General features: G+C 40.8%; 1 non-coding gene across 1 annotated transcript; it reads right to left on the bottom strand.

The window, feature by feature from the left end:
- Positions 1-57,141: 57,141 nt before the first annotated feature.
- LOC133828190 (small nucleolar RNA R71) lies at positions 57,142-57,248 on the bottom strand. Its single transcript, XR_009890825.1, has one exon. It is a non-coding gene; the product is annotated as a small nucleolar RNA R71 (small nucleolar RNA).
- Between the last annotated feature and the right edge of the window lie 86,931 nt (positions 57,249-144,179).

Here is a 144,179-nt window from a genome sequence, read left to right as displayed (position 1 = left end):
ATTGTATGCGAAGGCTATTAAGTAATGTACAATTTTGACTCCATTGCAGTTCTACATTTTTACTCATTTAAGCTTTCTCCATCTTCTTTTGAGATACCTTTGGCAATATAGTCTGAGTTTTCTAACCTTATATCGTTGACGAGATTTCACCGTCAACAGTTTGGCGCCGTCTGTGGGAAGAACAAGCATAAAGCCAGTGTTCTTCCATCACTTCCAACAAAGAAAGATGCTAAGACGTTCAAAACATCTACGGGAAATACAAGAGGATGAGGTTCACCGAGACGAAGTAGAGCGGAGGCCTTCCAAGAAAGACCCCCCTCCGCCTGAGCATGGAGGTGGACCAGAAGAACCTCTTCCCCCAGGGGAGGAGAGGGAAGCATCGTCCCTAGCTATCCAGCCCGACGGAGGTCATTCAGAGCCACTAGTGTATCCACTTAACCGGTCCTGGTTGACCCCACGCTCAGGCCACCAGGACCCCCGTCCCATGACGCACTGGCCAGACAAGGGTCCCGGGGTACGCTTGGTAAGTTCCAGCTCAAGGACGCGCTTCTACAAGGATGAGATTCACGAATTGCATAAAAAGACTCGAAGGCTGGAAACCATGATAGAGAACATGCAGGAGGTTTTAAACGACCTACTGCAAGGGAAGTCAAGCATACCCCTCCCTAAGCGTAAAGGGAAGGAGCATGAAAAAGGGGAAAGCACTGTCCCCGTAGACGATGGGGGAACCCAACTTTCCACCAGTAAAACCCCCCAGACAAAGTACTAGGGGGGACCTAGGCCAACTAATTGTCGCCAGGAGCAAAGGCGGAGGGAAGGTGATGGTCATAAGAACGAGGCCGAAGTCCCCTCAAAAGAGGCACCCCCTGGCCTAAGAAAAGAGCTCCATGGGGAGAGGTTAGAAGTAAGAGACATACCCCCCGCGGTTCCCCCGAGGGACACAACCAAGGCTAGGGATCAGCCCGAGAACTCACAAAACTCCTTATGCAAAAAGAGGAGGGGACTAGACACCAAAATGCGAAGCCCTCGAGGCAAGATCACCACTGCACTTGGGGGGCACATGGATGACGAAGAATTTGACCGTGATTCACCCTTCACAAGGGAGATTCAGGCTGAGAAAATGCCCACTAGCTTCAGAGAACCTCGCATGACTCCGTACGAGGGTACTACAGACCCAAAATATCACTTAGACTCCTTCAATAACTTGATGAGGTTAAGAGGGGTCAGCAACAGGGCAAAGTGTCATTGCTTCGTCGTTACGCTTAAAGGAGTGGCGTACAAGTGGTTCAAGAGGTTAAGGCCAGGAACAATCAAGTCATGGCAACAATTCTCTGATGAATTTCTTCAGCAACACCATGCAGCGTGTGATTACATCATACCAACTACCAGCCTTGCTAACATAAAACAAGGCGAGAATGAAAGTCTGAAGGATTACATCCATAGGTTCAGTATAGAAGAAACAAAGGTGGGAGGATTAACCAAAACGGAGCACAAGATGGCTATTACAGCTGGAGTTCGTTCGGGAAGCAAGTTGTGGGGTAACATGCTCAAAAGAGAAGTTACGAATTTGGATGACTTCTTCGAGAGAGAGAGCACAGAAGTACATACGTGTGGAAGAGGGCCATAAGAACTTCTATGTGGAAGAAAGCGAACCTTCCTCCAGTTGCCCTACTACCAATACGTCTGAAGATTCCATATAGAAGGGGGCGCCGTGCTAGAGGGGTCACTGGCCAAGTTTGAGATTGAACGAAGACCATCTAGCCATGAAAGTCCCGACTCGAGGGGAGATCACCTCAAGAATAGACGCTTGGGAAAAGGGTCTCCAAAGTAGACACTTGAGAAAAGGGTCTCAAAAGTAGACGCTTGAGAAAAGGGTCTCCAAAAATAGATGCTTGAGAAAAGGGTCTCCAAAGTAGACGCTAGTAAAAAAGGTCTCAAAGTAGACGCTTCCAAAAAGGGTCTCAAAGAAGACGCTTGCAAAAATAGTACTATGCCTAATGACGAGAAGGACGCTTCTCACAAGATATGATAAGCGCGCACAAAAATAGATAAAAGGATAGCTAGAACCCAAAGGGTCAACATATCCTTATAGATACAACCAAGGTGCACCAAAGAGAGACCTATCGAACCCCCATTCGCGTGGGCTCCAAAGGACCTCGAGCAAGAAAAATACAAAAAATAAAAAATAAAAAGTAAAAAAAAAAAAACGATAAAAAATAAAAAGGAAGAGAAGAGTCTACAAGAATGCCTAAAGGCCTCCCTATAGACTGGGGGGCAAGTGTGGATGCCAAAAATCCCCAAGAAAAAAGAAAAATCTCTCTCTAGTCTCTACACGAAACACATGGCTAAGGGTCACTTAGCCATGTTGTCGGGTTCGTGCCGATAGGTCTCGCGTGACCACATTCTGGCCAAAACTCTCAAAGCCTCGTAAGTCACTGCCTTTTGGGAGACTAAGACACATTACGCCCAAATGCCAACATGTGGCACCTCAGCCAGACCCACGTGCCCAACGGGGCCATCTCGTCTCATGCATAGCCAAGGAGCCCCGCGTGCAGATGTCTCGATCAGAAGGCCTCGCACCATGCACCTTGTGGAGGAGGCCTCGCGCCATTTACCTCATATGGAGGGCCTCAAGCGTGCACCACCATCTCGGCCACGGTCTCGCGCGTGCATCGGGCCATCATCTCAAGAGGCGCCTCGCGCCATGTACCTCATATGGAGGGCCTCGCGCGCGCACCACCATCTCGGCCACGGTCTCACGCACACACCACAATCTCAGCCACGGCCTCGCGCACACGCAGGTGGCCTCGCCAAGGTGGCCTCGCGCGCGCACGGGTGGCCTCGCCAAGGTGGCCTCACACACACGTTGGTGGCCTTGCCAAGGTGGCCTCGTATGCACATGGGTGGCCTCGCCAAGGTGGCCTCGCACGTACGTTGGTGGCCTCGCACGCACGTTAGTGGCCTCGCCAAGGTGGCCTCGCATGCACATGGGTGGCCTCGCCAAGGTGGCCTCGCACGCACGCTGGTGGCCTCGCCAAGCTGGCCTCGCACGCACACTGGTGGCTTTGCCAAGGTGGCCACGCACGCACGCGGTTGGCCTCGCCAAGGTGGCCTTGCACGCGCCCTGGTGGCCTCGCCAATGTGGCCTCGTACGCACGCTGGTGGCCTCACACGCACGCTGGTGGCCTCGCATGCACGCCCGTGCATCTTATCTCACAGCTCCCATGGCCTCGCACCTACCCTTCGACCATACAAATGGGCCTCGTACCACCATGGTCCTACGGCCCCTAAGGTGCCTCGCACCACCATGGTCCTACGACCCCTAACGTGCCTCGCACCACCATGGTCCTACGACCCCTAAGGTGTCTCGCCCCACTATGGACTCATGGCCCCAAAGGTGCATCGTGGGTCTCGCGACCCCTAATGTCCCTTGCACCAACATGGTCTCACGCCTCACGTACCCGTATGAGGTTTAAGACCTCAAGAAGGAGCATGCGAGAGACCCAAGAACTATTAGGCATCGAGCCAATGATGGAACAGATGCCTGAGTATATCGCTCATGTCAACACACTAGCTTTCCTACACTTAGTAGAGCGTGGTATAACTTTGAGTAGATGCATGCCTGAGAGGTGCAAGAATAACCATCAGGTACAAAGTACCCGTATGTGTACGGGTGCAGGACGTACGACCATGAGGAGGACAGAAGCGTGACCCTGACAGCTGTATCACACAGGTAGTGGACTGTAACGACCCAAATTCACTAATAAGGCTTAAGGGCCTTGATTAGTGTGCCAGGAGGGCATGATGGGAATTATGTGTGATTATTATGACTTGAGCATGTTATATGATTACTTGAGTACTTGAGATGCATGACTATGTGTGTTAGTGTGCATATAGGCCCAGATTAGGTTAGAAGGGCATAATCGTAATTTTAGCCATTATGGGCATAACTGCTTTGATATATGTGATAATTGTTGAGACCACATTATTATGTGGATATATCTGTAATCTGTGACTCGAGACGATCCTAGTGAGCAAAGTAGCGTAAAAGTCATAGCGAGGATTTATACCCGGCTCGGGGTGAGCTCAGGGGTGTAAATGGGAATTTAGTGGATAAGCTGGAGATTATTATGATATTGAGGAAGGCTATTGGTGATTAGTAAGGTATTGGGAACTAAGCGGGAAATAATAGGGACACTTGAGGAAGTAGCGGGAATTGGGTAAAAAGACTAAAATGCCCTTAAGAGGACTAAAGGATTAGAGATAACTGTGAGGGCATAAAGGTCATTTGACTTTTAAGGAAGGGTATTACTGAGGTTTTAAGATAGTGGGATTTATAGAATATCAAAAGGGTCTGAAAAAGAAGGGAAAAGAAGGAGGGAAAACAGAGAGAGTTTCTTGAGTCGGTTTACACTTTCCTTCACCTATTTCTGGAGAATTTCTGGAGCAAAGCTTAGAGGAGAGCTGGGATAACTAAACCTCAAGGACTTTGATCTAAGGCTAAGGAATTGACAGAGGTTTAACAGGGTTTCACCAATACTTGAGGTAAGATTCTAGAGTTCATCCATTTCTGTTTCTGGTTTTTAAGTTGTGGTACTTGTGTTGAATTGAATGGAATTGAATGGAACTTTAGGGAATTCAGGCTTAGGGCTGAGGAGCAGCAAGCTAAGGGGAGCCTAGGGTTAGCTTGTGGGCGAAATTCTATCAAAGGTATGAATTCTAAACTCTAGTTCTGATGTTCAGCTGGTTTATGTTAGGTTCTGAAGTTTGGAGGTGGCTATGGTGAATTTTGAGTTTGTGATTGCATGTGCTTGGAGTTTGGAGGTTTAGGGTGCTTGGGATGAGTGGAGTGTGGTCATGAGGTTGTTTTTAAGTTTGGGTAAGAGTTGGAAGAGGTTTGGTTGAGGTTGGCTCGAGAGAAATCGTACAAAGGAAATTTTGGTGTTGGGCTGCCTGTGACTAGCGCTACAGCGCTAGCTTTTGGGCGCTATAGCGCTAGGCCCATATGCTGGAATGGTTTTGGTTCTGTCTGTAGCGCTATAGCGCCCTCTCAAGAGCGCTGTAGCGCTACCCTGCCTTCTGAAGGGGATTTTGGGGTATTTTGCAAGGGTTTTTGACCTAAGGTTTGGGGTTTGGTTCCACCACCTTGTTTGGTGGAACTAGGACATCCCGGGGGCTCGGGATTAGCCCCGGGGCTAGGTTTTGAACTTGAGGGTTGATGTTGACTTTGACTATGATTGTGTTTAGGTAAGCGCTAGGGCTCGAGTGGGATCGTGCTCAAGGTGTCGTGACATCGAAAACTAGTGAATTGAAAGGTAAGAACACTGCACCCGAATGTATGATTGTGATGGGACTAAGTGCTCCCGAGAATTGTTTTGTGTCATCGTTGGTATTATGCCAAGGGACACGTATAAGTGGTCTAAGAGTACCGTTCATGAATTTAGCGCATGGGACGCGATTTGGCCACTGAGAGCCAGAAATGAAAGGATAACAGAGGGAGCTGCTTGTGAGCGCTAGCCCTGGTTATCATCTGTGCATTATGTTATATGAGCTGATATGCTTTGTAAATGAAATACCTGATTATTGATATGCCTTGTATATGAAATACTTGACTGTTGCTATGCGTGAAGTTTATGAGATGTCATATGTGAGATTGACCTGACAGCTAAATGTGCATGCTCTATTATTGATGTATGTTCTTGCTGGGCCTTGGCTCACGGGTGCTACGTGGTGCAGGTAAGGGCAAGGGCAAGTTGGACCAGGCCTGAGGTGGAGAGCTCCGAGGTGGAATGTACATAGCCAGCCGTTCGATCACCATGGTCGAGGAGTGTGTCAGGACAGTGATCACCTAACTGCTCATTTTGCCTTAGTATGGCTGTTAATGTATTTAGACTTTGTAACTTTTGTAAAAGGCTTTTAAACTGTCATGTTTGGGATCCCATGTACATAAACAATGTTTAGTATTGAAAATGTATCTTTCGAGACAAAAATGCTTTTAACCCTAGTTCCTTCACTATCTGAGTAACACGTTTTTACTTTAATGACTTGATTAGCGAGTCTGGCACTTTATAAACACACAGTGTAGCGGTCTTGGCTATCCAGGGCGTTACATGGACGTACGGATTTGTACAGAGAGTGGCAGCACTATTTACACGCCTTTGTCCACAACCCAGGCTAACACCATGACCTTCTGCTCCACCACTCTTCCAACACCACTACCCCTTTTGCTGCTATTCTGATAGTGTACACATGTACTATTTTATCATGAGGGACCATTATGTACAAAGGAGCCATTAGAGCTCCAATATAAATAGATGATCACCCCTCCAGAAAGGAGGTTGGAAAATGGATTGTATGCGAAGGCTGTTAAGTAATGTACAATTTCGACTCCATTGCAGTTCTACAATTTTACTCCTTTAAGTTTTCTCCATCTTCTTCTGAGATACCTTTGGCAATATAGTCTGAGTTTTCTAACCTTATATCGTTGACGAGATTTCACTGTCAACACCCGTCATGTCCAATTAATCACCAAATAATTGCCCGTTACCCAATATATCCCAAAATAGTCTCTAAGTTCCGAAAATACCCCTAGGCTCACCCTAAGATGGGTATTAAACCTTGCTATGACTATTTCGCAAATCTGCTCACTAGGATCGCCACGAGCCGTGTACTGCAAATATATCCACGTAATAATGTGGTCTCAACCATTTAACACATATAATCACATTTGTGCCCTTAACGGGCCAAAATTATAGATATGCCCTTAGAAACAATAAATAGCCCACATGCATATCTAATTGTAATGCCCTAGATAACCAAGACCGTTACACTGTGTGTTTGAAATAGTGTAAGACTTGCTAATCAAGTCATTTGGACAAAAATGTGATCCTAAAGTCGATAATTAGGTTAGGTTTATAAGATTTTGATCATAAACGGTCAAATTTCATTACAATAGATGTATGGTATAAGGGATCCCAAAAATAGGTTTAAGAGACAAAGTTACAAAATTCTCAAAAGTTATATATAATCCAGTGACCATTCCAATGGAAAAATACAAATTTTAGGCTCTGTCTCTAAACTTTCTCTCGGCTGTGGAGGACAAGTAGCTTACAATATACACCTCGCCCCCAGAGCTCTCCAACTCAGGGTTGATCCATCTTACCCTTGCCTTTACCTGCACCACGTAGCACCAGTGAGCCAAGGCCTAGCAAGAAAACCATAACAATAATACATAATCAGTAATGATAATCAATCAATCATAAGACAACCATCCAGATATTCAACAAGTTATAAACATCAAACTAATAACAGTAAACATGTACGTTCAACAATTTATCTCAATCAATATGCAATACTTAGGGTCGGCACCCGTAGGCTGCGCCCTCTATTTACTCCACTGAGTTCGGCTTGCTTAGGCCGAGTCCAGTGTTTATCTAACTGACCCCAGCTCACAGTGGCCAAGCCGTGTCCTATACGCAAACCATCACCCGACTCTCTTAGGTCGTTCATTTCATGTTCACATAATGATATCACAATTATACAACACATACATATCTAGATACAGGGAATCTGAGTCCCAACATAGCCAGACAAGGGTGCAGTTTTCTTACCTTGAATTTGTAGTGGAGATAATAGAACGGTCCCGAGCACGATCCTTAGTCCTGAGCCTCGGCGATAAATCTAGTCACAGTGGCCAAAGGGTAATCATCAACGTCCAATCCAAATAAATACTTAGGAGATAAAACTAGCCTCTGGGATCTCAATTTCTACAAAAGCAGGTAGTAGAAATTGTCCCAAGCAGTTAGGTTTGAACCCCTAAGCCTTACCAATTGTAGAAACCATCCCAAGGTAAAAATCCCTAGGAGGGCTGAGACCTGGCCCCAAGGGTCGCGACTTGCCCCCAGGTCAGAGACCAAAAACCCCAAGCCACAAGGGAGGCGGGCCACGACTTGCCTCCTAAGGTTGCGGCGCAACCCCAAGTCAGAGAGCATGCCTAGGGCCTTCTGGGAACACAGGTCGTGACACCACAAAGCTGGGTCGCAGCGCACCCCTTCGAACCCAGAAATTATGGGTTTTCTTCACACTTCTCCCGGCCAATTTTCCCAAAATTCCAAACCAAGATCACCTCCCAACCAGAACTAAACTCAACTATGAATTCAGGGCTTCTAATCATCCAATTCAAACACAATCACAAAAATTCATACTAAAGTTTCTATCCTAAATCATCAGTTATTTATTACCCAAAACCCAGTCTAATTCCACACAAATACTAGAATTTCTTAACGTGACCAGTGATAAGGAACTTACCTCAATTATGATTGAATCTCCTCATGCTACAACCTCCAATACTTGAGCTTATGTCCTAGCTAAACTCCCCTGGTTTCCAAAGCTTCAATTCATCCAAATCCCTTTCAGAATTCCAGCTTCAAGCCTAAGTTATTCAACCCTTTTCTCGAGATAGAAATCGCAAGATGGAGAGAATGATGAGAGTGAGATGAAGGTTCTAAATTTTTTTTTGGCTAAGTATAGAATCAAAGAAGATATATCATTTAACCCCTAAAAAGACTATTTTGCCCCACATAACTTATTAGTCCTCAAAGTGTTCCTAGGGGTAAAATGGTCATTTTGCTCCCGATTCCCGCTAATTCTTCAAGTGTTCCTACTATTAAATAATTAGCCCCGTTGTGTCCAATTAATTGCCAAATACTTATTCAATATCTAATAAATCCCAAAATAGTCTCTAAATTCCCAAAATACCCCTAGGCTCCCCTGAAGTTGGGTATCAACCTCGTTGTGACTATTTTGCTAATCCGCTCACTAGGACCATCTTGAGCCATATACTGCAAATGTATCCACATAATAATGTGGTCTCAACAATTTATCACATATAATCACATTTATGCCATTAACGAGCAAAAATTACATATATGCCCTAATAAGCTATAAAGGGCCCACATGCATATCTAATACTCATAAACAAGCATATAACATATTCATATAATCATATTAATCATGCATGTCACAAAATCATGCATTTAACCATTTAATCACACATCTACCAATTATGCCCTCCCGACACGCTAATCAAGGCCCTAAAGCCTTATTAGCAATTTTGGGTCATTACAACTATCCCTTCCTATTGAGAATTCCGTCCTGGAAATTTACCTGAATAACTCGGGATACTGGTCTCGCATTGCTGACTCAAGCTCCCAGGTCACTTCCTTGACCCTGCTATTCCTCCACAGTACTTTGACTAGAGGAATCATCTTGTTCCGAAGAACCTTGTCTTTCTTGTCTAAGATCTGAACTGGTCGCTCCTCACAGGACCAATCTGTTTGTTACTCCAAGTCTTCATACTTCAAGACACGAGTCGTATCTCAGATGTACTTCCAAAGCATAGAAATATGGAATACGTCATGAAATCCTGACAATGACGGTGGCAGTGCCAATCTATAGGCCACCTGCCCGATCCTCTGTAGGATCTCAAAAGGTCCAATAAATCTAGGGCTCAACATGCCCTTTTTCCCAAACCTTCTCACTCCTTGTAGTGGTAAGACTCGCAGAAACACGTGGTCCCCTACCTGGAACTCCACGTCCTTAAGCTTAGGATCAGCGTAGCTTTTCTGTCTACTCTGCGAAGCGAGCATTCGAGCTCAGATCTTCTCAATAGCTTCAGTAGTCTATTGAACCATCTTCGGCCCAAAATATGTCCTCTCACCCATCTCATCCCAATGAATGGGCCATCTACATCTCCTCCCATATAACATCTCGTATGGAGCTACTCTAATCGTTGATTGGTAATTTTTGTATGAAAACTCAATCAACGGGAGATACTTACTCCAAGACCCCTCAAACTCTATCACACATGCCCTGAGCATGTCCTCCAAAACCTGAATCGTCATTGAGATTGTCCATCGGTCGGAAGATCAAAGGTTGTACTGAACTTCAGCTGAGTCCCCATAGCCTTCTGTAAACCACCCCAAAACTTGGAGGTAAAGATAGGATCTCGATCTGACACTATAGACTTGGGAACCCCATGGAGATGTACAATCTCCCTCACATACAACTCTGTATACTGATCCACAGTATAGTTCGTCTTTACTGGCAGAAAGTGAGATGACTTGGTGTATCTGCTTACTGTCACCCACACCGAGTCATGTAGCCCCACCGTCCTGGGTAAACCTCCGAAAAAATCCATCGTAATGTCCTCCCATTTCCACTCGAGAACACCCAAAGGCCGAAGCAACCTCGCTAGTCGCTGGTGCTCAGCCTTCATCTGCTGTTAGGTCAAACACTTGGCCACGTACTCCATCACATCTTTCTTCATCCCAGGCCACCAATATAACGTCCATAGATCCTTATATATCTTTGTGATACCTGGATGAAGTGAATACAGTGTGGTGTAGGATTCATCAAGTATCTCTCACCTAACACTCATATTCATTGGAACACAAATCTGATTCTTATATCATAGCAAACCAGTCTTTGAAATGGAATAGTCCTTAGCCACTCTAGCTAAGACTTTCCCTTTCAGTTCCTGCAACTATGCATCTACCAACTGACCTTCTTTTATCCACTCTAGCAGGGTTGACTCTAAAGTAAAATTGGCCAACCAGCCCACAACCAACTCTATCCTTGCTCTAGACATCTCCTCTGCCAACTCTCTCGATATCTGTGCAGAGCTAAACAACTGTCCCAGGACCCTCCGGTTCAACGCATTCGCCACTATGTTGGCTTTCCCTGGGTGGTAAAGGATGTCATAATCATAGTCCTTCACCAACTCCAGCCAACCTCTTTGCCTCATATTGAAGTCCTTTTGGGTGAAGAATTACTTCAAACTCTTGTGGTCGATGTATATCTCGCACTTCTCCCCATACAGATAATGTCACCACACTTTCGGTGCGAATACCACCGCTGTCAATTCCAGATCATGGATAGGATACCACTACTCATACTCCTTTAGCTGTTGTGATTCATAAGAAATAACCTTCTCATTTGGCATCAACACACATCCAAAGCCCAACCTCGATGCATCACAATATACTACAAACTTCCCTCCCTCCAAAGGAAGACTCAATACCGAAGTAGTTATCAACCATCGCTTCAATTCCTGGAAGCTATTCTCACAGTTGTCTTACCAGATGAACTTCATATTCCCCCGTGTTGATTCTGTCATCGATGCAACAATCTTCGAGAACCCTTTCAAAAATCATCTGTAGTAACCCGCTAACCCAAGGAAACTCTTAACCTTTGAGGCATTCCTTAGTCTCGACCAATCTCTCACTACCTTCACCTTACGTGGATCTATCTTAATTCCATCTTCACCAATAATATGTCCAAGGAATGTCACTTCTAATATCAAAAACTCACACTTCTTATACTTTGCATATAGCTTGTGCTCTCTCAATCTCTGCAATACCTATCGGAGATGCTGCTCATGTTCTACCTCTGAACTGGAGTAAACCAAGATGTCGTCGATGAAGACAATCACAAATTGGTCTAGGAAGTCTTTAAATACCCTATTCATTAAGTCCATGAATGCTGCTAGGGCATTGGTCAAACCAAACGACATGACCAAAAACTCATAATGCCCATACCTTGCTCGGAAGTCCGTCTTCGGTATATCCTCATCTTTGATCCTCAACTGGTGATAACCAAATCGAAGATCAATCTTTGAGATCACCATCTTTCCCTGCAGTTGGTCGAACAAGTCATCGGTCCTTGGTAAGGGGTATTTATTCTTGATGGCCAACTTATTCAACTCCCTGTAGTCTATACACATCCTCAAAGTCTCATCCTTCTTCTTCACAAACAAAACTGGAGCACCCCATGGCCAGTAGCTAAGCCTGATAAACCCCAAATAAAGATGCTCTTGTAACTGTATCTTCAATTCTTTCAGTTCCGCCGGAGCCATCCAATATGGTGCCCTCGACACTGGCTCTGTACACGATACTAATTCAATAGCAAATTGAATTTCCCTGTGCGGCGGTAGTCCTGGTAAATCCTCAGTAAACACATCTAAGAACTCGCATACTACTCTGGTCTCTCCCAGCTCTGCTGGCATAACTCTGGTAGTATCCACCACACTAGCTAGGAAACCTATACAACCTCCCTGTAATAGGTCTCTAGCTCTCAATGCTGATATCATGGGTATGCGGGGTCCATGCACCGTACCCACGAAAACAAAGGGATCATCTCCCTCAGGCTCAAAAGTCACCATCTTCTTCTTGCAGTCTATAGTAGCCCCATATCTGTCCAGCCAATCCATCCACAAGATCATGTCAAAATCATCCATACTCATCTCGATCAAATCTACTGGTAGTTCCATACTATCTACCATCAATGGCAGTGCTCTAATCCATCTCCTAGAAACTACCAGTTCCCCTGTAGGCAATATAGTCCCAAACCCTACATTATAATACTCACTAGGTCTACACAATCTATCAATTACCTTAGTAGAAACAAATGAGTGTGTAGTACCAGAGTTAATCAATACAGTATAAGAGGAGCCAACGTTAGAAAGCTGACCTGTCACAACTGACGGACTAGCCTCGGCCTTCGCCTACGTCGAGGTGAACACTCGAGCTGGAGTCAAGTTGTCCACCTTTCCTGGTTCCTCCTTTTTTTCTGTTGGGTAGTCTTTCTTGAGGTGTCCCACCACCCCACATAGGTAGCAAGCCTTTGCCCGACATTCACCCAGATGTCGCTTCCTGCACATTGTGCATTCAGGGTAACTCCTCCATGTCTCACCGCCTCCCTGGCGACTACCCTGAGCAACCGACCCCTCCTATCAGGACTAGCAGTGGTCGAAGTGTCAGGGATCTTCCTCTTCAAATCACTAGGGCCTCCGCCCCTACCGAACCCTGTGGATGGAGGCACTGTCCTACGAACATCCCGTCTCACAGTGTTCTCCTTCCAGATCTTGTTTTCTGCCTCTTCAGCGATAAGAGCCTTCTCAACATCCTGGGCATAAGTCGTTCCCCCAGGTACTATTGTAATTCTCACTTCTCGGGCTATCATAGCATTAAGCCCTCGAATAAATCTGTCCCGTCTGGTTGCATCAATAGGCACTATATATGGTGCAAACTTTGCAAGCCTATCAAACTTCAGGGCATACTCTGTAACTGTCATGTTGCCCTACACCAACCCCACGAACTCATTCACCTTCACTGTCCTGATGGCAATGTTGTAGTACTTCTGGCCGAACAAGTCTCTAAAGCCATCCCAACTCAGAATAGAAATATCCCTAGTCTGTGATTCTACCTCCCACCAAATTCAGGCATCTTCTCTAAGCATGTAGGTGGCACAGGCCACCCTGTCATTACCTTCCACCCTCATAAAATCTAGGATAGAATTAATCATACTCATCCACTATTTGGCCTTCAGTGGATCTGGTCCTCTCTCAAAGGTTGGAGGATGCTGTCTCCTGAACCGCTCTTACAGTGGTTCCCACCTGTTCCCAACCTCAGGTGTATGTACAACTGATGGCACAACTTGTGACAAAATAGGTATAGCACTCCCTGATGGAGCTTACTTTCTCAGAAGATGGATATGCTCTTCCTGAATCTGTAACCGGGCTTGCATGTCTGCAAGTATCTGCTGCCAGTTCTCAGGGACTAGCGGAGGGTTCTGACCCTGGTCATGATCTCTAGCCCGAGATGCTGTGCTGGCTAGTCGTATCGATTGCCTTGGATGCATAACTATCCAAGTTTATATGCAATCAATGACTTGACGGTCAGGCAACGATGACATGTCAATAGTGTTTCCATAATCTACCATTGGAACTCAACCAACAAAAAGCAATCAAGATGCAAACAATTATTCAAATATTCATTCACATATAGCAGCAATGCTAATAAGCACGCCTCATAATAATCACACAGTAGTCAAGGACTAGGCCCTATTAGTATCTCATGCTCCCTATTAACCATGCAGTAAAGCATTTATATTTCATTTAGACATTTAAGCATATAATCTCATATATACAATTACCAAACCTTGAGTCGAGCTTGTCTTTAGCAGCGAGTGTACATGTCCAGCCAGTCTTTAGGAACCCTTAAACCTAGACTGCTATGATACCAAGTTTTAACGCCCTGGATAACCAAGACTGTTACACTGTGTGTTTGAAATAGTGCAGGACTTGCTAATCAAGTCATTTGGACATAAATGTGATCCAAAAGTCGATAATCAGGTTGGTTTAAAATATTTTAATCGTAAATGGTCAATTTTCATTACAATAGATGTTTGGTACATAGGATCCCAAAAACAGGGTTTAAGAGACAAAGTTATAAAATTCTCAAAAGTTATATACAATCCAGTGACCATTCTAATGGCACAATACAAATTTTAGGCTCTGTCCCTGTACTTTCCCTTAGCCGTGGTAGACGAGCAGCTGACAACGTACACCTCGCCCGTAGAGCTCTCCAACTCAAGGTTGATCTATCTTACCTGTGCCTTTACCTGCACCACGTAGCACCTATGAGCCAAGGCAAGAAAACCATAACAGTAATACATAATCAGTGATGATAATCAATCAATCATAGGACAATCATCCAGATATTCAACAAGTCATAAACATCAAACTAATAATAGTAAACATGTACGTTCATCAATTTATCTCATTCAATATGCAATACTCAGGGTCGGCACCCTTAGGCCGCGCCCTCTATTTACTCCACTGAGTTCAGCTCGCTTAGGCCAAGTCCAGTGTTTATCTAGCTGACCCCGGCTCACAGTGGCCAAGCCGTGTCCTATACGCAAACCATCACCCGACTCTCTTAGGTCGTTCATTTCATGTTCACATAATGATATCACAATTATACAACACATACATATCTAGATACAGGGAATCTGAGTCCCAACATAGCCAGACAAGGGTGCAGTTTTCTTACCTTGAATTTGTAGTGGAGATAATAGAACAGTCCCAAGCACGATCCTTAGTCCTGAGCCTCAGCGATAAATCTAGTTACAGTGGCCAAAGGGTAATCATCAACGGCCAATCCAAATAAATAATTAGGAGATAAAAACTAGCCTCTAGGATCTCAATTTCTACTAAACAAGGTAGTAGAAATTATCCCGAGCGCTTAGGTTCGAACCCCCGAGCCTTACCAATTGTAGAAACCATCCCAAGGTAAAAATCCTTAGGCAGGCCGCGACCTGGCCCCAAGGGTCGCGACTTGGCCCTAGGTCAGAGACCAAAAATCCCAAGCCATAAGGGAGGCGGGCCGCGACTTGCCTCTAAAGGTTGTGGCGTGCCCTCAAGTCACAGAGCATACCTAGGGCCTTCTGGGAACATGGGCTACAACGCCCCAAAGATGGGTCACGACGCACCCCTTCGAACCCAAAAATTATCGATTTTTTCACACTTCTCCCAGCCAATTTTCCCAAAATTCCAAACCATTCTAACCTCCAACCAGAAATAAACTCAACTATGAATTCAGGGCCTCTAATCACCCAATTCAAGCACAAAATCACAACAATTCATACTGAAGTTTCTATCCCAAATCATCAGCTATTTATTACCCAAAACCTAGTCTAATTCCACACAAATACCAGAATTTCTTAACATGACCAGTGATAAGGAACATACCTCAATTATGATTGAATCTCCTCAAGCTATAACCTCTAAGCCTTGAGCTTATGTCCCAGCTAAACCCCCTGGTTTCCAATGCTTCAATTCATCCAAATTCCTTTTAGAATTCCAACTTCAAGCCTAAGTTATTCAACCCTTTCCTCGAGATAGAAATCGTAAGAAGTAGAGAAAGATGAGAGTGAGCTGAAGGTTCTAAAAAATTTTCTGGCTAAGTCTAGAATCAAAGAAGATATATCATTTAACCCCTAAAAAGACTATTTTTCCCCTCATAACTTATTAGTCCTCAAAGTGTTCCTGGGGGTAAAATCGTCATTTCGGTCCCGATTCCCGCTAATTTCTCAAGTGTTCCTACTATTAAATAATTAGCCCCGTCGTGTCCAATTGATTACCAAATACTTATTCAATATATAATAAATCCAAAAATAATCTCTAAATTCCCAAAATAATCCTCGGCTCCCCTCGAGCCGGGTATCAACCCTGCTGTGACTATATCTCTAATCCTCTCACTAGGACCGTCTCGAGCCAAATATTGCAAATATATCCACATAATAATTTGGTCTCAATAATTTATCACATATAATCACATTTATGCCCTTATAAGCTATAAAAGGCCCACATGCATATGTAATACTCATAAACATTCATATAACATATAATCATATTAATCATGCATGCCACAAAATCATGCATTTAACCATTTAATCACACATATACTAATTATGCCCTCACGCACGCTAATCAAGGCCTTTAAGCCTTATTAGAAATTTTGGGTCGTTACAGTAATACTCATAAACATGCATATAATATATTCACATCATCATATATATCATGCATGCAACATAGTCACACATATAAATCATGTAATCACATATATATCCAATTATGCCCTCATGGCACGCTAATCAAGGCACTAAACCCTATTAGAATTTTTGGTTCGTTTCGTTTCTAGTCTACAACACTGAAATCGTTGAAATACAGGGTCCATCCACTAGACCCATAATCCCAAAAGAATCCTCTTCAACAAGTTCAAAATTTCCATCTCCCTTTTTTTTACTGCTGCCCCTTTCGCCCAACTGATACATAACTTGTGCTCTATCAAAGTTCTAATTTCTAATTCAACCAGTGCACAAGTAATTCCTTACATTTCAACTTCCCAGCCATAATTCAAGCCATTTCCTAGAGATCCTTAACTCTTAGTAAATAACAGGGTTTCAAATCCCATACCATGACCATCTCAAGGTCTTCAAAATTAGTTTCTCCCTACACCTTATACCAACAAATATATGGCACTAAGTCGCCGCCTAAGTTGCGTGCCTCCAAAATAAGTCTTCCAATTCTATTTTCACCCTGACACTTGCCTTGAGTATTCCAAACTCTTTTATCTGACCTGGCGGTACCAAAATTATTCATTTCCTTTCCTTCAAGAAAATGGGGCACTCACCCCTACTACAACCTATAAACAGAGGAGTCATTCTCTAAGCATCGTGCCTTATGACTCCCTCTCCAGACCCCTTGTTCTCTGTCCTCTTAACAATAAAGGATTTTTCTATCACTTGACTATGCGCAATAGTTTCCAGCACCAATGAGACTCCCCATCGTTATCTATCAGAAGATTCATCTCCCAAACACATCTTCCTTGTCTTGTGATGCTTATTGGTGCTCTACCATTTGTAATCCTTGCCAACCTATTAAGTTTCCAGGAATTTCCAGTCGCAACACTAATGCCCTAATTCGACTAGTGAACTTATCCACCTTTACAGTCCGACTGCGTCAATATAATGCTTTTCATTTAATGTTGTTGGAATTCTTCCCCACTCATTATAGTGATATTCTTAATCTGGGTTATAATCTCCTAGCATATCAAAGCACCATCTCGTGGCATAAACTTGACATAAGCCACTCTATCCTCATCTACTAACCTTATAAAACCCTGGATAGAACTATCCATGCTTGTCTACTACTCAATCCCGCTCAAAATTGATTTAAGCCTCCTTCAAAACTGGAGTGCATTACTTCAGGAACATTTCTCCCATTGGTTCCAACCAATTCCCATACTTCACATTGCACCGGCACACGTATCGGTGTAGAAATCACATTTTGAACAACATTCTCTAACATATTCTATTGCATCAACCATTCAGTCTCTCCTCGTGTGTGTGTCATTAAGGTACAGAATAGCTAACACATGCTCCCACTCCATGAGGAGTCATTTGAGGTTCCACAATAACCTATTTTGCCTTCACACTCTTGTCGTAGAGTCTGATTAATCGTCTCAGAAGCACTATATCAAATACTTCTACAATCGACGCTTCTGATTTATCAGACAATCATAACTGCCTCTAGATCGTCCCATGGTCTAACCCAAATAACCACAACATTCACATGCAACCACAATGCTAGTAAACATTCCATTTTCACAATCATATAGCAGTCAGGGTCCAGGCCCCATCAGAATATCTCTTGCACCTTACTCTAGCATCCAGATAATGCACCTCATTCAATTTTGCAATTAAACACACATTCAAAACATTAAATACCAAACCATGAGTCGAGCTTGTCTCTAGCAGCGAGCATACATGTTTGGTCAATCTTCAAGAACAATAAGCCTTGGCAGCTCTGGTCAATCCAGGACAGTTAAACTGTGTGTTTAAAATAGTGCTTAACTCGTTAAGCGAGTCATTTGGACTAAAAAGTGTAATTAAGACTAATCAAAGGTTAGGTATTAATTTTTTTTTGACAGAAGGTACAAACCTTCTCCATTAAAACTTAAAACAGTTAAAGGGATCCCAACAAGAGCTTTTAAATGAAAAGTAATTACACTCAGAGTTACAAAAGTACCTGACCTAAGTGGTAAAAATTAGGTTGGTAACCTAAGTCCCTCGTACTACTCGACCGTGATGACCGAGCTGGCCGGATATGTACGCACCACTCCAAAGCTCTCCAACTCATGGCCAATTACATCTAGTTTTCCCTTGCCTGCACCATAGAGCACCCGTGAGCCGAGGCCCAACAAGAAAAGTTTCACAAGACATGCACAACAACTACAACATGAACATATAACAACTGATATATATAACATTTTGCATAATTTATAAATCATGGCCACACATATAATCGATAATAATCATAACATTTTATAACAATCAATATCAAGCGATCTACATCACCAACACCATATGTACGGTCGATGCCTAATAGAGTGCATCTCCCGCCACTAGGATTACGACTCACAAACAATCAGGGTATTTAATAACCATACACAATCTAACTCATTTAGTTAATGAAGTCATGACCACTTCTAGTGAAACGACCCCAGATCCTGCGCAAATAGTGAAACGACCCCGAGCGCGATCCCTGTCCTAAGCCTCACGGAAATCGTAGTCACAACACAACTATAAACTTATCAGGAATCAAGTCCAGATCCCGAGTTCCAATCTAAACTCTAGCCATTGGAACCAGTATTCCAAGTTATCAGGGCACTACGACATCCCCGAACCTCAAGTGGGCCCCCCCAAACAGATTTCCAAGACCCCAAGCCTTATTCTCAAAGTTTTGAAAATCAGGAATTCTAGGCACTTGGCGCGGTTGTGCCCACATAAATATTTGGGTATTTGGGGCAATAGCGCTGTCGCATCTACCCCTGGCGTGGTCGCGTCAATGGTCTAGAAACGCAAAATCTAACTCAAAATCCCTAACTGTAACACCCCACGTCACTATGGCTACTTCCTGGAATGATGATTGGCCCTACAAACCAACACGAGTATTTCTAGTGTTCTTTGTCCTCACTCGTACGCTTCCTGGAAAAACTTCACAGGAGGTCACCCATCATGAGACTACTCTAGGTTAAGCACGCTTAACTTTGGAGTTCTCAAGTGATGGACTACCAAAAAGAAGATGCATCTTGTTGGCATAGGTAGTATCCATCAATCCATTTAAGCCATCTTCAACTGTGTAGTCCCATAGCTACACAGTCTTAGAATAATCACACTTGACCTTCCCCAGGTGATGTTAGATTGCACAACATTACCCGATCTTCCCCCCTACGGATCACAGGATTCTGACTGTCACAATCACCCCCCTTTGGGGTTCGACGTCCTCATCAGCCACACTTCCATTGTGACAGTCATAATCCCGTGATCCGCAGGAGGAAAGACTGGGTAAAAAGCTATGCAATCCTACACCGCCTGGGGAAGGTCAATTGTAATGATTCTAAGACTGTGTAGGTATGTGACTACACAGTTGAAGGGGGCTTAAATAGATTGATGGGTACTACCTACGCCAACAAGATGCATCTTCTTTTCGGTAGCCCATCACTTGATAACTCCAAACTTAAGGGTGCTTGACCTGGAGTAGTCTCATGATGGTTGACCTCCTGCGAAGTTTTCCCAAGAAGCATGTGGGTGAGGACAAAGCACGCTGGAAAGACTCGTGTTGGTTTGCAGGGTCGGTCGTCATTCCAGGAAGTAGCCATAGTGACGTGGGGCATTACACTAACTTTCTGGGACACTAGTGTGGTCGCGCTAGGTTGCTAAAAACCCAAAATTACCCAGAGTTCAAAGTGTTCTTCCCCAAATCGTAACCCCCAATTTTCCCAGCTATACCAGATCCCAAAATTTGATTTCAAGACATTTTTCAGAGAGTGTTTACACCAAAACAACCATAAATAAGTACTATAACTTAAAACACCAACATATCATCAATAAAACATCAGAAAAACACAAGGATGCCAAAATTGACAACTTAATAATCCAAGCTCCCACTTAAATCCAAATACCACACCTCAAAACTTAAATCCTAGAAGAAACCAAGCATCAACAACAATTAAAAACATACTTCATACATATTTGTCCTACTTAAACAACCCAAAACAAGAAAAATCCAAAATTGCTACCAAATTCCCAAACTTTTCCCCAAGAACACCAAAGGGGAGGAAACAAGAAATTTACCTCTAAATTCGAAATTCCAGAAGCTAGGTGATGATCTTTGCAGCTCAATCCTCTTCTCCACAGCTTGAATCTCCTTCAAAGTCCCCAAAAGTTACCAAAATTTCTCCATTCTTCCTAGTGTGTGCATGAGTCATTAGAAGGTTTGCAAGGGACAAAAGACAAAGAGAAAGGGATAGTGTAGAACTTGAGGAGGTGGGCTGTAGCTGCCTTGGCCTAATCCAATTGTCAAATGACAATTCTACCCGCTTCTACTAGCTTCCGAACAAGGCATCCCAAGGGAAAAATAGTCATTTGCTTCAATTCCCACTAAACCTCAATGTACACCTTAAATTCCTAATTAATCCACTAATCTCCCAAATCCCAATATTTTTCCCAAAATATTTTAATTTTAATAATTCCTCAAAATATACCAATTTACCAAAATACCCCTTGGCTCACCCCGAGCCGGGTATAAATTCTGGTTGTGACTTTTCTGCTACGTTGCTCCAATGGATCAACTAATGTCGAATAACACAATGGTATCCATAGAATCATGTGGTCTCAAGCATATATTACAATAAAAAGTACAAATATACCCTCAACGGGTCAAAATTATGAAAATGCCCATTTTAAATAAAAGCAGGCCTTTAAGCATATTTAATACACATAAACATGTATAAACAATCATATCATAATATTACTCATATAATAAACATAATAAAATATTTATTCAATTTAATTAACACATAATTACTCCATGTGCCCTCCCGACACGCTAATTAAGGCACTAAGCCTCACAATGTATTTTGGGACATTACAAAGGTAATGCCTTTTGGAATCAGAAACGTAGCGCGACGTGCCAGCAATTAGTCAACATGATGTTTAGGCATCAGATAGGCAACAACATGGAAGTCTACGTCGGTGATATGCTGGTAAAATAAAAAAAGGATGGGGGCATGTTCAAGATCTAGCAAAATTCTTCGATATTACAAGATGAAACTAAATTCCTTGAAGTTCTTGTTTGGAGTAGACTTGGGAAAATTTCTTAGTTCATCATTAATTCACAAGGCATAGAGGCTAACCCGGAGAAAATCAAGGTTTTAATTGAAATGAAGTCTCCCACCAAGATAAAGAACACGCAAAGCCTCAATAGAAGAATATTAACTCTTAGCAGGTTTGTCTCAAAGTCAGCAGACTAGTGCATCCCATCCTTCAATTTTAAAAGGGGAAATAACAAATTTGAATGGAGGGAAGAGTGAGAGAAAGCCTTCCAGGCTATTAAGGAGCACTTGGCGTAGCCACCAGTCTTGTCAAAACCAGTTGATGGTGAAACCCTTCTTTTATATCTAGCAGTCACAGAGCATTCTGTTAGTGCAACACTTATTAGAGAAGAAGATAAGATCCAACATCTAGTGTAATATATTAGCAAAAGGCTGGTAGGAGCTAAAAAAGGATACCCCTTGATTGATAAGTTGGCATGCTACCTACTGCTTCTAGCAAGAAAACTGAGGCCATACTTCCAAGCTCGTCCAATTACAATCCTAACCGACCAACCCCTCAGGTAGGTTTTGCAAAAACTGGAAGCATCAGGTCGATTGATAAAGTGGGTGATAGAGCTTAGGAAATATGAAATCACCGACCAACCACAAACTACTATAAAAGGGAAAGCTTTAGAAGATTTCATTGCTGAATGAACATGTGTATTAATGAAAATGAGCAAGTAGTCATGGTAATTATATGTAGATGATTCCTCAAATGAGCACAACTCTAGATCTAGGATAATTTTTACTACACCTGAAAGACATTGCATTAATTGTGCATTAAGATTGTGATTTAATGTCTCAAACAATGAAATGGAATATGAGATCCTGCTCGCTGGCCTTCGACTTGCTAGAGACTTAAAAGCTTTAACAATAGAGATTTATAGCTATTCACAGGTTGTTGTGAACCAAATCTTGGGGGAATACCAAGATCGAGAGATAAATATGGCTTCCTATCTAAGTAAAGCTAATGATATCCTTGCACAATTAAAAAAATATCCCATATAGCAGGTACCACACAACCAGAATTCAAATGATGATACCTTAAATAAGCTAGCAAGCACTAAAGATGCAGACACTCTTAACATATTACCAATCGAGCCCCTTGCCCAGTCGAGTATTAATGAAACAGAAACAACCTTGCTGTTGGACAATTCTCCATCCTAGATGATTCCAATTGGTACTCATCTAGAGCAGGGGATTTCGCCCTAAGACAGAAATGATTCGTGAAAGATATCACAACAGGCTGCTAGAAACGTTAGTATTGATGAAGTGATGTACAGATGGGAGTACTCAATGCATTTACTTCGGTGTGTCATTAGAAAAAAAGCTGAATTATTGATGATAGAAGTACATGAAGGATTCTGTGGAAATCATGCGGGGGGGGGGGGGGCAGAGCCTAGTAGCAATCACATGGTATTTGGCCAACAATGAATCAATATGCATTAGAATAAGTGAAAAAATGTGACAAGTGCTATAGATTCTCTAAGACACTTCGAGCAACTCCTAATGAACTTAAACAGATGCAAAGTCCATGGCCTTTTGCTGTATGGGGGATAGATTTGATCGGGCAACTACCTACATGAAAATGAGGAGTCAAATTTGCAGTTGTCGCAATGAACTACTTTAATAAATGGATGTAAGTAGAAAAACTGACAACTATAAATTTGAAGGAAGTATTGAACTTCACAGTAAGGAACATTATATGTAGATATGGTCTACTAGAAAAGATCATTTCAGACAATGGTAGTTAGTTTGATAGTGATCTATTTACGGACTTCTATGCAAGACATGGTGTCACGAAAAGTTTTTCTACAGTTGCTCATCCTCAAGAAAATGGACAAGTTGAAGCTATTAACAAAATTTTGAAAGAAACAATGAAAAAGTGACTTGAGCAAGCTAAAGATAACTGGTCGAACATTTTTCCAGACATACTATGGTCATATCGTAGAACTGCTCATACATCAACTGGTCATACAACATTTTCCTTGGCATATGGGTATGAAGCAATGATACCACCCGAGTTGACCCCCCATCACATAGACGAAGTACGTATGACCAAGCTCAAAATCATCAATTGTTATCTGGGACTCTAGATCTAATTGAAGAACGAGGAGAGCAATCATAGTTGCGAGTAGCTGCTTACCAGCAAAAAGTTGCTCGATACTTTAACTCTTGAGTCAAGGATAGAAATTTTTCCACAAGAGGTCTAGTCTTGCGACAAGTGTTCTAAAACACTAAGGATAAAGTAGCAGAAGTTTCGGGCCCAAATTGTGAAGGACCGTATGAGATTGTAGATGTTTTACAGGCAAGCACGCAAATTTTCTCTATTAAACGGTGAACTGGTCGCAAGATATTGGAATGGAAAACATCTAAGAAAGTATCATCAATGACACTAGTCTCCCGTCACGTACTTTCCCATTTGGTTAGACCAATGTATTTCTTATTTTTGTTATTTTTGGTTGTACAGGCATGATTTTTCAAATTTTTGTAATAACTAATTACTTTCTAGACTATTTGTTTGTACCTGGTCATAAGGCACGTTTATGCCCTTTTCAAATGTCTAGTCATTTAGTAATATTCAATTAAAGATGTTTTCATTCAAAAAAATTTATTTTTCCATTTTATTACGAGTTATTTACAATGGAGTGTGCTTGACACATTCAAATTTTGACAATTTCTGTTATTTTAACAAGTATTGCTTAACATGTGTGATTTTTCTTAAGAGGTTTATTGCTTTATGAATAATATTGCGAGCAGCAGGTTTAGCTCGAACAAGCTTGGTTATTTGGAAAGTGACCAAGGACTTACCTCCTCGATCACTTGGGGGGCATATAGGGTATACATAATCCCACATAAGCAAAAGAGTAAAAAGCACAACTGAGTAATACCTAGAAATATTTTTATGATTTATAAAGTATTGTGCTTTATTCAAAAACATATAAATGAAAAACTTTGCTTGATCACACGAGCAGGAAATGTAGAAAACATATATGGAAATTAATTTTGATATGTATTCAAAATTAAACGAGCAAAAAAGTGTATGTAATGCAAGAAAAATATTACACAAAATACCTGAGATTAAACGCTCCTCGGACAACCAATGTTTTTACACCATGAACATTATTGCTTAGGTGATCTAAAGTAAAAACAAAAGGGCAACATCATTTGTCGACCACATCCTCCTTGACCTCCTCACAAGACTGGTCGCCATCCAGATTCATGGAGATTTCTGGCCCATTGGTCTCAGGAGTAGCATCCTTAGCAGAGTAGCATACTTCACAATCTCCTTATCTCGGAGTGCAGCAAGCAGGTATTCAAAATTTGCCTCATTATTTTTCCAAAACAAGAAAGAACAATTGAAGGCATAATTTTTTAATCTAGACATATCTGAGGAGTACTTCACTTTTTAATGAGAAAGTTACTCCTCGAGCCTCTAATCCGCTCATCGTGGTCCTTCTGCCTCTAATCATGCTCCTCAACGAAGTGAGTCTGCTTCCTCTCCTCTCCTGGAGTGCCTTAATGACTTTGCTTTTCCCCTTGATCTCGATGATCTTACCGTTTAAATCCTTCTTGAGCTGCTTAGTCACCTCATGATTCTATTTATTGGCCTTTTTGAATTTATCAAAAGTAGCCCTAGTCTTCTTTAGCTCATCGGTAGCCCCTTTTGCTCAGGGGCGAGAGTGGGTAAGTGTAGCGTCCAAAATTTTCTAATAAGGATTAGTGCCTTGATTAGCATATTGGGAGGGAAATAATTGATTTAATTAAGTTATTACATTGATTAAATGATTATGTGATTAGAAATGCATGTTTAGGTGAATTAAATATGCATGTGGGCCCATTTCGGTTAAAAGTGGCATAACTATAATTTTGGCCCATTGAGGGCATAAATGTTAATTATATGTGTGTTGTGCTTTATACCGCAAGATTGTGATGTGTGATCCGAGACGGTCCTAGGGAGCGAAATAGTCACAATGGGCTTGAATACCTGACTCGGGGTGAGCCTTGGGGTATTTTGGGAACATAGTTGGTGTTAGACATTTATTGGGTAACGGGTAGTGATTTAGAGATTGCTTAAGTATGTCAAGATTAAATGAGGATTTATAGGAACACTCGAGGAATTGGCGGGATGTCGAAAATGACGGAATTATCCTCGGAGGCATTAAGTGGCCAAGGGTAGACTTAAGGGCATTTTAGACATTTTGGAGGCTAGGGGACAACCTTGAACTTAGACATAGGCAGCTGAGGACCCTAGAACTAAGGAGAAACACTTAGACACTTCTCAACTCAACACTCTTTTTCTCTCCCTCACGTTTCCCTCTCTCTCTCAAGGCTAAGGAGGAAATTTTTTCTGCTGAACTCAAGGGGGAAGTCCTTGAATTCAAAGGGATTGGAGCTAGAGGTGATTGGAATTAGCTCAAAGCCAAAATTATCACAAAGGTAAGGGTTTATAATGATTTATGATTTAGTTTCTAGCTGTAGTTAGGAGTTTGTTCTTAAGATTTGAGTTTGGTTTGATTGGTTGAGTTTTGATGGGTTAAGAGCTATGAATTTTGGGTGGTTTTACTAGTTATGCTATTGTGGTTTTACTGTAGGCTGAATTTTTAGTGTAGGGGTTGGTTTGGCTGAGAATTGATGAGTTAGGATGGGGAAAAAAAAAGCAAAGGAATGCATGGATTTCTGGGTACTGGGGCTTGAACTGCGGCCCTATTCATCAGGCGCCACGACCTGCTTGAACATAGACGCTTGGGGGCGTCGAAGTTTTGCCTAGGCGCCGCGACACAGGCTGAGGCATGTTGCGACCCGTGGCCCTTTGATGAGAGTTTATTGCTCTCTGACTTGAGTGCCCCATGACCTTTAAGGGCTGGGCTATGACTCAAATGGGAATTGTTGGATATTTGAGGGTTTTAAGCTTGGGAACCCAAATGTTAAGGCTTGGAAAGGATTCTACTACTTTTTTTAGTAGAATTCATGGTCTCGAAGGCTAGTATTTTAATTTGATGTTCTTAATTGGTTAGAGATTGATGAATATCTATTTATTATGGCGTTGTGACTAGGTTTTTACGTCAAAGCTCGGGTTAGGGGATCGTGCTTGGGATCGCATTAATTTGTTAACTCCGGACACAGGTAAGAAAATTGTTTATGCTTATAGAGCAGGGCATGGCCCTATTATTTGTGTATAATATATGTGTGAATATCTATAAATGCTATGCTGTGTTATGCATGCTTATGAATGAACGACGAAGGCTGGGAACAATGAAGGCCAAGAACGGCCAAGGATGAGTACAACAAGGATCAGGATCGGCCATAAGCACACTGGGTGTAGGCTGCTAGGACTAGACCCTCCAAGGGTGTTGTATCCACCCGCTCGTTGAAGATCGCAATCCCAGGGCCTGGTAAAGCTCCTATGTCGGTGTAGGCTGCCATGTGTTTAGTCTATTGACTGTTTTGTTGTATATTGTTGGATTGCTATGTGATTTGGTATGCGTTGAGTTTTCTTGCTGGGCTTTGGCTCACGGGTGATCTATGTTGCAGGTAAGGGCAAGGGAAAGGTCGACCAGCCATGAGTTGGAGAGCGTGGTATGACGTGTACATGTTCGGCCTACTTGGTTGCCACGGCCAAGGTTATTTTGGGGAATATGTTGTAATAATTTGCTTTATCGCTTAGGTCGACTGTATCTATATTTTGAGTTGTAATAAATTTTTGAAACAATATTTTGGGATCCCAAATATATAACTTTTATGAATGTCTAAATCTTTTATAACCAATGTTATTAAATGTGTCTTTATTTCAATTTAATTACACTTTTCAACCTAAAATCTCGATTAGGGAGCTAATGGTACAATTATAAATCACATGGTAATGTCTCTAAGGTAGTAGAGCGTTACAACTTGGTATCAGAGCATGCCAAGTTTTATGGTTCCTGGAGATCGACCGAACATGTACGCTCGCTGCAAGTGACAGGCTCGACTCAGGGTTGGATGATATTAAATGAATTATGTGCTTAACTGCTTGTTTAAGTTGCCCTGTTTGCCTGAATGTATAGATAGATCTTGATGAATGTGTTTATATATGCATGATGAGAGGGCACGTCCCCTTGATTGCTAAAAGCTTATGTTGTGTGCGATGTGTTGATCTATTGTTTGTGACTAATTGACAGGACTGAGAGGTGGTTTTGGATGTTGTAATCATGCCTGATGCCAACATCATTTTTTTCTGGCATATTGCAGTTATCCCTCAATGATCAATCAGACTCTGCGACAATAGGGTCGAGATGACAATGAGGGTTAGGACTCTCCTCTTGTCCCACAGAACTTGCAATAGTTGTTTGCCGAAATGGAAGCTAGAATTTAACAAACAAAAGATGAGCTCTGAGAGTTGAGGCAACAGGCCCCTCCTCGGGGTATTGGGTTACAGATTCCACCAGCTCTGGCACCAGTGCCAGCCCAGCCTATGATGGAAAATAGGTGGGAACCCTTGTACGAGAGGTTCATGAAGCATCATCCTCCCACCTTTGAGGGTGGCCCAGATCCATTGTGTTCAGAGTAGTGGATGATATGATTTCTTCCATCTTGGATTTTATGAGGGTGGAAGGGAATGAGAGGGTGGCTGCGCCAGCTACTTGTTGAGAGAAGACGCCCGCATCTGGTGGGAAGTTGTGTCCCAGAGGAGGGATGTGGCAGTTATGACTTGGGAAGAATTTAGAGATGTCTTCAACGAGAAATATGACAGTGTGGCAGTCCGAGATGCAATGGTGGATTTGTTTGTTAACCTAACATAGAATCGAATGGTGGTATAGAATATGCTCTGAAGTTTGACCGGTTGGCAAAGTTCGCTCTGGACTTGGTGCCTACTGATATGGCAAAGAGGGATCAGTTTATGCAGGGGTTGAACGTTATGATAGCCCGCGATGTCAGGATAACACTAGACCAGAGGACTACAACCTATACACAGGTAGTGGAGAAGGCCCTTACTGTTGAGGGGGCTGAAAATCAAATATGGAGAGAGGGCACCATAAGGTGCAATGCTTAGAGGACGGTGCTTCCTTTTACTGGCTCTAGCCGGGGTAGTGGCCCCAGTGAGTAGAAGAGAAAGGCCCCCGATTCTTTTATTCCTCCTGGTTCAGATATAAGGGCACTGGGTGCTTTCAGTGGCCGTCAAGGCGGGGTAGACAATTGGAGGAGTTTCCCAGAGTGTCCTCAGTGCAGGCAATGACATCAAGGAGAGTGCAAAGTCAGAGCTTGCTTTACTTGTGGGAGTGTTAGTCATCTGAGGAAGGACTGCCCACAAGCCAGAAAGGAAGAACCTAAGAAGAGCGACAACTTCACTCCAGACAGAGTATTCACCTTGACCCAGACCGAGGCTAAGGCTTGTCCCTCGGTCATGACAGGTCATATTTCTAGTGCCGGTTCTTTATTAACTGCATTAATTGATTCAGGGGCTACTGATTCATTTGTATCTGCTAGAGTGATAGATCAATTGTGTATTCCTAGTGATTTGTATGCTAGAGGATTCAAGACTTTGTTGCCAACTGGGGAACTGGTAGTCTTTAGGATATGGGTTAGAGCATTACCAGTAGAGATAGACAGTAGGGAGTTATCTGTGGATTTGATTGAGCTAGTGATGGATGACTTTGATATGATTTTGGGAATGGATTGGTTATCAAAGTACGGGGCAATGATAGACTACACGCGAAGGATCGTGACATTTGAACCGGAAGGGGAGGTGCCCTTTGTATTTGTGGGGACGCTGAGTGGGCTGCGAGTACCTATGATTTTTGCACTGAAGGCTAGAGACCTAATGCAAGAAGGTTGCATAGGATTCCTAGCAAACATAGTGGATACCTCTAAGGTTGTATCGATTGGACTGGATGAGCCCAGTAGACTTGCCAGGTTTGCCACCACACTGAGAGATCGAGTTCGTTATAGAGTTGGTGCTAGGGGTGGAGCAAGCGTCTAGGAAACCTTATAGAATGGCTCCAGCAGAGTATAAGGAACTGAAGATTCAGTTGCAGGAGTTACTAGACTAAGGATTCATTAGACCGAGTTTTTCGCCATGGGGTGCATTGACTGGACACTTAAGGATGTGCATTGACTATAGAGAGCTGAATAAGTTGACCATTAAGAATAAGTACCCACCTCCAAGGATCGACGACTTGTTTGACCAGCTACAAGGGAAGGCAATGTTCTCCAAGACTGACCTTTGGTCCGATTACCACCAGTAAGAATTAAAGAGGAGGACATACCAAAGACCGTATTCCGCACAAGATATTGACATTATGAATTCCTAATCATGTCCTTTGGATTAACCAATGACCCCGCAACCTTTATGGACTTGATGAATATGGTCTTCATGGATTATTTGGATATGTTTATGATCGTACTCATCGATGACATATTGGTGTACTCCCAGTCAGAGACAGAGCATGAGCAACATCTTCACTTGGTAGTACATCGATTGAGGGAACATAGGTTATATGCTAAGTTCAACAAATGTGAGTTTTGGTTACCCCAGGTAACATTTATGGGCCACATTGTGAGTAAGGAGGGGATTGTGGTGGACCCAAGCAAGATTGAGGCGCTGAGAGATCGGTCCAAATCGAGCAACGTACTAGAGGTTAGGAGTTTCTTGGGATTAGCAGTGTACTATCAGTAGTTTGTTGAGGGATTCTCCAGAATAGCCACACTGTTCACTGAACTGACACGTAAGAAGACCAAGTATGTCTGGATAGATAGATGTGAGAATAGCTACAAGGAATTGAAGCGACGACTGATCACCACTCCGGTATTGAGTCTCCCATTAGACAATGAGAAGTTTGTAGTCTACTGTGATGCTTTGAGGCAGGGTTTGGGGTGTGTATTGATGCAAGCTGGAAAGGTGATAGCTTACACATCGAGACAGCTGAAGGAGTATGAGCAGAGGTACCCCACTCACGAACTAGAATTGGCAGCGGTGGTATTTGTACTAAAGGTTAGGATACATTATCTGTACGGGGAGAAGTGAAAAATATACACCGACCATAAAAGCTTGAAGTATTTCTTTACTCAGAAGGATTTGAATATGTGCTAGAGGCATTGGATAGAATTGGTAAAGGAATACGACTGTGACATTTTATACCATCCACGGAAGCCCAATGTGGTGGCCGACACATTAAGTAGAAAGGGCCTAGGACAGTTATTTAGTTTGAGGCAGATATTAGAGAGGTTAGCTAAAGTTATGACCAGAGCAGGAATTGAATTGGTAGTTTGTCAGCTAGCCAATATTACGCTACAGCCTATGCTCCTTGAAATATTATAGGAAGCACAGAAGGAGGATCCACAATTGAGGAAGCATGCACAGGATGTCTTAGTTGGAGTGGTAAAGAACTTTTCTATATCAAAGGTGGGTCTACTGAGGTATAAGGGTTGGATTTGTGTTTTGATGGATTTCGGTATCAGACGAGAGATTTTATATGAGTCTCATACTTCACCCTACTCCTTACATCCTGGTACAACGAAGATGCACCAAGACTTGAGAATCTTATATTGTTGGCCGGGGATGAAAAGATATGTAGTAGATTATGTGGCCAAGTGTTTGACTTGTCAGCAGGTGAAAGCTGAGCTTCAAAGGCTAGCAAGGTTACTGCAACATTTACAGATTCGGGAGTGAAAATGGGAGGATATCACCATCAACTTTGTGGTTGGACTACCAAAGACTATGGGAAAGTATGATTCTATGTGGGTGATTGTGGAAAGGTACACCAAATCAACCCACTTTTTTCCTGTTAAGACAACTTATGCAGTGGAGCAGTATGTTGAATTGTATGTGAAGGAAATTGTGTGACTTCATGGGGCTCTGAGGTCGATAGTATTCGACAGGGAACCCCCCTTCACCTCTAAGTTTTGGGAGAGCCTACAGAAGGCTATAGGGAAACAGTTGCAGTTTAGTACTGCTTATCATCCTCACTCAGATGGACAGTCTGAGAGGACAATTCAAATGCTAGAGGATATGTTGCAGGCCTGTGTGCTGGATTTTGGGGGATCTTGGAGTAAGTATCTCCCTTTGATAAAGTTTTCATACAATAATAGGTATCAGATGACTATCGGAGTGGCTCCGTATGAAATGTTATATGGGAGGAAGTGCAGAACGCCCATCCATTGGGATGAGACGGGTGAGAAAGTATTTAGGTCCTAAGATTGTTCAAAGGACCAATGAGGCGATTAAGAAGATAAGAGCTCGAATGCTCGCCTCCTAGAGTATTTACTCATACTTGAGACACATGAGTGTAGAGTTTCAAGTCGGTGATCATGTGTTTCTCAAAGTTTCTCCCATTAGAGGGGTGAAATGATTTGGAGTGAGGGGCAAGTTAAGCCCTAGGTTTGTTGGCCCCTCCAGCTTTATCGGGGGTTCACAATGTATTTCATGTGTCCATGCTCTGGAAATATGTATCAGATTCTACATATGTGCTTAGTTATGAGAACCTGGAGCTGGATCAAGATTTATCTTATGAGGAGAAGCCGGTCAGATTCTAGACCGAAAAGATAAAATCTTGCGGAACAAGTCCAACGCCTTAGTAAAAGTATTGTGGAGGAACAAAAAAGTGGAAGAGGCGACTTGGGAGCTTGAGACTGATATGCAGGATCGATATCTTAAGTTATTCCTGTAAATTTTGAGGAAAAAATTTCTGTAACGTCCCAAATTTGCTAATAAGGCTTAGTGCCTTGATTAGCGTGTCAGGAGGGAAATAATTGATTTAATTAAGTTATTACGTGGATTGAATGATTAAGTGATTAGATCTGCATGTTTAGGTGAATTAAATATGCAAATGGGCCCATTTCAGTTAATAGGGTTATAATTGTAATTTTGGCCTATTGAGGGCATAAATGTGAATTATATGTGTGTTGCGCTTTATACTACAAGATTGTGCTGATATATTTGTGATGTGTGATCTGAGATGGTCCTAGGGAGTGAAATAGTCACAATGGGGTTGAATACCCGGCTCGGGGTGAGCCTAGGGGTATTTTGGGAACATAGTTGGTGTTTGGGATTTACCGCGTAACATGTAGTGATTTAGTGATTGTTTAAGTATGTTAGGATTAAATGGGGATTTATAGGAACACTTAAGGAATTAGCGGGATGTGGCAAATGGCAGGATTGCCCGAAGGCATTAAGTGGCCAAGGGTAAACTTAAGGGCATTTTAGACATTTTGCAGCTTGGGGGATAAACTTGAACTTACACTTTGGCAGCTGAAGACCCTAGAACTAAGGAGAAACACTTAGAAACTTCTCAACTCAGCACTCTCTTTCTCTCCCTCACATTTCCCTCTCTCTCTCAAGCCTAAGGAGGAAATTTTTTCTGCTGAACTCATGGGGGAAGTCTTTGAATTCAAAGGGATAGGAGCAAGAGGTGATTGGAATTATCTCAAAGCTGAAATTATCACAAAGGTAGGGGTTTATACTGATTTATGATTTAGTTTCTGGGTGTAGTTAGAAGTTTGTTCTTAAGGTTTTAGTTTGGTTTGATTGGTTGAGTTTTGATGGGTTATGAGCTAAGAATCTTGGGTGGTTTGACTGGTTATGCTACTGTTATAAGAGCTGTAGGTTGAATTTTGAGTGTAGGGGTCGGTTTGGCTGATAACTGATGAGTTAGGATGGGGAAAAAAAGTAGAGGAATGCATGGATTTCTGGGTTCTGGCGCTCAAGGCGCAACCCACTTGAACACAGAGGCTTGGGGGCCTTGTAATTTAGCCCATGCACCATGGCACAGGCTGAGGCGCGCTGCGACACATGGCCCTTTGATGAGAGCCTAATGCTCTCTGACTTGAGTGCGCTGCGACCCTTAAGGGCTGGGTCGTGACTAAAATGGGAATTGTTGGCTATTTGAGGGTTTTAAGCTCGGGAACACAAATGTTAAGGCCCGGGAAGGATTCTACTACCCAGTTAAGTATAACTCAAGGTCCCGAAGGCTAGTATTTTAATATGAAGTTCTTAATTGGTTAGAGTTTAATGGATATCTATTTATTATGGCATTGTGACAAGGTATTTATGTAAAAGCTCGGGTTAGGGGATCGTGCTCAGGATCACATTAATTTCTCAACTTGGGACACAAGTAAGAAAATTGTTTGTGCCCGTAGAGCAGGGCATGACCCTATTATTTGTGTTTAATATAAGTGTGAATATTTGTGAATGCTATGTTGTGTTATGCATGCTTATGAACGAACGTCGAAGGGAGAGAACGTCGAAGGCTGGTAATGACAAAGGGTGAGAATGGCTAAGGCCAGATACGATAAGGGCTGGGATCGACATTCTGCACGCTGAGTGCAGGCCACTAGGGTGAGACCCTCCAAGGGTGCTGTATCCACAACCTCGTTGATGGCCGTGAACCCAGGGCCTGATAAATCTTCAGGGTCGGCGTAGGCCACTATGTGTTTAGTCTGTTGACTATCTTACTGTATATTGTTGGATTGATACATGATGTGTTATGCGTTGAGTTTTCTTGCTGAGCTTTAGCTCACGAGCGCTCTATGGTGCAGGAAAGGGCAAGGGAAAGGTCGACCAACCATGAGTTGGAGAGCATGGAGCAGCGTGTACATGTTTGGCCTACCTAGCTGCCACAACCAGGGTTATTTTGGGGAATATGTTGTAATGATTTGCTTTGTTGCTTAGGTCGACTGTATCTACATTTTGAGTTGTAATACATTTTTGAAACAGTATTTTGGGATCCCATATGTATAACTTTTATGATTTTAAGGAATGTCCATATCTTTTAGAACCAATTTTGTTAAATGAGTTTTTATTTCAATTTAATTACACTTTTTAACATAGAACCTCAAATAGCGAGCTAATGGCACAATTATAAATCACATGGTAATGACTTTAAGGTAGTAGGGCGTTACAGTAGGCATCATAACACCCTGCAAGGCTAAAAAATTCAGATTTGAGCATGCAAGTGCATATCATCTTGGCTAAGGTTTTGAGGTGCTTAACTATTTTTGGAGGAGTGTTGGGGTCAACTGCCAAGGCTATTAGAGAGCTGCTCGCAGGAGGAGTAGTTTATTTGGTTGGAGAAGTTTGGTTAGTAGGAGGGATGTCTCTACTGGAGGAGTCTCTTTCCTTGGCCATTTTGTTGCAAGCTCCTTGCTCGATCCAACACCAGTTGTGGCCTTTCTTTTCGGTGCCTTCTTCCTCAGGCCAGGAGGAGAGGCTGAAGCGTATAAATTGAAATCTCAGAGTCTGACATGGCTATAACTAAGAGAAGATATGTTAGAAAAATTCAAGGACTTCGTGTTATGGCAGGAGGAGAGGCTGAAGCGTATACCATGCTGACTTGCATTGGATTTAAGATTGAACATGTAATGGACTTCGTGAGGAGTTGGAGGCTCCCATTGGCGAAGGTGGTAGAGTATATATAATGTTGAAAGCATTAGGTATCCGTTTGGAGTAATTTGGAAAGGGGCAATACCAAAGTACTCTGATATGCTCCTAAAGTACTCGTAGAGCGGTAGTGTGGCACTAGCTTGTATGTGGAAGCACAATTAGGTGCAAAAGACTCCACCAAGCAAGTTAGCGTGCTAGTCGGCTCGAGTAGTCAGCATGTTAATCCCCTAGATGTCGTACCTCTTGGGGTAACCCTCAATAGCACTGCTCGAAAGAGTGTTTGCTGGGAAACATGCCACGCCATGTTTTTCTTCTTCCGAGGCTTGGGCTTTGCTTAGAGTCTAATGGTGTTAGTCACCTCAACAACTAATGCAGCCTTTTCAATCTGCTCGTTATGCCCTTGTTGTTAGGCATTACTCCCATTGGTTGATTGCCTTGCGATGTGGGGATCTGTATCTATTCGTTTCCTAATCGTTTGTTGTACTCTGGCCATATCTGAAAAAACTAAAAGCAATAGTTACAACCTCTTCAACTATTGAATTTCTGCTTGTTGACCTGCCACTAGTCGAGATTCCGACTGGAGAGTATCAAAAGAGTTAGGATGGACAACATAGACCGAATCTTTTGGAAGGAATTTCCTTACTCCTTAGTGCAACTCATCAACCTTACGGCGATACTCCAAGTCGGGGACAAATTGAAAATCATATTGGTGGGAATGCTCCCTAGGTTGATCCGGAGTTTCAGGAGTACCACGGTTGAGATCAATATCTGGTCGATTTTTATCCATATCAATGACTAACGTTTGGAGTAAATCTGGGTCAATTGAATAATCACTTCCCCAATGATCACGTGCATAAATCTGGTAACAAGGAAAGGGGAAGTAAATTATTGGACCAGCATATGTGTGCCTAAACAGAGTGTGCTGCTTGAATAAACACTATTTTTATTTGACCAGTTGTAAAATTGGATCCAAACGGTTGTTTGAATGGTTTTTCTCAAATCTGTCCATTTACAATTTGGAGGGAAAATTCCCACTATTTTTTAGAAATAAAAAATAAAAAATTTCCTTCGATTCTAGAAATTTTATAGCATCAAACATACAATCAAACAAACATTAAGCCTACAGTTAATTTTCCCACTTCCCAAACACCCATTTTCTCAGAAAATCAACAATATTTCAAAAAAAAAATAATTCAGAGTTCTCACGGTTTGCTCAAGAACTCGAAAGTGAAAATTTCAAAATTACCACAAATTTGTAGAAAATTACAATGACAAAACTTATTCGATGATCTTGAAGAAAAACTTGTTGCGAAGTAGGATTGAAGAACCTGAAATTGTGAAACAAAAGTTTTGGGTTTGGGCAAGAGAAAGTCTGGAAAATTTGAAGAAGGTGAAAAGAATGAAGGAGAAGGGCTACATGCAGCCCCTACCCACATGTGAGCAGCTGATGTTATCGAGGAAAAATTCATCATGGATTTTTGAGATGATGTGACGTCAGCAGTGTGACAGTCAGAATCTCGTGATCCGTAAGGGGAAAGACCGGGTAAGCTATGCAATCCCACACCGCCTGGAGAAGGTGAAGTGTAATGATTCTAAGACTGTGTAGGTATGGGAGTACACAGTTGAAGAGGGCTTAAATGGATTGATGGGTACTACCTATATCAGGAAGATGCATCTTCTTTTCGGTAGCCCATCACTTGAGAACTCCATGGTTAAGCGTGCTTGGCCTGGAGTAATCTAGGGATGGGTGACCTCCTGGGAAGTTTTCCCAGGAAGTGTGCGAGTGAGGACAAAGCACTCTGGAAAGACTTGTCTTGGTTTGTAGGGCTAGTCGTCATTCCAGAAAGCAGCCATAGTGATGTGGGGCATCACATAATGGTATCAGAGTCTTGACCCAGGCGGAAGTGTGGCCGACGGGGATGTCGGGCCCGTAAGGGGGGGTGATTGTGACAGTCAGAATCCCGTGATCCGTAAGGGGAAAGACCGGGTAAGCTGTACAATCCCACACCTCCTGGGGAAGGTCAAGTGTAATGATTCTAAGACTGTGTAGGTATGGGACTACACAGTTGAAGAGGGCTTAAATGGATTGATGGGTACTACCTATATCAGGAAGATGCATCTTCTTTTCGGTAGCCCATCACTTGAGAACTCCATGGTTAAGCGTGCTTGCCCTGGAGTAATCTAGGGATGGGTGACCTCCTGGGAAGTTTTCCCAGGAAGTGTGCGAGTGAGGACAAAGCACGCTGGAAAGACTTGTCTTGGTTTGTAGGGCTAGTCGTCATTCCAGAAAGCAGCCATAGTGATGTGGGGCGTCACAAGCAGTGTGGAAAAATGAACCGTTGCCTCTTTTTATTAAAATGAAATCATCATTGCCTCACATTCATTATTTTCCTAGACACGCTTTACATACAAAATTAACATCAATTATATTCTCTCTCGGCCTTAGGAAACTCAGTTGAACCTTGTTCCTCTTAATCATGAGTTTGAGAACTTCTTGTTTAATAAAATTACAAGTGGATGTAGGTCATTACCAACTCTTGGGGCCGAACCACTATAATTTCTTTGTGTCGTTTTACTTGTGTTGTCCGTGTTTTGGTCAATTCGACACGTGGCACACGTTGAGTGTTCATGGTACTCGGGAGGTTATTTAGCATGCCCCAACCTCAGAGAATGCTTCCGTAGATCCTACTAAGTATTCTTTAGTCGCTTAGCCAAAGAGTTATAGTATGATGGTTCTCCGCCCCTGGAGAACAATGCCAGTTGTCAAGCACAACATCTTGGGACCACCAATAGCTTCCTGATACGTGACATGCCCCGCGTGGAGTGGTGTCATTTCCGTACTCAGGACAAATAAGATGTTCCAATGCATCGCCTGACACAGGAATATGTGCAGCCACTCTCTAACATTGTTAGCGGTGTGTCCTCCCAAAAAGTGGTGGGCTTATACCCCGTAAATGGGCCCCGTGTGATTTATACAGGCCTTCTTGGTTATTATCACAAGAATTGTAATAATTGGGACTAAGATCCTGTACCGTCCCAAATTTGCTAATAAGGCTTAGTGCCTTGATTAGTGTGTCGGGAGGTCAATAAATGGTTTACTTGCATTATTGTGTGATTAAATTATGATATATGTGAATCATTATTTTATTGCTTGAGCTATATTATAATATGACTAGATATGCATGTTTAGGTATATTAAATATGCATGTGGGCCCGTTCTTGTTAATATGGGCATATTTATTAATTTTGGCCCGTGAAGGGTATAAATGTAATTATGTGTGTGTTATGACTGAGACCACATTATTATGTGGGTATATTTGCGATATTGGGCTCGAGGTAGTCCTAGGGAGCAGATTAGCAGAATAGTCACAATGGGGTCAAATACCCGGCTTGGGGTGAGCTAGAGGTATGTCGGGAACGTATTGTGTATTTGAGGTTGATCGTGTAACGAGTAGTAATTTACTGGTTATTTGAGTATGCCGAGATTAATTGGGGATTAATAGGACTACTCGAGGAATCAGTGAGAATGTGGCAAATGACGAGTTTTCCCTTAGAGGCATTAGAGGACAAAGGATAAGATTAGGGGCTTTTTAGTATTTTGATGTTAAGGATAGACTTAGGCTTAGAACCTTGAATAAGCAAAGAAAATAGAAGAAACACTCAGCTGCCTTCCTCTTTCTCTCTCTTTTGTGTATCCCTCTCTCTCTAAGGCTTGGGAGGCTTTGGAATTTTTGAAAAGGAGGCTCTGAAATTGGAGGCTGGGAATTGGGGAATCAATCTAGGAGCAGAATTAGGGACAACTGAGGATCAAAATTACTATTGAGGTAAGGGTTAAGACCTGATTTTTTTGTGCAATTCTGCTACTAAGTTAGGTTTTGAGCTGAGATTAGTTTCAGCATGATTTGTAGAGTTGGGATAGGATTCTTGGTTATTTTTTTAGGGTAATTATAATGCTTATGATGTGTGATTGGGAGTTCTTGATGTAATTTTGGGCTTAGTTGTTGATTAGGACGAGTTTTAGTGATTTGGGCTCAAGAAAACGCAAGGGAAAATTCTGGGTGTCGAGCTCGAGCTGCGGCGCTGTTCTTTAAGCATCAATTCCCGTGTGCGTGGAAGGGCTTGGTGATTTTCTGGAAATGGCCAAGCACCGCGATGAGGGCTGGGGCGCGCCGCGGCCCGTGTCTCTCAAGAGAGAGCCCTGGGCTCTCTGACTTGTAGCGCGCCGCGGCCCTAAGGGCTGACTACGACTCTAATTAAGGAAAATAGCCAAAACAGGTTTTTAAGTTCGTGAACACAAACTGAAGTGCTCAGGAAGGATTCTACTACCTGATTTAGTACAATTTGAGGTCCTTGAGGCTAGTATATTATTCTGAAGCTTTTTATTGGTTTAAGTTGTGATGGTTATTTATTATTACGTTGTGACTAGGTTTTTGTCGCTAAGGCTCAAGATTAGGAATCGTGCTCGAGATCGCCTTATACTGTCAGCTTGGGACCCAAGGTAAAAAATTGTTTGCACACGTAGAGCAGGGCATGGCCCGATTATTTGTGCTTGTATTGTGCTTAGTATTATGTGTAGATGTGTGTAACTATTATTTTATATATATGTTGTGACTGATCGACAAGGGCCAGGATCAGCAAGGTCCAAAATTAGTGATAAGCATGCTGAATTCAGGCCGCCATGGCATGGCCATCTAGGGTGCTGTACTCACCGCTCAGTTAGGACCATGAACTTGGTGCTTGGTCACGTAAGTTGATCGGCTTGGGCTGCTGTTGCGAATTGTAATGAATGCTTGTGAAATATCTATCGTGTTTGCTTAATAATGTACTTATTGAAATGAATTGTTATATACTATGTTGGTGAAGTTTCCTTGCTGGGCCTTGGTTCACGGGTGCTCTATGGTGCAAGTAAGGGCAAGGGTAAGGCCAACCAAGCATGAGTTGGAGGGCATGGAGCGGTGGGTACATGTTTGGCCAACCTGGCCACCATGATTGGGTAGTTTTGAGGAACGCTATGTAAATGTCTTATTTTGTCGCATAGGTCGACTGTATAATAACTTTTGTGTTGTAAATATGTTTTAAACAATATTTTTGGATCCTAATGTAACTATTTTATGATCTTAATGAATGTCCAAACCTTTCTTTTATTGAAGTGTCATTAAATAAATCTTTACATTAAATTTAATCACAGATAACACCTCGAATAGTGAGTGAAATGCACCTTTTAAAACCACATGGTAACATCTCTAGGGTAGTAGGGTGTTACAACTTGGTATCAAAGCCAGGTTTATAGTTCTTGGAGATTGACCAAACATGTTCACTTGTTGCCAAAGACAAGCTCGACTTAGGGTTGGTCGGTATTAAGTGAAATATTTGTCTAATTGTTTATCTGAATTGCCTATCTGCCTTTTGATATATATATATAGCATGATGAGTATATATAATGCTTGGGCCTAGCCCCTTTGATTGTTATATGATAATGTTGTGTGTGCATTGTGTTTTTTGGTTATTTGTGTTTGATCGGTTGAACTGGGGCAAGTTTATTTGGATGTTGTTATTGTGCCTGATGTGTGACGTCATAGATTGTAGGCATATTGAAGTTATGCCTCAACGATCAAAATGATTCCGTAGCAATATGGCCGAAGATAACAACCAGGGTAAGGACCCTTCACCTGCCCCACAAAATTGGCACCAGATGTTTGCAAAAATGCAAGCCCAACTTCAAATAACTGAAGATGAACTCTAAGAGCTGAGACAACAGGCTCCTCCTCGGGATGTTGGATTATAGGTTCCATAGCCTGTGGCACTAGTGCTAGCCCAGCCTGTAATGGAGAATAAATGGGAGCCTCTGCAGGAGAGGTTCAGAAAGCAGCACCCTCCCACGTTTGAGAGCGGTCTAGAACAACTCGGGGCAGAGCAGTGGATGAACATGATTACTTCTATATTAGATTTTATGAGGGTGGAAGGAAACGAGAGGGTGGCTTATGCCAGTTATATGTTAAGGGACGACACCTACATCTGGTGGGAAGTTGTGTCTCAGAGGAGAGATGGGGCCACTATGACTTGGGATGAGTTTAGGGAAGTTTTTAATGAGAAGTACTACAGTATCAATGTTCGAGCTGCAAAGGCGGATTAATTCACTAACCTAATTAAGAACAAAATGACTATAACAGAGTATGCATTGAAGTTAGACTGGTTGGCTAAGTTTGTACCAGAATAGGTGCCTACTGATATGGCAAGGAGAGATCGCTTTGTACGGGGGTTGAATGTAATGATAGCCTGGGATGTCAAGATAACATTGGATCCAAGGACTGCCACTTATGCTCAGGTAGTGGAAAAGTCCCTTACTGCTGAGGGTGCTGAAGATCAGATATGGAAGGAAGGCGTCGCAAGGCATGATGCTCAAATGATGGTGCCTCCCTTCATTGGTTCTGGCTGAGGTAGTGGGCCAATTGAGCTGTAATGGCCCGACTAATTCTAGACCTCGGACCATTAAAATCTACTGAGACATATCTACTATTTTGGAATAAACATATATATATACATAAAATATTAAAACTTTATTAAAAATCTAAAATACGGTATAGATTACAAATTGTGGTATGGGATCCCATTGTTAAAAAAACATAAACATATAATTTAATTAATTGTTAAAAAACTAAGTGCGGAAATACATAAGAACATAAATTAAAAGACTTGAAACAACTTCGTCCTCGATCTTCCAGCAGTCCATTCAATTAGCCCATCCCTAATACACATGCCAAGTTACCATGAATCTGTTCTGCCTTCCAAGTTTATTTTCTTGCACCATCTAAAATAAAAGGAATGAGCCTAATGCCCAGCAAGGAAAATCTACTAAAAAATATATATCATAAATCATAAGACTGTATCATACAACATATACTATAAAACATATGACGTAAAAACGTATATCATATAGGACTACAATATTAATGGCCATTAAATCATTACCGTAGCATGTGATAAAACCATCTAGGTCCTTAGTCTACTAATCGAGGTAGGTTAGATCACAAGGTAGTATATGATTACCCATCTAGGTCCTCAGTCTACTAATCGAGGTAGGGTAAATCATAACTCTAAACCACGATTATGATAAAAATCATGAGGTTTGCTATCTAAGCAACTATAAGCACCAAGTAACTAAAAACATATTCATACATATATGCATAGCACAAAACATATCATAGCATATAAACATATCATAACACATATAATCTAACCTATTTTCCTTACCAAAAACCGAGATAATGGAGACAAGAACGGGATTGGAAAACTCGAAAGAACCTTAAATTTCAAGAATCTAGAACACCTTGATAGAATAGAACTTCGATCTACACCTAAATACCGAAATAACACTCTATCTTACTTCCCAAGTGTTTATAAATCTTAGATTGAAAAGCTTTTAAATCCCAAACCCCAGTGTTTTCTCTCTAGAATAAACTTAGCAGCTTGGAGCCTCTGAAGAATGCTTGAATGATGAATGAAATGGATGAGTACTAGGTCCTATTTATAGAGTTAAATGAGTGAAACTAACCCCTCTTAAAAAGAATAAATAAATTAATATATTTAAATTTTTGGTTCAATAGATGCCCAGAACTCGGTCAAAAACATTCAAGAGAAAGTCCAAGTGATTGAGGACTGTTTCTAGCTGGGATTCCACGAAGTTTCAAAACAATCCCAAGGGCCGTTATATTGCCTATGCCTATGCCCCGAGCCTTCGTGGTTTTGTTCGTGCGAAGTCGACGTGTTTTTTGTATCTTCCGTAGGCGACATATCGGCCCCTATAGCTATAATATATCGGCATACACTAATATTTTAAACACATTTTTGCACATTTTCTGCACACTTAAAGTTTGTTAAAACAACTTTGACAGAGTAAAACGTGATCCTAACAGCTGCTGGAAGGTTCTATTTAAATTATTCATCTAAAATCCTTATATCCTTAATAAACATGCTTGTGACAAGTGTCACGCTCTTAATTATTCTATCTAAACCTTAGGTTATACTAAATAATATTTCTAGGACCAGCTATATTAATCAAACCTTATGTTACAATTAATATTTCTAAACTATAGGTTAAACTTATAAAATCCATAACTATTTCTATGAGTTTCCAAATAAATCTCGACTTGAACCAATATCCACGAAAACTAAAATACTACAAGCTACTACTAACTACTACTACTACTATCTAGCTAAGTAAAATTCTGAGATGCTACATGACCAGAAGAGAAAGGCCCCAGATTCCTTTGTTCCTCTGGGTCCAGATAGGAGGGCACAGGGTACCTTTGGGGGCCGTCAAGGCGGGGGAGAGAACTGGAGAAACTTCCCAGACTGTGCACAGTACAGGCGACGCAATTTAGGAGAGGGGAACTGAAGAGGAGCGACAGCCTTACTCCTGCCAGAGTGTATACTATGTACCCAGACCGAAGCTGAGGTTAGTCCTTCGGTTGTGATAGGCCAAATTTCTATTGTTGGTTCTTTGTTTACTGCATGATTAATTCAGGAGCTACTCATTCATTTGTATCTGCTAGAGTAATAGACCGTCTGTGTAGACCTTGTGATCTATATACTAGGGGATTTAAAACTTTTTTGCCAACTGGGGAATTGATAGTGTCTAGGAGGTGGGTTAGAATGTTACCAGTGGAAAAATAAAGTATGGAGTTGTCTATGGATCTGATTGAACTGGTGATGGATGATTTTCATATGATTTTGGGGATGGATTGGTTGGCAAAGTATGGGGAGACGATAGACTGCAAGTGAAGGATTGTAACTTTTGAGCCAAAAGGAGAGGAACCCTTTGTGTTTGTGGGGACGGTAAGTGGACCACAAGTACCTATGATCTCTGTATATGGTGCTAGAGACTTGTTGCAAGAAGGTTGCAAAGGATTCCTAACAAGCATATTAGATGCCTCTAAGGTTGTTTCAGTTGGACCGGGTGAGACTAGGTTGGTGTGTGAGTTTCCTGATGTGTTTCCAGAAGACCTGCTAGGATTGCCACCACACTGAGAGCTCGAATTTCTCATAGAATTGGCACTAAGAGCAGAACCAGTATTGATGGAACCTTATAGAAGGGCTCCACCAGAGTTAAAGGAACTGAAGATTCAGTTGCAGGAATTACTAGATCTAGGATTCATTATACCTAGCTTTTCACGGTGGGGTGCTCCAATGCTGTTTGTGAGGAAGAAGGATGGGTCCTTAAGAATGTGCATCGATTATCGAGAGTTAAATAAGTTGACTATTAAGAATAAGTACCCATTGCCCAGAATTGATGATTTGTTTGATCAGCTACAAGGGAACACTGTATTTTCCAAGATTGACCTTCGGTCTGGCTACCATCAGCTGAGGATTAAGGAAGAGGATATACCAAAGTCCGCATTCCGTACGAGGTATGGACATTATGATTTCTTGGTCGTGTATTTTGGGTTAAGCAATGCCCCATCAACCTTCATGGATTTGATGAATAGTGTATTCAGGGATTATTTGGATAAGTTTGTAATTGTATTCATTGATTATATATTGGTGTACTCCTAATCAGAAGCAGAACTTGAGACACATATTCATTTGGTACTACAGCTGCTGATGGAGCATAAGCTATACGCTAATTTAGTAAATGTGAATTCTGGTTACCCCAAGTAACATTTATGGGCTATATCTTGAGTAAGGAGGGGATTCTGGTGGACCCAACCAAGATAGAGGCAGTGAGAGATTGGTTGAGACCTAACAGTGTACCAAAGGTTAGAAGCTTCCTTGGGTTAGCAGGATACTATCGGCGATTCGTTGAGGGAATCTCTAGAATAACAACACCATTGACTAAGTTCATGCGTAAGAAGACCAAGTATGTCTGGACAGATAAATGTGAGGACAATTTCAAAGAGTTGAAGTGGTGACTGATTACCACTCTAGTACTGAGTCTTCCATCAGAAAAGGAGAAGTTTGTGGTGTACTGTGATGCTTTGAGGCAGGGTTTGGGTTGTGTATTGATGCAAGATAGAAAGGTATTAGCCTATGCATCTAGACAACTGAAGGAGTATGAGTAGAGGTATCCCACTCATGATGGGGAACTGGCAGCGGTGGTATTCGCACTTAAGGTATGGAGGCACTGCCTATATGGAGAAAAGTGTTAAATATACACTGAACATCAAAGGTTAAAGTATTTCTTAACTCAAAAGGATTTGAATATGTGCCAAAGGCATTGGCTGGAGTTGGTAAAGGACTACGATTGTGAGATTTTGTACCATCTCGTAAAGGCCAATGTGGTGGCCAACGCATTGAGTGGGAAGGGTAAAAGGAAGTTGTTCAGTTCGAGACAGATATAAGAAAATCTAGCTGAAGAAATGACGAGGGCGCTAATTGAACTGGTAGTTGGTCAAATAGAAAAAGTTACTCTTCAGTTTACACTCCTTGAGAGAATCAGAGAAGCGCAGAAGGAGGACCCTCAATTGAAGAAACACAGGGAGAATGTCTCAGCTAGATTGGCTAAAGACTTTACTATTTTAGAGGAAAATTTGTTGAGAAATAAAAATTTGATTTGAGTTCCGATGGATTCTGGTATCAGGCGAGAGATTCTGGATGAGTCTCATACCACTCCTTATTCTCTACATCCGGGTACGACAAAGATGTACCAAGATCTAAAGCCTCTGTATTGGTGGCTAGGAACAAAGAAGGACATGGTGGATTATGTGGCCAAGTGTTTAACTTGTCAACATGTGAAGGCTGAACACCAAAGGCTAGCAGGGTTGCTGCAACCTTTTGGGATTCCAGAGTGGAAGTGGGAAGATATTACCATGGAATTCGTGGTTGGATTGCCGAGAACATTGGGGCAATATGATTCTGTGTGGGGGATTGTTGATAGGTACACAAAATTAGCCCACTTTTTTCCTATTATAACAAATTTTACGGTGGAGTAGTATGCTAAGCTGTATGTAAAGGAGGCCGTGCGTCTCCATGGGGCTCCAAAATCGATAGTGTCAGACAGGGACCCCATATTAACCTCTAAGTTTTGGGAAAACCTGCAGAAGTCTTTGGACACACGATTGAGATTTAGTATAGCCTATCACCCTCAAACGAATGGACAATTTGAGAGGATGATCCAAATACTAAAATATATGCTGCAGGCATCTGTGTTAGATTTTGGAGGATCTTGGAGTAAGTATCTCACTTTGATTGATTTTTTTATAATAACAGTTATCAGGCAACTATCGGAGTGGCTCCATATGAAATGTTATATGGGAGGAAATGCAGATCATCCTTTCATTGGGATGAGATGGGTGAGAGGAAGTACTTAAGTCCTAAGGTAGTTCAAAGGACTAATAAGGCAATTGAGAAGATTAGAGCTCGAATGCTCGCCTCCCAGAATAGACAAATGAGTTACTTAGACTTGAAGCGTAGAAGTCTAGAGTTTCAAGTTGGTGATTATGTGTATCTCCGAGTTTCTCCTTTGAGAGGAGTGAAAGGAAAATTAAGTCCTAAATTTGTTGGCCCCTTTGAGATTATGGAACGAGTTGGAAAGGTGGCATACAAATTAGCTATGCCTCCAGCTTTATCAGGGGTTCACAACTTGTTTCATGTGCCTATGCTTTAGAAATATGTATCAGATCCTGCACATGTGTTGATTTATGAAAACCTGGAATTGAATCAAGATTTGTCTTATGAGGAGAAATCGGTTCAGATCTTAGACAGAAAGGACAAATTCTACGAACAAGATCATTGCCATAGTGAAAGTGTTGTGGAGAAACAACAAAGTAGAGGAGGCAACTTGGGAGCTTGAGTTTGATATGCGAGATCGGCATGTTGAACTATTCAGGTAAATTTTGAGGATGAAATTTCTGTTAGAAGGGGATACTTGTAACATCCCAAATTTGCTAATAAGGCTTAGTGCCTCGATTAGTGTGTCGGGAGGGCAAGAAATGTTTTACTTGCATTATTGTGTGATTAAATTATGATATATATGAATCATTATTTGATTACTTGAATTATATTATAATATGACTAGATATGCATGTTTAGGAGTATTAAATATGCATGTGGGCCCATTCTTGTTAATAAGGGCATATATGTAATTTTGGCCCATTAAGGGCATAAATGTAATTATATGTGTGTTACCATTTAGACCACATTATTATGTGGGTATAATTGTGTTATGGGCTCGAGGCAGTTCTAGGGAGCAGATTAGAGGAATAGTCACAATGGGGTCAAATACCTGGCTCGGGGTGGGCCTAGGGGTATGTTAGGAACGTAGTGTGCATTTGAGGTTGATCAGATAACAGGTAGTTATTTATCGGTTATTTAGGTATGCCAGTATTAATTGGGGATATATAGGACTACTCGTAGAATTAGCGAGAATGTGGCAAATGACGGGTTTGCCCTTGGAGTCATTAGAGGACTAAGGATAAGATTAGGGCTTTTTATTCTTTTGATGTTAAGGATAGACTTAGGCTTAGAACCTTTAGGAAGCAAGGAAAATAGAAGAAACTCTCAACTCCCTTCCTCTTTCTCTCTCTCGTGTATCCCTCTCTCTCTAAGGCTTGGGATGCTTTTGAATTTTTGAAGAGGAGGCTCTGAAATTTGAAGCTAGGAATAGGGAAATCAAGCTAGGAGCAGGATTGGGGACAACTGAGGATCGAAATTACTATTGATCTAAGGTGTAAGACTTGATTTCTTTGTGCGATTCTACTGCTAAGTCAGGTTTTGAGCTGAGATTAGTTTCAACATGATTTGTAGAGTTGGGATTGGATTCTTGGTTAGTTTTTGGGTAATTATAATGCTTATGTTGTGTGATTGGGAGTTCTGGATGTAATTATGGGTTTAGCTATTGATTAGGATGAGTTTTGGTGATTTTGGTTCGAGAAAACATAGGGGAAAATTTGTAGTTTCAGGCTCGAGCCGTGACGTTGTTCTTCAAGCACCACGGCCTGTGTGCGTGGAAGGGCTTGGAAATTCTCTGAAATCGCCCAAGCGCTGCACCATGGCCCATGTCTCCCAAGAGAGAGCCTTGGGCTGTCTGACTTGTAGCACGCCACGACCGTAAGGGCTGATCCGCGACTCTAATTAAGGAAGATAGCCAAAACAAGTTTTTAAGCTCTGGAACTCAAACTAAAGGGCTCGGGAAGGATTCTACTACCCGATTTAGTAGAATTTGAGGTATTGGAGGCTAGTATATTATCTCGAAGCTTTTAATTGGTTTAGGGTGTTATGGTTATTTATTACTACGTTGTGACTAGGATTTTTCCGCTAAGGCTCGAGATTAGGGATCGTGCTCCGGATTGCCTTATATTGTCAGCTCGGGACTCAAGGTAAGAAAACTGTATGCACACATAGAGCAGGGCATGGCCCAATTATCCGTGCTTGTATTGTGCTTATTATGTGTATATTTCTGAAACTATTATGCTATATATATGTCATGACTGATTGGGAAGGGTTGGGATCGGCAAGGGTTGGAATTGGCGATAAGCATGCTGAATGCAGACCACCATGGCATGGCCATCTAGGGTTCTGTACTCACCACTCAGTTAGGACCGTGAACCTGGTGCCTGGTAATGCTCCTTGATCGGTTTGGACCGCTGTTATGAATGATTGTGAAATATCTGTTGTGTTTGTTTAATTATGTACTTATTGAAATGAATTGTTATAAACTATGCTGGTGAAGCTTTCTTGCTGGGCCTTGGCTGACAGGTGCTCTGTGGTGCAGGTAAGGGCAAGGGGAAGGCCGAACAAGCATGATTTGGAGGGCATGGAGCGGTGTGCTCTGTGTAAATGTCTGATTTTGTTGCCTAGGTGGACTGTATAATAACTTTTGAATTGTAAATATGTTTTAAACAATATTTTGGGATCCCAATGTAACTATTTTATGATCTTAATGAACATCCAAGCCTTTCTTTTATTGAAGTTTCATTAAATAAATCTTTACTTTAAATTTAAACACAATTTTGGGTCTAACACCTCGATTAGAGAGTCAAATGCACCTTTTATGTTCGGCTAATGGTTGGGGTTGAATTTTGAGGTTTAGGCTCGAGGAAAAATGTAGGAAAAAGGCTGTTTTTTTGGGTTAGGGGGCTCGGGCCGCAGTTATGTTCTTCAGGAGCTGCGGCTTGTGTGCAAGTAGAGGCTGGAAGGCCTCTGTTATGTCTAGGCGTGCTGTGGTGCAAGGTGTAGTGCACTGTGGCCCATGTCGTTCAGTAGAGAGGCATTTTTCCTCTTACTTGAGCGTGCTGTGACTCTTAAGGGGCTGGGCCACGGTTCAAATGCGAAACTATGGATGTTTTAGGGTTTTAAACTGTGAAACCCAAATGTTAAGGCTCGGGAAGGATCCTACCACTTGGTTTGGTAGAATCCAAGGTCCCAGAGGATAGATAAATATTCAGAAGTTGATCATTGGATTGGGATTTGATAGTTGTCCATTATAACTTGTGACTAGGACTACCGTTAAGGCTCAGGACTGAGGATCGTGCTCGGGACCACTTTTTATCTATCGCTTGGGACTCGAGGTAAGAAAACTGCACTCTGTGGTTATGTTTGGGTTTGAGGTTCCCTGTATTGTGTAATTGTATGGTTGTTGTATGCAATATGAAAGTATGGCCTACGAGTGCTGGGGTTGATGATAAGCGTACTGAACTCAGCTCGGCCTAAGCGAGCTGGGATCAGCTAAATTACCAGAGGGCTTGGCCTAAGGGCACTGATACCTAATATCTTGTATTACTGATCGAAATATATGTTGAAAGTATATGTTTATCGTTGTCCAGCTTTATACCTGTATTCTGCTGATTAGTTGAACTGATTGGATTGAAGTTGATTACATGCTCTTGTTGCTATCTATGCTTGTTGTTTATGGTTTTCTTGCTGGGCCTTGGCTCACGGGTGCTACGTGATGTAGGCAAAGGCAAAGGGAAATTGGACCAACCATGAGTTATAGAGCTCTATGGTAGAGTGTACATCGACAGCTGCTCGACTGCAGTGGCCAAGGGAATTACAGGAACTAGAGTTCTAAACTGTACTTTTCCATATAGACTGGCTTTTCTTGTACCAACTTTTGATGGTTGTTTTTTGCCATGTAAATATTTTTTGGGATCCCATGTAACAAAAACTTGTTTTAATGAAAATTATTTTTTTACGATCAAAATCTTTTAACCCTAACCTGTCAGGATTCTTTAGATAACACATTTATGTTCAAACAACCTGATTAGTGGGTCTCGCACTTTTTTTTAAACACACAGTGTAACGGTCTTGGTTACCCAGGGCATTAAAACTTAGTATCAGAGCGGTCTAGGTTTAAAGGTTCCTGAAGACTGGCTGGGCATGTACACTCGCCGCTAAAGACAAGCTCGACTCAGGGTTTGGTTACTATATATGTTTGATTACATACTTAGATGTTTAAATGAAATATAAATGCTTTATTTGCACGTTTAATAGTGACCATAAGATATACTGATAGGGCCTGGCCCTTGACTACTATGTGATTATGATCAGGCGGGCTTATTAGCATTGCTACTGTATGTGAATAAATGTTTAAATGATTGTTTTCATCTTGATTGCTTACTATTGGTTGAGTTTCGATGTTGGACCATGGAATGAATATGAATCTATTATCATTGCCCGACCAGCCGAGTCATTGAATGCAGATAAACTTGGATAGTTATGCATCTAAGGTGATCAATACGACTAGCCGACACTGAGGTCAAGGAAAGAGATGATGAGCAGGGCCAGAACCCTCTTCCAATCCCTGAGAACTGCCAGTAGTTGCTTGCTGATATGCAAGCCAAACTTCAGAGTCAGGAAGAGCAGATTCGCATTTTGAGGCAACAGGCTTCGTCCAGGAGTGCTGCACCTAACTTGCCACCCATTGTGGCACCAGTTGTACAGCCACTTGAGATTGGATACAGGTGGAATCCACTTTATGAGAGATTCAAGAGTCAACACCCTCCAACCTTTGAGGGAGGACCAGATCCACTGAAGGCAGAACAGTAGATGAGTATGATCACCTCCACCTTGGATTTTATAAGGGTTGAAGGTAATGATAGGGTGGCCTGTGCCACCTATATGCTTAGAGAAGATGCCCATATTTGGTGGGAGGTGGCATCACAAACTCGGGACATTTCCGCTATGAGTTGGGATGGGTTAAGAGATCTGCACAACGAGAGATATTATAACATAGCCATCAAGGCGGCGAAGGTGAATGAGTTTATTAAGTTGGGGCAAGGCAGCATGACAGTTATTGAGTATGCCTTGAAGTTTGATAGACTAGTGAAGTTTGCACCAAGTTTAGTGCCTATAAATGCAGCTAGGTAGGACAGTTTTGTTTGAGGGCTAAATGCTATGATAGCCCGAGATGCGAGGATCACATCAGTACATGGTGGAGCAGCTTATGCCCAGGTGGTTGAGAAGGCCCCCATTGCTGAGGAGGCGGAGAATAAGATTTGGAGGGAGAACGCTACGAGACGGGATGTTCGCAGAGCAGTGCCTCCATATACAGGGTTTGGTAAGGGCGGAGGCCCCAATGAGCAGAAGAGGAAGACCCCTGAAACCTTGACCACTGCTGGTCTTGATAGGAGTGGCTGGGGTGCCTAGGGTGGCTGCCAGGGAGGGGGTGAGACATGGAGGAGCTATCCAGAGTGCACTAGATGGAGGAAGCACCATCTGGGCAAATGCCAGGCAAAGGCTTGTTACTTGTGTGGGGTGGTTGGACACCTCAAGAAGGATCGCCCGATGTTGAAGAAAGAGGAACCAGGGAAGGTGGACAGCTTGACCCTAACTCAAGTGTAGGTGGTCGGTGCCTCTCTATGCGAGGCCCTTGATCCATCAAGTCTAGCACCTTCACAAATGGATGTTTTAAGAGAAATTATTCCATATTCACATCATCCTTCATGGATTTCCTTATGCTAAAAAAGTTGTAAAAAAGTACATGCATTTGTTATTAGAATCTGATTCAATGATCTAAAATCAAAGAATCATCTTCTAAAATCACATGCATCCAAGACAAATATTTCATTATCTTGGGTGCCATATGCCTTCAGTACTAGAAAATCTTGTTCCAATTTCCACTCTCCTTATAATCGGGCCTTGCTCCAACATGCTTTACAACATTTGGTGCCTTGCCAGTGGGCTTCTTGTTCTTTTCGAGGAAAAAACTTAAGGCAGCCTTCTTTCCATTGCTTGGTCCACCATCAGCAATCCTCTTTGAAGGATTTGATGATTGTTGCATAGAAAAAATAGGAATATCTTTGATTATCACGAACTCCATGTTGTCCATAATCAAAAACATATTGATGTTGGACAAATATTTCATGAGGTTCTCACCATAGATTAACTTTTAGAGATTAGAGAGAGTATGGGGTGGGAAGCCTAGATCTAGGATTAACAAACTAAGTAGAAATTACCGCATTGCTTGACAAAAATTTGTTGATTAATTTTTTTTTAGAAATAGCATAACATGCAAAATGTTTTGAGACAAGCAAAATAATAAAACACTTATCTTCTATTTCTTAGGTACTTTAACTAGCCATGAACACATATGTCCTGGTAGACAAGAGTGACAAATATTCACTTAATCAAATAGAGAAAAATCTCAATTAATTAAACGTCCTAGACTTTTATTAACTACCTACCCATCCGATCAATGTAATGAAAACACATGTGTCCCGGTAGGCGAGAGTCATAAATATTTCTTACTTTATGGGTTTGACCCACGGTTTCGATTATTTTAGACTTAATTCCTAGAGTGACCATAGGGATGTGTCTACAAAAGGTCCATCTATAACCATCTATCCTATGAAATTTTACCATGTTATGAAGTCCAGTGAACACCTTCCATAGGAAGACGAAATCAAATCTCCATAAGGCCCCACTGAACTCTAATGTTGTTAAATCAACGGTAGAGATCGAATTCAAATTTTAAAACTCATTATTTAATTATTTTACTATTTTATTCTTTTTAAAATTACCAACTTAGGATTGCCAAATTATTAAAATAATTAATAAACCAACTTAGGTTTGCCAAAATTATTAAAATAATCAACAAACCAACTTAGGTTTTCCAAATTATTAAAATAATCAATAAACCATAATATATAATATTCTATTAATTAGAAAATGACCAATTGAAAATGACTCCAAAAAATAGAATTAATTTGTTTCTAATCAATTATTAGGTCCAACTAAAATGATTAACCTAATACAATTAAGTCCAACTTATGTAAATGGGCCTTGACAATTTGATCTTGCATGGAGGAGAGCTGGGTTCAGTATGATGTTCCCACTACTAAGGCTCCCTAACTTCTATACAAAACCCAAAAACACAGGAATTTGAACCTTCGTATTATTAATTGTTATTCAATTGATTATGCCCAATCTAGTAATGCGATGCTTGTGACTGCCTTTTTCTCTATCAACCTAATATGTGAGTTTAATGAAAATAATTGAACAGAGCACAAGAATTTGGTGTGGTTCATGCTATAAAAGAGCCCTAGTCCACGAGTCTCTGGTATTTAGTGAGCATGAAGCTTATTTGAGCAAGCTTCCATGGTGGTTCTCAGCCAGAGTATATATTGCACTGAGTTACATAGTTTCTTTCTCTAAAATCCGGACCCTTTACAAGGAGATACCCTAGCCCTATATATAGAGGCTGGGGTTATCAATCATGTTTTATTAATAAAAATTCCCCCATTATTGGGGTATTAATGTTGAATTAATATGAAAATGGTTGCACTAAATAGACACTACGACCTAGGTGGATTGCATAGGGCCCATTGTAGAAATTTGTTTACTAGCTTTATTGGGATTATGCCTCTTACAGTTTTAGGGTGTGGCTCCACGTTTCTCCATGTCAGGAGGCGTAGTGGAAAATGCTGATTGTCGAGTGTACGACTCGACACCACTACTCGAGGCTCTCCAAAAGGTTGTCAGACGATCTTCTGGTGGGTCATATTCGAAGTGACTGACACCTAGCAGCTCTTCTTGATCCCGAGGAAAAAATCCTTGACATGTAGGACAACTGACTGAAGAAGGCACGATGATCTCCAAGATGGTCCTAAGGACGTGGCCTCACCTTGAGACATCCATACCTCGCGGATCGGCCTCGGGAGGTGGCCTCCCTTGGAGACATCCGTGTCTGGCCAGTTTGTGGTACTTGGAAGAGTTCACACATCGAGAACATCATGTCTTGTCATCGTTAATTACTCTTAATTGCCACGTGTCTGGTGGTAAAAACATGGACAACAAAAGCAAATGGGCATTACAAGTGGAATCACCCACAAGAGAGGAATTTAAACTTTACATGTTCATTTGGGCACAAATAAAACCTAACATTTTATGAAAGTTTTATTTGAGTTTTCCAACATTTTTCAAAACGAAAATTGAGCCATCATTAAACTTATATTTAAAGCCCAAATGTAATTTAATAATGGTGCATGACATGTTAACAATTGGATGAGCCTAGCATATCACTCTATATGACATGTTACTCATGAATGATAGTTATTTCCGAAATAAACAATTTCGCTAATAAAAATCCTAACTAACCAAACATAATTAGGCATTTATCAATTTAAAAATAATTAATTGAATACAAAAATTTATCAGAAAAACAAGGAAACTAAAAAAAATTAATTTATTAACAATAAATAATTTTAAAATTTAAATTTTATTAAAAAATATGAGTTCTCAAACCATTGGACTCCCACAAATGGACTTGGGCCCAATCTATTCGTTCTGAATTTAAATTCCAATTAGGCCTGAATTATAATTCTTTTTATTTATTTATCTTTCAATTAATTAGTTAATTAAATCCTTATTCAAATTAACTAATTATAATTCCATACTTAATTTAATATCATTTATTTATATTGACAACAATTTATCACTATTAATAAATTTTCCCAAAGATTCTCATTTATTCCCAAATTCTTATTACATGTAAATATCACTAAATTGATCTAGTCAATTTGATATTTCTAATTGATAATTAAATCAATTATTTGAGATTATTAAACTTGATTTTATAAAAGGCAACATTGGAACCATGGATCCATGAACCCAAGTGATAACTCTTGAATAAAGAGTTATTTGTCATACTTTTAAGCTTATGATAAACAAAAATAGAATCAGCTGAGTGATACTTTTTAATGGTTTCATCTCATTTTATCATCCATTTTTGGTCTTATCTTATCCTTTAATCTTTTTGAAATATCTGAACATTTAATAGCACTTAGAGAGTTTTTACATGGTGCTCTCTGAAGAAAGCAAGAAAAGCAAACAGATTTTTATTAGGTGTTGCTTGTGATAAAATATAGGGATTGTTGAAGACAGGAGCTTTTGCTGCAGCATTTTTCTAGCAAAAGAAGGAGGAATCAGCACCTCAAAAAGGAGGTCATGTGGCATCATTTATCCAGCTGTAAAGGAGTCTGACGTGGCAGTGTGGAAAAAGATATTAAATCAGCAGTTATTTTAGTAAGTGGGCCACGTGTGAGAGAAAGAAGGAGGGCAAAATAGAGAAATTAAAAGAAGGAAAAAGGAGAGGGTTGTACCCTAGCTAATTAACGAAGGAGCAGCCTCCATTTTTGACAAGACTGGAGCCAGAAGGTTACTGTAGAAAACCAGAGAGAATATCAGAAAAAAAATGCTAGGAAGAAATAGAAGAGAGGTTCAAGAAAGAAGGAGGCCAACCAAAGAAACTCAAGCATCATTTGGATTTGTTTTTCTCTTCTTTCTAAACTCCATTGTATTAATTTCTGAGTTGGATTTTAACTGAATATTATGGGCTGTTTTGATTATGAATTAATGTATATGAAATCAGCCATGAACTAATTTCTTGGTGGCTTGAATTGTTGATGAACCCTATGTTATAATCTATCCATTTCTTGCACTTTATTTTAGTAAAATCTCCCTTGATCATTCAAGTGTGCTTAAATTGATTTATTGTTGTTGTTTGGCCAGCAATGGCAAGTTATTTTAATTATATTTAATGCTGGAAAGGTTGAATGTAATAGGAAAAACTTGGATGACACAAGTCATAATCTAGGTTAGGTTATGTTAGTAATTAATATAGGGATATGTTAATTACCTTGTGTAACATATGAGAAGTGAGCTGTGATTGCATTCTGGAATCTGATTTTGCATAGGAATATGTTTAATTAGGTAGAAGAATTAAGGTCATAAGATTTGGGAAAGTTTTATGCATGTTAAATGAACTTTTTGTTATCCTGGGAGTTTTCCTAGAAAATTGCTGCAGCAATACGTTCGCAATGTGTTCAGGAAAAATAATATAGGGGGATTCACTGATTCAAGTCCATTTTAAAATTGATATATTTCTGTCAGGGTTCTTGTTCAGTTTACTTTGAGTAATTTTACTTTCTTTTTGTTGGGTTAATTTGGAAAATCAAAGACATTCAAATTGTTCACTAGTATAATTGTTTAGTAATTAATTTTTGCATTTAGTTTTAATTTGCAATCCCTGTGGAGACGATCTTGAATACTTACTACTTTATTACTTGTTTTGTGACTGTGTACACTTGCACATTTTAATTGAGTCAATTTACACAACAAGTTTTTGGCGCCGTTGCCGGGGATTGAAATTAGAAATTTTTGTAAAATTAATTACTTGCAATTTTTTTTTCTTTTTCTTTGTTGAGCTGACTTTGTTTGCTTGCTCTTGTGTTTTCTTAGGTGATTTACTATATGAACGAGCAAGAAGACATTGAACTAGCTCCTATTGACCCCGAGATTGAAAGAACAATTAGAAGAAGACTAAGGGAACAACGGGCTCAAAATCGCATTAACATGGCTGAAGAGGTTGAAGGAGTTGAGGGTGCTAATAATGTCACGAATACAATTGCCATGGCTGATGATAGAGAGAGAGCCATAAGGGAGTATGCTGCCCCCATGTTTAATGAGCTCAATCCGAGCATTGTTAGACCTGAAATTCAAGCACCCCAATTTGTGTTAAAGCCTGTAATGTTCCAAATGTTGCAAACAGTGGGTCAATTTAGTGGGCTGCCTACTGAGGATCCTCACCTTCATCTTCGTTCATTTTTTGAGGTGAGTGACTCCTTCAAGCTACAAGGAGTGACTGATGAGGCCCTAAGGTTGAAATTGTTCCCTTTCACTTTGAGGGATCGAGCTAGAGCTTGGCTCAACACTCTTCCTCCCGACTCGGTGACTACATGGAATGAGTTGGCTGAAAAATTCCTGATTAAGTACTTTCCCCCTACCAAAAATGCCATGTTTCGCAATGAAATCATGTCATTTCAGCAGCTGGAAGATGAATCATTCTGTGAAGCGTGGGAGAGATTCAAGGAATTATTAAGAAAGTGCCCACACCACGGGATCCCACATTGTATACAAATGGAGAGTTTCTACAATGGGCTCAATTCTTCCACTCGTATGGTGTTAGACGCTTCAGCCAATGGGGCTATTATCTCTAAGTCCTATAATGAAGCCTATGAGATTTTGGAGAGGATAGCTAGCAACAATTACCAACGGTCCAATGTTAGAGCCTCAACAAATCGAAAAGTGGCTGGTATACTTGAAGTTGATGCATTGACAGCTTTGACAGCTCAAGTTTCTTCAATGACTAACCTTCTCAAGAACATGAGTTTGGGGGGAATGGTACAACTAGCTGCTATGGGCCAAGCGGTAGATGTTTCTTGTGTTTATTGTGGAGATGGGCACACATTTGACAGCTGTTCATCAAATCCTGCATCAGTTTGTTACTTGGGGATTCAAAATGTGAGCCGTAACAACCCATATTCGAACTCTTACAATCTGGGTTGGAGGAACCATCCGAACTTCTCATGGGGGGGTCCAGGAGCTAGTTCAAGCGGAGCACCAATGCAAAACAAGCCTACATATCCACCGGGGTTTTCTCAACAACAACAAAGAGCTCAACCACCTCATCCTCAAGTGTCTCAATCAAGCTCTTTGGAGAGTTTAATGACGGAATATATGGCCAAGAACGATGCTGTAATTCAGAGTTAAGCGACATTCTTGAGGAATCTAGAAACTCAGCTGGGGCAGCTTGCTAATGAGCTAAGGAATAGACCACAAGGCACGTTGCCTAGTGACACAGAAAATCCAAGAAAAGATGGCAAGGAACATTGCAAGGCGGTTACCTTGAGAAGTGGCAAAAATGTGGAATTGACTGAGGATAATTGTACTAGAAACAACGAGCCCACTTCAATCCAAAGTAGTGTGGACAAAGGAGACAAAGCTGTGAAATCAAAAAAATTAAATGCTGATCCTGAAGCAATTGCTGCAGCAATTCCTCCGCAAAATGCTACAGGAGAGCCTACAAGCAAGCCACCTCCACCAATTACTCAGCGCTTTCAAAAGCAGCAGCAAGACAGCCAATTCCGGAAATTTTTAGATGTTTTGAAGCAACTTCGCATCAATATACCGTTGGTGGAAGCTTTGGAGCAAATGCCCAACTATGTAAAGTTTTTGAAAGACATTTTAACTAAAAAGAGGAGGCTTGGTGAATTTGAAACAGTGGCGTTGACTGAAGGGTGTAGTGCCATATTGAAGAGTAAAATTCCTCCTAAATTGAAGGATCCAGGCATCTTCACAATTCCTTGTTCTATTGGTGGTAGAGACGTTGGTAGAGCACTTTGTGACTTAGGGGCTAGTATGAATTTGATGCCCATGTCAATTTTCAAGAAGTTGGGGATTGGAGAAGCAAGACCAACCACAGTAACTTTGCAATTAGCGGATCGTTCTATGGCGCACCCGGAATGAAAAATTGAAGATGTACTTGTGCAAGTTGACAAATTCATCTTTTCGGCTGATTTCATCATCCTTGATTATGAAGCGGATAGAGATGTTCCTATTATCTTGGGTAGGCCATTTCTAGCTACCGGGAGGACCTTGATTGATGTACAAAAAGGGGAGCTTACTATGAGGGTGAATGACCAACAAGTGACTTTCAACATGTTCAATGCTATGAAGTTTCCGGATGAGGTTGAGGAATGTAATAGGCTAAGTGTAATTGAGTCTATTGTTGCTGAAAAATTCCACAAGGAACCTTGTAAAGATGGAGTGGGGGTGAGGTCACTTGAAGAGCTTGAAAGCTTAAGTGAAGAGGAAGAAAGCCAAGTTACATGGGTGGAGTCAAAGCAGCCCTTTGCAAAAATTAGGAGGCCTTTTGAGTCATTGAACTTGTCGGAAGGGAATTTTAAGCCTCCTAAACCTTCTATTCAAGAGCCACCAAAATTAGAGTTGAAGCCTTGCCTAGTCACTTGAAGTATGCCTATTTGACAGATAATGAGACCTTGCCTGTGATCATTTCAGCCATGTTAGGGGCTAAAAAAGAGAGTTTGTTGCTGGCTGTTTTGAAGAAATACACAAGGGCTATTGGTTGGACTATGGCGGATATCAAGGGGATAAGTCCCTCATTTTGTATGCATAAAATTCTGTTGGAGGATTGCTGTAATAATTCTGTTGAGCAGAAGCGAAGGCTTAATCCTATCATGAAGGAAGTGGTTAGAAAAGAGATAATTAAGTGGCTGGATTATGGCATTGTTTACCCAATTTCAGACAGTTCTTGGGTCAGCCCAATTCAGTGTGTTCCTAAAAAAGGTGGAGTCACGGTGGTGGCTAATGAAAACAATGAGTTGATTCCCACAAGACAAGTGACGGGCTGGCGTGTTTGTATGGACTATCGGAAGTTGAATAAGGCTACTCGCAAAGACCACTTCCCGCTGCCATTTATTGACCAAATGCTTGATCGGTTGGCAGGAATGGAGTTCTATTGTTTCCTTGATGGGTATTCAGGCTATAATCAAATTTCCATCGCGCCGGAAGACCAAGAGAAGACTACCTTTACTTGTCCTTATGGCACCTTTGCCTTTAGGAGGATGCCTTTTGGGCTGTGCAACGCCCCTGCCACTTTCCAACGTTGTATGATGGCAATATTCTCAGATATGGTGGAGAAGTCTCTTGAAGTCTTCATGGATGATTTTATAGTATTTGGGGAGTCTTTTGACACTTGTTTGGCTAACTTGGAGCAAGTTTTGGCTAGATGTGAAGAAAAAAACTTGGTACTTAATTGGGAAAAATGTCATTTCATGGTTCAAGAAGGCATCGTGTTGGGCCATAGAATTTCTAACAAGGGCATAGAAGTGGATAGAGCAAAGCTGGAAGTCATAGAAAAATTGCCACCACCCACTACAGTTAAGGGGATTAGAAGCTTTTTGGGGCATGCGGGCTTCTATAGGAGGTTTATAAAGGATTTTTCAAAGATTTCTAAGCCCCTTTGTTCTTTACTTGAGAAAAATCGAGCATTTGAGTTCACCAAGGAGTGTCAAGAAGCATTTGTGACTTTAAAAAAGGCTCTTATCACCGCACCCATCATTGTAGCTCCGGATTGGTCTCTCCCCTTTGAATTGATGTGCGATGCTAGTGACTTTACTGTGGGGGCTGTACTTGGGCAGTGAAAAGATAAGGTTTTTCATTCCATTTATTATGCAAGTAAGACATTAGCCGATGCCCAATTGAACTATACTACCACCGAGAAAGAGCTTTTGGCGGTGGTGTTTGCTTTTGACAAGTTTAGAGCTTATCTTGTGGGGACAAAAGTGGTAGTTTATACAGACCATTCAGTAATCAAGTATCTATTTGCCAAAAAGGATGCTAAGCCACGACTTATTCGATGGGTGTTGCTTCTTCAAGAATTTGACTTGGAAATTCGGGATAGAAAAGGAACGGAGAACCAAGTGGCTGACCACTTATCTAGACTTGAAGCTGGAAGTGAAAAGCAAAATGAAGGGCCTATTAAAGAGACATTCCCCGATGAGCAATTGTTGGTTGTGAACCAAACCACTACTCCATGGTACGCTGATTTTGTCAACTATTTGGTGAGTGGTTTGCAGCCACCTGATTTGAATAAGCAGCAACTCAAGAAGTTCTTTCATGATGTGAGATTCTACTATTGGGATGAGCCCTATTTGTACAAACAATGTTCAGATCGAATCATGAGGCATTGTGTGCTTGAGGGGGAAGTTTCTAGCATCCTAGAGCATTGTCATTCAGCTCCTTATGGTGGACATTTTGGGGGGCAGCGGACAGCCGCTAAGGTTTTTCAATCGGGGTACTATTGGCCTTCTATCTTCAAGGACGCTCATGAATTTGCTAAGAGATGTGATTGCTGCCAGCGTGTTGGAAATATTTCAGCAAGGAATGAAATGCCCTTGAATAGCATCCTTGAAGTGGAATTGTTTGATGTTTGGGGAATCGACTTTATGGGGCCATTTCCACAGTCATTTGGCAATTTATATATCTTGGTGGCGGTAGATTACGTCTCTAAGTGGGTTGAGGCAGTGGCAAGTCCTACCAATGATTCCAAGGTGGTCATGAAGTTCCTACATAAGCATGTGTTCACCCGCTTTGGCACTCCAAGGGCTCTTATAAGCGATGAAGGCACCCACTTTGTTAACAAGATTTTGGCAGCTTTGTTAGCCAAATATAATGTGAAGCACAAGATTGCCACCGCTTACCACCCTCAAACCAACGGTCAAGCAGAAATATCTAATAGGGAGATCAAGGGAATCCTAGAGAAAGTGGTGAATCCTAGTAGAAAGGATTGGTCTCAACGATTGGATGATGCTCTTTGGGCCTATAGAACGAATTTCAAAACCCCTTTGGGAATGTCACCGTATCGGTTGGTTTTTGGGAAAGCTTGCCATTTTCCCATTGAGTTGGAGCATAAGGCATATTGGGCCACTAAGAAACTGAATATGGATCTCCAAGCTGCTGGAGAAGCTCGAAAGTTGCAGTTAAATGAGCTGGAAGAGATGAGGTTGTTCTCCTATGAAAATGCTAAGTTGTACAAGGAGAAAACTAAGAGGTGGCATGATCAGAAAATTCAAGCTCGGGTTTTTGAGAAGGGCAGAAAGTATTGCTTTTCAACTCGCGCTTGAAGTTATTTCCTGGCAAGTTAAAGTCCCGCTGGTCTGGCCCATTCACAGTGGTGCAAGTTTACCCCTTTGGGGCTATTGAAGTTCGCGAAGATCAATCCGGAAGGGAGTTCAAAGTGAATGGGCAGTGGCTGAAACATTATTTGGGAGGTGAGGTCGACCGAGAGAAGACCTCCATCACCTTGGAGGATCCATAAGGCTGACGTTATTTTGGGTTGTCAAGTGATTCAGGCACTAATTCAAGGACAACCCAAAAAGAAGAAAGTGTGAAATATTAGTTTATATGTATAAGAAACAAAAAAAATATATATGTATATACATACATATGAGTGTTTTTAATTGTTTTTATTCTTATTTTTATTTTTTGTAATTTTAATTTCATTTTAGTGTGATGTTTTGGAGTAGTTTTATGTGTATTTTGGTGTTTCAGGAGTTAAGAAAGCAAGAAACAGGGTGTTTGGAAGTGAGTTTGAAGTCTGAAGGTTTTGCGAAATTTTTGCTGCAGCAAAATGGCAGGAAGTATTTCTAAAAAAAAATGAGGAGTTTCGTCAATGTTGGGTTGCTGAAGAACATCTTGAGTACTGTAGCAATCTGGGCAGAGAAACAAACCTAGGTCATGGTGCCATTCAGATATATATATATATTACTATAAAAAAAAATATTATCCATATATACGTATTTGTGCTATATTTAATATCCTTTCTACATGTTTTACTTTATATATATATAACTATAGGCATATACACGTAAATAGAAAAATACATAAAAAGAAAAGAGAGAAAAGTTTTATCTATCAGTATAATATATATATATTATCAATTTACTGTATATGATTTTTTATCTATTTTATTTTTATTTTATAATATATATATATCTGTATATTACTTAATAGCCCATACCCCTCTCTCTTCCACACTCACGACCCCACACCGACGAACCCAACCCACGACCCCACCAGCCCCATCGACCTCTCGTCGACCCCACGGACACAGCCACTCGACCCCACAGCCGAGAACACACTCTAGTCGCGCCACCCCGTCGAACCCTGAGCCACCCAGCACCAGAAAACCCACGGCCGAGCCACCTCCCTGCCATCACGCAGCGACCCAGCACAGCCACGAGACCACCGCGACCCAGCAAAAGAGAGCCACTACCACAGGCCCCTGCCCTTCGCGCGACACAGCCGAGTGAGCCACGACCCCTTCGTGCGTCTCCCCAAGCGCATCCGAAAGTCCCTGCCTAAATTTTGGTCAGACGAGACCCAAGCCTACAGCGCCACTGCTCCGTGTGTCACAGCTGAGAGCCATTTCTCTCCAGCCCCAGCAACTCGGCAAAAACCCAGACCGTGCCTACCTCTACTCAACCAAGGCACTCTCGACTTAGTGCAACCATTTGGGGTACTAATCCTTTATTCAGATATACACTTGTGGCTATTGTTGCTATTGTTGGGGCTTTGGTTTTCTCTATTCGTGTGTTATTTTGGGGAGTCAGCTATTGGATTATTGGTTGCCAGTGTTATTCTACTGCTCTGTTGCTGTGTTCTGTTGCTGTGTTGCTCTGGCCCACTCTCTTGACTGATTGGCAGGATATTGAATTGTTGGGTACCCATTTTGTTACTGAGCTGTTGTCTGTTTGCCCATTATGACCACTAAAACGAGAGCCCAGAGAAAGAAACAAAAAACTACCCCACTTTCCCCTGCCCCACCATCAACCTCACCAAAGTCCACCAACCCTGAGGCCTCCACTACCACACCTGACCCCACACCACCTGCTCCTCAGCCATCACAAGCTACAACAGAACAAACCACTCCAGCACATCCCAAGAAACAGCAGCCCAAACAAACCCACAAATCCAAGCAAAATGAGACCACTAGCCCTATACCATCCCCTCCCGAAACAACACCACAGAAACGCAAGACCCAATCTAGGGCCAACGAGCACACCACGGCAGGTCCGTCTATTGAACCCCGCAATGTGGAGACATTTCATTGCGTCGAGGCTGCCAAGCGCTTTGAGAAGCTTAAAAATAAAAAGTTATAGCCTGAATGGGGGATTTTGCCTGCTGCCTTTGAGTTGCCAGCCTACATCACAGCAATTATCGAGAAGTACCATTGGGCCAGGTTCTGTTTGAAGCCCAAGCGGGCGTGTGTGCCCCTTGTGCGTGAATTCTATGCCAACTTGGTGAACGACGCCAGCCCTGAAGTATTAGTCCGCGGTACCTCTGTGTCCTTCTCAGCAGAGGTTATTAATGAATTTTATGGGTTGCCCATTTATATCGATGCTGACTTCCCGGAATTAGTTGCTGCCCCCACGCCAGAGCACTTTGAGGAGGCGCTCCGTACAGTGGCAATTCCTACTGCCTCGTGGACTGTGTTCGCCACTGGTCATCGTAGCTTATCCTATGCTGTCGTGACTCCTGAAGCCATTATATGGCTGGCCTTTATCAAATGGGCACTGCAACCAATCACCAGGTACTGCTACTTTATTGTATTTTGGCCGGCAAAACTATCGATGTTGGGCAGATAATTACGCAAGAAATCTTCAGCTGTGCAAGAAAAAATTATGGGCGTTTGTTCTTTTCTGCGCTAATTACACAGCTATGATTGAAGGCCGGCGTCACTATCAGCCCTTCGGAGGAATTGTTGCAAGGGCGTGTCGACATTGACTTGGTCTCCATTCACCGCGTGGAAGGCCATGGTGCTAAATCAGATCGTGGCAAAGCACTTGTGACCGATGAAGCGCTGCCTACCTCCACTACCGCCATGATGTTGTCTATGATCCTGAGTCGTGTGGCACACAATGAGCAGATTGAGTATTTTAAGTATGCAAAGAAGAGGGATGCTGCCTTGATTAAGTCTCTTCAGCGGAACTTCACCAGGCCCACAGCGCCTTTCCCTGAGTTTCCTGATGCCATCTTGAAGGAATGGACCATCCCGCTGCCGCCAGACGACCCTACTCCTTCGGAGGACACTTCCGAGGAATAGGCGGAGGGAGTTTCTTGTCTTAACTTGTTTAATTTTTATTTTATTCAATACTTTTATATTGTTGCTATTTTGTACTTTTGACTTCATTGTTGTCTTGTTTGTTGATATTTTGATTTAGAGTCGATGTATATTTTGTCTTGTGTTTGTGTTGTTCTGAGGATATATTTTGTCTTGTTAATATTAATTAGGGGGCTCGATGACGATTTGCATAATATGATCATATATTCCCCTTAGGTTGAAGCTGAATGTCTATCTTACTTTCGTTTTAAATTATATCCTTTGGGTGTGAGTGTTGCTTGCCACAGCTTGATGACTTTGTTTCTCTCTTTAGCATGTGCATAGATTGACTAAGCAGTTTTGAGAACCTAGTGAAAGTTAGGTCCTTGTGAAAGCTTAAGTTTCTAGAATTACTTAGTGATTTTCCTTGAGGCGAAATCCTAGACAATACCACACCGATGAAATGATTTAGGCCATCTTTCGACCGTTTGAGCCTTTGAAGCCTACCTTGTATGCATTTTTCTCCATAGTCACCCCATTGAGCTTCAGTGTCAATTTTCTTTCTTAGCCACTCATTAGCCTAGCTTTACATATATATATTCACCGCTTTTCACCACACCCTTTTAGCACCTTGATCTTTATAGGACTTATTTCTTGTGCATTTTGGGGGGTTGTGATGGGTTGAGTGTGAGCAAGAAAATTGGGTGAGCGTTTTCCTTTTCTTATTTTGCTTGTTTTCACCATTGGGGAGAATGTTGATTTTAAGTTTGGGGGAGAGTGTGTTCTTAATTTTCTTGTACTCTTGCCATCTAGTTGTTTATTTTAGTAAAAAATAAATAAATAAATAAATATAGCATCAAAATATATATATATATACTTAAGAGTACACTCCCTTGCATCAAAGCATATAAAAAAAAAAGCGATAAAAAAAAAAAATCAGAAAAGAAAAAGAAAGTAAAAAAAAAAAAAAAGAGAAGTATGTATGTTTGTAAATCAGTTTGGGGGTGTACTTTTCAAAAAAATGAAAAAGGTGTTTGAGTTATTGTCTTATTATGTTAGTAATAAAGGCTAGTGGCAAGATTTATATTATGTTGTGGGGTTTTCTTGGGGGAAACTAATGTGTGCATTTATGTATTTAGGTCCTAGAAAGATTGAGGTGTTTAGGGTGATTTGAGCCAAAAATTTATCTCTCTTATCCTACCTTTACCCTAGCCTAGCATTACAAGCATGATAAAGTCCTATTGATCTTTGGTGTGGTGTTTTTCTACATTAGTGGAGAGGGAATCACTAAGTAACTTATGGAGACATTATTTAAGCTTGAGGACCAAGTTCTAGCTTGATTTTTGGTGATTGAAATTGTTTAGGAAAAGCTATGCATGCACTAAAGGGTGAAGCACTTGATTCATATTTTTGGCAGCAACATTAATACTTGAAGGATTTGATTTAAAACTTGTGTAAGATTGAAATTCAGCTTCCCATTTTCAAACCAACATTCCTGAGAGCTTTTACCCTTTTTAATCATTAGCTAAGCAAAGTATATCCTCTGTGTTGTTTGTTTATTTAGTTGTTCTGTTCAGTCTTTTCATTTGTTGTTATTGTGTGTCGTGCATCATCTTTTGAGATTCATCACTCGAGGGCGAGTAATGTCTTAAGTTTGGGGGTGTGATAACTCTTGAATAAAGAGTTATTTGTCATACTTTTAAGCTTATGATAAACAAAAAAAGAATGAGCTGAGTGATACTTTTTAATGGTTTCATCTCATTTTATCATCCATTTTTTGGTCTTATCTTATCCTTTAATCTTTTTTAAATATATGAGCATTTAATAGCACTTAGAGAGTTTTTACATGGTGCTCTCTGAAGAAAGCAAGAAAAGCAAACAGATTTTTATTAGGTGTTGCTTGTGATAAAATATAGGGATTGTTGAAGACAGGAGCTTTTGCTGCAGCATTTTTCTAGCAAAAGAAGAAGGAATCAGCACCTCAAAAAGGAGGTCATGTGGCATCATTTATCCAGCTGTAAAGGAGTCTGACGTGGCAGTTTGGAAAAAGATATTAAATCAGCAGTTATTTTAGTAAGTGGGCCACGTGTGAGAGAAAGAAGGAGGGCAAAATAGAGAAATTAAAAGAAGGAAAAAGGAGAGGGTTGTACCCTAGCTAATTAAGGAAGGGGTAGCCTCCATTTTTGACAAGACTGGAGCCAGAAGGTTACTGTAGAAAACCAGAGAGAATATCAGAAAAAAAACCCCAGGAAGAAATAGAAGAGAGGTTCAAGAAAGAAGGAGGCCAACCAAAGAAACTCAAGCATCATTTGGATTTGTTTTTCTCTTCTTTCTAAACTCTATTGTATTAATTTCTGAGTTGGATTTTAACTGAATATTATGGGCTGTTTTGATTATGAATTAATGTATATGAAATCAGCCATGAACTAATTTCTTGGTGGCTTGAATTGTTGATGAACCCTATGTTATAATCTATCCATTTCTTGCACTTTATTTTAGTAAAATCTCCCTTGATCATTCAAGTGTGCTTAAATTGATTTATTGTTGTTGTTTGGCCAGCAATGGCAAGTTATTTTAATTATATTTAATGCTGGAAAGGTTGAATGTAATAGGAAAAACTTGGATGACACAAGTCATAATCTAGGTTAGGTTATGTTAGTAATTAATATAGGGATATGTTAATTACCTTGTGTAACATATGAGAAGTGAGCTGTGATTGCATTCTGGAATTTGATTTTGCATAGGAATATGTTTAATTAGGTAGAAGAATTAAGGTCATAAGATTTGGGAAAGTTTTATGCATGTTAAATGAACTTTTTGTTATCCTTGGAGTTTTGCTAGAAAATTGCTGCGGCAATACGTTCGCAATGTGTTCAGGAAAAATAATATAGGGGGATTCAATGATTCAAGTCACCAAGAAATTAGTTCATGGCTGATTTCATAAACATTAATTCATAATCAAAACAGCCCATAATATTCAGTTAAAATCCAACTCAGAAATTAATACAATAGAGTTTAGAAAGAAGAGAAAAACAAATCCAAATGATGCTTGAGTTTCTTTGGTTGAGTTTATTTATTACAATAAATTATCTTACAACTTAAAAAACTTAAATTCCATATATTTAGTAATAAAGAATTTCTTTGTACCTTCTTCTGCCGCTCTGTATTTATTTTCCAGTGCCTCCCAAATCCCCTTGGTAGTCTTGGTGTTAGTATATAGATCATACAACCGCCTCGAAATGGCATTGAGGACGTGAACCCTACAAATTAGCTCCTCTTCTTCTCACTTCTTCCTTTCCATGATGACTTCTTAAGTATCATCCTCTAGAAGATATATGGCCTTTGAATCCTTGTCAAAAATATAATACACCTTGAGAGTAATATGTAGAAATCTTTTCTTGCCAACACACGAAATTAATTCTATCAAGTCTAACATAGTCTTGATTCATAAATTTCAAAGCAATTATTGAAGAAGATTCTTCCATGATGAAGTAGAATATCACAAATTAGAGAATAAAGAAATTGAATGTTGGGAGAGAGTGAGATTACACCTCTAAAATAATAAGAATCTACACATAACTAAGCTTAATAGAGTCCAATGAAATGTTAGGATAGAGAAATGCAAACCCTAGTTTTAGAACAAACTCTTTGATCTTCTTTCAAGCTTTTAACCCTAGGTATAATATGTAACGACCCAAAAATGCTAATAGTGTTTAGTGCCTTGATCAGCGTACTAGGATGACATCATTGGTTATGTGTGTGATTAATTGATTTAAATCAAAGACTACGTGGCATGCATGATATATATGATGATATGAATATATTTATATGCATGATTATGAGTATTGAATATGTGTGTGGGCCCGTTATTGTTTATTAGGGCATATTTGTAATTTTTGCCCGTTAAGGGCATAAATGTGATTATATGTGTTAAATGGTTGATAATAGATTATTATGTGGATATATTTGCAGTATATGGCTCGAGGCGATCCTAGTGAGGGAATTAGCGGAATAGTCACACCAGGGTATAAAACCTAGCTCGGGGTAAGCTTAAGGGTATTTTGGGGAAATTCAACATATACTTGGGACTTATTGGGTAACGGGTAAAGCATTTGGTGATTAGTTGAGCATGTAGAGATTAATTGGGAATAGGTAGGATGAATCGAGGAATTAGCGGGAATCGAGAATAATGGCCATTTTACCCTTATGGGCAATGAGAAGGCTAAGTTGGTCTTAGGGGGCATTTTGGTGTTTTCCTAGTTAAGGGAATACACTCAGCAGATTCTAGGAATGGACAGAACTCACTAGATTTTTCTCAAACTCACAAAACACTCTCTCTCCCTATCACTCACGTTCTCTCTCTCCTTCTCTAGAACCTAAGGGAAATGTTGAAGATTGAAGGAGAAAATCTAAAGGAATTAAGTTGGGAATTGAGGTGGGAGAACCTAGGGAATCAAAGCTAGGATCAGTCAAGAATTTATGATGAGATTAGGCTATCAATTGTGGTAAGATTATAACTTCTAATTGCTGAATTATATTTGTTTTGGTTTTGTTCAAGGGTGCTTGGGTGGTTTCTAAATTTGTTATTTTAGCGAAGATTGAACTAGAATTTTAAGTTATATGTGTTTTCTTGAAGTGATATTAAGAAATCTGGACTTGTTATGGGTTTGGGTGTATAATTAGATTGGATTCTGGGCCTTTGAGTTGGGAAAAACGTTGGAAACCTAGGGATTTCTGGGTTCGTCGGGGTGCGCTGCGACCCAGTTCATGGGCGTCGTGGCTCGCGTGCCTAGAAGGCCCTGGGAGGGCTTGTTGATTTATGGGTGTGCAGTGACCCTAGGGGGGTGAGTTGCGGCCCGCCCCAAAGAGCATGAGGTTGGTGCCTTTGACTTGCGGCCCGCCGCAACCCTTAGGGCCAGGTCGCGGGCCGCCTAGGCAACCAAAGCCTAGGATTGGTTTTTAGGCTCGGGGATTTAAACCTAAGCGCTCAGGTCAAATTCTACTACCTAGTTTAGTATAATTTGAGGTCTTGGAGGCTAGTATTTACTTCCAAAACTTTTAATTGGATTAGAATTTGATAGTTATCCAATGTTTTTTATGACTAGGATTACCGTTATGGCTTAGGACTGTGGATCATGCTCAGAACCATTCTTTCTCCATCGCTCAAGATTCGAGGTAAGAAATCTGCACCCAAGTGGTTATGAATGGGACTGAGATTGCCAATATATGGACATATGTGTTCTGTGAATTATACAGTTGTTAACTGTGATGTGAAAGTATGGCCTAAGGGAGCCGGGGCTGATGATAAGCGCACTTTATGCAGCTCGGCCTAAGCCAGCCGCGATTAGCTAAAATAACCAGAGGGCTCGGCCTAAGGGCGCTGACACCTAGATATTTGTATTACAGATTGAATTATATGTTTGAAAGTTTATGTTTACCGTTGCCTAGCTTAATACTTGTATTCTGATGATTACTTGAACTGAATGAATTGAAGTATCATATATGCTCTTGTTGCTGTCTATGCTTGTTGATTATGGTTTTCTTACCGAACCTTGGCTCACGGGTGCTACGTGGTGTAGGTAAAGGCAAAGGAAAACTGGACAAATCATGAGTTAGAGAGCTTTGGGGGCGGAGTGTACATCACAAACTGCTCGAACGCCATGGCTGAGGAATTACACGAACTAGAGCACTAAATTGTATTTTGTTATTTAGACTGGCTTTGTTGTACTAACTTTTGAGGGTTGTTTCCTCCATGTAAACCTTATTTTTTGGATCCCATGTATCAAACTCTTATTTTAACGAAAATCAATCATTTTACGATCAAAATCTTTTAACCCTAACCTGCCAAATGACTTTAGAAACACATTTATGTTCAAACGACTTGATTACCAGGTCTTGCACTACTTTAAACACATAGTGTAACGTTCTTGATTATTCAGGGTGTTACAACTTGGTATTAGAGCAGTCTAGGTTTAAGGGTTCCTGAAGACTGGCTAGGCATGTACGTTCACCGCTAAAGACAAGCTCGACTCAGGGTTTGGTAACCATATATGTGATTATAAGTTTAAATGTTTAAATGAAATATAAATGTTTTATCTGCACGATTAATAGGGAGCATGAGATATACTGATAGGGTTTGGCCCTTGACTGCTACTGTTTCTGAATAATTGTTTAAATGCCTGTTTGCATCATGATTGTGCATTATGGTCTTGATATTTGCCTATGACCATGTAATGAATATAAACCTATTATCATTGTCTGACCAGCCCAGTCGTTGATTGCAGAAAAACTTGGATAGTTATGCATCCAGTGCGATCAATACAACTAGCTGACACCAGGATTGAGGCTAGAGATGATGAGTACGGCCAAAACCCTCCACTAGTCCCTGAGAACTGGTAGCAGTTGCTTGCTAATATGCAAGCCAGACTTCAAAGTTAGGAAGAGCAAATTCACCTTCTTAGGAAACAAGCTCTGTTAGCGAGTGCCACACCTAATTTTCCACCTGTTGTGGCACTAGCTGTACAACTACCTAAGATTGGAAATAGGTGGGAGCCACTTTATGAAAGATTTAGGAGACAACATCCTCCAATCTTTGAGGGAGGACCAGATCCACTAGAGGCTAAATAGTGGATGAGTATGTTCACCTCCATCCTAGATTTCGTGAGGGTGGAAGGTAATTACAAGGTGGCCTATGCCACCTACATTCTTTGAGAGGATGCCCGTATTTGGTGGGAGGAGGCATCACACACTCGAGATAATTCTGCCATGAGTTGGGATGGGTTCAGAGATTTGTTCAACCAGAAATATTGTAATGTTTCCGTCAGGGCGGCAAAGTTGAATGAGTTCATTGGCTTGGTACAGGGCAGCATGACAGTTATTGAGTATGCCCTAAAATTTGACAGGCTAGCAAAGTTTGCACCAAATTTTGTGCCTACAGATGCAACTAGACAGGACATGTTCATTCGAGGGCTTAATGCTATGATTGCCCGAGATGCAAGGATCACATCAGTGCCTGGGGTGACGACTTATGCCCAGGTGGTTGAGAAGGCCGTCACTATCAAGGAGGCAGAGAACAAGAGTTGGAGGGAGAACGTTGCGATACGAGATGTTCACAGGGCAATGCCTCCATTTATAGGGTCTGGTAGGGGCGGAGGCCTCAGTGATAAGAAGAGGAAGACACCTGATATCTCGACCACTGCTGGTCCTGATAGGAGGGGTGAGGTGCCCAGGGTTGCTGCCAGGGAGGCAGTGAGTCATGGAAAAGCTATCCAGAGTGCACTAGATTCAGGAAGCGCCATTTGGGTAAATGCTGGGCTAAGGCTTGTTACTTATGCAGGGTGGATGGACACCTCAAGAAAGATTGCCCGACATTGAAGAAGGAAGAACTAGACTCTAGCTCGAGTGTTCACCTTAACACAGGCAGAGGCTAAGGCTAGTCCCTCAGTATTGACAAGTTAACTTTCTAGCATTGGCTCTTCATATACTATATTGGTTGACTCTGGTGCTACACATTCATTTGTTTCCGGTAAAGTGATTGATAGATTGTGTAGGCCTAGTGAGTATTATACTATGGGGTTTGGGACTATACTGCCTACAGGGGAGCAGGTAGTTTCTAGGAGATTGATTAGAGCACTACGAGTGATGGTGGACAGTAGGGAACTATCAATAGAGTTGATTGAGTTGGGTATTGATGATTTTGATATGATTTTGGGGATGGATTGGCTAGTCAAATATGGGGCCACTATAGATTACAGGAAGAAGATGATGACTTTTGAGCCGGAGGTTGAGGACCCCCTTGTTTTTGTGGGTGCTATGTGTCACGAGCTGACACTTTGACAGCGGAAATGCCCGTGCGACACCTTGACTCCTCTAAGCCAAGGTCAGCCTTCCAACCATTCGAAGGCACCACCCTTCTGACATCATGCCTAGCGGTGCTCTCACATCAAATCTTGTCCTCCACACCCTCAAAAATAAGGGCCTTCTCAACTACCTAAGCATTTGCTGTAACTCCACGCACTGGGGTAATCTTGACATCCCGTACTATCATGGGTGTTTAATCCCGAAATAAATCTCTCTCTCTTGGAAATGTCGGTTGGCACCAAGTCTGATGCAAACTTTCCCAAGCTGTCGAACTTCAGGGCATACTCAGTCACATCATGTTGCCATATACCAACCTCGTGAATTCATCCACCTTCGCAACACAAAACAATGTTGTAATAATATTTCTCATTGAATAAACCATAAAACGTGTCCCAACTCAATATCGCAATGTTTTGGGTCTGAGAAACAACTTCCTACCAAATGCGAGCTTCATCACGTAACATGTATGTGGCACATGCCACCCTATTGTTACCCACCATCCTCATGAAATCTAGGATTAAGGTAATCATACTCATCCACTACTCAACCTTCAATTGCTCTTGACCTCTCTCAAAGGATGAAGGGTGTTGTTTCCTGAAACTCTCATAAAGTGTTTTCCACCCATTCTCAATTTGTGGTTATCGTAGAACTGGTACCACAGCAGGTGGCAGAGTTGGTGCAGCGTTCCTTAGTGGAACCTGCTATCTTATTAATCGAATCTTATCTTCCTGTCTCTGTAGACTCGCTTGCATATCAACAAGCACTTGCTGCCAATCATGTTCATCATTGGTAGGTGGAGGGTTCTGACCCTAGTCATCATATCTAGACTCAATACCAGCGTCGACTAGTCGTTCTAATCGCCTTGGCATAATTACACAAGTATATCTGTAATCAACGACTCATCTTATCAAAGATGATAATGGGTTCCCGAAATCACAGAACAGTAAAAAACTGAACAACTAAGCAAACACTCACAATCATAATGCTAATAAGCATTTCAATAGCTTTCACATACACCAACAACACTAATAAGCATACATTTTATATTCACATAGCAGTCACGAGCCAGGCCCTATTTGTATAGTTAAGGCTTCCTATTCTTGCATGTACATAAGGCATATATATATTCCCGTTAATAGCTAAATACATATTCAACACATAAGTTACAAAACTATGAGTTGAGCTTATCTTTAGCAAGGACCGTACATACTCAGCATATCTTCAGGAACTATTAGTCGTGGCAGCTCTGATACGAAGTTGTAACGCCCTACTAATTCAGATAGACATTAACATGTAATGCATACTCTACAACCACAAATAGATTCACAATAATTTTCAAACAAGTATAACAACTCATGTCAAGCTGATGCATATCGTACTCCCGTAATGGCCCCGCCACTACGACCTACACTATGCATGTAGTGTAGGTAACAGCCTCCTGATTGATCAATCATTAAGAATAATTGTAACAACAGATGCTTAAATAGAGGAAACATTTAACTTTGACAAATTCATAACATGGTCATACTCGTGGTCGATAGTCAGGGCCCAAGCCCTCCACTCGGTGCACGTGCAAGTTTTCTTACTACGAGTCCTCTATAATAAAAGATACAACCCCATACACTATTCCTTTGTCGAGCCTTACAGTACTCCTCTTTGAATTTTTGAATTTCCCTAGGTTAAGAATGACCTTAGCTGATCCTAATCCTATTGGATGCAACCACTCCTAAAGAAATCTTTAAAATTCACTTGGCTTGACTATTTGGTCTAAGCCTTCAAAACCTCTCTTTGAAGGAAACGAAGAGAGAGAAGAGAAGTGGTGAACGTGTATGAGCCAAGTTCTCAACACTTGGTCCCCAGCTTCACTATACTAATGGTCAAATGACCATTTTACCTGTAGCTTTGTCTTATATTCAAAGCTAAGCCAAGGGCATTATGGTCATTTTGCCTAAATCCCCACTAAAACTCAAATTTTACCACTAATTTCTGGTTAAATAATTAACCCCAATTATCCTCCAAATTAATTCCATTTACCAACAAATCTTGGTAGATTACCAAATTACCAAAATACCCCTAGGCTCACCTCGAGCTGATTATTATCCCCATTGTGACTTTCTGCTAATTTTCTCAAAAGGATCAACTCATGTCGAATATCACAAATATATCCACATAATAATGTGGTCTCACACACATAACATATAAAATTACAGTTATACCTTCACTGGTCAAAATTACAGAAATGCCCATTTTGAACAAAAGCGGGTCTTTAAGAACATTTAATGCACAGAAAAAAGCTTAAATAGTCATGTCATAATATAACTCACATAATCCACATAATAACATATATGTTCGATTAAAATCACATAATTTCTAATTATGCCTTTCAGGCACACTAATCAATAAACTAATCCTTATTAGGAGTTTTGGGATGCTACAAATGTTGTACTTCAATAGAATTAAACACAATATAATCTCATAAACAATGGAAGAATAACACAAATTAAATAAAGAGAAAGAGAAGACCATTGAAATGAGAAAACCTTAGTTACATAAAATCATACGTTTATGATTTTATGTAATAAATCAATGGAAATGAACATGAAGGCTTGAAACAAAACAATTGTTGTCCAAAAATCTATATTCCTAGCCGCCCATAAGAGATTTCTTGAAGCTAATACAAGGGTAGAATCAGGTTGGGATTAACAAGCCTTTGTCTTCAAACTAGTCAAGCTTTCTTGATGAACATGTTTGAGAAAACTAGTAATATGTGTGAGTTAGAGAGAGAGAGAGAGAGTGGAGAGTGATAAATTCACCAAAATCTCAAATTAACCCCTTAAATAGTGTATGAACTATCGTTAGTGTTAATCAAACAAACAGGTGATGCAACGCTACCACTGACTTTTGGCCCCGTACATCAATTCAAAACATCTCCAAACTTTTTGGGTTCTCTTATATACTCAAAAGAAACAAATTGGACTTAAAAAGATAATTTTTAAGTGTGTGCAACAAAAATCAACTCGCTCATGTTGACTTTAGTGAAATCGTTATAGTTTTTGGACCTCTTTGTGTAAAACTAATTTCAATATGTATTTAACCAGTCCTAACATCGCCTAACTATAGGTGACACATTGCCTATTTGTAGGTGATGCATCACCTGCAATGTCTCGTAGAAATTTTCATACTTTAGGCGATACATCGCCTACAAGGAGGTGATGTAACACCATATAGGCAAGTCGAACTCGTCAAAAATGAATTTAAACACCTCCAAATGCTCGCAAAATTTTTGGGTTGTTAGTATTAATATGAATAAAATTAGGGACACAATGGAAGGGGGTGGTGGGTTTTAAAAAGCTATTAATACGAAGATAGAATCAATACATATATCTATACATTAAATCTACACATAAAAAGGAAAGAAGAATACCTCTTGTAGCCTATCAAAGTCATTGAGTCTTTTCGTATAATTAAACGATCTTCCTATCCAGCGAAGACTCACACCGCAATCTTCAAAGTTGTTCCTCAAACACATAAGGATGTGTGTGGGAAAGTAAGATTCACTGGTTTGATTATTTAGGCTCTCTAGATATTCTCAACACATGAGATCTAGAGAGTTTGGAGAAGAGAGAAGGCTTTAGAGAGTTATATAAATTTTCAGGATTGGAAAATTTCTATCGATAGTTTCTGTGACTAATATGTAAGATTCAACTTATTAAAAAGATCTTATATTATTAAATTTATAAGGATAATGAAATATTTTTATTTTTTCTGTTAATTTAACTAATTCATAACTAATATGTTATATTTTTATTTTAATTATTTATTTTAATCAAATTAAAATAATAATTAAATAATAATATAAACAAATAATATTTGAAATTCAAAATTCAAATCACAGGGACAGGTGGCACTATGTGTGGTACCACTTATTGTTCAAGGCGTGTACCACTCTTTTGTTTCACTAATTTTTCTAATTTTTTTATTTAATTAAATTTAAGACAATATATTTATTCCAAATATAATATAAATATTTTAAAAAGAATAAATATCAGCTAATTCAAAATTAACCATATCTTATTTTATCAGTTTGAATAATTATCTTATATTAAGATAGTATTTAACTCTCTAGAATATTAATCCAAAAAATTATTAATATTAATTTCAACTAATATAAAACTTTTCAAATAAAAACTAATTGGTCAAATAATTAATTATTTGTACATAATTATCACTTAGCCCTATAAAATGAATTCCATTGCAATTTACTATTATGTTTGGTTAAATAAAATGATAAGTGCTATTATACAATCTAGGTATAAAACACTTAGTGAATTTCACATAGTGAAGATCTGAAATTTGAGTTTCAATTGTAGGCACCTAAAAATTATGTTTTTGGGTCCAAAGTGATACATGGAGGTATCTAAGGATCCTTAAAATATTTGGCAGCAGTTGAAGCAATTTAGGCCTGTTGGAGGGGTCACAAGTCAGTGGGGGTGGTGATGTGTCACCTCTTTGGAGGTGTTGCATTGCCCATATGCGAATGGTCTAAAAAATGCCAGCACGCGTCACATGACTTGTCCATACGGACATGTGTTTTAAGATCCAAATTATGAGTAATTTAACTCCAATCCTATTGGTTAGACCTAATGATGGTGCGTACGATATAAAATGGTCCTCATAGAGTTTTGGAAGACTTGATCACTTTCTAAAATCTCCCTCTGACCTTTCTGTCTCTAGTTTTCTCCAAGAATGTCATAAAGAAAGTGCTTGACTTGGTGAGTTTAAGGCTTGGTCAATCCTAACTCCCATTTCCTCTTAGAAAAAGCCTTAACTATTAATGGTGGCTAGGAAATAGAGAATTAGGATAGCGATACGAATCATGTATAAGCCTTTTTTTGTATTTTTGCATTGAAGAAGAAGAAGTTCAATGTGGTGGTTCATCAAGGGTTTTGAAGGTTCATCAAGGTTGAAGAAGATTGTTCTACAACTAGGGTTTTCATTATCTCTCTCAATCTTTCTTTGGTCTCTGTCAAGCATTATTATGTGTAGATCTAGATATTGTGGTGGTGTAATCTCACTCTCCCCCAATATTCTAATTCTCTTTTATTTGAGATACAACATCGTGGAAGAATCTAACTATTTTTTAGCATTGAAGTTCATGACTCAAGATTTTGTAAGATTGGATAGGTTTGATGGGACAAGATTAGATTCTTGCTAACCACTCTCAATGTCTTCTATGTCTTGGATAAAGACCTAAAACTATTGGAACCCACTAAGGAAGATGACACCTAAGAAGTCATCAAAGAAAGGAAGAAGCAGGAAGAAGATGAGTTGATATGTAGGGGTCACATCCTCAATGCACTATCAAATTGGCTATATGATCTCTACACCAACATAGAGACTGCGAATGAGATATGGGAAGCTTTGGAGAAAAAGTACAAAGCGGAAGAAGAAGGTACAAAGAAATTTCTTATTAGTCAATATATGGAATTTAAGTTTTATGATATGAAACCCCTTCTCCCCCAAATACATGAGTAGAAAATTATTGTGAATAAGATGTCTACACTCAATATTGTGTTACTAGAACAATTCCTTGTGGGTTCCATAATACCCAAGTTGCCTCCATCTTGGAGGGGTTATAGGAAGAAGATCCTCCATAAGAATGAGGAGATTTTATTGGAAGAAATCCTCAAACACTTGAGGATTGAGGATGAATCCCGTTCTAGAGATAAGAACGAGGAGGACTCTAATGGTGAGACTTCAAAGGCCAACGTGGTGGCCAATCCTCATAACAAAGTCAAATGAATTGGGAAGAACAACGGCAAGGGTCAAAAACCCTTAGGACTTAAGAAGAATGAGGGACAATTCAAAAGTTCCATGGGACCTTGCTTTGTGTGTGGCAAGAATGGTCACTTTGCTAGAGATTTTAGGTTCAAGAATAACCAGAACAATGAAGCAAGAGTCAACTCAATCGAAGAAGAGCTAGTGACAACACTAAGCGAAGTCAATGCATCCACATAAAGGTAAATGGGCAGTGGTATGATACTTGTGCCACCATTTATGTTACCTATGATAGATGTTTTTTCAAGACATTTGAATCTTCAAAGGAAGGGCATGAGATATAAATGGGCAATGAGAAAAGGCCCAGAGTTGAAGAAAAGTGGACTATTGATTTGTTCTTCATTTCCCACATGAAGGTTCTACTCACAAATATTTTGTATGAACCAGAAATGAGTAGAAGCCTAGTGAGTGGTAATTTGGTTGGCAAACTGGAAATCAAGGTTGTGATAGATTCTGGCAAGCATACTTTGTCCAAAGCACATGTATTATTTGGAATTGGATATTCTTATGACGGCATCATAAAACTTTGTACATCAATTGATATCATGAACAATAAAGCTTCCTCTTCTTCTTGTTATATGCTTCACTCAAATTCTATTGATTTGTGGCATGATAAATGTGACTTATGTGTTAAATCTAAGACGGTACAGAAACCTTTTCCAAGTGTTGAAAGAAATTCTAAGTAGCTGGATTTAATGCATGGAGACTAATGTAAACTAAATGGAATGTTGAATAGAGGAGGAAGTATATATTTTATTACTTTCATAGATGATTGCTTTAGGTTCACATATGTATATTTTCTTAAGAATGAAGATGATGCATTTAATGTCTTTAAAGCTTATAAAGTGAAAGTTGAAAATCAGTTGGAAAGGAAAATTAAAGTGCTTAAAAGTGGTAGGGGTAGTGAATACCTTTCAAATGATTTCAACTTACTTTGTGATGAGCATGGAATAATACATGAATGTACAACCCCTTGTACTCCGCATAAAAATAGTATTGCAGAAAGGAAAAATAAAACATTTCTTGAGATGATTAGTGTTATACTATTACATTCTTAATTGAGTTTTAGTTTATGAGGTGAATCCTTGCTATCTATTTGTCATATTTTGAATCGTATACCCATGAAGAAAAATAATATCTCTCAATATGAGTTATGGAATGGATAAAAATGAAACGTGGGTTATCTTAAATTGTGGGGGAGTCTTGGTTATTGCAAGAACACCGATCCCAAATGGACCAAGTTAGGTCCAAGGGCTATAAGATGTGCATTTGTGGATTATTCCCAAAATAACAAAGATTAAAGATTATTAGACTTGGAGTCTAATGTGATAATTGAATCAAGAGAGGATGCATTCTTTGAGAACATGTCATGCGATGACAATAAGTTAATAGAACCAACTCAAATTAGAAAGCCTCAAGAGTAGACTCTTAAAATGGTTGGTGAGCGACCTTAATTTCCTAGAAGGAGCCAAATGCTAAAAGATTTGGGATCAACTGAGAAGTGTTCTGAAATAGAGACACTATACCTTGTAGAATGAAGAAGTTACTTGGAAATATCCAGTAGTACTTTAAATAGAGGATGATCCCAAAACTTTCAAAGAAGCAATGCCCTTTAGGGACTTTGCATTTTGAAAGGAGGCAATTAATGATGAAATGGATTCAATTATGTCAAACCACACATGGAAGTTGGTTGACCTTCCAAAGGGCTCTAAACCAATTGGGTGAAAATGGGCATTTAGAAGGAAATACCAAACTAATGGAACCATAACAACCTTTAAGGCTAGATTAGTAGCCAAATGATTCAAACAAAAGAAGGGAATAAATTACTTTGATACTTATGCACAAGTAGCCAGAACTACTTCTATAAGATTTTTATTTTTCTCATCATTTGAATTTAATCTTTATGTTAAACAAATGGATGTCAAAATGGCATTCCTAAATGGGGATCTTGAGGAGGAGGTCTATATGGAACAACCAGAGGGTTTGGTTCTTTAAAGAAATGAACATAAAGTGTGTAGACTTGTCAAATCATTATATGGTTTGAAACAAGCTCCAAAAAAATGGCATGAGAAGTTTGATAAAGTCATTGTTTCAAATGGATTTAGACACAACAATGCAGACAAGTGCTTATACTAGTGTGTCCATATGTAGATGATATGCTTATTTTTAGTAATGACATCAGGGGAATAATAGAAATGAAGAGGTTTATGTCTTCTAACTTTAAAATGAAAGACCTTGGAGAGGTGGATACCATTCTACGTATCAAAGTTAGAAGGAATAGTGGGGATTTTGTATATAGTCAATCCTACTATGTTGAGAAAGTGGTTGACAAATTTATTCATCTCAAAATCAAAGAGACAAATACATCATTCGATTCAAACATGACGTTTGAAAGGAATGAAGGAAGAGCGGTGGCTCAATTGGAATATGCAAGTGCAATATGATACCTAATGTATGTCATTCATTTCACAAGAGCGGATATTGCATATGGGGTTAGTAAACTTAGTAGGTTTACTAGAAATGCAAGTATCAAGTATTGAAAGGTTATTGAAAGGATTCTTCGTTACTTTAAGAGTACCAAAGAATATAGCCTTCACTATACAAACTTTCCAGGATACTTAAAGGATATTCCAACGCAAGATGGATATCGGGAGAGGGAAATAATCTCTTTACCACCAGTTGGGTGTTTAATCTTGGAAGAGGTGTAATCTTATGGGGCTCTTAGAAGCAAACTTGTATTTCACACTCAACCATGGAAGTTGAATTTATAGCTCTAGCGGTAACCGACAAAGAGGTTGAGTGGCTAAGGGATCTCAATTTGGATATCCCTTTTAACATGGATATGGTATCAAAAATTTCAATACATTGTGATAGCCAATCTACACTTGCTAGAGCATATAATAGTATGTATAATGGAAAGTCTAGACATATTAGTCAAAGACACGAATGTATTAGACAACTAATTCAAGATGGAATCATATCGATCTCATATCTTAAGACAAGTGAGAACTTAGCAGATCCATTTACAAAACCTCTTGTGAAGAGGTTAGTAAGTTTCACTTCAAAAGGGATGGAATTGAAACTCCTAGAATAATATATTCACCACTAATGGCAACCCAACTCAAAACTTGTGAACATCAGGGGTAAGAATTCATTGGGTAAGAACAAGACATTGATAAATAAATGGTTTCAACTCTAAAACTTACCATGAGTTCAATCTAAGATTGTTAGTGTTGGTTGCTACCGAGTAAGGGTTAAGCATAGGGATTTTAATGAAGTTTTATTGAGTGCAACAAGCATCTCTAAAGGTAGCAAAGATGTTGTAAGACCTTCACCTATGTGAAATTAGAGGTGTTGCCGCCTCTCATGGGAGTTGGAGTTCTCCCAGGAAAGTTCATGAAGGAATGAGAACATGGTCATATGAATGTTAAATGAGAAAGTGGGAAAAAAAAGATCTAGTGGAGGTGTGTGAGGCCTCACCGGTTTTATCATAAGGAATACTTGGTTCGAGATTTTAAGCTACCAATGATTTTGAAAAGACTTTGTGGTATTTTCACTAAGGTAAAGTTCAAGTCGAATGGCACTTTAGTTTGGGCACCAAAACTGTTTAAGCTAGAGGATGAGGCTTGTATTTAACCAAGTGATGGAATGTAATGCATCGCCTACAAGCAGGCAATGTGTCACCTGTTGTATCCATACAAACATTTGTTTTAAGCTCCATATGATGAGTTCTTTAGTTTTAATCATATTGGTTAGACCTAACGATGGTGCCTACACTATAAAAGGGTCCTCATAGAGTTTCAGAAGACTTGATCATAAAGAAAGTGCTTGTGTAACGCCCTGGATAACAAAGAACGTTACACTATGAATTTGAAATAGTGCAAGACTTGCTAATCAAGTCATTTGAATAAAAAATGTGATCCTAAAGTCATAATCAAGTAAGGGTTAAAATATTTTGATCATAAACAGTTAATTTTCATTAAAATAGATGTTTGATACATGAGATCCCAAAAACCGGGTTTAAAAGACAGTTTACAAACTCCCAAAAGTTAGATACAATCATTGGCCACCCTAATGGAAAAATACAAGTTTTAGGCATAATTCCCTGTACTTTCCCTTGGCCATGGTGGACGAGCAGCTGACATTGTACACCTCACCCCCAAAGCTCTCCAACTCATGGTTGGTCCAGCCTACCCTCGCCTTTACCTACACCACGTAGCACCCGTGAGCCAAAGCCCAGCAAGAAAACCATAACAATATAGAATAATCGATGGTGATAATCAATCAATCGCAAGACATATAACTAGATATTCAGTAAGCCATAGCATCAAACTATCAACAATAAACATATATATTCACCAATATATCTCAATTAACATGCAATAATTAGGGTCGACGCCCTTAGGTCGCACCCTCTATTTAATCCATCGACTTTGACTCGCTTAGGTCGAGTCCAGTGTGTATCTAGCTAACCCCAGCTCACAGTTGTTGACCCGCTTCCTGTGCGCAAATTATCAGCCCCCGGCTTTCTTAGGCCGTTCATTTTCATATGTCAAATAATTCATTTAGCAATACAACAAACATGTTCAAGTATTGGGAAACTCAGTCCCGTTACAACCACTCAAGGGTGCAGTTTTCTTACCTTTAATTTCAAACGGAGAAAAAAAATGGTTCGGAGCACGATCCTCAACCTTGGCGATAAACATAGCCACAGTGTCCAATGGGTAATTGTTAACTTCCAATTAATATAAAAACTTAGGAGATAGAAACTAGCCTGCGGGACCTCAATTTCTACTAAACCGGGTAGTAGAAATTGTCCCGAGCGCCTAGGTTCGAACCCCCGAGCTTTACCAATTCTAGAAACCCTAAGCGGGTCACGACCTGCCTTGTGTTAGGAGTGTGTACTAAAAGCATGTAAAAGACATTTATTTATTTTGTAAATAAATAAATACAATGGTTTATTATTATTGTTATATTTAGATTGTTAAATTATTGTTTGAATAATTTTGTAAATATCAGAAAAATTCCATATTCATTATTGAGGATGTGATCTTGTATTAGTACGAGAAAATTAAGATCACATGAATGAATAAAAATAGTCAACAACCACAATTAAAGTTATGGAATTCTTTAATTGGAGTTGTAAGTACAGTTTACTAAGTATCATAATGATACAAATAATCTAGATTCAGATTATTGATGTGGTAAGACATCTCGGTAAAGGTGCTTTATATAATATGATTATATATGACATGGACAGATATGAATTAAAGTCTTTATCCAAAAACCATTTAACAATAAAGGCTTGTAATTCATATCATAACTAATGATCATTTATAGATCAACCTAAATCCTGAGTGTTCATGAACTCCTGTTCATGTTTATTAAATCTTTTGATTCATTCGTTAAGGTCTCTTCATAGAATGAGGCTAATGACTTTTGTTTTGGAGATTTAATATCATGGATGGCTGGGAACATATATCAACAACACGGAATCTAATCTTTCCTAACAGATCGTATATTAGTTCCCTTAAGGGTTAGTTCTAGAACTGAATGATTTTGAGCTCAAATCTATAATTAGATTATAGATTAATTATTCACTAGGGAATTAATGGTACTTAAGGAATAAGAAGTAAATTAGAAAGGTAAAATGGTAATTGTTCCATTCTAATTTATGAACTAATTAATTAGAGGGTTGAACTATTGTAAGATGGTTATATCAATGGACGACTTAAGATAAGATTTTTGTAAAAGTATATCATAAAGAGTGCAATTCTGAATTTATAATGGAGAAATATTAGAATTAATAAATTATTTAGTATCAATTTATTGGAGCTTAATGTTATAGGTTCATGGTCCCCGAAATGGCTCAAACAAACACTAACAAAGGTAAATACAAAAATGGGCAAAAAGACTTGTTTGATAAGAAAAATATTTTTCTACGCATCAAACATAATTATTGTATAATTATGTGTACTTAATTAATTGAGAATTAATTAATTATTTGATTTAACAAAAATATAATTAATTTTGAAATAATTTATTTTTGGGATTTTTGGTATTTAAATAATAATAAAAATTGGAAAAAATAACATGCCATCCCTGGCATGTGGTACACGTGTAGCATAGTGCACAGTCACTGTGCTACACACATAAGAGACTCTGAGCAGTTTCTTGGTTCCACAATTTTAGTTATTTAAATATATAAATAAATAATGAGATATTGTAATATGATTAATATATTATTATTTAAACATAATCTAATAACTGATTAGTTATTTTCAAATTGTTTAAAATAACTAATATTTTATTTTTAATATATTGGATATATTAAATATAGGATATCAGTTTTTCAAAACGTAACTTTTTAGGGATAGAAAAATATCTTGAAATCTCTCTCAGAGAAAGAGAAGAGTGATACAAAAAAAAGTCACAGTTTTTTACAAAACCTAGGTCCAAATTTTATCAGATCTCATGTGTTGAGAACATCTGGTAAATAGATTTTGCCTATTATTTTGTATAGCGTGCCCACACTCGTTCTTTGTGTGCTAAGAACATTTTTGAAGATCTTGGTGTGAGATCTCAAGGATTTTTGCCATACAAAAAGATAGCATCAAGGAGGGACTTGAGGTAATTTTCTATTCATGTCTTTGATTCAATATATAAATGCATGTGAAGAAATAGATCTAGAAATCTTGTGGGATTAAATTAACAATTTTATTGTTGTTCTACTGTGTATAATCTCTGATTTGATCAATAAAAACCAACAAATGGTACGAGAGCCATCTTCACATGTATATATATTGAATGTGTGTTGGTTTACTTTTATGCATTTATTTATTTTGATGAATGAATGGATGGCTTAATATGATTGAATGCATGGGAATATTGAATCGTTAATTGTATGGTGTTTTTGGGTTAGGATTTGTTTATGATTAGATCATTGTGTAAGCATTAAAGGGCATAGGATTTATGTAATTTTATTTGGTTTTTGACACCATAAAATTGTAATTCTGATCACACAAAAGTCAAAAAGGAGCCCGGGATTTAGAATTCAGCTACCGCTCCTCCGAGGGCGCCCTCCGAGCCGCTGCCGGGGAGTCATACGGATGTCCGTACGGATCCGTACGGTTCCGTACAGTTCAGTCCCGGCAGCCCCGCTTGACGCCATGTGTCCCCGTCCTGCTGGTCGAGAATTTTTTATTTTTTTTATAAAATTATTCTTTTATTTTTTCAAAATTTTAAAATGTTAAATATCCTATTTATTACAAATTTGATATTTAAATAATGTGATAATTTTGTTATCCTAACAAATTTTTTTGAAAATCTTATTTCAAAATTTAATTTTAAAAATAACAGATTTTAATTAAATATTTCAGTTTCTAATTTTAATTAAAATTTGTTTTAATTAAAAATAAAAATAAAAATAATGATTATTTAAAAGTTTGTTTTAATTAATCAAAATAATTAGAAAATAGTTTTCTTATTATTATTATGGACCAACAACGACACATATCCTACCGACAGTAATGTAAAGAAGCCCGATGGAGATCAAGGCGGTTTTATTTATTTATTTTTTAATTTTATAAAGAGGTTGTAAAATTAGAAATACCCAAAAGCACCCGGTTCAACATTTATTTTTTATTTATTTATTTAAATAATTATGTGATTGATGTGATTGATAACATGTTCATGCATTTTGTGCCATACATAAAAACTCACACTGTCATAATCATGCATCTCATTAGTAGAAACATTATTATTAGGATTGTCCTATATGTTTATATGAATTGTTTTGGGAAACCAATTGCATATAAATTACTTAGTTTTATTTTTGAAAACTTGGTAAAATATCACACCAATTTTTAAGTCTTTATGACTTAACTTCTTTAAACCAACTTTATTTTAAAATTGTTTTTTAGTAAATTTTAGATGAACATAATTGTTAATTTAAAATTGGATATGGACCTAGAAACTCGCTTTCTTTCCAATTTTAATTATGTTCATAAATTTTAAAGAAACTATAATTAATGTGGAATTAATTGGGTTAAAAACACTTATTTCAAAATAGTGAGTGTGAGAGGGTTGATAACTCAACATAACCCATGGTCTCCATTATTAATATAACACCGTGAGATATGAATAGTGCCTCGCGAAGACTTTGTTTTCGCCCCCCTAAGGAAGGTGTTTAGACATATCAATAGCAAGGTTATATTTCTTACAAAGATAGGAACTAATGATGTATTTTAGGTTTGACCGACCCTAAGGCGGCATGTCTTAAGTTAAGTCATGAACTCTGAAATAATGGGTTACACTCACAAAGTTATGATTATGCTTTTGCAGTGGATAATCATAACTTGACCAAACTAAGCGGTACTTTAATGTTTAAAAGAGAAAATAAAAAGTTATTTTATGTTTTAAATAATAAAGATAAGAATGTCTTATAAATTCTGTAAGATTAATTTGACCAACCCTAAGGCAGCAATTTAATTGATAGAAAATTTTATCGTGGAAATTAATCTTTATTTTATGTGTTTTAATTGTGATCATGCATCATGTTTAATTTTCGAAACATTGATATTTATTTTTGTAAATATATAATAATATTTTTATTTAGTTATTTATTCCTAGCAAAATGTCTATTGGTGAATTACACACCGATGTTTTTCTCAAATCCTTGGTTTTTGAACCTGAAAATATGCAACACTGGTTTCGAGGCATGTTGACAATTTTTTCTTATAAGAAGATGATGTCAACAGTCTATGAAAAACCTCCAACAGAACCACCTTTGGCTACTAGCTATAAAGCAGAAGAAAAATATGAAAATTGGATGAAATCCGATCGGTTGGCACGTTATTGCATGCTTTCAACCATGCCTGACGAAGCAAAGGAAAAATATATACACTATGACTCAGCACATGAGATGTGGCGAGCAATGACAGAGGAAGTCTTTGCTGAGTGTCATCGTTTATATCAAACGAAAAAGGTAAATAAGATTTACATATATTTTTCAACTTTGAATTATAGAATTAAAATACAATGAATATTAGATTCAAAATTTTTGGATAGTAGATTCAAAAATAAATGCCACTAATCTATTTTTCTTTTGTTTTTCCTTTCGCAGAATCAGAATCCTAAAAAGGAGGAAGAGACTGATGAGGATTTTGACAGCGAGTAAAGAGCTGGAGAAGTTGGAGAGTAGTTTTTATTTAGTAATTTTTATTGTTAGTTGAACAATTTAAATTTCTTTATTTTGTTTTAGAAATTTTAGATTTCTTTAAACAAAGAAAACTACAGTCTAGAAATTTGGTTTATAATTAGTAATTTTGATTATTAATGTTTAGAAACTTATTTCTATTTTTGCATAACATTTATTTCTTTTATTAATAAAGTAGTTATTATTTAAAGAAATTATTTATTTACTTGTTATGAAAATGCTTTGGGATAAACAAAGTTTACATACTTATAATGAATGACAAATTTTTATAATTCTGAATTATTTAAAAAATAGCTAATCCTAAATCTATTAAGCTGATTTTGATAGTGAAACATATTTGTAGCACTTGAGATTGGGACATATTGGTCTAGACAGAATAAATAGGCCTGTAAAGGATAGTCCTTTAAGAGAACCATCTATTGGATCTCTCCCTGTTTGTGAATCCTGTCTAGAAGGCAAAATGACCAAGAGACTTTTCTCTGCTAAAGGTTCAAGAGCCACAGAACCACTTCAGCCAGTAAGGTTGTACTGGAGGAGATGGTCTCGAATGAAGTTGCAAAGTCACCAGCAATAACCAATGAAAAACAACAAAAGGAAACTACTAGTTCTAGTCCAAATAGTAGAGAACTTCGTCGTAGTGGGAGGGTTAGTAAGTAACCCACGTACTGTGAAAACGAAGTTCAAATGCTTGTGTCTGACACAAACAAAGATGATCCATTGACATTTGAAGATGCAATGAATCATTCTGACAAGGAAAAATGGCAAGAAGCCATGAACCAAGAAATGGAATCGATGTATTCCAATTCTGTCTGGGTTCTTGAAGATCCACCTGAGAATATCAAACCCATTAATTGCAAGTGGATATTCAAGAAGAAAAGAGGAGCGGATGGGAAAGTAGAGACTTTCAAAGCAAGGCTTGTAGCCAAAGGTTACATCCTGTAAGAAGGGGTTGACTATGAAGAAACCTTTTCTCCATTAGCCATGCTAAAAATCCATTTGTATACTCTTGTCGATAGCTACGTGCATGGATTACGAGATCTGGAAAATGGATGTCAAAACAACTTTTCTGGATGGCTACCTTGACGAAACCATCTACATGTTTTAACTAGAAGGGTTCGAATTAAAAGGTCAAGAGCAAAATGTTTGCGAGCTTCTTAGGTCCATTCATGGACTCAAACAAGCTTCTAGATCTTGGAATCTTAGATTTGATGACACAAGTAAAACATTTGGTTGTTGAACAAAATGTTGATGAACCTTGTGTCTATAAACAAATCAAAGATGGTATAGTAGTATTCCTCGTTCTTTACATAGATGATATATTACTGTTGGATATGACGTAACATCATTATCAAGGGTAAAGAACTGGTTAGCTGAACAATTCCAAATGTAAGATTTGGGAGAAGCCAAGTATGTTCTGGGCATTAAGATTCTTAGAGAAAGACAGAACAAAACTTTGGCACTATCTCAAGCAACTTATATTGATAAGGTACTAGAACGCTTTAATATGCAAAACATAAAAAATGGTGATATGCCAACCCGTTCTGGAGTATTCCTTTCCAAGGAGAAGTGTCCCAAAATACCTCAGGAAGAGGAAGACATGAGACAGTATCCCTATGCTATGTATTTGCTTTATTATGCTATGTATGCATATGTGTAAATGTTCAGCAAGAGCTGGGAACGACGCAGGCTGAGGTCGGCAAGGCCGGGAATAGTAAGGGGCCAGAAACGGCGTTAGGCACGTGGAGTGCAAGGCCGGGAGCAACGTTGATCACGTGGAGTGCAAGTTGCCAGGGCGAGACCCTAAAGGATACCTGGGATATCCTCACGGTGTGGACCGCAAACCCAGGGCTTGGTAAAGCGCCTGGGACGGCATGGTTGTATGTGTTTAGCCTATTGGTGGCCTGATTATATGCTAAGTGTTTGTTATGTATATGTTATCTGCTTGTGAGGGTTTTCTTGCTGGGCTTCGGCTCACGGGTGCTTTGTGGTGCAGGTAAGGGCAAGGGGAAAGTCAACCAACTATGAGTACAGAGAGCGTGAAGCGGCGTGTACATGTTTGGCTTGCCTGGCTTCCACAACTAGTGGTTTTTTTGGGTGATGATTGTATTAAAACCTAGATTTTGTCGTCTAGTCGACTTTATTTGTAATTATATGTTGTAAATATTTCTAAATAGTAACTTGGGATCCCAAGTGTCAAACACTTTATGAGTTTTAGTAAATGGAATTATTTTCAAAGTTTATTTCACTATTTATTATTTAATTATTCTTTTGACCTAAAACCTCGATTAGTGAGTTAAATGCACGTTTAAAACTCACTTAGTAACGGCTCTAAGGAAGTAGAGCATTACAACTTGGTATGAGAGCGAGCCAAGGTTTATTGGTTCTGGAAATTGACCGAACATGTATGCTCACTGTCAGTGACAAGCTCGACTCAGGGTTGGTTGGTATGAATGATTTATATGCTTGAATATGTGTTTGAATGCCTTGTTTGCCTGCTTATTTATATGGAGCATGATGAATGAGTTGACATATGCATGAGATACTTATAGGGCCTGGCCCTTGACTATTGCATGAAGAGATTGAAGCGTGATGAATTGCTTTGCTATTGCATGTGGATGAATATTGGGACAATGGTTTGCATATTGAGTGTATGTGGTTAACTGCCTAAATTGTATTCATATGTAATATCTGTTTATTGGCTTGTAGGAAGCATGATGAAACATGAGTATACTTAGTTGTGATAAAATTCGATAGCTAAATGTATGGCATTGTGGATTTGGCCTAATATGCTTTATGTGTGCATGATAACTGTGGTTATTTGGATCTAGTTGTTGATTGGTTCAGAGTGTGAACCTCAAGGCAGAGGAGTTTGGCAGTAGTGGCGGATGAACTCAAATTGTTTGTGCCTAGAATGGTTAAGTGGACTTGGCATTGTTTTGTAGGGGGATTCTAGATAGTAGTTGGAGTTAGAGACCTCCATCTATCCTTAAAATCTGCAGCAGATGATCGCTAGTATGTGAGTAAGCTGTGGAGTTTAATAGTTGGGACGAGACAGAAGAACATCGGACTTCTCTGGGAAAAGAGCTGCTTTGTATGCTTTGACAGTAAGGTTACCAGTGTTGGTTTATTATGAGGGTATGGACAGATAAGGGTATTATATGAAAGGCCTAAAGGGTGTTATCCTCTGGTTTTGAGGAAAATTTGGGTTGACAAAGAATTAGTCAGTAGATGGGCAGAGTTAATTCCACCCTTGGTTATAAGAATATGAGAGATCATGACTAAAGGGTTGTGTTAAGTATTGTGGCAGAGGGATGCCTGGAAATGGTACTTGGGCTGAGGCATTGGCATGATGGGTTGGAAATAACTCAGATGATGAATTGATAAAAGAGGTTATAAAGACATGGTTTGAACTGTGGAGACTGGTAGGCTTATAAGCTTGGTTTGGAATGATAAGGTAACAACAGTGTATATAAATGGGTTTTGTGAATTGGGTAATTCATTTCAGGAAATTGATACAGATGGATGTCATTGGAAATGATGATGACCCATTTAAGGATTAAACTCTGGAATAGTCCAAAGTATTTGGGCCGCTCCGATGTAAGAACTCATCATCTGTATGTGGACAGCGGAGAGGGCCATGTTGTTCAAAGAACTGAGGAATGATGTATAGAGCATGAGTGCCAGAGCTGCAAATGGCAGTGCTTCCTTTGGTGGAGTTTAGTAAGGATAGATTCTCGGTAATCGAAGCAGAAGAACCCCGGATAGTTTTATGGCTCCTGGTTTTGTCAGAAAGGGGGAAAATCTGATTGACAAGATAGCCGTCAGGATAGTGATGGAAACCAGTGTTATTTACTATGCACCAGAGGCAGGAGATGCCACCTGGGAGGATGTCAGGTGAGGGCATGAATTCTACATAGAACGATTCGATATGTTAGGATGGATTTTCCATGGCTAGGGGATGGAAGACTGGAATGCCTTGTTACATTTGAAGCTGAGGCTAGTTTTTCATAGTTGACCGGTTAACTGGAAGTTCACGTTTCTAGATATATAACGGGCTGGAAGAGTTCGGTATTGAGAGTGTGTGAAGAAAGAGTCAGACATAAAGAATATGTTTCAAGAAACTTTGTGAGGGGTTGGAAATATTAAGAGGAATTAGGAATTTTTGGAAGAGGAATTGGGGCACAGGTAATAGAGGAGCTCGTGGTGAGAGCAATAGAGCTCGTCATATGGAAGCCTTGGTATGAGTCACAGTGGGAATAAATTTGTTAAGAAACAACCATGGATAGTGGGGAAAATCAATTGGAATACTTTAGTTGGATGGAATAGAAACTTAGCTGACTAGTAGGGATTCAGATAGGTGTACAAAGAAGGACTGGGTACACTCCATAACTCGGCTACAGATAGGTTCGGTATCAGGAACATTATGAAAGATGATAATGGTTTGACAAGAAAAAATACTGAAGCAGTCGAAGAAGTTTGACCTCGGGGTGAATCAGATGGAGCATCACACTGTGGGAATTGTTAGCATCATCTTATAAGAATAAAGAGTTTAAATGCCCGGGGTACTAGACAGGACAATGTCTCTAGGAGTTGATCTACGGTCTGGTTATCACCAGTTGAGGGTCAACGAAAGAGACATTTCAGGAATCACAACTTATGTCGGGTAGGGTGTGGTGAATTGGTAACAAAGGTTCTTAATTGATTTAAGCGTTAGAGACTCTGGTGAGCTCTACAAGTAGAAGGTATAGGAACTGTATGGACAAATCTCGTTCAAGGTTTATGGACGGTGTGATGGACTACTCCAAGTCAGAAGTAGAAAGCGAACGACTGCGCTAAAGATGTTAGTACTAAAGAAGCAGGGTCACAGGTAAAGCTCCATGAAGTGTCGGTTTGGTCTCGCTGGGGGTATTCAGAGTAATGTTACAAGAAGAAGAGGGGACAAGTATGTAGAGGTTTGGTCTGAAGCCATAGAGAAGCTACTAAAGAACATCTGAGGGATAGAGAGCACAACAAGATTGGCAAACGTGTCATCCCTTACACAAGTGTCTTCGCAGAAACCTACTCTAGATATTGGAGGAACAACAAAACTTGAAGTTAGACTGAATGTATAGTGTTAGATCAGGAGTTCAGAAGACAGAGTAAGAATTGATTAGAGCTTGGTAATGCAGGAATATGCGTGTTATGGTTGGATAAATTGTTGCAGCGTAAAGAATCTAACTTTTGATGAAGATATGAACTGTGAGGGGTGCATCACAGGTTGGGGCACGCCGAGGCTCAAACTGATGAGAGGATGGATTAAGCCTCGCGGGAGGTAAAATGGGAACATGGTAAATTTACTTGATTTAATGGGTAGGCAGAGTACGCATAGCAAAACGTAACGAACATTTGGTCATTCGTAAGAAAGATAAAGTTGAGACCCAGATTTAGTGAAAAGTAATAGATGGGTGGTTGGTGTTTGAAATCCTCGACTGTACGAGGGGAGATTTAATTGGAGGCGGAGCTCCTAACTGGGAGGTGTGTGTCAGTCAAAAATAACGCCACAGATTGTAATGGAGTGGACAAGGTAACGACTGAGATTGGTATAGCGTTAGTATGTAATGATAAACAGGTGTGTATTCACTGAAGTATGGAATCCAAAGTGTTGGCTTTTGTTGAAACAGGGAAGAACCCTGTCAAGGTAGTAGAAGTTGGGATACCAAGATTGGATGAATGATCCAATGAGAATTTTCCGTAGAAATGAGAATTCTGAATAGATATCATTCCACCTCCTAGGGTATGTTGTACCGGGAGGGTTGAGTGGGTGACATAATTTAGTGTTTTCTTTTGGACACAGGAGGGTAAAGTGATGTGGTGGTGTATCATAGGAATAGACCACATTAGACTATAAGTAAGGTGTTTGGACATGAAAAGTTTTAACTCAGCTGAATTTGTTAATGTAGTTGGTTCAGGTGAACTAGTAACAGGATAGAACGTCGATGGTACTGAATTGAGACCCTCTAGTATTCTAAGTTTTGGAAAGGAACTAGAGAACGAAGAGAATAGAGTGGGAACCTATAATTATCGGTTGATTGCAAATGGAATAGCAGTTTGAAAGCTTAATAGATATCTTAAGGAATTAAGCGTTGAGTGTAACGCCCTGGATAGCCAAGACCGTTACACTGTGTGTTTATAAAGTCCCAGACTTGCTAATCAATTCATTTAATTAAAATTGTGTTATTGAAACTGTAAAGGAACTAGGGTTTAAAATGGTTTGGTCTCAAAAGCCACATTTTCATTAAGATGCATCATCTATTTATACGGGATCCCAAAAATACGAGTTCAAAGATCGTTTACAAAAGTTATAAGGTTCAGATACAATAACTAGCCATACTAAGGCAAAACAAGCAATTAGATAATCCCTGTCCTGATCCACTCCTCGACCACGGCGATCGAACAGCTGGCTAAGTACATTCAGCCCCGCAGCCCTCCAACTCAGGATTCGCCCAGCTTGCCTTTGCCTTTACCTGCACCACGTAGCACCCGTGAGCCAAGGCCCAGCAAGAAAACACAACAACAAAGCATAAACAATCAACAGAAAAATCAATATCTCGTATTACATCACATAATCTCAACCACATAACCATTTAGTATAGCCTAGTATACAACATGCCAAACATATCAATTCATAGCATACATCACTGCACAAATGATAACTAGGGCTAGTGCTCTCAGGCTGCTCCCTCCATTATCCCACTGACTCCTGCCCGCTTAAACCGAGCTCGGTGAATGTTAAGCTGTCCTTGGCTACTAGTGGCCAAGCCGTGCCCTATGCGCAAATATAATGTACGACACTCTTAGGCCGCTTTTACATGTCCCATGGCGTAATACCATCATTGACACGATACAATTCTCGGGAGCACTTAGTCCCATCACAAACATATAATCGGGTGCAGTTTTTCTTACCTTTCAATTCACTAGCTTTGATCCCCCGACTCCTTGAGCACGATCCCCCTCGAGCCCTAGCGCTCACCTAAACACAATCATGGGCCAAAGTTATCATCAACCCTCAAGTCCAAAACCTAGCCCCCCAGGGCCAATCCCGAGCCCCCGGGAAGTCCTAGTTCCACCAAACAAGGTGGTGGAATCAAACCCCAAACCCTAGGTCAAAAGCCCTTGCAAATAACCCTAAAATCCCCTTCAGAAGGCAGGGTAGCGCTACAGGGCTCATGGGAGGGCGCTACAGTTCTACAAACAAAGGCCAAAATCCCCTCAGCATCATGGCCTAGCGCTACAGCGCCCAAAGGCTAGCACTGTAGCGCTAGTCACAGACAGACCAGCTTCAGTTTTCCCTTCTACGATTTCCTCGAACCAACCTCAACCAAAACTATTCTAAATCTTCCCCAACCTCAAAAACAACCTTATGACCATACTCCACTCATCCCAAGCAACCCAAATACCTAGAACTCAAGCACATGCATCCCCAAACTAAAAATTCACCATAGCCACTCCTAAGCTCTAAAACTCAACAGAAACCAGCTGAACAACAAAGTTAGAGTTTAGAATTTATACCTCTGGTGGAATTTAGACCTCAAGGTGCCTCTAGACTTCCTTGGCTTGCTCCTCCTCAGCCTTAGGCCTAAATTCCCTAAAGTTCCATCCAATTCAACTTAAGCACCATAACTCAAAAACCAGAAACAGAAACAGAAACTGAAGAACTCTAAAGTCTTACCTCAAGTGTTGATGAACCCTTGCTAAACCTCTGCTAAACCTCTGCCAATTCCCCACACTTAGCTTAGAATCCTTGATGCTTAGTTTATCCCAGCTCTCCTCTGAGCTTTGCTCCAGAAATCCTCAAGAAAGGTGGTGAGAAAACCACAAACCGACTCAAGAAAGTGCAACTCTGTTTTTCCCTTCCTTCTCTCCTTTGTTTCCTTTTCCTTCTTTTCTCTCTTTCAGACTTCTATAACTTTCTACAATTCCCACTAACATAAAGCCTTGGTAATACTTAACTCCTATAAGCCAAATGACTATTATGCCCTCCCTATTAAATCTAAACCCTTTAATCCACTTAAGGGCATTCTAGTCATTTTACCCAATTCCCGCTAACTCCTCGAGTGTCTCTAATATTTCTCGCTTAACTCCCGATACCTAATTAATCGCCAATAATATTCCCTCAATGTCAAGATAGACTCCAGTATATTCACTAAATTCCCATTTATACCCCTAAGCTCACACCGAGCCGGGTATAAATCCCCGCCATGGCTTTTTTGCTACTTTGCTCACTAGGATTGTCTCGAGTCACAGATCACAGATACATCCAAATAATAATGTGGTCTCGACAATTATCACATATATCAAAGCAGTTATGCCCATAATGGCCAAAATTACGATTATGCCCTTCTAACCTAATCAAGGCCTATATGCATACTAATACACATAGTCATGCATCTCAAATATTCAAATAATCATATAACATGCTTTAAATCATAATCATGCATCTTAATCATTAAAACCACACATAATTCCCATTATGCCCTCCAGGCACACTAATCAAGGCCCTTAAGCCTTATTAGTGAATTTGGGTCGTTACATTGAGTATGCGAATACTTGAGATATTAAGGAAAGTGTAATCCTTGATAAGTTAGTCATGGTGACGAATACTGGCATCTAGCTAAGGTAACACGACATAGGACATGGTAAGAAGTGAAAGATAGTGAATACTACGGTTTAGTATTGGTTCAGAGGGAAAGCCAAAGAGTGTCTGCCTATCTAGGAGAATAAAAGAACTTGTAAATTGTTAAATTTTGGAAAATAAATTTATGGGATGAGAGATTTTTATCTCTCTAAGTAAGCGCAAACAAGGAAAAGTATGACGTTTAGAGAAAGAAAGGGGAGTTCTGACTCCTGATTCAACATAAATTCTGAAGTTGTAACAAGGGTTAGGTAAGGGGCATATAAATTGATCTCACCCTAGTAGGGGCGATGACTTATAGGTATTTCTGGAATCAGGAATAAGACAATGAGGAGATCATTGAGAAATAGGCAGACCCTGAAGTTTCAGCAGGGTTGTGGTGCAAGCGGGGGGCTAACGAAAGTATGGCTATTAGACAAGATCTTGTGGAACAAGATTGTTACTCTCGTAAGAGTGTTGTCGAGGAGTAAAGTAAAGGCGGTGGACCTTGGAAATTTTTGTCAGAGGTACGGAGTTTACGGTCTGATGTGTTTGGGTAAATTTCGAGGATGAAATTTTTATTAGGAGGGGATAGTTGTAACGACCCAAATTGGCTAATAAGGCTTGGGGCCTTGCTTAGTGTGCCGGGATGGAAATATTTGTTATAATGTATTAATTTATGTGAATTTAATGAATATGTGGTTAGAATGCATGTTTAGGTAATTAAATATGCATGTGGGCCCCATTTGGTTGCTAGGGGGCATATTTGTAATTTTAGCTTGTTGAGGGCATAAATATGATATATGTGATATAATGGTGACATATTTGTGATGCACGTTCCGAGACGGTCCTAGGGAGCTGTTTAGCTAGAAAGTCACAACGGGGTCAGATACCTGGCTCGGGAGGAGCCTAGGGGTATCTCGGGAATATTATAACTTGAGTGTGGGACTTTTTGGGTAATGGTTGATGGCACCTTGGTAACTTGGGTAAATATAGGTAACCTTTGAGGATAGTTACTTTAGGTTTGGAAGTGGTATTCTTGAAAAAGGATAGGGAAAAGTCTAGGTTGCCCTTGAGGATTAGTTAGATTATAGGTTAGAAAGGAGGGAAAATGGGTCACTTGGCCTTGGGAGTAGATAAGTTTGGCTGAGGGAAAAGTCATTCACGTTACTTTATTCTAGGTATAATCTGAATGTGGTGTTGGGGAGACTAGAGGAATCAAGAAGCTAGAGAGAAAGGTGGAAGAGAGAGAGTGTAACGACCCAAATTCACTAATAAGGCTTAAGGGCCTTGATTAGTGTGCCGGGAGGGCATGATGGGAATTATGTGTGATTATTATGATTAAGATGCATGATTATGATTTTAAGCATGTTATGTGATTATGTGAATTATGTTATGTGATAATTATGATGTGTGAATTGTACCACGTGGGTGCCATGATACCAGTGTGATGCACGTGCCGAGACGGTCCTAGAAAGCTAGATAGTGGTAACTGGTAATTTGGTAACCTGCGTAACTGTTAGTAACCATAGAGAGTAACAGGTTTTATGGGAAAGTGGTAGAATTGCAAAGCTGGTGAAAAGACAAGTATGGCCTTGAGGTTTAGTTAGGAAGGGGTATTAGTGGAAGGGTAGAACAGTCATTTGGTAGGATAAATGATCATTAGCTGAAGGGAAAATATCATATACGTATAATACTTGGAGAATGGGTTTATGCTGAAATTGGGGACCTAGAGGAAGAGCAAACCTAAGAAGAAGAAGAAGGGAGAAACTGAATTTAGCTTTTGGAAGAAGAATTTAAGGGTGATTGAAGTTGTCAAGCAAGCTTAGATCAAGAATACTCAGAGGTAAGATTTTGATTATGATATATCCAAGTTTTAAGTCTGTAATTTTAGATAATGAATGTGAGTTGAGGCAAGTTGGTGGCTGGTTTTGTGTGAATACAGAACTGGGAAATCAAGGGGGAAGGAGGTTTAGAGCTGGAGGTTGGACTCATCACTCAAGGTAAGGTCTCTGTGTGTTTATTGGGCTTGTTTTTGTTAAGGTTTAGGGAGTTTGGAGTGTGGTTTGTGTTTGAGTTCAAGTTGTTCTTAATTTTCTGGTTTGAGTTGTTAAGTATGAAATTCAAGAGTGAATTTTAGGATTGAAGGTGTGAGTGAGCTTGGGCATGATGTTTTTGGGTTGTTGTGAGGTTTATTAATGGTTTAGAGTTGGTTTTGGGACTTAGGATGGAGTTTGGGGTGATTTGGAAAGGTTGGAGCTTGGGAAAATGCGAAGGAAAAACCCAGAATTCTGGGCTGCGAAGGCGTGCCGCGGCACGGGTTTTGTGTGCCGCGGCTTGGAGTCTCTGACTGATGGGTGCCGCGGCACAAGGCCAATTTCAGAGTGTCACTTTTGGCAATTTTTGGCCTTTACTCCGGGGGTTCGGGGGATGTCTCCGGGGTGTTGTTCTAGGGTTTTGGGGGTTCCGAGAGTGTGGGTTAGGTTCCGGGAAGGTAGTCTTGGATTGGTTAATGAAAAAGAATATTATATTTGTGTTGTGATTAGGGCTTTGGAGAGGCTCGGAGTAGAGGACCGTGCTTGTGGCTACGTGGCATCGGAAACCAGTGAAGTGAAAGGTAAGAAAACTGCACCCGAATGTATGATTGTGATGGGACTAAGTGCTCCCGAGAGTTGTATTGTGTCATCATTGGTATTATGCCAAGGGACACGTATAAGCGGTCTAAGAGTACCGTTCATGATTTTAGCGCACGGGGCGCGAATTGGCCATTGGAAGCCAGAAACAATAGGTTAACAGAGGGAGCAGCCTGTGAGCGGTAGCCCTGGTTAACATCTGTGTTTTATGTATTTGGAGCTGAGATGCTATATGAGTAATTTACTTGATTGCTAGTTGTTCATGCTCTGTTATTGCTGTGTTTTCTTGCTGGGCCTTGGCTCACGGGTGCCTCATGGTGCAGGTAAGGGCAAGGGCAAGCTGGACCAGGCCTGAGGTGGAGAGCTCCGAGGTGAAATGTACATAGCCAGCCGTTCGATCACCACGGTCGAGGAGTGTGTCAGGACAAAGATTACCTAACAACTCGTTTTTGCCTTAGTATGGCCAGTCAATGTATTTAAACTTTGTAACTTTTGTAAATGGCTTTTAAACTGTCATTTTTGGGATCCCATGTACATAAACAATGTTTAGTAATGAAAACGTAACTTTTGAGACCGAAACTCTTTTAACCCTAGTTCCTCTACTATTCCAGTAACACGCTTTTACTTTAATGACTTGATTAGCAAGTCTGGCACTTTATAAACACACAGTGTAACGGTCTTGGCTATCCAGGGCGTTACAGAGAGCTGGGTATTTTTGAGGCTAAGGAGGAGAATCAAGGCTGAATTGAGGCAACTCAAATCAAGCATAGGTCAAGAATAATCCAGAGGTAAGCATCATCTCTGAATTTGGGTGTTCTTGTAAGTTCTTTTAGAGTTTGGGTTGAGTTCTGAAAGTTGGGTTTTGGTTTAATAATTGTGGGAATTCAGCTTGGGAATCAAGAGGGATTAACTTGGAGCTTGAATTGGAGGAAGCTCAGAGTTGAATTTCAATTTGAGGTAAGAATTTCGTGCACCCCTGAGGTTGATTGCTGGTGTGGTTTAAGAATTCTGAGGGATGGTATATGTTTTGCAAGCTTTGGTTTAAGTTCTATAAAGTTTTAAACAAATTTGTGAATCATGGGTTTAATTGTGTATCTAGGCTTGTTATTGATGTTTCTGAGTTGTTAGATGGTTTATATGGGGTTTTGAATTGAATTTGGGACTTAGGTATGCATTGGTATTGGTTTGGGAGTGTTTTGGCTCGGGGAAAACGTTGGGAGAAACCAAGATTTCTGGGTTTGCGAAGGGGCGCCGCGGCCCTGTTCTTCTGCGCCGCGGTGCTAGGTTGCATCAGGAAAAGGAGCCACGCTGGGCGCCGCGACCCTTAGGGGATAGTGCCACGGCGCTAGTCCATTTCTGGGCAGGGGAAATGTCAATTTTTAGGCTTTTGCCCAGGGGCTCGGGGGACTCTTCCGCCACCTTGTGTGGGGATCCGGGAGGTCCCGAGAGCTCGGGATTGGTTCCGAGAGATGTTTTTGAATTGGTTAGTAATGGGAGTTCTATTTATGTGTTGTGATTAGGTTCTCAGTGAGGCTGGGATTAGATGACTGTGCTCGAGTGTTTAGTGCTTAAGAAGTTCAAGACACAAGTAAGAAAACCACTGTTTCCCATAGAGCTTGTATGCAGGGCTGAGCCCTATATGAATGTGTTGCAGGGCGTTGCCCTTTGATTGATTTGTTCATGATTAGTATTTGCTTTATTATGCTATGTATGCATATGTGTAAATGTTCGGCAAGAGCCGGGAATGGCGCAGGCCGAGGTCGGCAAGGCCGGGAACGGTAAGGGGCCGAAAACGGCGTTGGACACGTGGAGTGCAAGGCCGGGAGCAGCGTTGAGCACGTGGAGTGCGAGTTTCCAGGGAGAGACCCTAAAGGATACCTGAGATATCCTCACGGTGTGGACCGCGAGCCCAGGGCCTGGTAAAGCGCCTGGGACGACATGGCCGTATGTGTTTAGCCTATTGGTAGCCTGACTATATGCTAAGTGTTTGTTATGTATATGTTATCTGCTTGTGAGGGTTTTCTTGCTGGGCTTCGGCTCACGGGTGCTCTGTGGTGTAGGTAAGGGCAAGGGGAAAGTCAACCAACCATGAGCACGGAGAGCGTGAAGCGGCGCGTACATGTTTGGCCTGCCTGGCTTCCATAGCCAGTGGTTTTTTTGGGAGATGATTGTATTAAAACCTAGATTTTGTCATCTAGTCGACTTGATTTGTAATTATATTTTGTAAATATTTCTAAACAGTATCTTGGGATCCCAAATGTCAAACACTTAATGAATTTTAGTAAATGGAATTATTTTCAAAGTTTATTTCACTATTTATGATTTAATTACACTTTTGACCTAAAACCTCGATTAGCAAGTTAAATGCACATTTAAAACTCACTTAGTAATGGCTCTAAGGAAGTAGGGCGTTACAGTTGAACTATTGTAAGATGGTTATATCAATGGACGACTTAAGATAAGATTTCTGTAAAAGTATATCTATAAAATAAAGAGTGCAATTATGAATTTATAGTGGAGAAATATTAGAATAAATAAATTAACTATTATAATTAAAGAGTTTAATTATTTAGTTTCAATTTATTGGAACTTAATGTTATAGGTCCATGATCCCCGAAATTGCTCAAACAAACACTGACAAAGGTAAATACAAAAATGGGCAAAAGGACTTGTTTGATAAGAAAAATATTTTTCTATGCATCAAACTTAATTATTGTATAATTAATTATTTGATTTAACAAAAATATAATTATTTTTTAATTTATTTATTTTTGGGATTTTTGGTACTTAAATAATAAGAAAAAATCTAGAAAAATCACATGCCATTCCTGACATGTGGTACACGTGTAGCATAGTGCACAGTCACTGTGCTACACACATAAGAGACTCTGAGCAGTTTCTTGGTTCCACAATTTTATTTATTTAAATATTAAATAAATAATGAGATATTGTAATATGATTAATATATTATTATTTAAACATAATCTGATAACTGATTATCTATTTTTAAATTGTTTAAAATAACTAATATTTTAATTTTAATATATTGGATATATTAAATATAGGATATTAATTTTTCAGAACGTAACTTTTTAGGGATAGAAAAATATCTTGAAATCTCTCTCAGAGAAAGAGAACAGTGATACAAACAAAAGTCACTATTCTTCACAAAACTTAGGTCCAAATTTTATCATATCTCATCTGTTGAGAACATCTGATAAATAGATTTTGCCTATTATTTTGTATAGCAAGCCCACACTCGTTCATTGTATGCTGAGAACATTTTGGAAGATCTTGGTGTGAGATCTCAAGGATTTTTTCCATACAAAAAGATAGTGGCAAGGAAGGACCTGAGGTAATTTTCTATTCATGTCTTTGATTTAATATATATATATATGCATGTGAAGAAAGAGATCTAGAAATCTTGTGGGATTAAATTAACAATTTTATTGTTGTTCCGCTGTGTACAATCTCTGATTTGATCAATAAAAACCAACACTTTAGTGGGTCACGACTTGCCCCCAAGTCAGAGAGCAAGGACCCAAGCCAAAGGGGAGGCGGGCCACGACTTACACCCTAGGGTCGCGGCGCGCCCCTAAGTCATAGGCCAACCCAGGTCCTTCTGGACAGACGCGCCGTGTCACCCCAGAGTTGGGTCCCGGCGCGCCCTCTTTGAACCTAGAAATTATGGGTTCTCTCCAACCTTTTCTAGCCAATTTCCCTCAAAACTCAAATCCAATAAGCCTCCCAATTAGAACCAAACCCAACCACGAGTTCAAGATTAAATCACATACTTCTAACATAACCAGGAATTCATAATGTCCATACCTCGTTCAGAAAGCAGTCTTTGGTATGTTCTCCAGTTTAATCCTTAACTGATGATAACCTGATCAGAGATCTATCTTGGAAAACACTGTTCTTCCCTGTAGCTGATCAAATAAATCGTCGATCCTAGGCAGTGGATACTTGTTCTTAATGGTTAACTTGTTTAGCTCCCTATAATAAATACACATCCTAAGGGATCCATCCTTATTCTTAACGAACAACACTGGAGCACCCCATGGCGAGAAACTCGGTCTGATGAACCCCAAATCAAGTAACTTCTGCAACTAAATCTTCAACTCCTTTAACTCCGCTGGAGCCATTCTATAAGGTGTCCTAGATACTGGCTCCACTCCTGGTACTAGCTCTATAACAAAGTCAATCTCTCGCTGCGGCGGCAACACTGGAAAATCTGCTGGAAATAAATCCGGAAACTCACACACCAATCTAGTCTCACCCGGTCCAACCGACACCACCCTAGAGGTATCCACAATGCTCGCTAGAAATCCTATGCAACCTTCCTGCATCAGGTCTCTAGCCCTCAATGCTGAAATCATTGGCACTCGCGGTCCACCAACTGTCCCCACAAACACAAAGGGTACCTCCCCTTCTGGTTCAAAAGTCACCATTCTGCACTTGCAGTCAATCGTTGCCCCATACTTTGATAACCAATCCATTCCTAAAATCATATCAAAATCATCCATTTCTAACTCAATCAAATCAACAGACAGTTCCCTGCCATCTACCTCTACTGGCAATGCTCTAATCCACTTCCTAGAGAATACCAATTCTCTTGTTGGCAACAAAGTCTGAAATCCCCTAGCATACACACCACTAGGTCTACCAAGCTGATCTATCACTCTAGAAGATACAAACTAATGGGTAGCCCATGAATCAAACAATGCAGTATACAAAGAACCAACACTAGAGATCTGACTCGTCACAACTGAGGGGCTAGCCTCTGCCTCAGTCTGTGTCAAAGTGAATACCCTGGTAGGAGCAAGACTGTCACTCTGCTTCTGCTCCTCCTTCTTAACTTGAGGGCAATCCCTCTTCAGATGACGGGCACTCCCACAAGCAAAGCAGGCCCTAATCCTTCAATCACCCTGGTGTCGTCGCCAGCACCGCAAACACATTGGAAAACTCCTCCAGTTGTCACTGCCACCCTAACGGCCAGTGGAAGCACCCCGTGCCCTCCTATTTGAATTGGGAGGAACAAAGGAATCTGGGGCCTTCCTCTTCTACTCACTAAAGCCACCACCACGACTGGACCCAACGAAAGGAGGAACTGTCCTCCTGGCATCGTGCCTAACAACACTTTCCTTCCAAATCTGATCTTCGGCCCTCTCAGCTGTAAGGGCCTTATCCACAACCTGTCCATAAGGAGTAGTCTCTGGATCCAAGGTAATATTCACATCGCGGGCAATCATAACATTCAACCCACGCACAAACCTATCCCTTCTTGCCGCATTAGTCGGCACTAAATCTGGCGCAAACTTCGCCAATCTGTCAAACTTTATGGCATACTCTGTCACTGTCGATCGGTTCTGAGTCAGGTTGATAAACACATCAACCTTTGCAGCTCGAACTACCACACTGTAGTGCTTCTCGTTAAACAGGTTTCTGAACTCTACCCAAGTCATAACTGATACATCCCTTCTCTGAACAACCACATCCCACCAAATGCGGGCATCCTCTCTCAACATGTAGCTAGCACAAGCTACCCTCTCATTCCCCTTAACCCTCATAAAATCAAAATTTGAGGAAGTCAAATTCATCCACTGCTCTGCCCGCAGTGGGTCTAATCCACCCTCAAAGGTGGGAGGATGCTACTTCCTGAACCTCTCATACAAAGGTTCCCACTTATTCTCTATAGCAGACAGCACTGGCACTGGCGCTGCAACCTGCTGCACTGGCAGCCCAGTAACCTAAGGGGGGGCCTGCTGCCTCAACTGTCGCAACTCGTCCTCTGTTCGCTGCAGTCTTGCTTCCATCTCGGCAAACATCTCTTGCCAATTCTACAGGACAGGTGGAGGGTCCTGACCCTGGTTGCCATCCTCGGCCCTACTGCCACGGAGTCTAGCTGATTGCCGAGGGATCTTAACAAATATGCCTGCAACCAATGACGCTCCTCATCAGGCATGAGAAAAACATCCGAAAACCACCTCCCAAACACATTAGCCATCCACAAGCAACAACCCATATAGCATATAACACACAACGGGCCATGCCCTAGCATCATGCATATGTTAACTCATTCATCATGCTCTATATAAGATAAGCAGGCAAACAGGGCATTCAAACACATATTCAGACATATTAGTCAATCTTACCAACCAACCCTAAGTCGAGCTTGTCACTGACAGCGAGTGTACATGTTCGGTCAATCTCTAGAACCAATAACCTTGGCTCGCTCTGATACGAAGTTGTAATGCCCTACTACCTTAGAGCCTCTACCAAGTGAGTTTAAAACGTGCATTCAACTCGCTAATTGAGGCTTTAGGTCAAATAGTGTAATTAAGCCATAAACAGAGGAAAAACTTTAGAAATAAATCAATTTCATTGAAAATCATAATAGTTTAACACCTGGGATCCCAAAATACCATTTAGAAATATTTACAACATAAAAACTGAACCAAGTCGACTAAACAACAAAATCTAGGTTTATTTACAAACATCTCCCAAAATCCACTGGCTGTGGCAGCCAGGCTGGCCAAACATGTACACGTCGCTTCATGTCTGCTACACTCATGGTTGGTTGACTTTCTCCTTGCCCTTACCTGCACCATAGAGCATGTGTGAGCCGGAGCCCAGCAAGAAAACCCACAAACAGATAACATATGAAAAACAAACACCAAGTATATAAACTGGCCATCCATAGGCTAAACACATACGGCCTAGCCGTCCCAGGCGCTTACTAGGCCCTTGGTTCGCGGTCCACACCGTGAGGATATCCTAGGTATCCTTTAGGGACTCACCCTGGCAACTCGCACTCCATGTGCTCAACGCTGCTCCTGGCCCCATGCCATACTCGGCCTTGCACTCAACGTGCCTAACACCGTTCCCGGCCCCTGCCGACCTCGGCCTAGCACCGTTCCCGGCTCTTGCCGATCATTCACAAAAATTGTGCTCATAGCATAATAAATAAGTATAGAACACTAGCAAATACAATCAAAGGGCTACACCCTGCAATTCAAACACATTGGGCTCAGCCCAGCATTCAAGCTCTATGGGAACAAGGGTTTTCTTACCTGAGTCTCGAGCTTTCCGAGCACCAATGTCCCGAGCACAGTCCTCTAACTTGAGCCTTGCCGAAACCTTAGTCACAACACATTAACAATATCCATCCATCAAGTTCTAATCCAATAAATAACTTTGAGCCATAACCCTAACCTCTGGGACCATGAATTCTATCAATCCGGGTGATAAAATCCATCCCGAGCCTTAACCATTGAGTTCCCAAGCCTAAACACCCTTAAAAACACAAACTGGCACTAAGAGTCACGGCCCTACCCACAAGCGTCGCGACTAGCCTCGAAATAGAGGCTAGCACCTCACTGACACCCACACGGGCCGTGGCGCGCATGAAGCTTCTCGGCCTCCCATGGCCGCGCGCGCACAGGGGCCGCGGCATGCCCATCCTAGGGTCGCGGCCCTCTCCTCCAAACCCAGAATTCTTCACCTTTCTCCTGCATTTTCTTCAGACCAACTCATCCTGTAATCAAGCTAACAATTCCAGTCAATCAACACCAATATTCTAGCCCAGTTTCAACATCAAAACCCATCAAAACCGGCTCCAAAACTCAACTAAAATACCCAAGAACATATCAAATTCTACCCACATGCATGACCTAAAAATACAACTGAAATTCAAGCATAATTCCCATAGTTAGAGCTTACCTTTGCTGTGTTTAAATCTCAGAACTGCTTCCTCAAGTGCCCAGCCTTAGCTCCTTAATTCTAACAACCCAAAATCCTCAATTCTTGACTAATTCCACCAAAGCTTCTTGACTGGTTTTCACTAGCTTGCCTCCTTAAAATGCCTTATGAAGAGAAGGTGAGAGAGAGAGAGAGAGAGTAATGAGAAGCTATCCTCAGCTGGGAAGGAAAGTAAATGTCGGTTTCTTAAGCTTCTAAATGATTCTTCTCTTTTTTTTATTTAACTTAATCTATGTGGTTACCTTAAGGCTCGAGGTACCAAAACATTCCCGAGGGCAAAATGGTAAATTTCCCCAATATTCCCTCCTAGACATTCTATCCTCAAATATATCTCCAAATATTTATTTTCATAACCCAATAACCCCATATAATAACTAATGCCCAAATTACCCCTCGACTCACCCCGAGTCGGAATCTCAACCCTGTTGTGAGTTTCTGGCTAACCGCTCCCCAGGACTTTCTCGGATCGTGCTGCACAGACATATCACATATATATAGCATTTATCACATATATACCCCTAATATCCAAACGGGGCCCACATGCACATTTAACTCAACTAAACATTCATCATTATCATATATTCACATAAATCCACATATTAACATATTAAATCATTTATTTCCCTCCAGGCATACTAATCAAGGCCCTAAGCCCTATTAGCAAATTCGGGTCGTTACATCTTACCTCCAACTGTAGTCCAGTTTCCCAGCTGAATGCTTGCACAAATTCAACTTAATTTCTTGAATTCTCCTCTGTTTTCCCAGCTTAAACTCCCTACTTAAGGGCTAGGTGATGCCCCTTTTTCTTCCTTAACTTCCAAAGCACAAAAAGAGAAAATGAGAGAGAGAGAATATGTGGGAAAGAAAAAGGAGAGTTAGAGATGTTTCCCTAAGCTTCAACTGACTTCTAACACTTGAGTATATCCCTAATTTTTAAGCCAAAGACCTATTTTCCCTTCTAAGTTTACTAGTCTTCAAGTTGTCCCTTGGGGTAAAATGATCATTTCCCCTAGTTCTCGCTAATTCCTCAAATGTTCCTAATATTTACCAATCAATCCCGTCATCCAATAAATTACCATTTATTTAATCAGTATCTAATAATTCCCAAAATATTCTCTAAATTCCCAAAAAAAAATACCCCTAGGGCCCTCCTGAGCCTAGGCAGCCCCCAAGTCAAAGAGCAAGGACCTAACCATTGGTGAGGCTGGCCGCAACTTGCCCCCTAGGGTCGCGGTGCACCCCCAAGTGAGAGGCCAATCTAGGCCCTTCTGGGCACACGCGCCGCGGTACCCAAGAGCTAGGTTGCGGCGCGCCTCTTCGAACCCAGAAATTCTAGGTTCTCTTAAACCTTTTGTAGCCAATTTCCCTCAAAACTCAAATCCAATAAGCCTCCCAATAAGAACCAAACCAAACCATGAGTTCAAGATTAAAACACATACTTTAAACATAAAATAACTAACAATTATACTAGAATCAATAACCCAATTCAATAGCTATTCACACTCTAACTTGTATTCAAATTCAACCCAAAACCAATTAACAAAACCGGACCTTAAGCAAGCTTAATCCTAAACACAGTTTCAGCATAATTCAGTGATTAAAGTTAGAGTTTTTATCTCCAACTGTAGCCCAGTTTCCCAGCAGAATCCTTGCACAAATTCAAATTAATTCCATTTATTCTCCTCTGCTTTCCTAGCTTAAACTCCCAGCTTAAGGCCCAGGTGCTGCCCCTTTTTCTTCCTTAACTTCCAAAGCACAAAATGAGAAAATGAGAGAGAGAATACGTGGGAAAGAAAAAGGAGAGTTTGAGATTTTTCCCTAAGCTTCAACTGACTTCTAACACTTGAGTATATCTCTAATTTTTAAGCAAAATACCTATTTTCCCTTCTATGTTTACTAGTCCTCAAACTGTCCCTAGGGGTAAAATGGTCATTTTCCCCCAGTTCTTGCTAGTTCCTAAAATGTTCCTAATATTTACCAATCATACCCGTTTATTTAATCAGTGTCTCATAATTCCCAAGATATTCTCTTAATTCCCATAAAAAATACCCCTAGGCCCCTCTTGAGCTAGGTATTAATCCCCGCTGTGATTATTTCGCTAGTCCGCTCACAAGGACCGTCTCGAGCCATACGCTGCAAATATATCCACATAATAATGTGGTCTCAACAATTTATCACATATAATCACGTTTATGCCCTTAACTGGCCAAAAGTACAAATATGCCCTTACAAGCTATAAAGGACCCACATGCATATCTAATACTCACAAATATGCATGTCATATAGTCATATAATCATATAATCATGCATGCCACATAATCATGTATTCAATCATTAATCACACATATACGAATTATGCCCTCCTGGCACGCAAATCATGGTTGTAACATCCTACTTCCTTAGAGTAATTACTAAGTGAGTTTGAAACGTGCTAATCACTTGCTAATCGAGGTTTTAGGTTAAAATGTGTAGTTAATTAAAATGTAAACTTGTTTAAATAAGATTTTGGTGTAAAAAGTCGGTCATTCTTTTAGATCATGAAAAGGGTTACATTGGTATCCCAAAAATATCGTTTAAAACTAAATTTAGAACTCAAAAAGTTACTTTATTATCAACCTAGGCGACAAAATCAATGTTCATTACCAGCTCCTCAAAATACCCAGTCGTGGCGGCCAGATACGCCAAACATGTACACACCACTCCATGCCCTCTAACTCATGGTTCTTTGGTCTTTTCCTTGCCCTTACCTGCACCATAGAGCACCCGTGAGTCGAGGCCCAGCAAGAGAACCTTAAAGCACAACATACTATAATTTATCCCAACAAATAAACACTTAATTCAAGGTAACAAACCACCTATAAACTGTTATTAGAATACGCAATGGCACAGTAGCACAACAGCATCACATCATAGCAATATCGTAGCACATAAGTACATCAACATAGCATCATAGCAACATATCAACACATAAGCACAATGGCATAAAATCTTAGCAGTATAATATCGCAGCAGTTAAGTGTTACAACAGCATATAATGAAGCAGCCAACAAGCTAATCACATAGTGGCCATGTCATCCCAAGTGCTTTTCCGAGCTCTGGGTTTGCGGTCTGCACCGAGAGGATGACTCCAGCATCCTAGGAGGGTCTCACCCTAATGGCTTGCACTCCACGTTCTACACAGCGTTCTCAGCCCCTTGCTGCTCCCGGATCACGCCCATTCCGGCTCTTGCCTCTCCCGACTTCTGCCACTCCCAGCTCTTGCCGATCTCGGCTCTAGCCTTTCTCATCTTTTGCCCCTCCCAGCTGTTGCCAACCAGTCACATTCACATATATGACATAGCAAACCATAAACAATACACACAGTACAATACACCACATAACTTTATGGGTACAAACAGTTCTCTTACCTGTGTCCCAAGCTTCCTGAGCGCCACAGTCCCGATCACAGTCCCCTAACCCGGGCCTCGCTGAAAACCTAGTCACAAAGCATTAACAATAGCCATCCAACAAGTTCTAAACCAATAAATAACTTTGGGATATAATTCTAATCTCCGAAACCTTGGATTCTATCAATCGGGGTGATAAAATCCGTTCTGAGCCCTAGCTTTTGGGTTCCCGAACCAAGAACTAGCAAAAGGCCTAAACATTGAGTTAGGGTTGCAGCCCAGTCCCTTAAGTGCTGCGGCACGCCAAAAAACAGAGGCACTATGCCTCCCTACTGGGAGACACAGGTCACGCCGTGCCTCAAGAACAGAGGCCTCCCCAGGCCTTCACGCACACACGGGAAGTGACTCGAACCCCCAAACCCAAAAATCCTCCATTCTTCTTGCATTATCCTCAAGCCTAAACCTTAATTCCCACAATCTAACATCAATTGAACCCACAATTAAGTTTGGATTTCTCATCTACACATCCTAGGCATCACATCCACCTAAGAACTGCTCCCTAACCCTTACCCATACCATAAATCACATTCAAACATAGCTAATCAAGCCAAACCTCAAATAAGCTTGAGTTCTCAAGAAAACCAGTAGAATTCAACAATTTAATTTAATTTAAAAGCTTACCTCTACACTTAGGTCAGTTCCTAAACTGGTTCCCTGAGCTTAAAGCTTCCCAATCCTCAAAGAACTCAGTCAAAATCTTCCAGCTAGTCCAAATCTTTCAAACACCAAGAAAAGAAAGGAGAACCGAAGGAGAGAGAGTCTAGAGAGTTTTTATCCTTTATCTTTTTCTAAATTCCAGCAATTTCCTAAGCTTCTAAGTGTATATCTCATTTTCTAAAAAAACCAATCTGCCCATAAGCTTTTCTTAAATTCTGAAGTAACCCTAAGGGAAATTTAGTCATTTACCCACTCTCGTTAAGTCCCCGAGTATTCCTATAAATCCCCATTTAATCCCAACATAACCAAATGATTAACAAACTACGACATGTTACCCGATAATTCCCAAACACATATTATATACCCAAAGTACCCCCAGGCTCCTCCCGAGCCGGGCATTTGACCCCGTTGTGACATTCTAACTAAACTGCCCCCTAGGACTGTCTCAGATTGCGCATCACAGATATATCACTACTCGCACGTGCTAAAGATCACAATATTCACAAATATTACATTTATGCCCTCAACGGGCTAAAATTACAATTATGTCCCTAGAAGCCATATGGGGCTCACATGCATAATTAATTAACATAAACCTGCATTTCTGATCACATTATCATCAAAATCACATTATAACGTAATTAAATCAATTATTTCCCTCCCGTCACGCTAATCAAGGCCCTAAACCTTATTAGCAAATTTGGGACGCTACAACTATCCAGAAATTTCGTCATCAAAATTTATTCAAACCTCTCAGGATAATAATTCCATAACCCTGGCTATAACCCTAGAACCAAGTTCTCCACCTTATCATTAGTTGCAATACTAACCCAAGAAGGATGGTCTAACTTGTATGTTTCTATCGCTTGTATCTAGGGCTTTACCACCTTTCTTTTGTACATAAGTTCCTCTGAACTTCCCGGACCTCTTTGCCCGATCAGGGGTAGTACTCATACCTCTCCCCTTAATATTGGCAGTGATAATATCTCATGAGCCTTTACCCACCCATGTTGGAGTAAGGCCAGCTCTAGGCTCCTAGCCCAATCCTTATTAGGATCTTGCAAATCTATCCCAACCTAGGATCAAAATTTCTTCCTCCTTTCCCCAAACTATTTTACCCTACTTAACCCACAATATTTGGCGAAGTACATAGTCCTTAGTCTTGGAATCCCACGTTTCCGTACTCAAATTTGCGAACTCCACACCCATCAGTAAGGTAAACACTCAAACCCTGAGCTATTCTTCCAAGTGAGCCACGTATAACTGTAACATTTAATTCTAGGTTTCATCCACATATTCATCACCTTTTATGACCCTTTCCCAAACATGGGAGCCCAAGAGTCTCAATCTAACATTGTCGACTTTGGTGTCCAGTGGGGAGGCATGGTCTTCTTCCATACACACCCACTCTTTGACATCTTGCTCACACGAACCATAGTGTGTCAATCTAATAGTTCTAGTCATAGCTTTTCGCATTTACTCACCTTACCTACAAACTAAGGTGATTCACCTTTTATGGTCCATAGCTATATTTCTTCATACTAACCTTAGGATATCCTAGAGTCATGATAGCCCTTCTGGCTTCTAATTATTACTTCCCACTAACCAAAAGATCAAGTCGTGGGCCTCCTAGTACTCAACATCCTGGATATAATAGTTATAAAGAAGTAACCTGAAGCTCATTCCGTGTCTTATCTTCAATACTAGCACCCACCGAATCACTCACCCAATTCACATATCTTAACTCGTATGTGCTAAGGCGGTGAAATTCTTAGCAATTTCTTACAAAATCTTCTTTCTGAGTACAACTGTTTATTCTTAGAGGTGTATCTGTTACTCATCAATCTCAGGCTTTGAGCCAGTCTCAATCATTTCTCCATCCTTACTGTGGCTAACCAGCACCAATTATCCACTTTTCTTCCCATGTAGAACATCTAAGTCCTTATCCTTATATTTGTTATAGGGTACAGACGATCACTCCTTCAATGTGTATACAGGCGCACCCTAGTCCTTGATGCACCACACTAACACCCCATGTTCCAAGCAAGGACAGTGCCCACCATGCCTTCCTCTTGTACTCGTCCATCCTATGCATACCCTCACACCATGACGTGCAGATCAACCCCCTTATTCCCATCTCTAGAAGTCCATCACACCACCATCCACACAAATAGATTTTAGATTTCTACATTACTTCTATCTAGGGTATAACCATCCCCAAGGACATCTCAGACAGAAGTCGTGGTGCCTCACCAGTCCCATAGTGTTTCTAATCCCGTAAAGTGTTCTTTTAAGAACTGACTTCTGGTCTCAATACTAGTTGATTCATGTGTAATCAGATCACTTTCCATTAGGTAACCTTGACTATCAACTAGAGAATTCAGAGTTTATCCTTTCTGAAATTTCACCTGTAATCTTCGTATCCCCAGCCTCGGCAATGACAACCCGGGGATTCCCATATTCTGTTCTTAACTGAAAGTAGTCAATACCATTCTTGATAGAGTTACATATAACTTACCTAAATAAATCCTGCATTCTTAGCAGTGGATAACCGCTCCTAACAATTACCTTGTTTGGCTTCCACGTACAACATATACTCTTGGAGACTTGGCCTTCTCCTTAACCCATGACATTGGCATGCCCTATTGTAAGATTTTCTGTCTGATCACCTTTAAGTTAAGAACCTCCCTTGACTAAACCTTTAAGTTTAGCTGTTTAATTAGTATCATTCTTCACGATGTCTATGGTGCTAGTTCTATTCTTGCCTTATCCCCGTAGTACGCTTCATTCCGTAATCATGATAACAATCTTGACAAACCTTTGCATACCCATTTGAAATTCCACTGACCCGCCCAGTTCCCTTTAATCTACCTAGCATAAGCTTAGTGGTACCTACCACTATGGCTAGACACTCCGAAGTCACAGTTGAGTCTCCTTATGTAACGACCCAAATTAGCTAATAAGGCTTAAGGGCCTTGATTAGCGTGCCAGGAGGGCATGACGGGATTTATGTGTGGTATTTATAAATTAAATGCATGATTGTGATTTAAAGCATGTTATATGACTATTTGTTTATCTGAGATGCATGACTATATATATTAGTATGCATGCAGGCCCGAATCGTGTTAGAAGGGCATAATTGTAATTTTGGCCATGTTAGGCATAACTGTATTGATATGTGATGATTGCTGAGACCACACCGTGATGTGGATGTTTCTGTGATTTGTGACTCGAGGCGATCCCAGTGAGCAGGCTAGCGGAAAGTCTTAGCGGGAATTTATACCCGGCTCGGGGCGAGCCTGGGGGTATGAACAGGATAGAGTGAGATGTACCTTGATGATGGGGAGTACTTATTTGATGGTTTATCAGGTGTTGGGAAGCAACGGGAAAATATTAGGGACACTTGAGGAATTAGTGGGAATTTGGGTAATATGACTAAAACGCCCCTTTATGGACTTAAAGGTTTAGAATTTAATAGGGTGGGAATTTTGGTCATTTGGCCTTTAAAGATAGATTTTTTTGGCTTTATATTGTGAGTGGGATTGTTAGAGAGTGTGAATGCTGAAGGAAAGAAAGAAAAAAAGGAAAGAAGGAAAAGAAGAGGGAAAACAGAGGGGTGGTTTGGTTGTGCACTCTTGCACCATTTTCCCTCCATTTTTCTTGGAGCAAAGCTTGGTGGAGAGCAATGATAAGCTGAGCATCAAGGATCTTGGGTTAGGCTTGAGGATTGGCTAGGGGTTAGCAAAATCACATCAGAAGTTTGAGGTAAGTTCTTGGAGATTTTTGTTTTAGGGTTTTGGCTGGTTTGACTGTGTTTTGAACTGAGTTGTTGGGAACTTTAGGGGATTTCTGGGCAAGCTTTGAGGATGAACAAGCTAAGGAGGCCTAGGGTTGAATCAAGGTCGAAATTGCATCAATGATAAGAATTCCAAGCCTTTAACTTTGTTGTTAAATGAATTTCTGGTTTTTGAGTTCATCATGTTAGATTTTGAGATTTGGGTTGAATGTGATTGGGTTTTGAGTTCTTGGGATGCTTGGGATGAGTGTGGAGTGTGTATAAGCTTGATTTTGGGTTTGGAAAAGGTTTGGACAAGTTTGGAGTTGAAATGGGAGGTGAAAATCGCAAGATGCGATTTTTGGTTCTACTGGGCTGCAACTAGCGCTACAGCGCTAGTCAGTGGGCGCTGTAGCGCTAGCCCCTGTTCTGGGGGGAGTGTTCTGCTTGTAGCGCTACAGCGCCCTCTTTAGAGCGCTGTAGCGCTGCACTGTTCACAGAGGTGAATTTTTGGGTTTTTATGAGGGATTTTGACCTAGGGTTCGGGGCTCGATTCCGCCACTTTGTTTTGGGGATTTAGGACTTCCCGGGGGCTCGGGATTGGTCCCGAGGCTAGGTATTCGGACTTGGGGTTCGGTGTTGACTTTGACCTATGTTTGTGCCTAGGTGTGCGCTAAGGCTCGAGTGGGATCGTGCTCAAGGAGTCAGGTGATCTAAGCTATTGAAGGGAAAGGTAAGAAAACTATAACACCCGTAGGATAGGGCATGGGCCCATAGTGTGATTGCGGGGCACAATCCTATATTGCATGTTGCATGATGAAATGATTGCCGGGCATGGCCCTCTATTGCATTACATGTTAGGGTGCAGATTTAAATGAATTGATATTTGTTTGAATGTGTTTGATTTATGCTATATATGATTATAGTGAATTGCACGGCTATGGCCGAGGGCGGCAAGGCCGAGAACGGCAGCGGGGCCGGAAGTAACACCTAGCACATGGGATGCTATGGTCAGGGCAGGGCCTGGGACCCACAGGATATGTGTGAGATCCTGTGGTGAAGACCGAGACCCCAGGCTTCGGTAAGGCTTCGGGGACGGCATGGCCTTGTTTGGTTAGTCTATGGTTGACTTGTTTATGTGTGGATTATCTGTTATGATAAATTGTATAAATTGCTTATGTTATGTTCTGCATGAGTTTTCTTGCTGGGCTTCGGCTCACGGGTGCTCCGTGTTGCAGGTAGGGCAAAGTCTGAGTCAACCAACCATGAGTACGGAGAGCGTGAAGCGACGCGTACATGTTTGGCCTGCCCGACTGCTTTGGTTGGGGGTTTATTTGAAAATGGCTGTAATAATCTATGATTTTATGATTTATCAACTGTAAACTTATTTCAAGATGTAAATAGTTTTCAAACCTTATTTTTGGGATCCCAAATGCTTAATACTAGCAGTTTTAAATGAAACGACGCATTTTCTAAGATTACAGCCTTAAATTTTAATTAGTCACACTTTTGTCTCAAAACCTCGGTTACCGAGTTCATTGCACACTATTTTGTCTTAAAAATCACTTAGTAACGGCTCTAAGGAAGTAGGGCGTTACAACTTGGTATCAGAGCGAGCCAAGGTTTATTGGTTCTGGAGATCGACCGAACATGTACGCTCGCTGTCAGTGACAAGCTCGACTCAGGGTTGGTTGGTATGATTAATTGACATGTCTGAATATATGTTTGAATGCCCTGTTTGCCTGCTTATTTTATATGGAGCATGAGGAATGAGATGACATATGCATGAGATGTTGTTGGGCTGGGCCCTTGATTATTGCATGTTGAGATTGATGCATGCTGAATAATACTATTATGCATATGGATGAATATTAACATAATGGTTCGCATATTGAGTGTATGTGGTTAATTTTCTGGATTAAATTCATATGTTATATCTGTATATTGGCTTGTATGAAGCATGATGAGCATGGATATACTTAGTGGTGATAAATCTGGTAGCTAAATGTATATCATTATGGATTTGAACTAGTATATGCTTGTGTGTGCATTATACCTGTGGATATTTGGACCTAGTGGTGGTTTGGTTCAGAGTAGGAACCACAGAGTTCAGGAGTTGGTCGGTTTTGACGGATGAACTCGAGTTGTTGGTTCCTAGAAGGGTTTGGGGACCTGATATTGTGTTAAAAAAAAGGGTTTCTAGATGTAAGTTGGAGTTGAGATCTCCAGTTATCCCTGAGAGCAGCAGCAAAGGGTCACTAGTGTGTGAGTTAGCTGTGGAGTTTGTTAGTTGAGATGGGATAGAAGAATAGCAGATTCTCTGGGGAGATGGTTGAATTAGATGTTTTAACAGTAAGGTTACCGGTGATGGTTTACTGTGAAGTATGGACAGATAAGGGTACTATATGAAAGGCGTATAGGGTGTTATCCTCTAGAGTTGAGGAAGGTACGAGTTGACAAGGAATTTATCAATAGATGAGCTGAGTTAATTCCACCCTTGGTTAAGAGGATGAGAGATCCCGATTAGAGGGCTGCGTTAAATGTTGAAGCAGAGAGATGCCTGGATTTGGTACTCGGGATGAGGTGCTGACTCAATGGGTTGGGAAGAACCTAGATGATGATTGTTAGAAGGGATTATAAGACATGATTTGAACCGTGGAGACGGGTGGACTTATAAGTTTGGCTTGGACTGTTGGGGGTAACAACAGTGTAAATCAATGGGTTTGGTGAATTGGATAATTCATTTGGGAATTTATACTGACGGATGTATCCGGAATTGGATGGCGACCCATTTAAGGATATGAGATCTGGAATAGTCTAGGGAATTTGGGCCGCCCTGATATAAGGAATTATCGTATGTATGTGGATGGCGGAGAGGGCCATGATGTCGAGGAACTGATGGTTGATGATTAGAGCATGAGTGCTAGAGCCGCAAGGGCAGTGCTTCCTTTGATGGAATTAGTATAGATAGATTCGGGGCAATTAAGTTAAAAGAACCCCGGATAGGGTTGTGGCTTCTGGAATTTCCAAGAAAGGGGAGAGGTCTGGTTGAAAGGATGGTACTTTTATTTGATAGAACGCAGCGTTGGATTCACGATTGTTGAGGTAGAAAGACCCCAGACAGTGCTTGGGCACCTAATTTGAGATTTGAAAGAAGCTCGATTGCTAAGGTGGTTGTCGAGCTGGCGACAGAACCAGGGAGGTTAGTTAGTATGCGCATGAGGGAAAGGATGCCACCTGAGAGGAGGTCAGATTTGTGAGGGCGTGACTTCTGCGTAGAATGACTTGAGATGTTAGGATGGATTTCCCATAGTGAGGGAACGGAGAACTGGAATGCATCGATACGTTCAAAGTTCGAGGCTGAGTCCTCAAGGATGAGTATTTAACGGACGAGCTTATGCTTTGGGCATGTAACGAACTGGAAGAACTCGGTGTCGTGAATGCTCCGAGAGGGTGACGGACATAGAGAGGCTGCCTCAAAGGTGCCACTTGAGAGGCTGAGGACAGTAATACCTATTGAGAAGGAATTTGAAACTCTGGCAAATGGACTGTAGAGGATATCATCTAGAGTACGTAAAGGAGACAGAGCTGACCAGTGATATGTGGGTACGAAAAGGAAGACTCAGGAGTATTTCGAGGTTAGACTATAGATAGGATTGGTCTAATGAATGTTGTAAAAGACGGTTTTGGCCGACGGAAAGTCTAGTGAAGCAATCGAAGGAATTGACCCTAGTGTAGCCAGTGTGTTATACTGCGGGGATGTTAGCATCGTTGAGTTAGAACGAGAAGTACAATGTTGGGTACAAGAAAGGATGATGTCTCCAAGAGTGATCTATGACCTGGTTATTACCAGTTAGAAACCAAGGATAGAGACATTTCGGGAATTTGTCTAGTTTGCACCAGGTAGGGTGTGAGGAGTTGGTAATAGAGACTCTAGAATGGTTCAAGCTGCAGCAGCACAGGTAAGTTCTTTAGGCAGGGAATGCGTGAACGGTATGGGCAAGTTTCCTTCAAGCTCACGAGCAGTGCACATGGATTACTCTCAGACAGAAATGGTGAGCAAATGACTACGGAAGGCGTTTGTACCCAGAAGGCAGAGTCTCAGGTAAGGTTCTACGGAGTGTTAGTTTGGGTGTCGTCAAGAGTACTCAGATTGGAACTACAAGAAGAAAGGACAGGTATGAGAAGATTTGATCTGAAGCCGCAAAGAAGCCAGTGATGAATATCTGAAGAATTGAAGGCATAACAAGACTGGTAAGCGCGTCATCTATTGCACAAGCACCTCCGGGGACAACTACATTAGAGATGAGGAGAACAGTAAAACTCGAGGTTAGACGGACTGAGTAGTGTCACATCAGAAAGAAATTCATAAGACAAGGTAAGATTGTTTAGTATCTGGTAATTCTGGAATTTGTGTGTGTTAAGGTTAAGTAAAGAGTGATTGCATAAAGGACCTGATCTATGGTAAGGACATGGAAGTGGGGGAGTGTACCACGATTTGTGCACGCCCAGGCACATTTGGCGCGAGGATAGATCGAACCTTGCGGGAGATGAAAGAATGGATCATGGTTGATATCCTTGGAACGCTAAGTTGACAGTTACGCGTATCATAAGGTGCTTGAGTATTGAGTATTAGTAAGAAAGATAGCGTTGAGACACAGAGGTGGTGAAAAGTAACAGACAGATGATCAGTGTTTGAAATCCTCGATTGAGCAAGGGGAGATATAATTGGAGGCGAAACTCCTAGCTGTGAGGCGTGTGTCCGTCAGGGGATAGCGCCATAGATTGCGATGGAGGATATAAGGCAACGACTGAGATTGGCGTAACGTTAGCAGGTATGATTAGCTGGTGAGTGTCACTAAGCTATGGAATCCGAAGTGACGGCTTTGGTTGAAGCAGGGAAGGACCCTGCTAAGGTGATACAAGTTGGGATACCAGGAACGGATGAAGGATCCAATTAGATTTGGTTTTTGAATGAGAATTCTGAATGGATATCATTCCACCTCCTAGGGTACATCGTACCGGGAGGGTCGAGCGGGTGACGGAATCTAGTGTTTTCCTTTGGGCCCTGAGGGGTTAAGTGATGTGGTAGTGTAATATGGGAATGGACCACAATAGACCTTAAGTAAGGCGTTTGGACATCAAAAGATTAACTCAGTTGAGGGAGTTAATGTTGTTGGGTCAAGTGAACTGGTTTCAGGATAAAACATCGATGATACGGAATTGAGACCCTATAATATTTTAAATTTTGGAATGGGTCTAGAGAACGAAAAAGAACGGAGTGGGAACCTGGAATTATCAGTTGATTGCAAGTGGAATGGAAGCCTGAAAGTTATCAGATATCTAAAGAATTGAGCGCTGAGTAGGCGAATACTTGAGGTATCAAGGGAAGTGTAATCCCTGGTAAGTTAGTCGTGGTGGCAGTTGCTGGTGTCTTGCTAATGTAACACGACATAGGGCTTGGTAAGAGGTGAAAGATAATGAATACTACAGTTTGGCTTTAGTTCAGAGAGAAAGCCAAGAAGGTCGTTGAAACTTCTTAAGGCAGGAGTGTTTGCCTATTTGAAAGGATAAAGAGCTGGTAAATTGCTAAGTTATGAGGAAATAAAGTTCCGGGAAGAAAGAGTTGCGTCTCTGCGTGATAACAGATGAGGATCTGTAAGGTGTTCAGAGAAAGAAGGGAGAGTTTGGACTCTTGATTCAACATAAAATTTCGAGGATGTACTAAGCGTTAGGCCAGCGGGGCCTACAAGCTGATCCCACCTAGTAGAGGTGATGACGTTTGAGTATCTATGGAATCAGGAATAAGACAATGAATTGGTCATTGTAATCTAGGCAGACCCTGAGGCTTCAGCAGGGTTGCGGTGTAAGCAAGAAGCTATTGAGAGCATGGCTATTAGACAAAATCTTAAGGGGCAAGATTGTTACTCTTGTGAGAGTGTCATTGAAAAGTAAAGTAAAGGCGGTGGGCCTTGGAAATTATGGTCAGAGTTGCGGGTTTACTGACTGATGTGTTGGATAAATTTCGAGGACGAAATTTTTATGAGGAGGGGATAGTTGTAACGAACCAAATTAGCTAATAAGGCTTAAGGGCCTTGATTAGCGTGCCAGGAGGGCATGACGGGATTTATGTGTGGTATTTATAAATTAAATGCATGATTGTGATTTAAAGCATGTTATCTGACTATTTGTTTATCTGAGATGCATGACTATGTATATTAGTATGCATGCAGGCCCGAATCGTGTTAGAATGGCATAATTGTAATTTTGGCCATGTTAGGCATAACTGTATTGATATGTGATGATTGCTGAGACCACACCGTGATGTGGATGTTTCTGTGATTTGTGACTCGAGGCGATCCCAGTGAGCAGGCTAGCAGAAAGTCTTAGCGGGAATTTATACCCGGCTCGGGGCGAGCCTGGGGGTATGAACAGGAATTCAGAGGATAGAGTGAGATGTACCTTGATGATGGGGAGTACTTATTTGATGGTTTATCAGGTGTTGGGAAGCAACGGGAAAATATTAGGGACACTTGAGGAATTAGTGGGAAATTGGGTAATATGACTAAAACGCCCCTTTATGGACTTAAAGGTTTAGAATTTAATAGGGTGGGCATTTTGGTCATTTGGCCTTTAAAGATAGATTTTTTTGGCTTTATATTGTGAGTGGGATTGTTAGAGAGTGTGAATGCTGAAGGAAAGAAAGAAAAAAAGGAAAGAAGGAAAAGAAGAGGGAAAACAGAGGGGTGGTTCGGTTGTGCACTCTTGCACCATTTTCCCTCCATTTTTATTGGAGCAAAGCTTGGTGGAGAGCAATGATAAGCTGAGCATCAAGGATCTTGGGTTAGGCTTGAGGATTGGCTAGGGGTTAGCAAGATCACATCAGAAGTTTGAGGTAAGTTCTTGGAGATTTTTGTTTTAGGGTTTTGGCTGGTTTGACTGTGTTTTGAACTGAGTTGTTGGGAACTTTAGGGGATTTCTGGGCAAGCTTTGAGGATGAACAAGCTAAGGAGGCCTAGGGTTGAATCAAGGTCGAAATTGCATCAATGGTAAGAATTCCAAGCCTTTAACTTTGTTGTTAAATGAATTTCTGGTTTTTGAGTTCATCATGTTAGATTTTGAGATTTGGGTTGAATGTGATTGGGTTTTGAGTTCTTGGGATGCTTGGGATGAGTGTGGAGTGTGTATAAGCTTGATTTTGGGTTTGGAAAAGGTTTGGACAAGTTTGGAGTTGAAATGGGAGGTGAAAATCGCAAGATGCGATTTTTGGTTCTGCTGGGCTGCAACTAGCGCTACAGCGCTAGTCAGTGGGCGCTGTAGCGCTAGCCCCTGTTCTGGGGGGAGTGTTCTGCTTGTAGCGCTACAGCGCCCTCTTTAGAGCGCTGTAGCGCTGCACTGTTCACAGAGGTGAATTTTTGGGTTTTTATGAGGGATTTTGACCTAGGGTTCGGGGCTCGATTCCGCCACTTTGTTTTGGGGATTTAGGACTTCCCGGGGGCTCGGGATTGGTCCCGAGGCTAGGTATTCGGACTTGGGGTTCGGTGTTGACTTTGACCTATGTTTGTGCCTAGGTGTGCGCTAAGGCTTGAGTGGGATCGTGCTCAAGGAGTCAGGTGATCTAAGCTATTGAAGGGAAAGGTAAGAAAACTATAACACCCGTAGGATAGGGCATGGGCCCATAGTGTGATTGCGGGGCACAGTCCTATATTGCATGTTGCATGATGAAATGATTGCCAGGCATGGCCCTCTATTGCATTACATGTTAGGGTGCAGATTTAAATGAATTGATATTTGTTTGAATGTGTTTGATTTATGCTATATATGATTATAGTGAATTGCACGGCTATGGCCGAGGGCGGCAAGGCCGAGAACGGCAGCGGGGCCGGAAGTAACACCTAGCACATGGGATGCTATGGTCAGGGCAGGGCCCGGGACCCACAGGATATGTGTGAGATCCTGCGGTGAAGACCGAGACCCCAGGCTTCGGTAAGGCTTCGGGGACGGCATGGCCGTGTTTGCTTAGTCTATGGTTGACTTGTTTATGTGTGGATTATCTGTTATGATAAATTGTATAAATTGCTTATGTTATGTTCTGCATGAGTTTTCTTGCTGGGCTTCGGCTCACGGGTGCTCCGTGTTGCAGGTAGGGCAAAGTCTGAGTCAACCAACCATGAGTACGGAGAGCGTGAAGCGACGCGTACATGTTTGGCCTGCCCGACTGCTTTGGTTGGGGGTTTATTTGAAAATGGCTGTAATAATCTATGATTTTATGATTTATCAACTGTAAACTTATTTCAAGATGTAAATAGTTTTCAAACCTTATTTTTGGGATCCCAAATGCTTAATACTAGCAGTTTTAAATGAAACGACACATTTTCTAAGATTACAGCCTTAAATTTTAATTAGTCACACTTTTGTCTCAAAACCTCGGTTACCGAGTTCATTGCACACTATTTTGTCTTAAAAATCACTTAGTAACGGCTCTAAGGAAGTAGGGCGTTACACCTTATCAGCCAACTGATCCAGACTTAGGACTATACTAGGGCCATCACAACACCATCCCAACCAGTTCTTGCTACAAATTTTTTGCCTGTACTACTCTGTTTCATTCCTTGGAAATTACTAACTTTTATCAAACACAAAATCTCAAGCCCCACAACATTCTGTTCATTCGGTAGGTATCCATGTCCATATCTCCATTAAAAGGTACATAACACCAAACTCAGTTAACATAATATAAAGAACAAGAACTAGAAGATCAACCTGTGACTTCAAGCAGCCTCCAGGCAGACTCTCGAACCAAGGTCGAGCTATCTGTACTTCTGGATTCTTCTATCTTTGATTCCGGGCAATGCTTCATGATTTGCCCAACTATTCAACACAAAAAAACATGTCTTCACTTAGCATATACCCAAAAGTCATCTCCTGCACCTAACACACACTGGATAACTACTCCAGACCTCATTGCCGCCATGGTGACTGCCCTGAATATCATGACCGACAATGGTAGAATTATCCAGGGTCTTTCTTTTTTGACTAAAGGTCCTCCGCCCCTACCTGTTCTTACAAATGGGGGGACCCTTGCCTGGGCTTGCAGCCCCACCGCACCCTCACTCCATATCGCACCTCCTGTGTCCTCTATGGCTAGGTCCTTCCCTACCGTCAGAGCATAAGATGAAATCCCATGAACTGGAGCGACCCTAAATTTATGGGAAAACCCATGGTTTAGCCCTGAAATGAATCGTTCCTTTTGGGCCAAATCAAATGCGAACTTGGCTAACTCATCAAATTTGTCACATATTCTGCCACCGTCTTACCGCCTTGAACTAAGTTCATAAACTCACTAGTCTTCGCAATTCAGATTGCGTCACCATAGTACCTCTCATTGAAAAATTGTTGAAACTCCTCCCAACCCATCATAACAACATTTCGGGCCTGTGATACCACCTCCCACCATGTTCGGGCATCCTCCCCTAGCATGTACGTGGCCCAAACCACTTTATCATTGCCTTCTGCTCCTATATAGCTGAGGATGGAGCTAACCATGCCCATCCATTGTTTAGTCCCGAACGGATCTAAACCTCCTTTAAAAACTGGAGGATAAAGCCTTGGAATCTTTCATACATCATTTTCTACCTGCCTCCACCCTCAGGCTGAATCAAAACTGACGCCAATGTCGTAGAAACACACGGAGCAATTTTCGGGTGGAACCCACTGTCTTAACCACCTAATCTCTTCCTCCTATTTTTGTAATCTAGCCTGCATATCATCGAACACCTGCTGCCAATCCCTGGGAACAGATGGAGGATTCTGGTCCTGAATACTATCTGCAACCCCAGCATTAACAATGCCTGGACCCGTTGACTGTCTCTAATGCATAACTTCTAAATTTGTCTGCAGTCAATGACTCAATCCCTTTTGGAACCACTCCTAAGTAAGGCCAGACAAACAAGAGGAATAACAAGCACAAATATATATATTTGTCATGCTCCCTACATTAACAAGCAGATAAAGTCATTCTATTAAGCAATTAGACAAATATTTCATTCAATACCAACCGACCATGAGTTGAGCTTGTCTCCGACAACGAGCGGATACATGTTCAGTAAATTTTCCAGGAACCATAAACCTCTGATACCAAGTTATAACGCCCAACTTCCTTAGAGTCGGTACTAAGAGAGTTTGAAACGTGCTAATTACTCGCTAATCGAGGTTTTAGGTTAAAATGTGTAGTTAATTAAAATGAAAACTTGTTTAAATAAGATTTCAATGTCAAAAGTCGGTTGTTCTTTTAGATCATGAAAAAGGTTACATTGGGATCCAAAAAATATCGTTTAAGAACAAATTTACAACTCAAAAAGTTACTTTACAGTCAACCTAGGAGACAAAATCAATGTTCATGACTAGCTCCTCAAAATACCCCAGCCATGGCAGCCAGATAGGCCAAACATGTATGCACCGCTCCATGCCCTCTAACTCATGGTTATTTGGTCTTTTCCTTGCCCTTACCTGCACCACAGAGCACCCGAGGCCCAGCAAGAGAACCTTAAAGCACAACATACTATAATTTATCCCAACAATAAACACTTAATTAGAGGCAATAAACCACCTATATTTTTTTATTAGAATACGCAATGGCGCAGTAGCACAACAACATCACATCATAGTAATATCGTAGCACATAGGTACATCAACATAGCATCCTAGCAACATATCAACACATAAGCACAATAGCATAACATCTTAGCAGTATAATATCGTAGCAGTTTAGTTTTACAACAGCATATAACGAAGCAGCGAACAAGCTAAACACAAAGCGGCCATACTGGTCCCGAGTGCTTTTCTGAGCCCTAGGTTTACGACCTGCACCGGAAGGATGACTCCGGCATCCTAGGAGGATCTCGCCCTAACGTCTTGCACTCCACGTGCTGAACACCATTCTCAGCCCCTTGCTGCTCCTGGCTCTTGCTGTTCTCGGCACTTGCCTCTCCCGGCTTCTGCCGCTCCCAGCTCTTGCTGCTCCTGGCTCTTGTCGCTCCCGACTCTTGTCAATCCTGGCTTTTGCCTATCTCGGTTTTTTCCGCTCCCAGCTCTTGCCACTCCTGGCTCTTGCCAATCATTCACATTCAATTTATGACATAGCAAACCATAAAAATTACACACAATACAATACACCACATAGTTCGATGGGTACAAAGAGTTCTCTTACCTGTGTCCTAAGCTTCCTGAGCACCACAGTCCTGAGCACAGTCCCCTAACCCAAGCCTCGCTAAAATCCTAGTCACAAAGTATTAACAATAGCCATCCAACAAGTTCTAATTCAATAAATAACTTTGGGATATAATTCTAATCTCCGAAACCTTGGATTCTATCAATCGGAGTGATAAAATCCATTATGAACCCTAGCTTTTAGGTTCCCAAACCAATAACTAGCAAAAGGCCTAAACATTGAGTTAGGGTCACGGCCCAGCCCCTTAAGCGCTACGGAATGCCCCAAAATAAAGGCACAATGCCTCCCTGCCGGGAGAAATGGGCCGCGACATGCCGTGCCTAGGCCTTCACGCAAACACGGGCCACGACTCAAACCCCCAAACCCAGAAAACCCGCATTCTTCATGCATTATCCTCATGGCTAAACCTCAATTCCCACATTCAAACATCAATTGAACCCACAATTAAGCTTGGATTCCTCATCTACACATCCCAGGCATCACATCCACCTAAGACCAACTCCCTAATCCTTACCCATACCATAAATCACATTCAAACATAGCTAATCAAGACAAACCTCAAACAAGCTTGAATTCTAAAGAAAACCATCTGAATTCAACAGTTTAATTCACTTTAAAAAGCTTACCTCTAAACTTAGGTCAGTTCCTGAATTGGTTCCCTGAGCTTAAAGCTTCCCAATCATTAAAGAACTCAGTCAAAATCTTCCAGCTAGTACAAAACATTCAAACACCAAGAAAAGAAAGGAGAACCGACGGAGGGAGTCTAGAGAGTTTTTATCCTTTATCTTCTTCTGAATTCCAACAATTTCCGAAGATTCTAAGTTTATATCTCATTTGCTAAAAAGACCAATCTGCCCCTAAGCTTATCTTAAATCCTGAAGTAACCCTAAGGGAAATTTAGTCATTTACCCGCTCCCGTTAAGTCCCCGATTATTACTATAAATCCCCATTTAATCCCAACATAACCAAATGATTACCAAACTACTACCTGTTACCCGATAATTCCCGAACGCATATTATATCCCCAAAGTACCCCCAGGCTCCTCCCGAGTTGGGCATTTGACCCCGTTGTGACATTCTAACTAAACCACCCCCTAGGATTGTCTCAGATTACGCATCAAAGATATATCACCACTCGGACGTGGTTTAGATTATAATATTCACAAGTATTACATTTATGACCTCAACGGGCTAAAATTACAATTATGCCCCTAGAAGCCATATGGGGCCCACATGCATAATTAATTCACATAAATATGCATTTCTGATCACATTGTCATCAAATTCACATATTAACGTAATTAAATCAATTATTCCCCTCCTGGCACGCTAATCAAGGCCCTAAACCTTATTAGCAAATTTGGGATGCTACAATGGCCCTTAAGCCTTATTAGTTATTTTCGGTCGTTACAGCTTGACTTTGTGAGGTTAAGGCTTGTTCAATCTCAATTCCCATTTCCTCTTACAAATATCCACAAGCATCAATGGTGGCTAGGAAATAGAGAGTTAGGACAGTGATACAAATCACGTATAAGCTTTGGTTGTGTTTTTGCATTGTAGAAGAAGAAGTTCAAAGTGATTGTTCATCAAAGGTTTTGAAGGTTCACCAAGTTGAAGAAGATTTTTCTACAACTAGAGCATCCTTAGATACCTCAATGTATTACATTAGACCTAAAATTAACATTTTTAAATGCCTACAACTTGAAGTCAAATTTCACACGTACATTATGTGAAAGCATTAGGGTTTTACACCTAGTTTGTGTAGTACCACGTGAGCTTTGTAATTTAACCAATCCTAGCACTCACTTATGTCTTATATATTCTCGAAATGAATTTTAACAATTCTCACATCTTATGGTCTTTCCATTTCTTCATGAACCCTTCTTGTTGTACCATATAGATACTCTCATCAAGATAGCCATTAAGAAAAGTTGTCTTGACGTCCATATGCCATATCTCATAGTCATAAGCGACAACTATGGATAAGAGAATCCATAAGGATTTTAGCATGGCCATCGTTTAAAAAGTCTCTTCATAAATGACATCCTCTCTTTGTGTATAGCCTATGACTACAAGCCTTGCCTTGAGATTCTCTACTTTCCCATCAATACCTCATAGCAAACCATTTGTCTCACAATCCTCCCACTACGACGATGCATTGGGGTTTCCTTTTTAGGAATAGTCGTCTCTTTGGTTTGTCGTTTATCATTTAATGATGATGGTGATGGAATTTGATCAACTACGAGTTCCTCCAAAACTACTTTGCTCTGAGGTTTATAATTAAGCGTAAAGTCATGCTCAACGAAGGTTGCATTTATGGAAACAAATACCTTTTGGTCTTTTTGACTATAGAAATAACCACCTCGTGTCTCTGGAGCATAGCCCACAAAAATACACACTTCAAACCTTGAGTTAAGTTTCTTTGACTTAGGTCTAAGAACATGAGAAGGACAATCCCAAATGCGGATATTGCAAAATCTAGGTTTGTTACCATTCAACAACTCTAGCAGTTTCTTGCTTATTTTCTTACATGGGACTACATTCAAAATGTAAGTCACAGTTTGAAGTGCATAACCCCATAATGTAAAAAGAAGAGATGGGTAGCTCAACATAGACCTGACCATGTTCAATAAGGTCCTGTTTCTTCTCTCTGAAACACCATTTTCCTGGGGCATTCCAGGTTCTGTGAATTGGGATAGAATACCTTGCTTGATCATGAAATATTTTAATTCTAGATCCAAATATTCAGCACATCGATCTGATCGAAGTGGTTTAAGAGTTTTACCAAACCGCTTCTCAGCTTCAGCTTTGAAGTCTTTAAACTTGCAAAAGGTTTCTGACTTCCTAAGCATTAGGTAAGTATGACCAAATCTTGAGTAGTCATCAATGAATGTGACGAAATACTCATAACCACCACTAGCTTGTATATCAATTAAACCACACATAGCACTGTATTCAAGCTCTAATGGTTCTTTGGCTCATTTGCCTTGTGCTGAGAAAGGGCGTATAGTAATTTTGCTTTCTCGATAGATTCATAAACCAGAAGAGTTCCAACAGTTAGTTCTCTGAATGGTCTATCTATTGTTATTCAGTTAATTATGTCTTGAATAATATGACCTAGTCTTTGATGCCATAGATATGTGTCATACTCCTTAAAAACTTTTTGTCTATTGTTACCTTTTTGTTTATCTACTTTAAATAACATAGAGTTATTAAGTGATTGTTCATTTGGCTTGAGCATATACAATCTATTTTTTTGTTCAACTTCACAAATTTTGTAAGCATTCATCGAAATAACAATCTCATTATTATCAAAAGAAACATCAAAACTATAACACCCTACTTCCTTAGAGCCGTTACCAAGTGATATGTAAATGTGCCATTATCTTGCTAATCAAGGTTTTAGGTTAAAAAGTGTCTTTGGATAAAAATAAAATCTCATTTAATAAACATTAAGTACAAAGAGTTGGTATTTCATTGAAATTCGTAAAAATGTTACATTGGGATCCCAAAACACTGTTTTGAAATACATTTACAATCCAAAAGTATAGTACAGTTGACCTAAGCGACAAACCCGAACGTTTACCGTTCCTTAAAATAACCCCAGCTATGGTGGCCAGGTAGGCCAAACATGTACACATCGCTCCACGCCCTCCAACTCATGGTTGTTCGACCCAATTTCCTTGCTCTTACCTACACCACAGAGCACTCGTGAGTCGAGGCCCAGTAAGAGAACTTCAAGCAACAACATACAATAACAATATATCTTCACGAAACATACTTAATCAGAGAAAAAAATAGATACCAGATCCTATTAGAATGCACAACGACACAGTAGTAGAACAACTCAAAAGTACAATGGAAAAATAGCCTAATAGTACAGTCGTACAATAACACATCAGTACCATTACACAGCAGTACAATAATTCAATACAATAAGATAGCATGTTAACAAAATAATACAACATTATATTAACTTAGCAGCTTAGTACTACAACAGAGTCCTTCTATGATCGGGGTGCGTTGATAGCCACCAAGTTCGCAGTCCCAGCTGAACAGGTGTGTACATCACCCTTGAGGGTCTCGCCCTGGCGGCCAATATTCAACATGCTTAATGCCGATACCAGCCCCTTGCCGCTCCCGTCTCTTGCAACTCCCAGCTCTTGCCTCTCCCAGCTCTTGCCATTCCCGGCTATTGCCCCTCCCGGCTGTTGCCCCTCCCGGCTCTTGCTGCCCTCGGGTGTTACCGATCAGCCATAATCACATGTATGGCATAACAAACATAAATAATACATATAGTAAAACACACCACATAGCTCTACACGTATAAACAATTCTCTTACCTTAAATCAAAGTGCTAACTATCAGGCAAGAAAATGCGACCTCCGAGAACGATCCTCTCCTGAGTCCAAGTGGTAACCTAGTCACAAAACACAAGTAACATTCTCGTTACTACTCTATTCTATAATTAATCCCCAGAACCAATCTCGTGCTCTCGGAACCTCCCGTTCCCCATACGGGGCGGGGAAATCGTCCCCTGAGCCCTCTGGGTCTATGCCCTAAAAACATAAAATTAAAGGCCCTGAAAATGGCCTAGTGCCGCGGCCCCTAGTAGGGGCTCCCTGTCCTGAATCATCCCAGCATGGGGCTGCGGTGCTCCTATGCAAACCCAAAAAACTGAGTTTTCCCCACAATTTTCCACAAGCCAATACTTACCCAAACCATTCCCTAAGTGTGCCCAAGTTCCAATTTGACCCGAAACTCCAAATAAACAATATACACAACACATATGCACCAGAATCAAACTCAAACACACATCCTATCTCCAAATCACCCAATGGTTTAAAATTCCTTAAAACTTAAACCACACCAGAAACTCTTTTAAGAATTCAAAGGAATCCTTACCTTAAGGAGGAATTCGACCATAAGTTTCCTTCAATGCCACTCCATGCTTCAGTCCTCCTATTCCTAAGCTTAATTTCTTCAAAACTTCATTCCAAAACCCAAATTCAAAAATCAAAAGTCCAAACTCTTAAGAACATCAATCAATACACAAAACCAGAAAATGAAACTCTTACCTCTTCTTGGATTTTGAATTTCATAAGGCTTGGTAGCTGTTAATCCTCCATAGCTTGAGTCTATTCCCAATTCCTCAAACCACAAAAGTCCTTAAGCTTGTTATTGCCCTTTTCCCTCTAGAACTAATGAGAAGCTAAGTGAATATGACGAAGAGAGTGTTTGAACGTGTATGATTTTTCCTTCAGCCAAAAGTTATCTAGCTAATGCCCAAAGACCACTCTACCCCTCCCTCTAACTAACTTCTATACTAAATCTCAAGGGCAACCTAGTCCTTTCACCCTTTTACAAAAATGCCACCTTTAACTTATTATTTCAGTAACAACACTAATTCCCAGGTTACTAGTAGTTACCAATCCCACAACAAAACACCAATTTCGTGATTCTCTGCAAACACTACTGGACAGAATCTCCTCATTCCAAAAATACCGCACAAAGCGTAAAATTACACGCTCAACGGGTTCAAATTACAAAAATGCCCCTAATAGCCAAACGGAGCCCACATGCATATTTATTTAACCTAAACATGCATTTCTAATCACATAATCATTAATTTCACATATTACATAGTTAAATCAATTATTGCCCTCCGGGCACGCTAATCAAGACCATATGCCTTTTCAGCAAAATTTGGGATGCTGCAACTATCCACTCCTTACAAAAATTTTATCTTCGAAATGTATTCAAACATCTCAGGATAATAACTCCATAACCCTGGCTATAACCCTAGAACCAAATTCTTTACTTTGCCACTACTTGCAACACTTTCACAAGAAGGATAGTCCGAGTTTGCATGTCTCTACCTCTTGTGCCCAGAGTTTCAATAGTTTTCCCTTGTACAACAAGTTCCCTTGAACTTCCAGGACCTTTTCGCCTAATCAGGGGTAGTACTCACACTTCTCCCCTTAATATTGGCACCAGTAATAAATTACGAGCCTCTACCCACCCATGTTGGGGTAAGGCTAAATTGTAGGCCCCCAGCCTAGTCCTTATTAGGATCTTTCAGATTTATCCCAATTTAGGGTCAAAATTTCTTCCTCCTTTCCCAAACTCCTTTACCCTACCCAGTCCATAATATTGGGGGAAACACAGCGCCACCAATCCAGGAATCCTTCGTTCCCGTTCACAAATTTGCGAACTTTATACCCTTCAGTAAAGCAAACACTCAAAACTTGAGTTACTCTTTCGAGTGAGTCATGTATAACTATAACCGTTAATTCTAGGTTCCATCCTTATACTCTTCCCCTTTTATGACCCTCTTCCCAAAACTTGGGAACCTAGGAGTCTCAATCTAACACTCCCTCTTTGTTATCTCGCTAACACCAACCATAGTGTGTTATTCCAATAGGTCCAGTCACAACTTTTGTATTTACTTACCTCATCTGTAACCCAAGGTGGTCAACCCCTAGGGTTCATAATCATATCCCTTTATACTTAATCCAGGATACAATAGAATCATAATAGCCCTTCTGGCCTCTGATTAATACCTCTTATTTACTAAATGATTAGGTCGTGCGCCTCTCGATATACAAACTATAGTTTCAGAATCCATTCAACTTCCTGGATGTAATAATCATAAGGGGTGACTTAAGGTTCATCCCGCATCTTCCCTTGAATGCCAGTATCCTTCGGATCTCTCATCTGATCCACATAGTTTTACTCATCGATTCCAAAGTATTAGGATTCTTAACCTTTCCTACAAGATCCTCTTCTTTCGTTTCACTGTTCATTCATAGGAATATATTTGCCAACTATCAACCGAAAGTTCCAAATCAAACTCAGTCATTACTTCATTCTAATCGTGGTTAACTAGCACGACTATCATCTTGCCGTCCATTGTGAGGTGCAAATGATCACTCTTTCAGTTACACATGACACACCTTAACTCATAACATACTACACCGGAACTCCACATTCTAAGCAAAGACGATGTCTCTCACATCGTTCTCCTGTACTACCAGTCCATACATACAAACTTTATTACCATGATATGTGAATCAATCTTTATACCAACATCTAAAAACCCGGTATGCAGCCATCCATTCATATCAACTTTATGTTCTCATGTTACCATAGTCAAAGTATGAATGTCCTCGAAGATGCCTCATATAGTAGTAGATGTGTCCCTTTGGTTTCACTATGATTTTCGCCCCTAAGGCGTTCCTTTAGTAATTCCCTTAAGGCTTCCATCTTAATTACCTTATACATGATCCCACTACCTCCCATAACATGACCCTGAACATCTTCTGGAGAATTTAGAACTTGTCCCTCTTGGAACCTTACCTGTAACCTTGTTTCCTTAACCTTGGTACTATTAATAAAGGTGTTATTCATGTTCTACTTCTAGCTGGGAGTAGTCTGAAACATCCTTCATCAATCTAAATATGACTTATCAGCATAATCCTTGTACTCACTGCTTATCAACCCTACCTGGGGCTGAAGCATTGGTCAGTTTAAAAGCCTTTACCAATAATCCATCATATCCTACTTAGTGCAAGAGGAAATCCTTGAATCCTTGACTTGGTAATTCTTGAAAACATTGTCCTATCCTCGTAATTGGGTAATGAAACCTTTATTCTAGGCAATGGATACCTATCCCTAACAATCACTCCCTTCACTGCCCACAGGCGATACATATCCTTGTAAACTTGGCCCTTTTCTTGTCAAACTGTACATGTCCCATGATAAGATGCTCCATCTGATCAACCCTCAAGTCAAACACTTCTTCAACTGACCTTAATTCTTCCTGCTGAGCTAGTGCTATACTTCATTATGTCTCGGATACCGCTTTTATCACTACCTTAATCCTGTTGCACCCTCTTTTCCCTAAATGCGGCAATGATCCCATCGAATCCTCATGAACCCATCTAAAACCTTATCCGTTAATCCAGTATTCTTCTGGTCTATCTAATATAACCTTAGTGGTATCTTCCCCAATAGCTAGGCACCCAACAACTACAACCGGGTCCTTTCCTTTTAACCTCAAAAGTCACCATTTAATTCTTCAATCCATGATTGTCCATTATTTAACAAGCAAATCCACATTCAATATCACCTCATATATATCATAAAACCAACTCAATCAATTCAATTTATAAATAGGAACAAGAACTAGAAAGCCAACCAGTCGCCTTTGAGAACCAACCTTGTGCTCTAATCATATCGAAACGGTCACTCGAGCTGGGGTACTGTTATCTGTACTCTTTAGTTCTTTCGTCTCTTTCTTCGGGCAACTCTCCTTGACGAGCCCTATGATTCCTCATTAATAACATGCCTTCGCTCAACACTCACCCACATGATGTCTCCTGCACTCAACGCATACCATGTAATCCCTCCGGACCTCACCGTCGTCCTAATGACCGCCCTGAACACTATGAACTCTCCTTTCAAGACTAGGAGTAATAGAACCATCGGAGGTCTTTCTTTCTTGGTTACTAGGACCCTGCCCCTACGTGCTCCCACAAATGAGGATACCTTTGGCTGAGCTTTCTGCCCATCGGCACTCTTACCTCATGTCTCGACTCCTACGTCCTCTATAATAAGGGCCCTCTCAACTACCCAAGCCTAGGTAACAATCTTCTACACTAGAGCGGTCCTAACACACTGGCCATCCCAGGGTTCAAACTTCGAGTGGATCTGTAACGACCCAAATTTGCTAATAAGGCTTAGGGCGTTGATTAGCATGCCTGGATGGAAATAAGTGAATTATTGCTATAATAGGTAAATTTATGTGAATATGTGATTAGAGATGCATGTTTAGTTGAATTAAACATGCATGTGGGCCCCATTTGGATATTAGGGGCATGTTTGTAATTTTAGCCCGTTGAGGGCATAAATGTGATAAATGAGATAAATGCAATATACTTGTGATATATCTGTGTAGCACGATCCGAGATAGTCCTTGGGAATTATGAGTCAGAAAGTCACAACGGGGTTGAGAATCCGACTCGGGGAGAGTCGAGAGGTATTTTGGGTATCAGATGTTTTATGGGGTTATCGGGTTATGAAAATAAATATTTGGAGATATATTTGAGGTTAGAATGTTAGGAGGGAATATTGGGGAAAATTTACCATCTTGCCCTCGGGGACATTTTTGGCACCCCATGCCTTGAGGTAACCTTAGAGACTAAGTTAAATAAAACAAAAATGAAGAGAAGCCTTTAGAAAAAAAGACTATAGGATTTCTGTCTCTGTCTCTCTCTCTCTCTCTTGGAGTTTATCCTTTGGCAGCTTGGGGAACCTTGGTGAATTTAAGCAAAGACTATAGGATTTCGGCTGAGATTTTGGGAGCTAGAGGTTTGGAGCTTAGAGAATTGGTTTAGGGATTCTCTTCTGCTTAAGATAAGCTTTTAATATGGTTGAGTTGTGTTGATTTGCAGCTGGTTTTCTGCTGAAATATTAGAGTTTTGCATGTGTGTTGGGTGAAGGATCACTCTTGAGATTTGATGAGGTTTTGGGCTAGTTCTTTGTTAGGTTTTGTTACTGAAAACATAGTAGATAATCTGTGATTAATGGTTTGGATTGTTGGGTTGATTTTGGGATAAATTAGCTGGGTTTTCGTGGCATCAATGGAGGATTTTTCTGTGTTCGAAGGGTCAGGCCGCGACATTGTTCTTGCCGAGCCGCGGCCCTCTGAAGCACATTGGTGGCCAGGAAGGAGGGTGGGCCACGGCGTGCCTGCCCTGTTTACGGGTTGCTCTCGGGTTTGGGGGCAGGCCGCGGCATCGCCTCATGTGGCCGCGACTCTTAGTGAAATTTTGGGCTTTAAAATGTGTTTAGGCTTGGGAACTCAAAGGTTAAGTCTCGGGATGGATTTTATCACCTGGATTGATAGAATTCAAGGTCCTGGAGATTAGAATTATGGCTCGAAGTTATTTAATGGATTATAACTTGATGGATGAATATTGTAAATGCGTTGTGACTAGGATTTCAGCGAGGCGCAGACTAGGGGACTGTGCTCAAGACATCGGTGCTTGGAAGGCTCAGGACACAGGTAAGAAAACTGTTGTACCCGTAGAGCTTGTGTGCTGGGAATGACCCGATATGATTGTGTTGCATGGCGTAGCCCTTTGATTGAGTTTATTCATGTTAAGTATTTGCTTTATTATGCTATGTGTGCATATATGTGATTGAACGGTGAGGGTCGGGAACGGCGAAGGTTGAGATCGGCAAGGCCGGGAATGACATTAAGCATGTGGAGTTCAAGGCTGAGTGCGGCAAGGAGCCGAGGGTAGCATTTAGCACGCGAAGTGCGAGTTGCCAGGGCTAGACCCTAAATGATACCTGGGATATCCTCACGATGTGGACTGCGAAACCAGGGCCTGGTAAAGTACCTAGGATGACATGGTCGTATGTGGTTAGCTTGATGATGATTTATTTATATGCTAAGTGTTTCATATGCTGGGCTTCATCTCACGGGTGCTTTGTGGTGCAGGTAAGGGCAAGGGGAAAGTCGACCAACCATGAGTATGGAGAGCGTGAAGTGGCGCGTACATGTTTGGCCTGCCTGGCTGCCACTTCCAAGGGTAGTTTTGGGAGATGATTGTACTAAACTTGAATTTTGTCGCTTAGCCGACTCTGATTATGTTTTTGAGTTGTAAATATTTCTAAGCAGTATTTTGGGATCCCAAATGTTTAAACGTTTTATGATTTTTAGTAAATGGAATTATTTTCAAAGCTTATGACTCTGTTTATGGTTTATTTACACTTTTGTCATAAAATCTTGATTAGCGAGTTAAGTGCACGTTTTAAACTCACTTAGTAACGAATCTAAGGAAGTAGGGCGTTACATCTTGGTATCAGAGCAAGCCAAGGTTTATGGTTTCTGGAGATTGACCGAACATGTACGCTCGCTGGTAGTGACAAGTTCGACTCATGGTTGGTAGGTAATAATTGACAATTATGCTTGAACATGTGCTTAAATGCCCTGTTTGCTTGATTATTTCATATAAAGCATAATGAATGAGTTAAAGTATGCATGATGCCAGGGCATGGCCCGTTGTGTGTTATGTGCTATCTGTATGTTATGTGGATTGTTGTTATGGTTGGATGGTGTGATTGGGAGGTGGTTTTGGATGTTGTTACCATGCCTGATGAGCGGCGTCGTTGATTGCAGGCATATTTGTTGAGATGCCTCGACAATCATCTAGACTCCGCGGCAATAGGGCCGAGGATGACAAATACGGTCATGACTCTCCACCTGCCCCACAGAATTAGCAATAGATGTTTGCCGAAATGGAAGCAAGATTGCAACGAACAGAGGAAGAACTTCGGCAGTTGAGGCAGCAGGCCCATCCATAGGTCACTGGGTTGCCAGTTCAGCAGGTTGTGGCACCAGTGCCGATTCAACCTGTTGTGGAGAACAGGTGGGAACCTTTATATGAGAGGTTCAGGAAACAACATCCTCCCACCTTTGAGGGTAGATCAGACCCACTGCGGGTAGAGCAGTGGATGAATATGATTTTCTTGATTCTGGATTTTATGAGGGTTGAGGGAAACGAGAGGGTAGCTTGTGCTAGCTACATGTTCAGAGAGGATGCCCGCATCTAGTGGGATGTGGTAGTTCAGAGAAGGAATGTGACTGTTATAACTTGGGAAGAGTTCAAAAACATATTCAATGAGAAGTATTATAGTGTTGCAGTCCGAGCTACAGAGGTTGACGAGTTCATCAACCTGACTCAGAACCGGTTGACAGTTACTAAGTATGCTTTGATATTTGACCGGTTAGCAAAGTTTGCACCGGATTTGGTGCCGACAGATGCGACAAGGAGAGACAGGTTTGTACGGGGATAGAACGTTATGATTGCCCATGATGTGAAGATCACTTTGGATCCAGAGACTACTACCTATGCTTAGGTTGTGGATAAGGCCCTTACAGTTGAGGCGGCCGAGGACCAGATTTGGAAAGAGAGCGTTGTTAGGCGCGATCCCAAGAGGACAGTGTCTCCTTTTGTGGGATCCAATCGGGGTAGTGGCTCTAGTGGGAAAAAGAGGAAGGCCCTAGATTCTTTTGTTCCTCCCAATTTGGATTGGAGGGTGTGAGGTGCTTCTAGTGGCCGTCAGGGCGGAAGTGAAAACTGTAGGAGTTTTCTAGTGTGTCCATGGTGCAGACGACGACACCAGGGTGAGTGTAGGGTTAGGGCCTGCTTTGTCTATTCGAGTGCCAATCATCTAAGGAAGGACTGCCCATAAGTCAGGAAGGAGGAGCCGAAGCGGGGCGACAGGCTCGCTCCTACCACGGTGTTTACTTTAACTCGGACTGAGGCTGAGGCTAGCCCCTCGGTTGTGACAGGTCAGATTTCTAGTGTTGGTTCTTCTTATACTGCATTGTTTGATTCAGGAGCTACTCATTCATTTGTGTCTACTAGAGTGATAGATCAGCTGTGTAGAGCTAGTGTGTTGTATGCTAGGGGTTTCCAGACTTTGTTGCCAACTAGGGAACTGGTAGTCTCTAGGAGGTGGATTAGAGCTTTACCTGTAGAGGTAGATGGTAGGAAATTGTTTGCTTATCTGATTGAGCTTTCGATGGATGACTTCAATATGATCCTAGGGATGGACTGGTTATCAAAGTATGGGGCGACGATTGACTGCAAGCGTAGGATGGTGACTTTTGAAACAGAAGGGGAGGTACCCTTTGTATTTGTGGGGATAGCTAGTGGACTGCGAGTACCTATGATTTTAACACTGAAGGCTAGAGACCTAATGCAGGGAGGTTGCATGGGATTCCTAGCGAATGTTGTGGATACCTCTAGGGTTGTGACAGTTGGACCGGGGGAGACTAGACTAGTATGTGAGTTCCGAGATTTATTTCCGGCAGATCTGCCAGGGTTACCGCCGCAGCGAGAGATTGATTTCATCATAGAGCTGGTACCAGAGGCAGAGCCAGTATCTAGGACACCATATAGAATGGCTCCAGCAGAATTAAAAGAGTTGAAGATTCTGTTGCAGGAGTTACTAGATTTGGGTTTCATCAGACCAAGCGTCTAGCCATGGGGTGCACCGGTGTTGTTTGTCAAGAAGAAGGATGGATCTCTTAGGTTGTGTATTGACTACAGGGAGCTGAATAAGTTAACCATTAAGAACAAGTATCCACTGCCTAGGATCGACGATTTATTTGATCAGTTACAAGGAAGAACAGTGTTTTCCAAGATAGACCTCCGATCAGGTTACCATCAGTTAAGGATTAAGGAAGAGGACATACCAAAGACCACTTTCCGAACGAGGTATGGACACTATGAATTCATGGTTATGTCCTTTGGATTAACCAATGCCCCTAGTAGCTTTTATGGATATGATGAATAGAGTTTTCAAGGATTATATGGATACGTTTTTTATTGTGTTCATCGACAACATTTTGGTGTACTCTTAGTCAGAGACAGAGCATGAGCAGCATCTGCGGTTGGTATTGCAGCGGTTAAGGGAGCATAGGTTATATGCTAAGTTCAGCAAGTGTGAGTTCTGGTTACCGCAAGTTACATTTCTAGGCCTTATAGTCAGTAAGGAGGGGATTCTGGTTGACCCAAGTAAGATTGAGGCAGTGAGAGATTGGCCTAGACTGAGCAATGGTCCTGAAGTGAGGAGTTTTCTTTGTTTGGCAGGGTATTATCGGCGGTTCGTTGAGGGGTTCTCCAGGATAGCTACACTGTTGATAGAATTGACAAAGAAGAATACAAAGAATGTTTGGACAGACAGATGTGAGAAAAGTTTGAAAGAGTTGAAGCGGCGACTGATCACCGCACTAGTATTGAGTTTGCCGACAATGAATGAGAAGTTTGTGGTTTATTATGATGCTTCCAAATAGGGTTTAGGCTGTGTGCTGATGCAAGCTAGTAAGGTGATAGTCTATGCATCGAGGCAGTTAAAGGAGTATGAGCAGAGATATCCCACGCATGATCTGGAGTTGTCAGCGATGGTATTCGTACTTAAGATTTGGAGACATTATCTGTATGGAGAGAAGTGCGAGATATACACCGACCATAAGAGTTTGATGTACTTCTTCACTCAGAAGGATCTGAATATGCGCCAGAGACAGTGGCTGGAATTAGTTAAAGATTATGATTTTACATCCTATACCATCCTCGGAAGGCTAATGTAGGGGCTGATGCGTTGAGTCAGAAAGGCCCAGGACAGTTGTTTAGTTCGAGTTGGATATCTGACAAGCTAGCTGAGGAGATGAATAGAGCGAGTATAGAGTTGGTGGTTGGTTGGTTAGCTAACATCACTCTTCAGTCTATGCTCCTTGATAGGATCTAGGAGGCACAAGGAAAAGATTCCCAGTTGAGAGGTCACAGAGAAAACCTCTTAGTCGGAGCGACTAAGGACTTTTCTATCTAGGAGATGGGGTTACTGAAGTACAAGGGCGGATTTGCGTTCTGATGGATTTTGATATCCGGCCAGAGGTCTTAGATGAATCGCATACCACTCCCTATTCCTTGCATCTGGGTACGACGAAGATGTACCAGGATTTGAGAGCTTTGTATTGGTGGTCGGGCATGAAGAGGGATGTGGTGGATTATGTGGCCAAGTGCTTAACTTGTCAGCACGCCAAGGCTGAACATCCGAGGCCAGCAGGATTGCTGCAGCCTCTGGGGATTCCAGAATAGAAGTGGGAAGATATCACCATAGACTTCGTGGTTGGTTTGCCAAGGACCGTGGGACAGCATGACTTGTAGTGGGTGATTCAGGATAGGTATACCAAGTCCGCCCACTTTTTACCTATCAGGACGACTTATACTATGGAGCAGTATGCTGAGTTATATGTGAAGGAAATTGTTCGCCTTCATGGGGCTTCAAGGTCGATAGTATCCGACAGGGACCCCACCTTCACCTCCAAGTTTTGGGAGAGTCTGCAGAAGGCTATAGGCACATAGTTACGGTTTAGTACCACTTATGATCCTCAGATAGATGGACAGTCTGAGAGGACGATTCAGATACTGGAGGACATGTTGCGAGCCTATGTGCAAGACATTGGGGGATCTTGGAGTAAGTATCTCCCTTTGATTGAGTTCTCGTACAACAACAGTTATCAGGCGACTATCGGAGTGGCTCCGTATGAGATGTTATATGAGAGGAAGTGTAGATCACCTATTCATTGGGATGAGACGGGTGAGAGGAGGTACTTAGGTCATGAGATGGTTCAGAGGACCAATGAGGCGATTGAGAAGATTAGAGCTCGAATGCTCGGCACCCAGAGTCACCAAAAGAGTTACTCAGACTTGAGACGCAGAAGCGTAGAGTTTCAGGTCGGTGACCATGTGTTTCTTAGGGTTTCACCTTTGAGGGGAGTGAAACGGTTTGGTGTTCGGGGCAAGATGAGCCCTAGGTTTGTTGGCCCCTTCGAGGTTCTAGAACGCGTTGGAGAGGTAGCTTACAGATTGGAATTGCCTCTAGCCTTATTAGGGGTTCATAATATTTTTCATGTATCCATTCTCCGGAAGTATGTATCAGATTCAACGCACGTTTTGAGTTATGAGAATTTGGAGCTGGACCAAGATTTGTCTTATGAGGAGAAGCCGGTTCAGGTTCTTGAACGGAAGGATAAAGTCTTGCGGAGCAAGACCAACGCCTTGGTGAAAGGGCTGTGGAGGAACAATAAGATTGAGAAGGCGACGTGGGAACTTTGGTCAGAAATGCGGGAGCGGTATCCTAAGTTGTTCAGGTAATTTCGGGGACAAAATTTCTGTAAGGGGGGGATAGTTGTAACGACCCAAATTTGCTTATAAGGCTTAGGGCCTTGATTAGCGTGCCTGGATGGAAATAAGTGAATTATTGCTATAATAGGTGAATTTATGTGAATACGTGATTAGAGATGTATGTTTAGTTGAATTAAATATGCATGTGGGCCCCGTTTGGATATTAGGGGCATGTTTGTAATTTTAGCCCATTGAGGGCATAAATGTGCTAAATACGATATACTTGTGATATATCTGTGTAGCACAATCCGAGACAGTCCTTGGGAGCTGTTAGCCAGAAAGTGACAACGGGGTTGAGAATCTGACTCGGGGCGAGTCGAGGGGTATTTCGGGTATCAGATGTTTTATGGGGTTATCGGGTTATGGAAATAAATATTTGGAGATATATTTGAGGTTAGAACGTTAGGAGGGAGTATTGGGGAAAATTTACCATCTTGCCCTCGGGGACGTTTTTGGAACCTCGAGCCTTTAGGTAACCTTAGAGACTAAGTTAAATAAAACAAAAACCAAGAGAAGCCTTTAGAAAAAAGAGAAGCCTTTAGAAAAAAGAAGAAGCTTGGGGAACCTTGGTGAATTTAAGCAAAGACTAAAGGATTTCAACTGGGATTTTGGGAGCTAGAGGCTTGGAGCTTGGAGAATTGGTTTAGGGATTCACTTCTGCTTAAGGTAAGCTTTTAATATGGTTGAGTTGTGTTGATTTGCAGCTGGTTTTCTGCTGAAATATTAGAGTTTTGCATGTGTGTTGGGTGAAGGATCACTCTTGAGAATTGATTAGGTTTTGCGCTAGTTCTTTGTTAGGTTTTGTTACTGAAAACATGGTAGAGATTATGTGATTAATGGTTTGGATTGATTGGTTGATTTTGGGATAAATTGGATGGGTTTTCGTTTCATCAATGGAGGATTTTTCTGGGTTCGAAGGGTCGGGCCGCAACATTGTTCTTGCTGAGCCGCAGCCCTCTGAAGCACATTGGTGGCCAGGAAGGAGGGCGGGACGCGGCGCGCCTGCCCTGTTTTGGGGTTGCTCTCAGGTTTGGGTGTAGGCCGCGGCATCGCCTCATGGGGACGCGACTCTTAGTGTAATTTTGGGCTTTAAAATGTGTTTAGGCTTTGGAACTCAAAGGTTAAGACTCAGGATGGATTTTATCACCCGGATTGATAGAATTTAAGGTCTTGAAAATTAGAATTATGGCTTGAAGTTATTTATTGGATTAGAACTTTATGGATGAATATTGTTAATGCGTTGTGGCTAGGATTTCAGTGAGGCTCGGACTAGGGGAATGTGCTCAGGACATCGTTGCTTGGAAGGCTTGGGACACAGGTAAGAAAACTGTTGTACTCGTAGAGCTTGTGTGCAGGGCACGACCCGATATGATTGTGTTTCAGGGCGTAGCCCTTTGATTGAGTTTATTCATGTTAGGTATTTGCTTTATTATTCTAGGTGTGCATATGTGTGATTGAACGGCGAGGGCCGGGAACGGTGAAGGCCGAGATCGGCAAGGCCGGGAACGGCAAGGGGCCAGGAATGGAATTAAGCACGTGGAGTGTAAGGCCGAGTGTGGCAAGGGGCCGGGAGTAGAATTTAGCACGCAGAGTGTGAGTTGCCAGGGCGAGATCCTAAAGGATACCTGTGATATCCTCACGGTGTGGACCGCGAACCCAGGGCCTGGTAAGGCACCTGGGACGGCATGGCGATATGTGGTTAGCCTGATGATGGTTTATTTATATGATAAGTGTTTGATATGAATATTTTATCTGATTGTGAGGGTTTTCTTGCTGGGCTTCAGCTCACAGGTGCTCTGTGGTACAGGTAAGGGCAAGGGGAAAGTCGACCAACCATGAGTATGGAGAGCGTGAAGCTGCGCGTACATGTTTGGCCTGCCTGGCTGCCACGACCAGGGGTAGTTTTGGGAGATGATTGTACTAAACTTTAATTTTGTTGCTTAACCTACTCCGATTATGTTTTTGAGTTGTAAATATATCTAAACAGTATTTTGGGATCCCAAATGTTTAAACGTTTTATGATTTTCAGTAAATGGAATTATTTTCAAAGCTTATGACTCTGTTTATGGTTTATTTACACTTTTTTCTTAAAACCTCGATTAATGAGTGAAGTGCACATTTTAAACTCACTTAGTAACGGCTCTAAGGAAGTAGGGCATTACAGGATCGCTCCTTTCGGGTCACATCCGTTGATACCAAACCAAATGCAGATTTGGCCGATCTACAAAGCTCACTAATATACTCTGTCACTGTCACACTCTAAACCAAGTTCATAAAATCATCAGTCCTAGCAACTCAAAGTACATCACCGTAGTGCCTCTTGTTGAACCATTGTCTGAGTTTCCTTCCAACTCACCATGATAATATTCTGAGTCTAGTATATTACTTCGTACCACGTTCGGGCATCCTCCTGCACACGTACATGGCACAAGCCACTCCATCATTGCCTTTCACTCCTATATAGCTGAAGACGGGGCTAACCATGCTCGTCCATTGTTCAATTCTAAACGGGTCCAAACCTCCCTCAGAGATTGG

The sequence above is a fragment of the Humulus lupulus genome, chromosome 3, assembly GCF_963169125.1.
Source record: "Humulus lupulus chromosome 3, drHumLupu1.1, whole genome shotgun sequence".
Lineage (NCBI taxonomy): Eukaryota > Viridiplantae > Streptophyta > Magnoliopsida > Rosales > Cannabaceae > Humulus > Humulus lupulus.
This window is presented reverse-complemented; position numbering and strand designations above follow the sequence as displayed.